At 50.7% G+C, this 127,418-nt stretch overlaps 3 protein-coding genes across 3 annotated transcripts in view; 1 reads left to right on the forward strand and 2 right to left on the reverse strand.

Annotated features, from left to right (window-relative positions):
• Window positions 1-19,703: 19,703 nt before the first annotated feature.
• On the reverse strand, window positions 19,704-58,472 carry fbxo22 (F-box protein 22). Its single transcript, XM_072492796.1, has 7 exons — window positions 58,287-58,472; window positions 45,915-46,059; window positions 42,155-42,239; window positions 41,219-41,332; window positions 36,314-36,481; window positions 23,239-23,404; window positions 19,704-20,615 (listed from the first exon to the last, which is right to left on the reverse strand). Exons 1-7 carry the CDS (start codon window positions 58,394-58,396, stop codon window positions 20,198-20,200), a joined length of 1,206 nt encoding a protein of 401 aa, XP_072348897.1. The 5' UTR covers window positions 58,397-58,472; the 3' UTR covers window positions 19,704-20,197.
• Window positions 58,473-83,473: 25,001 nt separating this feature from the next.
• On the forward strand, window positions 83,474-85,763 carry LOC140404263 (growth arrest-specific protein 1-like). Its single transcript, XM_072492595.1, has one exon. It carries the CDS (start codon window positions 83,474-83,476, stop codon window positions 84,290-84,292), a length of 819 nt encoding a protein of 272 aa, XP_072348696.1. The 3' UTR covers window positions 84,293-85,763.
• A 10,462-nt stretch (window positions 85,764-96,225) lies between these two features.
• ulk3 (unc-51 like kinase 3) overlaps window positions 96,226-127,418 on the reverse strand; it is a 60,792-nt gene continuing 29,599 nt past the window's right edge. Inside the window, exons 7-14 of the mRNA XM_072492596.1 lie at window positions 125,583-125,623; window positions 123,730-123,832; window positions 123,210-123,274; window positions 121,367-121,445; window positions 113,973-114,013; window positions 113,071-113,118; window positions 110,403-110,469; window positions 96,226-99,461 (exon numbers count right to left, since the gene is read on the reverse strand). Of these exons, the coding sequence (XP_072348697.1) occupies window positions 99,445-99,461; window positions 110,403-110,469; window positions 113,071-113,118; window positions 113,973-114,013; window positions 121,367-121,445; window positions 123,210-123,274; window positions 123,730-123,832; window positions 125,583-125,623 (461 nt within the window). The 3' untranslated portion in view covers window positions 96,226-99,444. The remainder of the gene's footprint in view (window positions 99,462-110,402; window positions 110,470-113,070; window positions 113,119-113,972; window positions 114,014-121,366; window positions 121,446-123,209; window positions 123,275-123,729; window positions 123,833-125,582; window positions 125,624-127,418) is intronic.

A 127,418-nucleotide genomic window follows, 5' to 3' on the forward strand; every position in this document is an offset into this window, starting at 1 on the left:
ACAGGAGCTGCAACTGGACACACGTCTTGCACGTGAAGGAGCCAGGGACAGTGGACGTGTCCCTGAGCTCCCACATCGCACACGAGGAGCATGACACAAGTCTGAGATCTCCTGCCATGTCTTAAACCTTCGGTTAACTTCAACAATTACAGTTTCCCCACCAAAAATTTAAATAAACAAATAAACAACTAAGAAATAAATAAATAAATAAACCAATGAAAAGAAACAGAAAAACAGAAACACTACTTACCAGTCACAAAAAGCACTCCCTCCCCACCCAGCTTTGAATTCCCACCTAGATTCAAATTCCCAAACTCACTCTTTGCTGCCTCACTCCTGGCTGTCTTCTCTGGCTCACTGGGAGAACTCACTGGGAGTGAGTTTACAAGTGGCTCTTTTTAAACTGTCCTGAATTGACTCCCCTCCCCCACCTGCTTTTAGATCAAAGTAGATTAAAGTGACTGACACTTAACTGCCAACCAGTTATGTGAGTGGGTGGGGCAGCCCTTGTTAACCTACACTGCACAATACTAGCTTAATTTAAATTAATTTAAACTCCTGAAATTTAAAAGGAGCTGCCTTACTGATTCAATTCAATTCAATTCCCACCTAGATTCAAATTCCCAAACTCACTCTTTGCTGTCTCACTCTGGCTGTCTTCTCTCTGGCTCACTGGGAGAACTCATAGTAGAAGCTGTGCGACACTGGAGGCATTACCTGGCCGGCAGGAGATTCACTCTCTTCACGGACGAACGGTCGGTGGCCTTCATGTTCGATAATGCGCAGCGGGGCAAGATTAAAAACGACAAGATCTTACGGTGGAGGATAGAACTCTCTACCTACAATTACGAGATCTTACATGATTGACGAATACTCCCGGTTCCCATTCGCCATCCCCTGCCCGGACATGACCACGACCACCGTCCTGCTGCGGAAATATGGGAGGGCGCACAAGTCGGACCCGTTGGTCGAGAGGGTCCACCTGCTTCATGCCAAACCCAGTACGCCTACGTAGCATTCCTCGACGGCCGCCAAGACACAGTCTCCCTTCAGGACCTGGCGCCCGCCGGAGCCCCACGCACACCCGCACCATTGCCCCCACGCCCACCCTCCCCGCAGCACCTGACCGGAGGGTCAGTACTGCCGCCGCCCCTACCCAGCGCCGAACAGGCACCGACGCCCCCTACAGGCGCCCCTCCCCCTGCCCACTTTTCGCCCCAACAGCGTCGCCTAGAGGTGACGAAGCTACCTGGGAGGAAGACACCACGTTCCCGGAGCCACAACTGCCGGGGCCCCCACCAGGATCATCGCCGAAGCCCAGACGCTCCAGAAGGACGACCAGGCCACCCGATCGTCTGATTGCTGCACCATAAAACAAAAAAAAACTTTTTCTGTTACCCTCGACATCACGGTACCTCCATACCTGGTCCTACCATGCAAAACGGCGACAATAACGCTGGCCATCACCCCGCTGGGTTCTTTTTTTAACAGGGGGTGAATGTGGTAATACCAGGTATTGCAGTACCTGAGAGGTGGATGACCATTGGCTAGACCTAGGAGTCTACCATTGGTTAACGTACATAGCTCCGCCCTGAGAGGCGGGGTATAAGAACCAATGCAATCCCAGCAGCCTTCGCTTCCTGTATCGAAGCTGCTGGGTACAGTTCTGGCTGATTAAAGCCTATTAGTTATGACTCACCTTGTCTCGAGAGTAATTGATTGTGCATCACTGGGCAAAGCAGAAGCGGGTGGTGCAGTGGGCTGGAGCTGGTATACGTATACACCAGGACTTTACGGTGGAGCTGGCGAGGAGGCGGGCGGCCTTCAGCCGCGTGAAGAAGGCACTGTACATCAGCAAGGTGCAGTGCGGCATAGTATATCCAGTTAAGTTGAGGGTGACCTACAAATCCAAGGACTATTATTTTGGGACGGCGGAAGCGGCGGAGGGTTTTGCGAAGGCAGAAGGACTGTGGCAGAATTGAGAATTGGGACTGAGAGCGGGTCGTGTACCGATGTAGCCTCATGTAACTTTATTTTCTCACTGCATGTTGGTGTCCGTACTAAATGAGTCGACGGCTGTATATTTGGACAAGGGAGAAGTTGGGACTTTCATTTGCATTGATGGTTCTTTGGGGCTTGGGTGGAAATGCTGGGGTTGTGTGCTAAAGGGGATTTCTTGGTTTTTTCCTGTGACCGGGCAAGGGGGAAGGAGACCCGGGTGGATGCCTCCACGCTGGCCGGTTTATGTCGGCCAGTGAGCGGGAGGTGGGTGGAGGGGCTGCGGCCATCGGAGCCCGGTAGAACAGGTTTCGGTGAGTCTAGCCGGGGTGAAAAGTTGGGGGAAGGAACCGAGGTTGGGGGAAGGAGTTTACAAGAGGAAGTGGAGGGGAGGAATTTGTGTGTGGTGGGTGGGGGGTCTACAATTCATGGGTGTCATTCACGGTACTCTTTCGGGGATTGGAAGGCGTTGAATATTAGGGGGGTGGGGGGAGCTATATATGTCAATGGTGACCATAGGCGATTCCTGATTCCTTTTCTCTCCTTGGGAGGTTTTGTTTTATTCGAGGCTTATATTGTTATGTGGGCCATTGCTTGGGGGTTGGTGGGAGGATGGGATCTTTGTTGTTATTAAGGGGATTGACATTGTATTTGTTACCGTTTACTGTTTGTTGGTGGGGTGTAAATCTTGAAGAAAGTGAAAATGGCGAATAAAAATATTTTTTTTTAAACGATAAAGGGAAGTTAAAGCAGAGGTCCCTCCAAGGGTTAACAGCAGCAAAAAGTTTTAGACGGTAGACAGTCGTTATCACACAGACTTTGAGATAACACCTCGAACAGCTCACGCTGTAACGCGATTTCTAGCAAAGTTAAGTTTTTACATAAAGGGGACAAATTCTCCACCCTTTGATAGAAGTTAATTATTTTAGCAAGCAATTGATTAGAATTGCCAGAATCTTAAGTTTGAATTACTTGAAATAATGTTTATTTGCGAATGACAGAAACTTAATGACACCAGTTAAAAGTGGAAATCTGGAGATGACAGTCAACTAACTGCTTATTCCCAAAAAGCAGCCAACACTTTAATAAAATTGTAAAATGGGAAGAATGTAATTTGAAGGGAATATGAGAAAATGCAATGCTTCAAACTGATAAGGGATTGAAAGGTTGAAATACAACAAAATAATTAGCAGGAAGCTTCCCTGCCAGTGATCTCTTTAAGCTAAAGCCTGACAGGCTAAGGGCATGTTAACACCACAGCATCCTTATGTGAACACCACAGCAACGAGATGTAATCAGTAAGGCTTCTAGAAGAGTAATAAATACCCTGAATCCCTAGTTGCCAGTGTTAGCTCTTTGTAGCTACTTCGGTACGTGGCAGCAGCCAGACTCAGAAGCCGAACAGCGACTGTTGATCACACCACGAGGAAGAGAGACTGTCAAGGGGGGCCACAAAGGTCTGATAAACCAGAACGGGGCTCCAGAAGCAAGATCTTTTACTTGTAAAAACAGTGATTTTATCTTTTGAAACACATTGAAAACAGCGCGGGAGGAGAGACAGCCGGGACAGTGAAAACAGCACGAGAGGTGAGTGAGCCGGGACATTGAAAACAGCGCGGGAGGAGCGACAGCCGGGACAGTGAAAACAGCGCGAGAGGTGAGTGAGCCGGGACAGTGAAAACAGCGCGAGAGGAGAGAGAGCCGGGACAGTGAAAACAGCGCGGGAGGAGAGAGAGCCGGCACAGTGAAAACAGCGCGGGAGGAGAGAGAGCCGGCACAGTGAAAACAGCGCGGGAGGAGAGAGAGCCGGGACAGTGAAAACAGCGCGGGAGGAGAGACAGCCGGGACAGTGAAAACAGCGCGAGAGGAGAGAGAGCCGGGACAGTGAAAACAGCGCGGGAGGAGAGACAGCCGGGACAGTGAAAACAGCGCGAGAGGAGATACAGTCGGGACAGTGAAAACAGCGCGAGAGGAGAGAGAGCCGGGACAGTGAAAACAGCGCGGGAGGAGAGAGAGCCGGGACAGTGAAAACAGCGCGGGAGGAGAGAGAGCTGGGACAGTGAAAACAGCGCGGGAGGAGAGACAGCCGGGACAGTGAAAACAGCATGGGAGGAGAGACAGTCGGGACAGTGAAAACAGCGCGGGAGGAGAGAGAGCCGGCACAGTGAAAACAGCGCGGGAGGAGAGAGAGCCGGGACAGTGAAAACAGCGCGGGAGGAGAGACAGCCGGCACAGTGAAAACAGCGCGGGAGGAGAGAGAGCCGGGACAGTGAAAACAGCGCGGGAGGAGAGACAGTCGGGACAGTGAAAACAGCGCGGGAGGAGAGAGAGCCGGCACAGTGAAAACAGCGCGGGAGGAGAGAGAGCCGGCACAGTGAAAACAGCACGGGAGGAGAGACAGCCGGGACAGTGAAAACAGCGCGGGAGGAGAGACAGCCGGGACAGTGAAAACAGCGCGGGAGGAGAGACAGCCGGCACAGTGAAAACAGCGCGGGAGGAGAGACAGCCGGGACAGTGAAAACAGCGCGGGAGGAGAGTGAGCCGGCACAGTGAAAACAGCACGGGAGGAGAGACAGCCGGGACAGTGAAAACAGCGCGGGAGGAGAGACAGTCGGGACAGTGAAAACAGCGCGGGAGGAGAGTGAGCCGGGACAGTGAAAACAGCGCGAGAGGAGAGACAGCCGGGACAGTGAAAACAGCGCGGGAGGAGAGTGAGCCGGGACAGTGAAAACAGCGCGGGAGGAGAGTGAGCCGGGACAGTGAAAACAGCGCGAGAGGAGAGACAGCCGGGACAGTGAAAACAGCACGGGAGGAGAGTGAGCCGGGACAGTGAAAACAGCGCGGGAGGAGAGAGAGCCGGGACAGTGAAAACAGCGCGAGAGGAGAGTGAGCCGGGACACTGAAAACAGCATGGGAGGAGAGACAGTCGGGACAGTGAAAACAGCGCGGGAGGAGAGAGAGCCGGCACAGTGAAAACAGCGCGAGAGGAGAGTGAGCCGGGACACTGAAAACAGCATGGGAGGAGAGACAGTCGGGACAGTGAAAACAGCGCGGGAGGAGAGACAGCCGGGACAGTGAAAACAGCGCGGGAGGAGAGAGAGCCGGGACAGTGAAAACAGCATGGGAGGAGAGTGAGCCGGGACAGTGAAAACCGCGCGGGAGGAGAGTGAGCCGGGACAGTGAAAACAGCGCGGGAGGAGAGAGAGCCGGGACAGTGAAAACAGCATGGGAGGAGAGTGAGCCGGGACAGTGAAAACCGCGCGGGAGGAGAGTGAGCCGGGACAGTGAAAACAGCGCGGGAGGAGAGAGAGCCGGGACAGTGAAAACAGCGCGGGAGGAGAGAGAGCCGGCACAGTGAAAACAGCGCGGGAGGAGAGACAGCCGGGACAGTGCAAACAGCGCGGGAGGAGAGAGAGCTGGGACAGTGAAAACAGTGCGGGAGGAGAGAGAGCCGGCACAGTGAAAACAGCATGGGAGGAGAGTGAGCCGGGACAGTGAAAACCGCGCGGGAGGAGAGTGAGCCGGGACAGTGAAAACCGCGCGGGAGGAGAGACAGTCGGGACAGTGAAAACAGCGTGAGAGGAGAGAGAGCCGGGACAGTGAAAACAGCGTGAGAGGAGAGAGAGCCGGGACAGTGAAAACAGCGCGAGAGGTGAGACAGTCGGGACAGTGAAAACAGCATGGGAGGAGAGTGAGCCGGGACAGTGAAAACCGCGCGGGAGGAGAGAGAGCCGGGACAGTGAAAACAGCGCGGGAGTAGAGACAGCCGGCACATTGAAAACAGCGCGGGAGGAGAGACAGCTGGGAGATTTAAAAAGCGCGGGAGATTTTTAAAAGCGCGGGAGGAAAGTGAGCCGGGACATTGAAAACAGCGCGAGAGGAGAGAGAGCCGGGAGATTTAAAAAGCGCGGGAGATTTAAAAAGCGTGGGAGCTGCGAGTCAGAGCGGAAATTTTAAAAGATCGCGGCGTAGTTTCGGGAGCCGTTCGGAGGAGGAGCAGTCTCTGTCAGGGAGAGAACCTGAGAACATCTAAGACACTCAGAAGGTAAGAATGTAAGTAAGTGATTTTTACTCATTTTTACTTTTATACCTTTTACAAATTGTGTGTGTCGGGGGGAAATTGAAGTGACATCACAGAAAAGCTGTGACCCGAGTGGCTGGTTGGGAATCTACACTAAATTTAAAAAATTAAGCATTGGTAACTAATTAAACATAATTACTTAATTATAATTTAGAGGGGTATCTAAGCCAGAGATCGGAGAGTACTATATTTAGCTTTTGCATTTATATTAGAAATCTAGTGCTAGGAAACAGATAGTTAACAGTAACTTTAAAAATATATATATATAGAATTTTTTTTTAAAAAAACTTTTAATTTTAATTAATTGACGCAATGTCAGTTAGAGGGGTGCAGTGCTCTGACTGTGAGATGTGGCAGGTCCGGGAGGCTTCCAGCGTCCCGGATGGCTTCATCTGCAGAAAGTGCACCCAACTGGAGCTCCTCACAGACCGCATGGTTCGGTTGGAGCAGCAATTGGATGCACTTAGGAGCATGCAGGTGGCGGAAAGCATCATAGATCGCAGTTATATAGATGTGGTCACACCCAAGGTGCAGGCAGAGAAATGGGTGACCACCAGAAAGGGCAGGCAGTCAGTGCAGGAATCCCCTGTGGTTGTCCCCCTCTCGAACAGGTATACCCCTTTGGATACTGTCGGGGGGATAGCCTATCAGGGGAAAACAGCAGCAGCCAGAGCAGTGGCACCACGGCTGGCTCTGATGTTCAGAAGGGAGGGTCAAAGCGCAGAAGAGCAATAGTAATAGGGGACTCTATAGTCAGGGGCACAGATAGGTGCTTCTGTGGACGTGAAAGAGACTCCAGGATGATATGTTGCCTCCCTGGTGCCAGGGTCCAGGATGTCTCCGAACAGGTAGAGGGCATCCTGAAGGGGGAGGGCAACCAGGCAGAGGTCGTTGTACATATTGGTACTAACAACATAGGCAGGAAGGGGCATGAGGTCCTGCAGCAGGAGTTCAGGGAGCTAGGCAGAAAGTTAAAAGACAGGACCTCTAGGGCTGTAATCTCGGGATTACTCCCTGTGCCACGTGCCAGTGAGGCTAGAAATAGGAAGATAGAGCAGCTAAACACGTGGCTAAACAGCTGGTGTAGGAGGGAGGGTTTCCGTTATCTGGACCACTGGGAGCTCTTCCGGGGCAGGTGTGACCTATATAAGAAGGATGGGTTGCATCTAAACTGGAGAGGCATAAACATCCTGGCCGCAAGGTTTGCTAGTGTCACACGGGAGGGTTTAAACTAGTATGGCAGGGGGGTGGGCATGGGAGCAATAGGTCAGAAGGTGAGAGCATTGAGGGAGAGCTAGGGAATAGGTGAGCCAGTGAGCCAGAGAGAAGACAGCCAGAGTGAGACAGCATTGAGGCAGAGCAGACAGGGAGAAGTTGCTGAACACAGCAGGTCTGGTGGCCTGAAGTGCATATGTTTTAATGCAAGAAGTATTACGGGTAAGGCAGATGAACTTAGAGCTTGGATTAGTACTTGGAACTATGATGTTGTTGCCATTACAGAGACCTGGTTGAGGGAAGGGCAGGATTGGCAGCTAAACGTTCCAGGATTTAGATGTTTCAGGCGGGATAGAGGGGGATGTAAAAGGGGTGGCGGAGTTGCGCTACTGGTTAGGGAGAATATCACAGCTGTACTGTGGGAGGCCACCTCAGGGGGCAGTGAGGCTATATGGGTAGAGATCAGGAATAAGAAGGGTGCAGTCACAATGTTGGGGGTTTACTACAGGCCTCCCAACAGCCAGCGGGAGATAGAGGAGCAGATAGGTAGACAGATTTTGGAAAAGAGTAAAAACAACAGGGTTGTGGTGATGGGAGACTTCAACTTCCCCAATATTGACTGGGACTCACTTAGTGCCAGGGGCTTAGACGGGGCGGAGTTTGTAAGGAGCATCCAGGAGGGCTTCTTAAAACAATATGTGGACAGTCCAACTAGGGAAGGGGCGGTACTGGACCTGGTATTGGGGAATGAGCCCGGCCAGGTGGTAGATGTTTCAGTAGGGGAGCATTTTGGGAACAGTGATCACAATTCAGTAAGTTTTAAAGTGCTGGTGGACAAGGATAAGAGTGGTCCTAGGATGAATGTGCTAAATTGGGGGAAGGCTAATTATAACAATATTAGGCGGGAACTGAAGAACATTGATTGGGGGCGGATGTTTGAGGGCAAATCAACATCTGACATGTGGGAGGCTTTCAAGTGTCAGTTGAAAGGAATTCAGGACCGGCATGTTCCTGTCAGGAAGAAGGATAAATACGGCAATTTTCGGGAACCTTGGATAACGAGAGATATTGTAGGCCTCATCAAAAAGAAAAAGGAGGCATTTGTCAGAGCTAAAAGGCTGGGAACAGACAAAGCCTGTGTGGAATATAAGGAATAGCCAGATCTTGGTAGAAAGTTAGAGGGATGGCAGGGAAGGGAGTGCAATGTTCCTCCTGCAGGATGTTTGAGGTGAGGGATGCCCTTAGTGTCCCTGCTGATTTTACCTGCAGGAAGTGCTGCCATCTCCAGCTCCTCCAAGACCGAGTTAGGGAACTGGAGCTGGAGTTGGAAGAACTTCGGATCATTCGGGAGGCAGAGGGGGTCATAGATAGCAGCTTCAGGGAATTAGTTACACCAAAGATTGGAGATAGATGGGTAACTGTAAGAGGAACTGGGAAAAAGCAGTCAGTGCAGGGATCCCCTGCGGTCGTTCCCCTGAGAAACAAGTATACCGCTTTGGATACTTGTGGGGGGGGGGGACTTACCAGGGGTAAGCCATGGGGTACGGGCCTCTGGCACGGAGTCTGTCCCTGTTGCTCAGAAGGGAAGGGGGAGATGAGCAGAGCATTAGTAATTGGGGACTCGTTAGTCAGGGGCACAGATAGGAGATTTTGTGGGAGCGTGAGAGACTCACGTTTGGTATGTTGCCTCCCAGGTGCAAGGGTACGTGATGTCTCGGATCGTGTTTTCCGGGTCCTTAGGGGGAGGGGGAGCAGCCCCAAGTCGTGGTCCACATTGGCACTAACGACATAGGTAGGAAAGGGGACAAGGATGTCAGGCAGGCTTTCAGGGAGCTAGGATGGAAGCTCAGAACTAGAACAAACAGAGTTGTTATCTCTGGGTTGTTGCCCGTGCCACGTGATAGTGAGATGAGGAATAGGGAGAGAGAGCAATTAAACACGTGGCTACAGGGATGGTGCAGGCGGGAGGGATTCAGATTTCTGGATAACTGGGGCTCTTTCTGGGGAAGGTGGGACCTCTACAGACAGGATGGTCTACATCTGAACCTGAGGGGCACAAATATCCTGGGGGGGAGATTTGTTAGTGCTCTTTGGGGGGGTTTAAACTAATGCAGCAGGGGCATGGGAACCTGGATTGTAGTTTTAGGGTAAGGGAGAATGAGAGTATAGAGGTCAGGAGCACAGATTTGACGTCGCAGGAGGGGGCCAGTGTTCAGGTAGGTGGTTTGAAGTGTGTCTACTTCAATGCCAGGAGTATACGAAATAAGGTAGGGGAACTGGCAGCATGGGTTGGTACCTGGGACTTCGATGTTGTGGTCATTTCGGAGACATGGATAGAGCAGGGACAGGAATGGATGTTGCAGGTTCCGGGGTTTAGGTGTTTTAGTAAGCTCAGAGAAGGAGGCAAAAGAGGGGGAGGTGTGGCGCTGCTAGTCAAGAGCAGTATTACGTTGGCGGAGAGGATGCTAGATGGGGACTCATCTTCCGAGGTAGTATGGGCTGAGGTTAGAAACAGGAAAGGAGAGGTCACACTGTTGGGAGTCTTCTATCGGCCTCCAAACAGTTCTAGGGATGTAGAGGAAAGGATGGCGAGGGTGATCCTGGATAAGAGCGAAAGTAACAGGGTAGTTATTATGGGAGACTTTAACTTTCCAAATATTGACTGGAAAAGATATAGTTCGAGTACATTAGATGGGTCGTTTTTTGTACAGTGTGTGCAGGAGGGTTTCCTGCACAATATGTTGACAGGCCAACAAGAGGCGAGGCCACGTTGGATTTGGTTTTGGGTAATGAACCAGGCCAGGTGTTGGATTTGGAGGTAGGAGAGCACTTTGGGGACAGTGACCACAATTCGGTGACGTTTACGTTAATGATGGAAAGGGATAAGTATACACCGCAGGGCAAGAGTTATAGCTGGGGGAAGGGCAATTATGATGCCATTAGACGTGACTTGGGGGGATAAGGTGGAGACGTAGGCTGCAAGTGTTGGGCACACTGGATAAGTGGAGCTTGTTCAAGGATCAGCTACTGCGTGTTCTTGATAAGTATGTACCGGTCAGGCAGGGAGGAAGGTGTCGAGCGAGGGAACCGTGGTTTACCAAAGAAGTGGAATCTCTTGTTAAGAGGAAGAAGGAGGCCTATGTGAAGATGAGGTGTGAAGTTTCAGTTGGGGCGATGGATAGTTACAAGGTAGCGAGGAAGGATCTAAAGAGAGAGCTAAGATGAGCAAGGAGGGGACATGAGAAGTATTTGGCAGGTAGGATCAAGGAAAACCCAAAAGCTTTCTCTAGGTATGTCAGGAATAAGCGAATGACTAGGGAAAGAGTAGGACCAGTCAAGGACAGGGATGGGAAGTTGTGTGTGGAGTCTGAAGAGATAGGCGAGATACTAAATGAATATTTTTCGTCAGTATTCACTCAGGAAAAAGATAATGTTGTGGAAGAGAATGCGGAGACCCAGGCTAATAGAATAGATGGCATTGAGGTACGTAGGGAAGAGGTGTTGGCAATTCTGGACAGGCTGAAAATAGATAAGTCCCCGGGTCCTGATGGGATTTATCCTAGGATTCTCTGGGAGGCCAGGGAAGAGATTGCTGGACCTTTGGCTTTCATTTTTATGTCATCATTGGCTACAGGAATAGTGCCAGAGGACTGGAGGATAGCAAATGTGGTCCCTTTGTTCAAAAAGGGGAGCAGAGACAACCCCGGCAACTATAGACCGGTGAGCCTCACGTCTGTAGTGGGTAAAGTCTTGGAGGGGATTATAAGAGACAAGATTTATAATCATCTAGATAGGAATAATATGATCAGGGATAGTCAGCATGGCTTTGTGAAGGGTAGGTCATGCCTCACAACCCTTATCGAGTTCTTTGAGAAGGTGACTGAACAGGTAGACGAGGGTAGAGCAGTTGATGTGGTGTATATGGATTTCAGCAAAGCGTTTGATAAGGTTCCCCACGGTAGGCTATTGCAGAAAATACGGAGGCTGGGGATTGAGGGTGATTTGGAGATGTGGATCAGAAATTGGCTAGCTGAAAGAAGACAGAGGGTGGTGGTTGATGGGAAATGTTCAGAATGGAGTTCAGTTACAAGTGGAGTACCACAAGGATCTGTTCTGGGGCCGTTGCTGTTTGTCATTTTTATCAATGACCTAGAGGAAGGCGCAGAAGGGTGGGTGAGTAAATTTGCAGACGATACTAAAGTCGGTGGTGTTGTCGATAGTGTGGAAGGATGTAGCAGGTTACAGAGGGATATAGATAAGCTGCAGAGCTGGGCTGAGAGGTGGCAAATGGAGTTTAATGTAGAGAAGTGTGAGGTGATTCACTTTGGAAGGAATAACAGGAATGCAGAATATTTGGCTAATGGTAAAGTTCTTGGAAGTGTGGATGAGCAGAGGGATCTAGGTGTCCATGTACATAGATCGCTGAAAGTTGCCACCCAGGTTGATAGGGTTGTGAAGAAGGTCTATGGAGTGTTGGCCTTTATTGGTAGAGGGATTGAGTTCCGGAGTCAGGAGGTCATGTTGCAGCTGTACAGAACTCTGGTACGGCCGCATTTGGAGTATTGCGTACAGTTCTGGTCACCGCATTATAGGAAGGACGTGGAGACTTTGGAGCGGGTGCAGAGGAGATTTACCAGGATGTTGCCTGGTATGGAGGGAAAATCTTATGAGGAAAGGCTGATGGACTTGAGGTTGTTTTCGTTGGAGAGAAGAAGGTTAAGAGGAGACTTAATAGAGGCATACAAAATTATCAGGGGGTTGGATAGGGTGGACAGTGAGAGCCTTCTCCCGCGAATGGAAATGGCTGGCACGAGGGGGCATAGCTTTAAACTGAGGGGTAATAGATATAGGACAGAGGTCAGAGGTAGGTTCTTTACGCAAAGAGTAGTGAGGCCGTGGAATGCCCTACCTGCTACAGTAGTGAACTCGCCAACATTGAGGGCATTTAAAAGTTTATTGGATAAACATATGGATGATAATGGCATAGTGTAGGTTAGATGGCTTTTGTTTCGGTGCAACATCGTGGGCCGAAGGGCCTGTACTGCGCTGTATCATTCTATGTTCTGTGTATGAAAGTAGGAAGGAACGTAAGCAAGGTGTCAGGAGGGCTAGAAGAGGTCACGAAAAGTCATTGGCAAATAGGGTTAAGGAAAATCCCAAGGCTTTTTACACGTACATAAAAAGCAAGAGGGTAGCCAGGGAAAGGGTTGGCCCACTGAAGGATAGGCAAGGGAATCTATGTGTGGAGCCAGAGGAAATGGGCGAGGTACTAAATGAATACTTTGCATCAGTATTCACCAAAGAGAAGAAATTGGTAGATGTTGAGTCTGGAGAAGGGTGTGTAGATAGCCTGGGTCACATTGAGATCCAAAAAGACAAGGTGTTCGGGGGTCTTAAAAAATATTACAGTAGAAAAGTCCCCAGGGCCTGAAGGGATCTACCCCAGAATACTGAAGGAGGCTGGAGAGGAAATTACTGAGGCCTTGACAGAAATCTTTGGATCCTCACTGTCTTCAGGTGATGTCCCGGAGGACTGGAGAATAGCCAATGTTGTTCCTCTGTTTAAGAAGAGTAGCAAGGATAATCCAGGGAACTACAGGCCGGTGAGCCTTACTTCAGTGGTAGGGAAATTACTGGAGAGAATTCCTCGAGACAGGATCTACTCCCATTTGGAAGCAAATGGACGTATTAGTGAGAGGCAGCATGGTTTTGTGAAGGGGAGGTCGTGGCTCACTAACTTGATAGAGTTTTTCGAGGAGGTCACTAAGATGATTGATGCAGGTAGGGCAGTGGATGTTGTCTATATGGACTTCAGTAAGGCCTTTGACAAGGTCCCTCATGGTAGACTAGTACAAAAGGTGAAGTCACACGGGATCAGGGGTGAGCTGGCAAGGTGGATACAGAACTGGCTAGGTCATAGAAGGCAGAGAGTAGCAATGGAAGGATGCTTTTCTAATTGGAGGGCTGTGACCAGTGGTGTTCCACAGGGATCAGTGCTGGGACCTTTGCTGTTTGTAATATATATATAAATGATTTGGAGGAAAATGTAACTGGTCTGATTAGTAAGTTTGCAGACGACACAAAGGTTGGTGGAATTGCGGATAGCGATGAGAACTGTCAGAGGATACAGCAGGATTTAGATTGTTTGGAGACTTGGGCAGAGAGATGGCAGATGGAGTTTAATCCGGACAAATGTGAGGTAATGCATTTTGGAAGGTCTAATGCAGGTAGGGAATATACAGTGAATGGTAGAACCCTCAAGAGTATTGAAAGTCAAAGAGATCTAGGAGTACAGGTCCACAGGTCACTGAAAGGGGCAACACAGGTGGAGAAGGTAGTAAGAAGGCATATGGTATGCTTGCCTTCATTGGCCGGGGCATTGAGTATAAGAATTGGCAAGTCATGTTGCAGCTGTATAGAACCTTAGTTAGGTGTTCAATTCTGGTCGCCACACTACCAGAAGGATGTGGAGGCTTTAGAGAGGGTGCAGAAGAGATTTACCAGAATGTTGCCTGGTATGGAGGGCATTAGCTATGAGGAGCGGTTGAATAAACTCGGTTTGTTCTCACTGGAACGAAGGAGGTTGAGGGGCGACCTGATAGAGGTCTACAAAATTATGAGGGGCAGAGACAGAGTGGATAGTCAGAGGCTTTTCCCCGGGGTAGAGGGGTCAATTACTAGGGGGCATAGGTTTAAGGTGAGAGGGGCAAGGTTTAGAGTAGATGTACGAGGCAAGTTTTTTACGCAGAGGGTAGTGGGTGCCTGGAACTCGCTACCGGAGGAGGTGGTGGAAGCAGGGACGATAGTGACATTTAAGGGGCATCTTGACAAATACATGAATAGGATGGGAATAGAGGGATACGGACCCAGGAAGTGTAGAAGATTGTAGTTTAGTCGGGCAGCATGGTCGGCTCGGGCTTGGAGGGCTGAAGGGCCTGTTCCTGTGCTGTACATTTCTTTGCTCTTGTTGTTCTTAAAGTAAAGTAAGCTAAAAATCTACTCTAACCTGAAATAGTGGTTATTACGAAATAGTCAGTCTACTTGACTGAACTTCAGCAAGGCGGGACCCAGGGTCGAAGCTACTGAGTAGTACGTAGATAAAATCTTCTTTGTAGAAATAGGTTATACCAGGAATAACTTGAAATATTAGTTTGACCTGAATAGCGCCTGAATCTGCAAAGGAGTCAAGGAGTGAAAATCCTTGCACATCATTTACAAAATCCTTTTGACCCTTTTTTGGTTTCGGAGGAGATTTCTAAGAAAAGTGGTGATAAAAATACAACCCACAACCCAAAGATGTGCAGCGTAGGTGGATTGACCACACTAAATTGCCCATTAATTGAAAAAAAATAATTGGATATTCTAATTTTATTTTAAAAAAGAAAAAATGAAATTGCTTATTGGCACAAGTAGGCTTCCAATGAAGTTATTGTGAAAAGCCCCTAGTCGCCACATTCCGGCGCCTGTTTGGGGAGGCTGGTACGGGAATTGAAGATGTTGCAGGCCTGCCTTGGTCTGCTTTCAAAGCCAGCGATTTAGCCCTGTGCTAAACCAGCCGCTGGGATGGTGGTGATGTCATTGGACCAATGGTACGAGATCCAGGTCAATGCATTGGTTGAAATCCCACCTTGGGAGCTAGTGGAATTCAAAATCAATAAATCTGAATATGCAGCAACCGCAGTCTCAGTAATGGTGAGCATGACAACTTTCAATGTCGTAAAAACTCACCTGGTTCACCAATGCCCCTTTAGGGAAGGAACTCTGCCTCCTTCATCTGGTCTGGCCTACACGTGACTCCAGACCCACAGCCATGCGGTCGACTCTAAACTACCCTCCAAAATGGCCTAGTTCAAGGGCAGCACGGTGGTGCAGTGGTTAGCACTGCTGCCTCACAGCACCGAGGTCCCAGGATCGGTCCCGGCTCCGGGTCACTGTCTGTGTGGAGTTTGCGCATTCTCCCCATGTTTGTGTGGGTTTCGCCAACTGCAAGGCTTGGATAGAGTGGACGTGGAGAGGATGTTGCCACTTGTAGGAAAAACTAGAACCAGGGGGCACCATCTCAGACTAAAGGGACGATCCTTTAAAACAGAGATGAGGAGGAATTTCTTCAGCCAAAGGGTGGTGAATCTGTGGAACTCTTTGCTGCAGAAGGCTGTGGAGGCCAAATCACTGAGTGTCTTTAAGACAGAGATAGATAGGTTCCTGATTAATAAGGGGATCAGGGGTTATGGGGAGAAGGCAGGAGAATGATGAGAAAAATATCAAACATGATCGAATGGCGGAGCAGACTCGATGGGCCGAATGGCCTAATTCTGCCCCTTTATCTTCTAGTTTAAATGTATGATGTGACTATCAGGGTGGTTAAAAGGGGAACTAGAAGGATCTTGGTCATTTTAGTCCAGACTCGATGGGCCGAGTGGCCTAATTCTGCTCCTAAGTCTTATGGTGTGCAGGGGAGGTGGATTGGCCATGCCAAATAGCATCTTAATTGGAAAAAATGAATTGGGTACTAATTCTTTTTTTTTAAATGGCCTCGTTCAGGTACAATTAGGTACGGGAAACAATTGCTGACCTTGCCAGCCATACCCCTAACTCATGAAACGAGAAAGAGAAAGAAATTGCAACTTGCGGAGTGTCAGCTATCTCAAATTCACAGCTTTCCAAATTCCTGAGTTACTCTTTAACTATCAATAATGCAAAAAAAAGAACAAAATGTACAATCTTAAAATGGGGCTACATTATATCTGGATTGTGTGGTCTGATTATCCCGCTTTGCCTGAAGATTGAACTCAGTTGTCTTTCCCCTTTGCAAGAAACCTCTGTGAGATAGAGCAACTCTCAGCTTAAATCAACAGAATCAGTTCAGGGGATGGAAACAGAGGCTCTGCTGGTCTGTGTGACTCGGAATCATCGGTGTCGGGAACCCTACCTTAAGCATGGGTTGCTTTTGAGGATTCACATATCCATGATTCCTCTGCTGGTCAATCGTTACAAATTGCACTGACCCTTCGCATAACCAATCCTTAGTCCCAGGGGATGGACTTCATGGATTTTGTAACGATCTAGACTTTAATTCTTAAGGTGCTGAGTGTCCCTTTTACCACTTGCAAATCATAGGATTTATCAGAGGTGCAAGAGAATTCAACCAATAAACTTAAGTCGAGTCTTATTAGGCAAGTGTTGCTATTGGTGTGCAATTCTAAACAGGGGAAAAGGCAGCGATGATGTAGTCTATTTACATGCATTTATTTTAAACCCTTCCTCTATTATAAAAGGAAAGTTAATGAGTATAATTAGCAATTTTAATTATAGTAACATTGCTTCCAATTCAGATAATGATCTCTGATCTAACAACAAACAGGTCACACCTGCTACAAAAGCTGCTCCATCCCATTTTGCAGCATCCTCGCTCACGTAAGGACTGCAGTTTTAAGATTAGGAATTCGAAGGGATGACGGGACAAACTCAGGCTGCCACCTCCGCTTGGGCACAATTCTGGAAGCTTTGTCCCATAATCCCACCCTGCCTCGAAAGAGCTTTTTGGACTCTACTTTCGTAACTCATGATCGAAGGTACCCCAAGAAAATGAAGCAAAAGGTGTACTTTTAATGCCTCCATCAAAGCGCAGGGGTCATAGATTTGAAACTATTGGCAAAAGATTGAGGGAAATGAAAATTACCCCCCCCCCCCCACTTGGGATGTCAGGATCTCTACCCGTGGCACTGGTGGTAGTTGGGGCCAACTCTCCAAAATTTACCAATGATAAATTATTGAGGGTGAAGAACTCAAGAGTTAGTCAAAAGCATGGTGGTACAGTGGTTAGCACTGCTGCCTCACGCGCTGAGGACCGGGTTCAATCCCGGCCCCGGGTCACTGTCCATGTGGAGTTTGCACATTCTCCCCGTGTCTGCGTGGGTCTCACCCCCAACCCAAAGATGTGCAGGGTAGGTGGATTGGCCACGCTAAATTGCCCCTTAATTACAATTTTCTTTTAAATTAAACAAATTTTTAAAAATTAAACAAAAAGCCAGCACAATTTGTCTCCTCCTGTGCTGTATGTTTCTACGATGCAGTACTTTGCCCAAGTTAACTGAAGACTTGCACATTTATATATTGCTTTTCGCCACCACCGGACATTTCAAAGCGCTTTGTAGACAATGAAGTACTGGCTGTTTTGAAGTGAAGTCACTCTTGTAGGAAACACAGCCGGCAATGTACACTCACAGGGGCAGCACGGTGGCACCGTGGTTAGCACTGCTGCCTCACAGCACTGAGGTCTCAGGTTCTAGCCTGGCTCTGGGTCACTGTCCGTGTGGAGTTTGCACATTCTCCCCGCGCTTGCGTGGGTTTCACCCCCACAACCCAAAAAGATGTGCAGGGTAGGTGGATTGGCTATGCTAAATTGGCCCTTAATTGGGAAAAATTAATTGGGTACTCTAATTTTTTTATTTTTTTAAAAATCTACACACACACAAACAGTAATGTTATAATGACCCTATGACAGTTTTCATGATGTTGATTGAGGAATATATTGTTCAAGAAATCATGGCAAACTCCTCAGTTCTTCTTCATAGTGACAAAGCTCCAAATTGGCCTCCGTTTCACGTCTGCAGAGTCCCGGGGATTCATCTTCAATTCCAGGGGACTTGAGGGCAAATGTTGACAACCCAAAGGCCTGCACATCCTTCCTAGGCAGTCCCTCAAGATTTGCTTCCATCCCAGTCCGATGAGTTCCAAGATGGCTGATAAATCCAACACGCACAGACACTGCACACACGCAGCTGGTACTTGAAGGGTCGGGTCGATGAGGTGTTTGGAGGTTGGTGCCATCTCTCTGCTGCGACAATCGTACTTGTGAGTGCTCCTGACAAAGTCCCCCTGACGTGTTTCAGTGCCATCCCCAAATAAAATGCCCATTTTGGTCTGTTACAAGCCGGGTCTCCCATGAGTCAGCGGTGTTGCTTGACGTCTTCAGGCATGTCTCCGGGAAAGCCCTAAAGCTTTTCTGCTGCGCTCGAGGGGGTCGCCTGCAGCATAAACTGCTCCATAACGGAGGGCTGGCAGAAATAGATTTTTTAAAAATTGTTGGTTTGAAGGTAAACGGTGAAGTGGGGAATTGATTCACATTTTTCAATTGAAAATCAGGCATTTAAGATGGAAAAAAAAACCGATAAATCCCTCAGCTCCAGGTTTGCCCAGGTTACATGATCCGTCAGTTTAAATGTTCTGCTGAAGCTCTTGTTCCTCCTACCCTCACGCTGCCTCTCACCTCCTCGTATCGAGGCCTGGTGGCGAGGGCGGACCCTGTGGGGAAAATGAGGGCGATGGGTGGAATAATTACATAAATAATTTTGACGCTGCCCAGCTTTGTCACTTTACTTACTTGCCTCATCGTCAATGACGTTCTCCAGATCAGTATTTCAGAGGAAGCTAAAAAAAAAAAAAATACTCTCTCCAGATGTGGCGGCACGGTGGCTAGAACTGCTGCCTCACAGTGCCAAGCATCCAGGTTCGATTCCGGCCGTGGGTGACCATTTTGTGTGGAGTTTGCACATTTTCCCCATGTGGGTTTCCTCCATGTGCTTCGATTTCTTCCCACAGTCCAAAGATGTGCAGGTTAGGTGGATTGGCTGTGCTAAGTTGCCCTTTAGTGTCCACAGCTGTGCAGGTTAGGTGGGGTTGGGGAGTAGACCTAGGTAGGGTGCTCTTTCGACGGGTCAGACTTAATGGAGCAAACGGCCTCTTTCTGCACTGTTGGCATTCTACGGATTCTATAGATACATCCCGAGGAAGGGCAAAATCAGCAATTGTACAATTGGGTGTCTTCCAGAATTCAGGTAGCGATACTGCCCATGTAGCCCCATGGGTAATAATAATAATTAGCACTCTCGCCGGAGTCATAATGCTGTGGTTTTAAGTTTCACTCCAGAGACTCGAGCATCAAACTGAGGCTGGCACTCGAGTGCAGTATTGTGGGAGTCGGGCGCTGCCTGACTTGCCATTTTCCTTCAGAAATGTTAAACCAAAGGCAGCATCTTCCCTCTCAGGTGGATGTAACATATTCCTCGGCAGTATCCAAGTGGTAGCTCTCCCCAATGCCCTGGTTAACCCTCACCCAACATCAACAAAATGCATTACCTGAGTATCATGTTGCTGTTTGTTTTTGGAGGGGGGTTGCTGTGGACAAAGTGGCTGCCCAGTTTGCAACATAACTACGTTGGAACAATGATTTATGCTGTAAAAGTCTTCATCGGCTATTAAGCGATTTGGGATGCTGTGAAAGGCACCATACAAACACAGGTCTTTCCTTCCTTCCTGAACCTTTTCAGTGGATATATGCACCCTCCCCACACCCCCACTTTCGCCGCCATTACTCTTTACTGTAACCTAAGTGACGACAAGAACAGAATCTCAGCCAGAGGATTTTATTAGGACAGTCCAGATCAGCTGCTTTGCATCCTTCGATATCAAGAAGCCCTTCCCAGATCTGACCGGTTACACTTAAAAATCCTGCAGAATGCTTTGGTTTAAATAAAATGTCAAAAATTTAAAACAAAATTACAACAAATCACTAGAATTACTGTGTCTTTACCCATGATTAGTTCCACATTCAAATATAAAGATGCAAAGCTGTCAAAAACTACAGAATCGATTGAAGCTGACAATTTCTGAAAGCTCCCCTTGCTCTCCTGAAATTTATGAGGATTTGTTTGGAGAAATTACTCAACTCGACCACTTTATGAGCATACCCCTGTAAATGTTCTTGGCGAATTCAAACAATTTTCTGCACTTTGTGCAAATATTTTTGATGTAATGAAGACTGATCCACAATGGGCATTTATCCTTGTCCACCATCGGCCCAATTGTTAATGCCATGTTGAGCTGATTGAAGGGCTTTTAGTTTTATTTAATTGGCCCCAGGTGCAGAAGTGCCATCACCGTGGTGTAGCCATGGAGCAATTCATCACAATCTGCAGAGTTGCCACACTCCCTCAGTGAGAAGTGCTCCGTGACGATACGGTCACAGCCGATTTCTCCATTGCCGAAAAACCCGAACAACGGAATGCCCGGAAACTGCTTCCGGAAGGCATCCGCTTCCACGTTCTCCTTGCTGGAGTAGTAGTTCTGACCCCGCCCGATGCAGGCGAACATGAATCCCACCGTGTTGGTCTCGGGAATGTTGGCCGCTTTGAGACGCTGCATCGCCGCCTCTGCGCTCTTGGCCGTCTCCACGTCCTCGTCCAGGAGGATGGACGCCGCCTGGATCGGCCTTCCGCTCAAGGACAGGCCAACAAAACCGTACATGTGCCGGACGTCAATGCTGCAAAAAGGGCGGAGGGTGGGGGAAACAAAAAGCAAAACATGGATTGTGAAAGCTAGCTCGGACAGTCTCCAGGCAGCCTGCTTTTTGATGGGACGGGACAGAATTAAATATTTGCTCCTGAATGCACAGGGATGATAAAAAGGCCCCGTGACGAGTAACTACTTGTACATCATTGTGTTCTCATAAAAGCCGGAAGAGGCGCTCCTACAGAGATGCAACAAAAAGAAAAATCCCTCAATGAATAAGGTCTGCGTGTGAAACATGTGGAGCTCTCTCTCTCGAGGATGGGGCTGAGGCACATTGTTGGTGGACAATAGAGAGAACTTCCCACCGCAATGCTCAGACCTAACTCGATGGTGTTTTAACTGCGACTCTGGTTCTCCTCAAATTAAACATCCCACTCTTCAATCCTCACCTCCATCAGTATTAACACTCGCAAGAGCAAAAAAAAAGATAGGAATCTCCTTCTCCAATTTACGTTAACTGCTTAATTTAGTCACCTCACTAACGCACAGGTAGGAGGAATCAATTATAATTAAATACTTCCCTTCCCTCCGTAGGTGTTAATTCCGACAAATTTGTAAATCGAATGGAGAAAAAACACAGCTGAGCCCAGGTGAGCCAGAATCTAAAAATAACCCCCAGAGAATGACTCTCCAATCTGTGAACACATCACTCGAACATATGGCTCTCAAATGTGGAACTTCTAATGTAACTTTGTTAGTGGATTTCTAATTGGAGAGAAAGATATTGTTCAGATAACCTCCAAGACTGTCTTCATTCCTTCATATGTCTGACTAACCTGCTGCCTGGTACTACATCCTACACCATGCTTAGTTAACTGGAAGTTCCTAGCCCTTACGGTGCTGACTCATCTTTTATGTTCTTAGTGGTAACTGATATTAAAAATGATGGTGCCTCCCACACAAAATGAGACACATACCTTTGAAATGATAAAAGACGGGGCGGGAAAGTACTTTGTACTCAAAGGAAACCCATTTTGGGTTTCCATCCTCCATTAAGATGCAAGCCAAAGCACAATGAAGCCTCTTTAATGGCAATGTCTTCATTGGTGAGCAGACGTGCCTGTCTGTTTAATCAGGAGAGCACACAGAAAGTAGACACACTGATGCTGCCTGACAACAACCAGTCACATCAATACACCAAAACAATTAACCCAACTTCCATAAGCTGTGCCAAAGGAATCATTCCACTATCAAACTTTCCACTACGTTGACATTCGAGGGCTGTTTATGCGTACACATGGAACATGTTCCACTTTCCTTGGACAACTCAGGAACAGCAGGGTCAATCCCAACACTTAGGCGGCATGGTAGCACAGTAGTTAGCACTTTTGCTTCACAGCGCCAGGGTCCCGGGTTCGATTCCCGGCTTGGGTCACTGTCTGTGTGGAGTCTGCACGTTCTCCCCGTGGGTTTCCTCCGGGTGCTCCGGTTTCCTCCCACAAGTCCCAAAAGACATGCTGTTAGGTGAATTGCACATTCTGAGAATGAAGTTACTGTGAAAATCCCCTCGTCGCCACATTCCGGCGCCTGTTCGGGTACACAGAGAGAAAATTCAGAATGTCCAAATTACCTCACAGCACGTCTTTAGGGACTTGTGGGAGGAAACCGGAGCACCCGGGGGAGGACATGCAGACTTTGCACAGACAGTGACCCAAACCGGGAATCGAACCCGGGTGCTGTGAAGCAACAGTGCTAACCACTGTGCTACCGTTACAACTCCTTCAGTTTCTCCAACATATCCACGTAACTGCAAAGTCCCTCATCCCTGGGACCACTCTTATAAATCATTTCTGCATCCTTTCTACAGCTTTCACACCATTCCTTCAGTGTGGTGTCCCGAATTGTGCTCACCATACTCCTTTGCTTCTGTATTCTACCCTTCCATTTGGAAAGCCCAGGGTCCTGCATGCCTTTTTAACCACTTTCCAAATAGAGCCAGAATACTTGATGGCTTTGCCACTCCCTGGTTCAGTGATGCTGAAGCCGGTTAAGTAACACTCCTTCCGGGCAGCAAGGTGGCATTGTGGTTAGCACTGCTGCCTCACGGCACCGAGGTCCCAGGTTCGATCCCGGGCCACTGTCCGTGTGGAGCTGCACATTCTCCACGTGCTTGCGTGGGTTTCGCCCCCACAACCCAAAAATGTGTAAGTTAGGCGGATTGACCATGCTAAATTGCCCTTAATTGGAAAAAATGATTTGACAAAATGAATTGGGTACACTAAATGTTTTTTTTTTTTATAAAAGGTAACACGCCTTCCCCAGAACAACTAGCTCAGCACAGAACAGGCAACAAACCAGGGGCTTCCCTGCTCCCAGGGCTCGCTCGCACACATCCAAGTGGTGCAACTCCCTCTGGGCCTTTGGGGGAGCTGATTTGCAAGTTCTTCTTTACTGCAGTCTGGGAGCATGTGGTTACACGGCAATGTGGTGGAGTTGAGCTTAATTACACTGCAGGGAGTCAGCCTGATGGACGGATAAATCATTCGTAGCCGTGGAATGAATTGATTGCAGGAAGAAAGGAGAGAAGCATTTGCTTCCCAGCGCTAACAAGCTACACGGACAGATAAAGGCTCGGCGGTTGCGTGGGTACCTACCTTTCGGAACTGGGCGAAAACACTCTGTCAACGTGGCCCCCCACCACGACAGTATTCCTCACATTGAAAGGCCTGGTGAGTCGCTGAATGAAGTCGGCGGCTGCAGGTTTAAAGGTGTTGTATCCAAACAGGAACACAACACGGAGTTCAGGGTTATCCCGAAGACCTAAAGGGGGAAGAGGGGGAAAGTGAGAGCAGTAAAGCTGTGCAAACAATTCTCAGCATACCCAGGGACTTGGAAGAGATTTATTTACCGACATCCCAAGCAGCAAGAGCAAAACCTGGGGCGATCCCAACAGAGAAACTATTTTTTTTACATTAAATAAAAAAGTGCTATTTTCGACACATGCTTGCAGTTTGAAGATAGTATTAGCTTCAACTTCCTCTTTCATTTAATCACATTTTCAAAACAGCAATACTCTTCATGACTAACCGGCAGCCGAGTTTGCCTGTGTGACTGCTCTTCACAGTAACACATTGTTTGTAGAGTGCTTTGAAAGACACGATGAGGCGCAATACAAATGCAACTCTTCTATTCCCTCCTGCGAGGGGGGTAGGGATGTTCCCAGTCATTTTCACGTGGGATCGAACTGAGCCAAGATTGTAGGAGCCGAAGGTTCACCGCAATCTGCCACAGAGCAATCCTACCCTGTTTGGTTTTGGTGCCCGAGTTTTGCTAGTAGGCCCCTCTAATAATAATAATAACCTTTTATTGTCACAAGTATGAAGTTACTGTGAAAAGCCCCTAGTCGCCACATTCCGGCACATGTTCGGGTAAGCTGGTACGGGAATTGAACCCGCGCTGCTGGCCTTGTTCTGCATCACATACCAGCTGTCTAGCCCACTGTCCTTGCTCTGGAATAAGCTCGAATGTTACTGATTCTCAGAGTTTCACTGCAAACCCGATGCAACACAATTTATGCCCAGAACAATACAACATAACGCGCCACAGCAGCACCATCCAGTGGCAACAGACCTGATACCCAATGTTTTTAAAATTATTCCAAAACCAGGAATTCATCACTTCTCCTTGCCTACGAAACAGCAATCCCTTCACTTATAAACAGGACGATTCCCAGCCCTTCAACCTTTACCGCCCTGAAGGATAAGAGCAACAATATCAGGGATACACCATCACCTTCGCAACACATTTCCCCAACTGGAATTATAATCCTAGAACTCCTCAAGTAACACCGTCAGTTGTGTAGCAGTGTAAGCATAGGGATTGTAGTGGGTTAAAGAGAAGATCCACAGCCACCGCCTCAAACGTATACAAACATACTAACTAGGAGCACAAGTAGGCTATTCGGCCCCTTGGGCTTGCTCCACTAGCCAATAGAATTACAGTTGATCTGATTATGGCCTCAGTGTAACAATCCTGTGGCCCCTCTCACACCCTTTGATTCCCTTGTTAGTCAAGAATGTGTTTACCTCTGCCCTTGAAAACATTCAATGGTCCCTGTCTTTCCCATTCTCTGGCAAGGAGTGCCACAGAGTCACGACCCTCGAGAGAAAAGAAAATTCTCTTCAGCGCCGCCTTAAATGGGAGATCCCTTATTTTCAAACAGCGACCCCCAGCTCTGGTCTCTCCCACAAGAGGAAATATCCTTCCAGCATCCAGTGTCACTTCCTCTCAAGATCTTAATACAAAGAATCCCTACATTGCAGGAATGGCCACTCAGCCCATCGAGTCTGCACCAACCCTACCAAGAGCTCAGCCCACTTCTCCGCCCCATCAACGTAATCCCACCTAACCGGCACATCTTTGGACACCAAGGGGCAATTTAGTACGTCCAATTCACCTAACCTGCACATCTTTGGACACTAAAGGACAATTGTATTTCAACATGGCTAATCCACCTAACCTGCACATCTTTAGACTGTGGGAGAAAGCCCGAGCACCCGGAGGAAACCCACGCAGACACAGGGTGAACGTGCAGACTACGCACAGACAGTGACCCAAGCCAGGAATCGAACCCGAGATGCTGACACTGTGAGGTAGCAGTGCTAACCACTGTGCTACCTCTCGTTCTTCTAAGCTCTAATGGAAACAGCCAGTCCAACCTTTCTTCATAACACACTCATCCCAGGAGCCTTCTCTAAACTGTTTCCAATGCAACTGTGTCCCTCTTCAAGTAAGGAGACCAAACCTGTACGCAGTACTCCAGATGTGCTCTCACCAATGCCCTTGTACAACTGTAGCAAAACATCACCAATTTTATATTCCATGCCCCTTGTGATAAACAACTTTTCATTTTCCTTCCTAATCACTTTCTGCAACTGTACACAACTTTTTGGTGATTTATATACTAGGAGACCTAGATCCCTCTGCATTGCAGAATTCTGCAATCGCGCTCCATTTAGCTGAAAGTATTGAAAACATTTGAACAAGTAATTATCAAAGTTACTGAACAGAAACTGCAGTTTTTCCAACATTACCCGTGTCCCTCGAACAAAGTTAAAAGGTAATTCATTGACACGACACGGAGCACCTGCAGGTGTTTCCCAAGGACCAAATAAATGGGAGTTTTCCTTCCTCTCCCTCCCAAAATGAAGCCGACAGTATGTGGCTGTTGAGGCTAGGAACATTCAGTCGACGCACTCTCAAGTTGAGAAGAAGTGCTCTAAATTTTATTTGTCAAACACTTGCCGATGTTCTAGTCCAAAGCCAGGCTGCCAAGTCAGTTGTGGACTGGATGGAACTTTGCTTGAACAGACCCTAGGATTAATTTGAAACGTTCCAAATATTTCACTTAATACATTTAATAGCCGTCAAAGGCTGCAAAAAGCAAGATGGTTTCAACCTGTCCAGAGTAGGCTGGAATTAGAAATACAGAGCCCAAAAGGTCACGACCCAGACCGAACTCATGTCTGGAAGGCAAAGCAAAGAGTTCACTGATTCAGTGAATTGGGAGTTTTCCGCATCGAGTCTGACAAAATCTAGTAAACGGGCTGGATGCTCAATCACCAGTACTTATTACGGCGCGGCACAGTAGCACAGTGGTTAACACTGTTGCTTCACAGCACCAGGGACTCGGGTTCAATTCCCAGCTCGGGTCACTGTCTGTATGGAATCTGCACGTTCTCCCCGTGTCTGCGTGGGTTTCCTCCGAGTGCTCCGGTTTCCTCCCACAAGTCCCAATAGACGCGCTTGTTAGGTGAAGTGGACACTCTGAATTCTCCCTCCGTGTACCCGAACAGGCGCCGGAGTGTGGCGACTAGGGGATTTTCACAGTAACTTTATTGCGGAGTTAAAGTAAGCCTACTTGTGACACTAATAAATATTATAGATTATAATTATTATCAGAGTTGATTTGTTGTAATTGTTACTTCAAGGTGGTAAGTAGCTACTTTGTGCAAATGGATGGGGAGGAGGGTCAGTTATTAAACAGGCTTGTTATAAAATTATTAAATGCATCCTTGTTTTATATGGCATCACTACTGTTTAAAACAACTGGTGATTTCAGCTTGTCCGGTGGCTCAGTGGGTGACGATAGCCATGTAGACCAAGATAATCACAGGATCATTCCGTGATTGGCGTCCAGTTGACCAACCTCAGCTGCAGTGGCAATAAACGGGTTACAATTAGCTCCCCACCAGGAGTTAATGGGAACGTTAGGGAGGGGCTGCGCTCCTAACCGTGACCCTGCACGCATGGGCGTCAGCTGAGGATCGGTCTCAACCAGCGTCTATGCCGAAAGACCGGTCCTTGGCCTCAAAGCGTACAACCAGGGGAAAGCCAGTCACTTGACCGACCTGCCCCACCAGCCCACCCGATCACGGCTGCCACGCCCAACTCAGCTCCTTCTCCCCGCCTTTCATCCACATCCCTAGACACTCCTTTTTCTTTTTAAAGCTATAGAGCACCCAATTCATTTTATTTTCCAATTAAGAGCCAATCCACCGACCCTACACATTCTTTTCTTGGGTTGTGAGGGCTAAACCCACATGTAACCAATAATTTTTTTCCAATTAAGGAACAATTTAGCGTGGCCAATCTCCAACTAACCTGCACATCTTTGGGTTGTGGGAGTGAAAACCACGCAGACACGGGTAGAATGTGCAAACTCCACACGGAGAGTGACCCAGAGGCGGGTTCAAACCTGGGACCTCGGCGCCGTGACGCAGCAGTGCTAACCACAGCACCACATCCGGAGACACTCCGGCCTGAAGAAATGCTTTGCAGCTTTGTTGCAACATGAACTACAGAACTCTGAAAAGAATACCGATTTGCAGGGTTAACACATCCAAGCCAATCTCGGAACCTTTTTTTTTTTTTTTTTTTTATAAATGTTTTATTGAAATTTTTTTCCCAAACAACAATTTTTCCCCTCTTACAAAGCAAACGCAACAATAACAATACAGAAATTTTAAACAATACACAAGTAACAAAACCCCTTTATCTTTGACCTAAACTAAACCCCCCCTCCCCCCCCCCCCCCCCCCCCCCTCCCCCTGGGTTGCTGCTGCTGGTCATCTGTCTTCCCTCTAACGTTCCCCTAGGTAGTCGAGAAATGGCTGCCACCGCCTGGTGAACACTTGAGCCGATCCTCTCAGGGCAAACTTTATCTGCTCCAGTTTAATGAACCCCGCCATATCATTTACCCAGGCCTCCAGTCCGGGGGGTTTCGCCTCCTTCCACATGAGTAGGATCCTGCGCCGGGCTACTAGGGACGCAAAGGCCACAACGTCGGCCTCTTTCGCCTCCTGCACTCCCGGCTCTTCCGCAACTCCAAATAGAGCTAACCCCCAGCCTGGTTTGACCCGGGCCTTCACCACCCGCGAAATCACTCCCGTCACTCCCTTCCAATACCCTTCCAGTGCCGGGCATGCCCAAAACATATGTGCGTGGTTTGCCGGGCTCCCGCCACACCTCCCACATTTGTCCTCCACTCCAAAGAACCTGCTCAATCTTGCTCCCGTTATGTGTGCTCTATGTAGCACCTTAAATTGAATCAGGCTAAGCCTGGCGCATGAGGAAGAGGAATTTACCCTGCTTAGGGCATCAGCCCACATACCCTCCTCTATCTCCTCCCCTAGTTCTTCTTCCCACTTTCCTTTTAGTTCGCCCACCGACTCCTCCCCCTCTTCCCTCATCTCTCGGTAAATCTCTGACACCTTGCCCTCTCCGACCCACACCCCTGAAAGCACCCTGTCCTGTATCCCCTGTGTCGGGAGCAATGGAAATTCCCTCACCTGTTGTCTAGTAAATGCCCTCACCTGCATATATCTCAAGAAATTTCCCCGGGGCAACTTATACTTTTCCTCCAATGCTCCCAAGCTCGCAAAAGTCCCATCTATAAATAAATCTCCCACCCTCCTAATTCCCAAATGGAACCAGCTCTGAAATCCTCCATCCATTCTTCCTGGGGCGAACCTATGGTTGTTCCTGATTGGGGACCCCACCAGGGCTCCCCGCACCCCTCTCTGTCGCCTCCACTGTCCCCAGATATTCAATGTTGCCGCCACCACCGGGTTCGTGGTAAACTTTTTAGGTGAGATCGGTAGCGGCGCCGTCACCAGCGCCTCTAAACTCGTCCCTTTACAGGACTTTCTCTCCAGTCTTTCCCACGCCGCTCCCTCACCCTCCATCATCCATTTACGTATCATTGCCACATTGGCGGCCCAATAGTAATCGCCCAAGTTCGGTAGTGCCAATCCTCCTCTGTCCCTACTACGCTGAAGGAACCCCCTCCTTACTCTCGGAACTTTCCCTGCCCACACGAAGCTCGTGATGCTCCTGTCTATTTTATTAAAAAAGGTCTTAGTGATTAGTATAGGGAGACATTGAAATACAAATAAGAACCTCGGGAGGACCATCATCTTAATTGCTTGCACCCTGCCCGCCAGCGATAGAGGCTGCATGTCCCACCTCTTGAAGTCCTCCTCCATTTGTTCTACCAACCGTGTCAGATTAAGTCTGTGCAAGGTTCCCCAGCTCCTAGCGATCTGAATCCCCAGGTATCGGAAGTTTCTTTCCACTTTCCTTAGAGGCAAGCCTTCTATCTCTCTACTCTGGTCCCCTGGATGTATCACAAATAATTCACTCTTTCCCATGTTTAGCCTATACCCCGAGAAATCCCCGAACCCCCTCAAAATTCGCATAACCTCTATCATTCCCCCCGCTGGGTCCGACACGTATAACAATAGGTCATCCGCATATAACGAGACTCGGTGTTCTTCTCCCCCTCTAATCACCCCTCTCCATTTCCTGGAGTCTCTCAACGCCATGGCCAGAGGTTCAATTGCCAACGCGAACAACAATGGAGACAGCGGGCATCCCTGTCTTGTTCCCCTATATAGTCGGAAATACTCCGATCTATGTCGACCTGTAACTACGCTTGCCGTTGGAGCCCCATAAAGAAGTCTAACCCAGCTAATAAACCCGTTCCCAAACCCAAACCTCCTTAACACTTCCCATAAATACTCCCACTCCACCCTATCAAATGCCTTCTCTGCGTCCATTGCCGCCACTATCTCTGCCTCCCCCTCCACTGGGGGCATCATTATCACCCCTAATAGTCGTCGCACGTTAACATTCAGTTGTCTCCCTTTTACGAACCCTGTCTGATCTTCGTGCACCACCCCCGGGACACAGTCCTCTATCCTCGATGCCAGCACCTTTGCCAACAATTTGGCGTCCACGTTCAACAATGAAATGGGTCTATAGGACCCGCACTGCAACGGATCTTTATCCCTCTTCAAAATTAACGATATCGTCGCCTCCGACATCGTCGGGGGTAGAGTCCCCCCTTTCCTGGCCTCATTGAACGTCCTCACCATCAACGGGGCCAACAAGTCCACATATTTTCTGTAATACTCCACCGGGAACCCGTCTGGTCCTGGGGCCTTTCCTGCTTGCATGCTTCCCAGTCCCTTAATAACCTCGTCCACCCCAATCGGTGCCCCCAGGCCTACCACCCCCCGCTCCTCCACTTTCGGGAACCTCAATTGGTCCAGGAACTGCCGCATCCCCTCCTCTCCCTCTGGGGGTTGAGACCTATACAGTTCCTCATAGAAGGTCTTGAACACCTCATTTATCTTTCCTGCCCTTCGCACCGTGTCTCCCCTTTCGTCTCTAATTCCTCCTATTTCCCTCGCTGCTGCCCTCTTTCGCAATTGATGAGCCAACAGGCGACTCGCCTTTTCCCCATATTCATACCTCCTCCCCTGTGCCTTCCTCCACAGTACCTCCGCCTTTCTGGTGGTCAGAAGGTCAAATTCCGTCTGGAGTCGTCTCCTCTCCCTGTACAATTCCTCCTCCGGGGTCTCTGCAAATTCCCTATCCACCCTTAAAATCTCCCCCAGTAATCTTTCCCTTTCCTTGGCCTCTGTTTTCCTTTTGTGGGCCCCAATGGAGATCAGCTCTCCTCTGACCACCGCTTTTAGTGCTTCCCATACCACTCCCACAGGGACCTCGCCGTCGTCATTGACCTCCAGGTATCTCTCAATACACCCCCGCACTCTTGCACACACTCCCTCATCCGCCATCAGTCCCACATCTAATCGCCAGAGTGTTCTCTGCTCCCTTTCCTCTCCTAATTCCAGGTCCACCCAATGTGGGGCATGATCCGAAACCGCTATGGCTGAGTACTCAGCTTCTTCCACCCTAGAGATCAACGACCTTCCCAAAACAAAAAAATCTATCCGGGAGTACACTTTATGGACATGGGAGAAGAAGGAATACTCCCTCGCCCTAGGTCTAAGAAATCGCCATGGATCCACTCCCCCCATTTGGTCCATAAACCCCTTAAGTACCTTGGCCGCTGCCGGCCTTCTTCCGGTCCTTGAGCTGGATCTATCTAGCCCCGGGTCCAGCACCGTATTAAAGTCCCCTCCTAAAATCAAGTTTCCTACCTCCAGGTCCGGTATACGCCCCAGCATCCGTCTCATAAATCCCGCATCGTCCCAGTTTGGGGCATACACGTTAACCAACACGACCTCCATTCCCTCCAGCCTGCCACTCACCATTACATATCTACCTCCGCTATCTGCTACGATGTTCTTTGCTTCAAATGCGACCTGTTTCCCCACCAAAATGGCCACCCCTCTATTCTTTGCGTCCAGTCCTGAGTGGAACACCTGTCCCACCCATCCTTTCCTTAGCCTAACTTGGTCCGCCACCTTTAGGTGCGTCTCTTGGAGCATAACCACGTCTGCCCTTAGTCCTTTCAAATGCGCGAGCACTCGGGCCCTTTTTATCGGTCCGTTCAGGCCTCTCACGTTCCACGTGATCAGCCTCACTAGGGGGCTACCTGCCCCCCTCCCGTGTCGACTAGCCATTACCTTCTCTAGGCCAGTCCCATATCCCGCCTCCGCGCTCCCGCTCGCTCCCCCAGCGTCGCACACCATCCCCGCCCACCCACTCTTTAGCCATTTCCTTTTGGATTTCCGCAGCAGCAACCCAGTTGTGCCCCCCCCCCCCTTCTCCCTCCCTCCTCCCCTCCCCGCTAGATCTCTTTCTAGCTTGATTGCTCCCCCCATATTACTTCCGTAAGTCAGCTGACTTCAACTGACCCCGGCTACTCCTGCTCACTCCTCGACCTCCCCATGTGGGGAACTCCCATCCGCCTTGCGCCTGTCTTTTCGCCTTATTCTTTCTGGTGCGGGAACATCCCTTTACCTGACCCGCCTCTTATGGTGCAGCTCCCTTTCCCCTCCCCCTCCCCTTCCCCATTCTCCAACTATGTCCCGTCTTTCCCCCCTCACCGGCGCCCACATTTCCCCAATGTCTCCCCCCTTCCCTGTTTACTTCTCAATTAACTTCCACCGTAACATTAACAATAACATTTCCTGCAGCATCAGTCCCTCAGTTCCGATCCAATTTCTCTTCTTTGATGAAGGTCCATGCTTCCTCCGCCGTCTCGAAATAATGGTGTCTCTCCTGATACGTGACCCATAGTCTTGCCGGCTGCAGCATCCCGAACTTCACCTTCCTTTTATGCAACACCTCTTTGGCTCGGTTGAAGCTCGCCCTCCTTCTCGCCACCTCCGCACTCCAATCCTGGTATACCCGTACCACTGCATTCTCCCATCTGCTACTCCGCACCTTTTTAGCCCATCTCAGGACCTCTTCTCTATCCTTAAGGCGGTAAAATCGCACGATTATCGCCCTGGGTGGTTCTCCCGCTTTTGGTCTTCTCGCCGGAATCCGATTTGCCCACTCCACCTCCAAGGGGCCCGTAGGGGCCTCAGCACCCATCAGTGAGCTCAGCATCGTACTTGCGTACGCTCCACAGTCCACTCCTTCCACACCCTCAGGGAGACCCAGTATCCGAAGGTTCTTCCTTCGCGCTCCATTTTCTAGGGCTTCGATCCTTTCAGTACACTTTTTATGAAGTGCCTCGTGCGTCTGTGTCTTAACCGCCAGGCCCAGGATCTCGTCCTCAATATCTGTCACCTTCTGCTCCACCACACGGAGCTCTGTCTCATTACATAGATTACATAGAACATACAGTGCAGAAGGAGGCCATTCGGCCCATCGAGTCTGCACCGACCCACATTAATCCCTCACTTCCACCTTTTCCCCGCAACCCAATAACCCCTCCCAACCCTTATGGACACTACGGGTAATTTAGCATGGCCAATCCACCTAACCTGCACGTCTTTGGACTGTGGGAGGAAACCGGAGCACCCGGAGAAAACCCACGCACACACGGGGAGAACGTGCAAACTCCGCACAGACAGTGACCCAGCGGGGAATCGAACCTGGGGCCCTGGCGCTGTGAAGCCACAGTGCTAATCACTTGTGCTACCGTGCTGCCACCGTGCTCCTGGGTCTTTAATGTCTCCTTGAGCCCCTCAATTGCCTGTAGCAACGGGGTCAGCACCTCCCTCTTCAGCAGCTCCACGCACCGTCTCACAATTTCATGCTCAGGCCCCCATGTCGCCTGCGCTTTCTCCGCCGCCATCTTGTACTTCTCTCTTTCTGACCCTTTGGTCGACGATTCCTCGCGCTGCAGCCGCCGCCGCCGGTTTTTTCCTCCTTCGTTTGGGGGGGACTCCCTTCTCACACGCCCCACACCGGGTTGCGTCGTCGAAAAATTCCCCGTTGAGGCTCTTAAAAGAGCCCGAAGGTCCGTCGGAGCTGGAGCCGCCGAAGCGTGCGGCTAGCTAGGCATCACCGCAACCGGAAGTCCCTTCAGTGGCCTTGATGAGGTCTTTTCACAGTTGTTCCCTCTGCTGCTAGAATTCACCTTTGATACAGGCCCTCAGGTCAGCTTGCAGCTTTAAGCTTGCCCTTCCCCCGCCTGCATGCTGGAAGAGGCCCTGTTTATCCTGTAGTTGCAGCCAAAATCTTTCACTGTTTCTGCGTGTGTCTGGCAACCAAGAGACATACCCTTCCTGGGGGACACTGTCGGGGGAATATTGCCGCCTTCTTCCCACACCGGGAAATGTCAAACAAATGCCGTGGGGGCCCTGTAAAAGAGCCCAAAAGTCCGTTCCAAGCAGGAGCTGCCGAATATGCGACCTAGCTCTGCATAGCCGCACCCGGAAGTGTCCAATCTCGGAACCTTTTTAACGCAAGGTAATATTTAACAATTCTAAATTAATTGGCTTTCTCCACCTCAATTTTATTTGGCTACATGGATTGTAATCAATCAAATTGGATTGCAGACAAAATGTAGGCAGCTCAGCGGCACAGTGGTTAGCACTGCTGCCTCACGGCGCTGAGGACCCGGGTTTGATCCTGGCTCTGGGTCACTGTCCGTGTGGTGTTTGCACATTCTCCCCGTGTCTGCGTGGGTTTCACCCCCACAACCCAAAGATGTGCAGGTTAGGTGGATTGACCACGCTAAATTGCCCCTTAATTGAAAACAAATAATTGGCTACACTAAATTTAAATTTATACCACCTGCCTGCCAGCTCAGATGTACCATCAACGAGAGCTTCTTTTTTTTTTTAAGCCTTCATATCCATTGCTAAAGCCAACTTCCATTCTCGGATTTCTTGCTTTTACCAACAACATTCCTCCTGTATTTGAACTGTAACACCTTTATTTGGAAATATCCTCGCTGTGAAAGTTCCATATGGAGAGCTTCACAAGCCACACTGGCAAGAAGTGAAAGCTTCATTTCAATGATGGATGACTTGTAGCAGTCAGAGGATCCAAAACAGCCTAAATATTCCAATATTAGTCTCTGTCCCTTCCAGCCACCCCCACCGTGGGAGTAAAGCAAGCACACGAAGCTCAAATATACAGTGAGCAAAATCTGACAGCAGTTCACGTGTCAGCATACATGTTTCGTGCCGAGAACTTTATGCGCTTACCGGCAACATACCCATACCATGAGATGTAATAGACTTTATTAACTGTAAACAAAACCTGCACATTTTTTTTAAAAAACCTGTACCTTTTTTTTAAAAATATGTGCTACATAAATTAAAGATGAAACAAGATAACGGAAATGGCAGACATTACTTTGCCAGAACGAATGGTTACCGCACAGCCATTCGGTGCATCGTGTCCACGCAGGCGGTCAGTAAGAGCAACTCAACTCGTTCCACTGCCCCCCCCCCCTCCCATTTTTTCCCCATAGGCCATTTTTCAGATAATTTTCCCAATTCTCTTTTTGAAAGCCCGGATTGAGTCTGCCTCTACTACGCTCCTAGGCAGCGCACTCCACATCCTGCTCAGCCAATTGGCACACTGAAGACGGAGAATGGTCGACTTCTGGGCGCCCAGTGAGTCGAGGCATTATGGGGATCTGGTGGGAGAGCAGAGCTTTTTTAAAATAAATTTAGAGTGTCCAATTCTTTTTTTTTCCAATTAAGGGGCAATTTAGCATGGCCAATCCACCTCCCCTGCACATCTTTGAGTTGTGGGGGCGAAACCCACGCAAACACCGGGGAGAATGTGCAAAACCACACAGACAATGACCCAGAGCTGGGATCGAACCTGGGACCTCGGCGCCGTGAGGCAGCAGTGCTAACCACTGCGCCGCCGTGCTGCCGGGGAGAGCGGAGTTAACGTAGATTAGCCACGATCTTACCGAACAAGCTCAGAGGGCTTGCGCAGCCCACGCCTGCTTCTGTTTATGTCCTGATGCTTACAAGCGCATTCCAACACTGCGATTTCCCCCGACCAAACAGTGAGCTTGTCCTTTATAGGGTCTTGCATCACTCACTGCGGTTAGCTAAAGAAAGGGTCCAGAGGAGGTTCACAAGAATGATCCCTGGAATGAAGAGCTTGTCGTAGGACCGATTGAGGGACTCTGGTTCTGTACTCGATGGAGTTTAGAAGGATGAGGGGGGATCTTATTGAAACTTACAGGATACTGCGAGGCCTGGATAGAGTGGTCATGGAGAGGATGTTTTCATTTGTAGGAAACACTAGAACCAGAGGACACCATCTCAGACTAAAGGGACGATCCTTGAAAACAGAGATGAGGAGGAATTTCTTCAGCCAGAGGGTGGTGAATCTGTGGAACTCTTTGCCGCAGAAGGCTGTGGAGGCCAAATCACTGAGTGGTCTTTAAGACTGAGATAGAAGGTTCTTGATTAATAAGGGGATCAGGGGTTATGGGGAGAAGGCAGGAGAATGGGGATGAGAAAAATATCAGCCATGATTGAATGGCAGAGCAGACTCGATGGGTCTTATAGTCTTAAGACACCGACTAAAACTGGAGCTGCTGACCTACAATCGGAAGCCAACTTATAGGAGGAGTGGAATCCAGTAGACATGTTTTTTGCTACAGCAGAAGCTCCTTATCTGCACATTCCATTATTGTCAAATGAGTCACAGATGTTTATCAGTGGAGAGACATTCCAAAATTAAATCGTCAAGTACTTTTCATTCTTTTATTTGTCAACTGTTTAAATTTGAGACCCGGTTTTATTGACTCAATTTTTATTTTCAGTACTTTATACATAGAAACAATCTTTGGATAATAAAAAAAGTGTCCCAACTCCAATTTATCCTATAAATTGCCCCTCCTAATATTTCATACATTATTTTACATTTATCCCTGTTAACACTGAAGGGGTAGTGAGTCTGGGGGTAAGATGGGGGTGGGGGGGGGGGTGAGGGAGAGAGGGGGGGGGGGGGGGGGGGGTAAGAGAGAAGAAAACTTACCCGCCTCTTGGAGTTTTTCTTGATCAAACATGTTATTGTTCAAATCTTTGTTCGACAAGTGGAAGAATTTGACCGTCACGCCATCAATCTTGGGCAGGAGCAGGGCAAACCCTGCAATACCGTCTTCTACCTCGAGAGGTCTCTGCGTGCCACACCCCATTGGAGTGTCTGGAACAAATTAACCAGGCAATAGGGTCGAAGTCACAAAGACGGAGTGAAATAAAGCATTTCCTTTTTATTTTAAAAATCAACTTTTGGTTTATGTCAATGCTCAACATTGAAACTGCCTGTGTAAACATTTAGAATGGAAATCCTGTATATAAACATAGGCTCTGGCCAGAAGTCTGTTGCCAACTTTACAACATGCATTGCCACATGTAGATAATGTGTTCATCAACTCAGCATGGGCTACCCAATGGACAATTTACCAGTAAGATATTATTACTGCCATTTAATTAAAAGTATATAGAGTTCTCTTAATAATAAACTACTTCCTAAAATACCTCAAATTCCATAAAATGTAATACTTGTGCGGAATTTCATAAAACATCTGCAACTACCTGCATACTTCCCCTAATAAATCCTTTTCCTAAATGTCAGCAATTTAATGAGATTTGACAGTTCATTCCTAACAAATGCACGGAAGGTGATGTGCACAATCTGGGCCGTTTAGATTCAACAGCGTAAAATAAACACAAGATCAAATTTCCCATCTCAAATTAGAGATCACAAATGAACAGATTAGTTTCTTCTACCTAGTTGGAGAAATGGACGTGTTGGGAGTCCAGTTAAAGGAAAATTCCAAAGATGGTTTGGCAGCAGAAGGGGCTGTGTTATCATAATGAAAGGTTGGACATCACAGCTAACAATTGTGTGGGTTGGACTGGCATTGAAGTGTTCGATCAGGCATAGAATAGAGTCACAATGTCTGCAGTGCAGAAGGTGGCCATTCGGCCCATCGAGTCTGCACCGGCCCTTGGACAGAGCACTGTTGAGAATCCGCAACTGAAAGAATGTTAACTCCTGGCTGGCTCGCCAATGTTAAAATCTTTAATTTGAAGGGATCTTAACTTGCCGAACTACGCCAAGTTGGGGGAAGCTTAGTTGATGAATCAAAGTCCTGGCGCAATACGACAGGTTGTAAGATTTGTAATATTTCTGGACTATGCCAAGTTGTTCGATTCCTAGTATTATTTGACTGTGGAAAGTTGAAGGAATTTATATTATTTATGCTATTCGGTTACCAGTAGCACTTTGCGAATACTGGAACTCAGCAGAAACTTCAGTTAAAACTTCTCAGGTGCCAAAAAGAATTGGTTTATTTGTAGTTGCTTGATTACAATTTGAAAATCATTTAAAAGGCAATTCGTAGACAATTCGAAGCTTTCAGAGAATTACAGACATTATCTTTTTTGCTTAGGCAGACAGCTCGAAAGTAACTTTTAAAAGGTCAAAGTCTGGCAATGAAACATGAAGAGAGAGAGAGAGAGCTAATCTTCAGCTAAACTCAAACTCAAAGTCAAAAGTACACTAACAGACTGACAGAACCCCCAAAAGACATCTCAAACAGAGACTATTAAGGACAAAACTGACTAAACTAACAGAAAGACAACACAACACAAAGACACTACAGAAAGACACACTGACAGAATCAAAGACAGAAATTAAGGACAGACAACACCAAAATGGCGGGCGGAAACTTTTCAGTTATACACTTTCATATCTGTCTTAAGTCATCTAATCACACCCCAATATAATCCTAATTGGTTTGGGTTAGACTCAAACACATTCGATTTGATGGCAAGCCGTCCATCTTCAATGTGCAACATTGGCTTTTCTGCCTTAGCTGTTATCTGCATTGTGAACAATGGTGCCTTCATGTTGCTATGGTATTCAGTCCGTGTCCTTGACAATTAGCACAAGCAGTGTCAAATTGTCTTGCAACTGTGCTGTTTTAATGTCACACTGACTTTGAAAATATGCATTTGCCAGAACAACGGACCTCAGTAAAAGTGAATTATGCTGTATAAGTGGGTATTTAAAACTGGGGCTTAATATTTATGCTTAAACAGCTATCTTTTACCTATACAAGTTGTATTCGAAATACCTGGCTTCTACAAGCACCCTACTTTAGCCCAAGCCTCCACCCGATCCCTGTAACCCAGTAACCTTTTGGGCAATTTATCATGGCCAATCCACCTAACCTGCACATCTTTGGGCTGTGGGAGGAAACCGGAGCACCTGGAGGAAACCCACGCAGACACAGGGCGAACGTGCAAACTCCATATAGTCACCCGAGGTCGGAATTGAACCCGGGTCCCTGGAGCTGAGGCAGCGGTGCTAATCACTGTGCCGCCCATGATTGTATTGAATGCTGGATCAGGCTCAATGGGCTGAATGGCCGACTCCTGTTCTGAATTTAACCTCTCATTGCCATAAATATGTGGCGTTGAAGTTGCAAAATGACAAGCCAGTGCTCAAATGCCAAATAACCAATTGGCATATGCTATCAGCAGCTTTTGGAACACATTTCCATTCCAATTGCATAGTCCCTCTAGAACTTGAACATATGGGCTGCACGAAAGCAATTTATTGAACTGTTTCACTCTTCAGGGCATGCACAGGGTAATTTGCATCTTGCACAAGAATGCAAAGCTGGAAGTATTGCCCGGGCAAGTTTCCAAACTTTGCAACAAGCATTTGCTTCCCAACACCACAGTGGTGCTGAGTAAGCCCAGGACTTTACATTCAGTATCAGTACAGATCCAAATCTTGCTGGAAAACGGGTTGGACAGGTCCTCAGAACACCCAGGGTGCAGGGATTTTAGTGCAGCTCACAAAACTTTATTTATGATGCAAACTTACAGAAGCTTGATTAAACATGAGTAATGGTTCCCTGCCCAAATGTGTGAAGATTAATGCTATTTAGTGACAGCTCTGCGAAGCATGCTTGGGAACAAAATTAGCTAGGATCCCACTATGAAAGGCAAACCTGTGTATCCAGCTGGGAAACATGTATACGTCGGTTGACAGAGGACAGGATGAGGTTCAGCTTCATTGCCTCTCCAACAGCCAGATGACATTCCGTTTCATAGAAATCATAAGAGTCCCTACAGTGCAGGAGGAGGCCATTCGGCCCTTTGAGTCTGCACCGACCCTCAGAAAGAGCACCGCAGCTAGATCCACTCTCCCACCTTATCCCTGTAACCTCACCTAACCGTTGGACATGAACGGACAATTTAGCCTGGCCAATCCACCTAACCTGCACATCTTTGGACTGTGGGAGGAAACCGGAGCACCCGGAGGAAACCCACGCAGACATGAGGAGAACGTGCAGACTCAGCACAGTCACCCAATGTCGGAATTAAACCCGGGGTCCCTGGGGCTGTGAGGTAGCAGTGCTAACCCACTGTGCCACCGTGCCGCCCTGGGCAACATGAGAAATGACCAGAGAATCACATAACGGCTGCAGTTTTGGAGGTGTTTTGGCTCCTCTTGTCTATGCTGGCTCCATAGGATGAATACGTGGCTGAAAAGATGGTGTGAGGGAGAGGGTTTCAGATTCCTGGGGCATTGGCACCGGTTCTGGGGGAGGTGGGATCAGTACAAACTGGACAGGTTACACCCGACCAGAACCAGGGCTGATGTCCTTTTTTTTTGGGGGGGGGGGGGGGGGGGGGGGGTGTACTAAATGGCAGGGGGATGGGAACCTTGTCAGGATTAAGAGCGGGTGATTCACGAACAAGAGAAAAAGACAGCAGGGAGAATAAGAAAGGTTTTGGTGTCTTTATCTAAGGAAGGATGTTCTAGGAGGGAGTGCAGCGAAGGTTTACCAGGCTGATTCCTGGGATACCGGGACTGTCATATGAGGAGAGACTAACTCAGTTAGGATTACATTCATTGGAGTTTAGAAGAGTAAGAGGGGATCTTTATAGAAACTTCTAAAATCCTAACGGGATTAATCAGGGTAGATTGAGAAAGAATGTTCCCGATGGTGGGGGAGTCCAGAACTAGGGGTTATAATTTGAGGATAAGGGGTAAACCTTTTAGGACGGAGGTGAGGATAAATTTCTTCACCCAGAGAATGGTGAATCTGTGGAATTCACTACCACAAAAAGCAGTTGAGACCATCAAAAAGGAATTAGATATAGCTCTTGGGGCTAAAAGGATCAAGGGAAACCAGCAGGGCTGGTTTAGCACACTGGGCTAAATAGCTGGCTTTTAAAGCAGACCAAGGCAGGCCAGCAGCACGGTTCAATTCCCGTACCAGCCTCCCCGAACAGGCGCCAGAATGTGGCGACTAGGGGCTTTTCACAGTAACTTCATTGAAGCCTACTTGTGACAATAAGCGATTTTCGTTTTCATGTTGGGGGAGTGGGGGGAATGAGAGAGACTGGATCAGGGCATTGAACTTGATGATCAGCCATGATTAATAAGGGGATCAGGGGTTATGGGGAGAAGGCAGGAGAATGGGGATGAGAAAATATCAGCCATGATTGAATGGTGGAGCAGACTCGATGGGCCGAGTGGCCTAATTCTGCTATGTCTTATATCATAATGAATGGCAGAACAGGCTCAAAGGGCCGAATGGCCTCCTCCTTCTAGTTTCTTTTACGTTTCGTTGAAGTGTAGTTCCCAGAATGGGTTGTAATACTGCACTCGAGGCAGAAACATGCACGTGAAGTAATATTGGGCAGTCTCTCACTCGACATCACACAAGTCTTGGAATGGGGTGGGAGGGTACGTTTCGAGGTGGAATTTTGATTTTGATGCTTTTTATTTTCCAATAAGGAACGATAGGAATTGTGCACATTTAACCTCTTCACTGTTATATTTCAGTCCACCTCGCCCGGTTCAATCGCTCAAGCAACGGCGCGCAAGGAACTCCCCAGAGATGCCACTTACAGACAATTCCAGGGCAACTGACCCCCACTGTTTTGCACTCCATGGGCAGTAAGTTCTCCAATTTTGCTGCCACTTCTGCATCCCTGCTTTTCTTTGGCAGCCCATCTCTTCTCTCTGTAATTTACAAATTAAAAGAGGCAAGACAAGTACCAGCTACGCTCCAACATACACATTCATGTAAATACAGTGACCGAGGCAAATGGCAGCAAAATATCAACCAGCAGCAAAAATATTTGGCATTATGCCAGTTCACAAGAGAAAAACAAAAGGGTTCAGTAATATGAAACTGGCATAAATCACAAACACACACTTGACCTGGACGCAAAAAGAAAGAAATATTCAGCAATAAATTTCAAGGTAAAACATCTGGAAAGTAATATTTTCCAGCTTTTGAGGTATAAATTTAGAGAATGCATTAATTGAATTCCTCTTAACAGGGGAGTGCTCATTTTTGTCCAAGGCTATCCGCCAATGAATACAATTGTAACAGCCTTGAAGCATTGGGTATCAGCTCGGGAGCAGCAAGGAGAATGGCTGGTTCTGCATTTAAAAAAAAAAGGGAATAGCCATCTGCTTTAAAGGAGAAACCTCTTCACCCAGGGAGCAGTGAGAATCAGGAGCCCGCCATCGTCAGGAGGTAAGCACAACAACTGCATCGGAGGTGAAGCGAGTTAAACATGAGGGAGAAAGGAAGGGGAGGACATGTTGATGGAAAAGATGGAGGCCGACGTGGAGCATGAACTGGAAATTAAAGTTGATATCAAAACAAATCAGAAGCAATGTATATCAAAATATCGTATGCTTTCAAATTAATTAACTCAATATATTTGTGTTATTTATACCATTCAATTGAAATATAATTTTTAATGGTAAAAACATTAATTTAAAAATAAATCTTAAACTGACGTGCATTTATATCCAAAATAAGTATTTCACCTTTCTTTCGCTTGTTAGCACTCTGTACGCTGAAAGTATCAGTGCCAGCCATATACAGAACAGTATCTGGTACCAGATAAACTTCCTATTCAGAAGAGAGTCATAGTATTAATGGAACACACTGACCAAACTACAGAAACATGCCAAGAATCACAATTGGAAGATTAAACAGCAACAGTAAATTGCTTTGATTTTAGAGGCAGAGTAAGGCGTATGGAAATAATCTGGGCCTGAAATGGGGGAGGCCCAAAATTCAATCTTTAGTCGACTTGGAGTTCAGTGTGCTCTTTAGGGAGGGTGTCTATCACATCCATCTGTGAAAACAATCTGGGGAAAAAAGGAGAGATGGCGGTGCTACGTGCTGTCCGTGAGCAGGAAACGATCAGCTTCTTGCAATCCGCAAATCCCTTTCACCTTATAGCAATTAAACTCTGGCTGGCCTCGGTCATTGTGGCCTTAACAGGACGGACTGTTTTCAGCACATCTTCCTTCACCCTGGCCTCATTTCCATAGCCACAGCTCCATAACAACATGAATGCGCAACATGCATCATTGCACTTACTGTGAGCCAAGCCACAGGGGGTTTGTTGATCATTAAAATTTTGACCATTTTTAATAAAACGCAGTAAGGCACCCATTACGAATAGCAAGTAGGATCTTATGGAGGAACGTTTTATTGTGCTTTTTTCTCCCCTTTCATGGGAAGTGGGCATCAGTGGTAAGGACAGCAATTGTTGCCTATTCCTAATTGTCCTTGAACTGATCCTTCGACAAGAGCATCAGTTTCTCTGTATCTAGACCGCCCATGATTATAAACAATCTCCTCCCAGCCGTCTCTTCTCCAAGGAGAACAGAGGTTGTTGTGGGTCTGGAGTCACATGTAGGCCAGACCAGAAAAGGACAACATATTTCCTTTCCTAAAGGACGAGTGAATCAGATTTTTTATTTTTTTATTTTTTTACAACATTCAAGCCTAGCTTGTGTTTATTCCAGTTTAATTCATTCCACCAGCTGCCATGGTGGGATTTGAACACTGGTCCTCTGTATTGACAGAACCATTATAACATCATCTCCCGCTAGTGTAATGGGTCTGTTACAGGGAATAATAACCAAGATATCACTGATTCAAGTCCTCCCTTATTAACGTGCAAAATTCACTCCAATAAATTTGGTAAAGTCTGGCCTGACACCGGAGCTGGAAAGAACACCATAAGTGGTCAAGTTGTTGTAAAAATACAACTAGTTGACTGAGGGCTTTGCTGCCCTAGAAACCACATTCTTCCCCTGACTTTTACAGAATACAACAAAATAATGGGCTCTAACTTCCTCGGAGTGGCAATCAGCGTCAAATTGCTATACTGTATACACTTGTTCCTTCTGTGCACGTCTCATCAGAGTTGCTGGGGCAGGACCCAGGCAGCACAGCGCATCCCCCGGGCCCAGCGTCAATGTCTAACATAGTCAGAGTGAAGGAGGACAGGCCCCTTTTTTTTTTACTGCACTTGCTGCTGTAAAGCAGGCGAGTTTAAAGGTCCCATTGAAAGTGACAGGCCAGGTAGGAGGTAAGCAGCTAAGGTACCTGGATGGGATTTGGAGGGTGGGAGGAAATCGGAGCTTGGGGGGGGGGGGGGGGTTCAGACATTAGGAAGGGTGACCGTAGGGCAGCACGGTGGCACAGTGGGTTAGCACTGCAGCCTCACGGCGCCGAGGTTTCCTGATTCGATCACGGCCCCGGGTCACTGTCCATGTGGAGTTTGCACATTCTCCCCCTGTTTGCGTGGGTTTCGCCCCCACAACCCAAAGGTGTGCAGGGTAGGTGGATTGGCCACGCTAAATTGCCCCTTAATTGGAAAAAATGAATTGGGTACTCTAAATTTATATTTAAAAAAAGGAGGGGTGACCGTTGGGTCAGCCGGGTGGAGGATGAGTCAGGCTCGCGAGTGGGATGGGTCAGGAAAGGGGGGTGGGGGAATTATTTCTTCTAACTTTTTTCTTAGGAAAGCGTAACTATTAGTGCAACCCTGGCAGAACCATGCAAAGTTAGCAATTTAAGTTGCTTTTTCGGATGGTTCGCAACGCAATTGTCCAGTTAGTGCTTCTGCACAACTGCCGTGCAAGTGCTTACCTGGGTGGTTTAGAGGGGAGCATTCCAGTGCATTTCCCCCAAATCCAGCCCAGGGAAGTCTGGAAGTTACGGCCCCAATCAACACAGTAAAAATCAAGCTGGGGTAGAGTTAGGTTTGAAGGAAGAGATGATCGGGGGGGGGGGGGGGTTTCGTAGAGGGAATGCTATACATCCAGGAAGCTGAAAGGACAGCAGCTCGGGGCGCAGGCAAACCTGCAAGAGGCTCCAATCAGAGGAATGGAGGCTTTGGGCTCAGAGACGGTGTAGGGCTGGAGAGTTACAGAGATAGGGAGGTCTGAGGCCACGGAGGGATGCAGGAACAAGGATGAGGAGTTCCCCGAGCTGTTGGGGAACTGATGGCAAGCTAGGTCGGTGAGGACAGGGTGAGCTTGGTACAGGATCAGAAAAGAAAGCAAGATTCTAATTTACCTCCATCGACCATCATTAAGGTCATCACGTGATGCAAGCTTGGCTCAGACAGCAACCTGGGAGGCACGGTAGCACAGTTGCTTCACAGCCCCAGGGTCTCAGGTTCGATTCATGGCTTGGGTCACTGACTGTGCGGAGTCGGAGTCTGCACGTTCTCCCCGCCTCTGCGTGGGTTTCCTCCGGGTGCTCAAGTTTCCTCCCACAGTCCAAAGATGTGCAGATTAGGTGAATTGGTGATAAATTGCCCTTAGTGTCCAAAAAGGGTTAGGTGGGGCTACTGGATTACGGGGATAGGGTGGAGGCGTGGGCTTAAGTAGGGTGCGCTTTCCTAAGGGCCGGTGCAGACCCGATGGGCCGAATGGCCTCCTTCTGCACTGTAAAAATTCTATGATTCTACAATCTGGATTGACACTTGGGTTCACAAAAGTCGAGGGAATATTCCTCTCCCCTTGCTAGGACTGAAATATCCAATATGCAAAGGTATATAGGGATGATTAAGGTGAGCAAATGGGAGTTCCAGGGCTGAAACGACATGATTTCAATAAATAGCGGAGCAGGCTTGCAATGTTACATAGAATTTACATTGCAGAAGGCCATTCGACCCATCGAGTCTGCACCGGCTCTTGGAAAGAGCACCCTACCTAAACCCACACCTCCACCCTATCCCCATTACCCAGTAACCCCACCCAACAATAAGGGCAATGTTGAACACTAAGGACAATTTATCATGGCCAATCCACCTAACCAGCACATCTTTGGACTGTGGGAGGAAATCGGAGCACCCGGAGGAAACCCACGCAGACACGGGGAGAACGTGCAGACTCCGCACAGACAGTGACCCAGCGGGGAAGCGAACCTGGGAAGCTGGAGCTGTGAAGCAATTGTGCTAACCACAATGCTACCGTGCTGCCCTAAATAACCAAACCCTGTTCCTATTCAGCTGTACAGGTATGAGAAAATATCCCAAGACGCTTTACAGTGTCCTAGCTTAAAACAAACAAATCCCAGAGAATACAATCTTCCTTGAATTTAGTCGCATCCATTGGCACAGATGCACGGCACTTCGCTCGCATAATGACCTCAGGATGTCCCAAAGGAGTTTACAAAGAGCAATTTCTGGTTTTAGATTCGCTCATCTCCATCCTTTATAGCAACAAACTGCAGAGTCATCACGGGGCGGACCCCATCCCGCCCATCGGTTCTTACCTCCAGGTCCACGATCATTTTTTTAACCAGGAAATGGTCGCCATCTTCCTCGCCGATGTACGTGTGGCCTTTGGTCGAGATCCACGTTAGTCTTTGATGCATCCGCAGCACCCTGCGTGCACAGTCCCTCCACAATCGGCATACCCTGAAATATAATTCTTAAACACGTAAACACAGGATATGAGGGCAGTACGGTGGCACAGTGGTTAGCACTGCTACCTCACAGCACCGAGGACCCGGCTTCGGTCCCGGGTCACTGTCCGTGTGGAGTTTGCACATTCTCCCAGTGTTTGCGTGAGTTTCACCCCCCCCCGCAACTCAAAGATGGACTTAAAGCCTTGATTCGCGCGCGGAACTTCGTTGTGGTTGCTGTAAGGGAGACTTGGTCAAAAAAGGGACTGGGGGGCAGCAAGTGGGGCAGTGGTTAGCACTGGGACTGCGGCGCTGAGGACCTGGGTTCGAATCCCAGCACTGGATCACTGTCCGTGTGGAGTTTGCACATTCTCCCCATGTCTGCTTGGGTTTCACCCCCACAACCCAAAGATGTGCAGGTAGGTGGATTGGCCACGCTAAATTGCCCCTTAATTGGAGAAAAATATTAATTGGGTACTCTAAATTTTTTTAAAAGGCGCAGGACTGGCAGCTAAATATTCCAGGATATAGGTGTTTTAGGCGAAACAGGGAGGAAGGTAAAAGAGGTGGGGGAGTTGCAATACTGGTTAGGGAACATATTACAACTGTACATAGGGAGGACACCATTCAAAAATCAAGTAATGAGACACTGTGGGTAGAGCTCAGAAACAGGAAGGGGGCAGTCACTATGATGAGGGTGTGCTACAGGCCTCCCAACAGCCCATGAGAAGTTGAGGAACAGATATGTAAGCAGATTATGGATAGATGTAGAAACAATAGGGTTGTTGTAGTGAGAGTATTTACTTTTCCTCATATTGACTGGAAATCCGTACCAGCCTCCCTGAACAGGCGCCGGAATGTGGCGACTATGGGCTTTTCACAGTAACTTCATTGAAGCCTACTTGTGACAATAAGCAATTATTATTATTAAATCCCTTATGGCTAGGGGTCTGGATGGTGAGGAATTTGTTAAGTGTGTCCAAGAAGGTTTTTTGGAACAATATGTGGATAGTCCCGACGAGAGAGGGGGCTATATTGGACCGACTACTAGGGATCGAGCCCGGCCAGGTCATCAACGTTGTAGTGGGAGAACATGTGGTGAACCGTGACCACAATTCCTTATACTCATGGAAAAGGACGAGTGTAGTTCTAGGGTTAAGGTGCTAAATTGGGGGAAGGCTAACTACAACCAGATGAGGCAGGATTTGGAGGTTGTTGTTTGGGAGAGGCTGGTTGAGGGTAAATACACATTTGGCATGTGGGAGTCTTTTAAGGAGCAGTTGATGGAAGTGCAAGACAGGCAAGGGCAGCACGGTAGCATAGTGGTTAGCACAATTGCTTCACAGCTCCAGAGTCCCAGGTTTGATTCCGGCTTGGGTCACTGTCTGTGCGGAGTCTGCACATCCTCCCAGTGTGCGCGTGGGTTTCCTCCGGGTGCTCCAGTTTCCTCCCACAGTCCAAAGATGTGCAGGTTAGGTGGATTGGCCATGCTAAATTGCCCTTAGTGTCCAAAATTGCCCTTAGTGTTGGATGGGGTTACAGGGTTATGGGGGATTGGGTGGGGGGTGGGCTTGGGTAGGGTGCTCTTTCCAAGAGCTGATGCAGATTCAATGGGCCGAATGGCCTCCTTCTGCACTGTCAATGTTATGTGCTGGTAAAAAGGAAAGACAGCAAAGGCAGGATTCGGGAACCATGGATGACCAGGGAAATTGAGAGTATTGTCAAAAGAAAAAAGATGCATATGTGAGGTACCGAGAACTAAAAACAGATAAAGCACTTGAGGAATACAAGGAAAGTAGAAAAGAGCGCAAGAAGGGAGTTAGGAGGGCAAAAAGGGGTCATGAAATGTCCTTGGCAAATAGGATTCGGGAGAATCCCAAGGCATTTTATACGTATATTAGGAACAAGACGGTAGCTAGACAAAGAGTTGGTCCGCTCAAGGACAAAGGAGGGAACTTATGTTTAGAACCAGAGGAAGTAGGTGAGGTCCTTAATGAGTAATTTTGCATCGGTATTCACAAAGGAGAAGGACATGTTGATTGGTGGTGCCTCAGAGGGCTGTGTAAACACTTTAGAACAGGTTATTATTACGAGGGAGGAAGTGTTGGGAGTGTTAAAAAACATTAAGGTAGATAAATTGCCAGGGCCAGGTGGCATCTATCCCAGATTCCTGAGGGAGGCAAGAGATGAAATCGCTGGGCCTCTGTCAGAAATCTTTGTGTCGGGGTATGGAAGGATACAGGCGGTTGATCTAGATAGGACACATGATCGGCGCAGGCTTGGAGGACCGAAGGGCCTGTTCCTGTGCTGGCTGGAAAGGGTCCAGAGGAGGATCACAAGAATGATCCCTGGAATGAAGAACTTGCCGTATGAGGAACGTTTGAGGACTCAGGGTCTGTTATCATTGGAGTTTAGAAGGATGAGGGAGGATCTTATTGAAACTTACAAGATATTGTGCAGCCTGGATAGAGTGGACGTGGGGAGGATGTTTCCACTTGTAGGAAAAGCTAGAACCAGAGGACACCATCTCGGACTAAAGGGATGATTCTTTAAAACAGAGATGAGGAGGAATTTCTTCAGCCAGAGGGTAGTGAATCTGTGTAACTCTTTGCCGCAGAAGGCTGCGGAGGCCAAATCACTCAGTGTCTTGAAAACAGAGATAGATGGGTTCTTGATTAATAAGGGGATCAGGGGTTACGGGGAGAAGGCAGGAGAATGGGGATGAGAAAATATCAGCCATGATTGATTGGCGGAGCAGACTCGATGGGCCGAGTGGCCTAATTCTGCTCCTATGTTTTATGGAGAATGGGAATGCAAATGGTTGGGAGAGCTTGGGGCATTTGTTGGCGGGGAAGAGTGACAGTTGCCTGGGGAGGAACTGGTTACCAGAGAGGAAGGGCGTGGTTGTTACGGAGGTGAGCAAACTGGTTCTTAGGCAAGGGGAAAGGGCAGTGCCGGCTGTTAGGGAAGGCGGTGCCAGTTGGTGGGATGTGCTGTTTGTTAGGGTGAGAGGGTAGGTTTCAAATTACAAAGTTCTGATGGGCGGGCGCGGGAGGGTGACACCGGTGGTTAGGGAGGAGGAGGTGCCAGTGGTTATTGTGGGGGGGGGGGGGGTGGCGTCAGGGTGGGGGGGAGGGGGGGTCAGTGTTGGGGGGGGGTGTCAGCGTTGGGGGCGAGTCAGCGTTGGGGGCGGGGGAGTCAGCGTTAGGGGGGGGGGGAGTCAGCGTTGGGGGGGGGGGGGGGAGTCAGCGTTGGGGGGGCGAGTCAGCGTTGGGGGGGGGCGAGTCAGCGTTGGGGGGGGCGAGTCAGCGTTGGGGGGGGCGAGTCAGCGTTGGGGGGGGCGAGTCAGCGTTGGGGGGGGCGAGTCAGCGTTGGGGGGGGCGAGTCAGCGTTGGGGGGGGCGAGTCAGCGTTGGGGGGGGCGAGTCAGCGTTGGGGGGGGCGAGTCAGCGTTGGGGGGGGCGAGTCAGCGTTGGGGGGGGCGAGTCAGCGTTGGGGGGGGCGAGTCAGCGTTGGGGGGGGCGAGTCAGCGTTGGGGGGGGCGAGTCAGCGTTGGGGGGGGCGAGTCAGCGTTGGGGGGGGCGAGTCAGCGTTGGGGGGGGCGAGTCAGCGTTGGGGGGGGCGAGTCAGCGTTGGGGGGGGCGAGTCAGCGTTGGGGGGGGCGAGTCAGCGTTGGGGGGGGCGAGTCAGCGTTGGGGGGGGCGAGTCAGCGTTGGGGGGGGCGAGTCAGCGTTGGGGGGGGCGAGTCAGCGTTGGGGGGGGCGAGTCAGCGTTGGGGGGGGCGAGTCAGCGTTGGGGGGGGCGAGTCAGCGTTGGGGGGGGCGAGTCAGCGTTGGGGGGGGCGAGTCAGCGTTGGGGGGGGCGAGTCAGCGTTGGGGGGGGCGAGTCAGCGTTGGGGGGGGCGAGTCAGCGTTGGGGGGGGCGAGTCAGCGTTGGGGGGGGCGAGTCAGCGTTGGGGGGGGCGAGTCAGCGTTGGGGGGGGCGAGTCAGCGTTGGGGGGGGCGAGTCAGCGTTGGGGGGGGGGAGTCAGCGTTGGGGGGGGGGAGTCAGCGTTGGGGGGGGGGGAGTCAGCGTTGGGGGGGGGGAGTCAGCGTTGGGGGGGGGGAGTCAGCGTTGGGGGGGGGGAGTCAGCGTTGGGGGGGGCGAGTCAGCGTTGGGGGGGGCGAGTCAGCGTTGGGGGGGGCGAGTCAGCGTTGGGGGGGCGAGTCAGCGTTGGGGGGGGCGAGTCAGCGTTGGGGGGGGCGAGTCAGCGTTGGGGGGGCGAGTCAGCGTTGGGGGGGGCGAGTCAGCGTTGGGGGGGCGAGTCAGCGTTGGGGGGGCGAGTCAGCGTTGGGGGGGCGAGTCAGCGTTGGGGGGGCGAGTCAGCGTTGGGGGGGCGAGTCAGCGTTGGGGGGGGCGAGTCAGCGTTGGGGGGGGCGAGTCAGCGTTGGGGGGGGCGAGTCAGCGTTGGGGGGGGCGAGTCAGCGTTGGGGGGGGCGAGTCAGCGTTGGGGGGGGCGAGTCAGCGTTGGGGGGGGCGAGTCAGCGTTGGGGGGGGCGAGTCAGCGTTGGGGGGGGCGAGTCAGCGTTGGGGGGGGCGAGTCAGCGTTGGGGGGGGCGAGTCAGCGTTGGGGGGGGCGAGTCAGCGTTGGGGGGGGCGAGTCAGCGTTGGGGGGGGCGAGTCAGCGTTGGGGGGGGCGAGTCAGCGTTGGGGGGGGCGAGTCAGCGTTGGGGGGGGCGAGTCAGCGTTGGGGGGGGCGAGTCAGCGTTGGGGGGGGGCGAGTCAGCGTTGGGGGGGGCGAGTCAGCGTTGGGGGGGGCGAGTCAGCGTTGGGGGGGGCGAGTCAGCGTTGGGGGGGGCGAGTCAGCGTTGGGGGGGCGAGTCAGCGTTGGGGGGGGCGAGTCAGCGTTGGGGGGGGCGAGTCAGCGTTGGGGGGGCGAGTCAGCGTTGGGGGGGGCGAGTCAGCGTTGGGGGGGCGAGTCAGCGTTGGGGGGGGCGAGTCAGCGTTGGGGGGGGCGAGTCAGCGTTGGGGGGGGCGAGTCAGCGTTGGGGGGGGCGAGTCAGCGTTGGGGGGGCGAGTCAGCGTTGGGGGGGCGAGTCAGCGTTGGGGGGGCGAGTCAGCGTTGGGGGGGGCGAGTCAGCGTTGGGGGGGGCGAGTCAGCGTTGGGGGGGCGAGTCAGCGTTGGGGGGGGCGAGTCAGCGTTGGGGGGGGCGAGTCAGCGTTGGGGGGGGCGAGTCAGCGTTGGGGGGGGCGAGTCAGCGTTGGGGGGGGCGAGTCAGCGTTGGGGGGGGCGAGTCAGCGTTGGGGGGGGCGAGTCAGCGTTGGGGGGGCGAGTCAGCGTTGGGGGGGGCGAGTCAGCGTTGGGGGGGCGAGTCAGCGTTGGGGGAGCGAGTCAGCGTTGGGGGGGGCGAGTCAGCGTTGGGGGGGGCGAGTCAGCGTTGGGGGGGGCGAGTCAGCGTTGGGGGGGGCGAGTCAGCGTTGGGGGGGGCGAGTCAGCGTTGGGGGGGGCGAGTCAGCGTTGGGGGGGGCGAGTCAGCGTTGGGGGGGGCGAGTCAGCGTTGGGGGGGGCGAGTCAGCGTTGGGGGGGGCGAGTCAGCGTTGGGGGGGGGGAGTCAGCGTTGGGGGGGCGAGTCAGCGTTGGGGGGGCGAGTCAGCGTTGGGGGGGCGAGTCAGCGTTGGGGGGGCGAGTCAGCGTTGGGGGGGGCGAGTCAGCGTTGGGGGGGGCGAGTCAGCGTTGGGGGGGGCGAGTCAGCGTTGGGGGGGGCGAGTCAGCGTTGGGGGGGGCGAGTCAGCGTTGGGGGGGGCGAGTCAGCGTTGGGGGGGGCGAGTCAGCGTTGGGGGGGGCGAGTCAGCGTTGGGGGGGGCGAGTCAGCGTTGGGGGGGGCGAGTCAGCGTTGGGGGGGGCGAGTCAGCGTTGGGGGGGGCGAGTCAGCGTTGGGGGGGGCGAGTCAGCGTTGGGGGGGGCGAGTCAGCGTTGGGGGGGGCGAGTCAGCGTTGGGGGGGGCGAGTCAGCGTTGGGGGGGGCGAGTCAGCGTTGGGGGGGGCGAGTCAGCGTTGGGGGGGGCGAGTCAGCGTTGGGGGGGGCGAGTCAGCGTTGGGGGGGGCGAGTCAGCGTTGGGGGGGGCGAGTCAGCGTTGGGGGGGGCGAGTCAGCGTTGGGGGGGGCGAGTCAGCGTTGGGGGGGGGCGAGTCAGCGTTGGGGGGGGCGAGTCAGCGTTGGGGGGGGCGAGTCAGCGTTGGGGGGGGCGAGTCAGCGTTGGGGGGGGCGAGTCAGCGTTGGGGGGGGCGAGTCAGCGTTGGGGGGGGCGAGTCAGCGTTGGGGGGGGCGAGTCAGCGTTGGGGGGGGCGAGTCAGCGTTGGGGGGGGCGAGTCAGCGTTGGGGGGGGCGAGTCAGCGTTGGGGGGGGCGAGTCAGCGTTGGGGGGGGCGAGTCAGCGTTGGGGGGGGCGAGTCAGCGTTGGGGGGGGCGAGTCAGCGTTGGGGGGGGGCGAGTCAGCGTTGGGGGGGGCGAGTCAGCGTTGGGGGGGGCGAGTCAGCGTTGGGGGGGGCGAGTCAGCGTTGGGGGGGGCGAGTCAGCGTTGGGGGGGGCGAGTCAGCGTTGGGGGGGGCGAGTCAGCGTTGGGGGGGGCGAGTCAGCGTTGGGGGGGCGAGTCAGCGTTGGGGGGGCGAGTCAGCGTTGGGGGGGGCGAGTCAGCGTTGGGGGGGCGAGTCAGCGTTGGGGGGGGGCGAGTCAGCGTTGGGGGGGGCGAGTCAGCGTTGGGGGGGGCGAGTCAGCGTTGGGGGGGGCGAGTCAGCGTTGGGGGGGGCGAGTCAGCGTTGGGGGGGGCGAGTCAGCGTTGGGGGGGGCGAGTCAGCGTTGGGGGGGCGAGTCAGCGTTGGGGGGGGCGAGTCAGCGTTGGGGGGGGCGAGTCAGCGTTGGGGGGGGCGAGTCAGCGTTGGGGGGGCGAGTCAGCGTTGGGGGGGGCGAGTCAGCGTTGGGGGGGGCGAGTCAGCGTTGGGGGGGGCGAGTCAGCGTTGGGGGGGGCGAGTCAGCGTTGGGGGGGGCGAGTCAGCGTTGGGGGGGGCGAGTCAGCGTTGGGGGGGGCGAGTCAGCGTTGGGGGGGGCGAGTCAGCGTTGGGGGGGGCGAGTCAGCGTTGGGGGGGGCGAGTCAGCGTTGGGGGGGGCGAGTCAGCGTTGGGGGGGGCGAGTCAGCGTTGGGGGGGGCGAGTCAGCGTTGGGGGGGGCGAGTCAGCGTTGGGGGGGGCGAGTCAGCGTTGGGGGGGGCGAGTCAGCGTTGGGGGGGGCGAGTCAGCGTTGGGGGGGGCGAGTCAGCGTTGGGGGGGGCGAGTCAGCGTTGGGGGGGGCGAGTCAGCGTTGGGGGGGGCGAGTCAGCGTTGGGGGGGGCGAGTCAGCGTTGGGGGGGGCGAGTCAGCGTTGGGGGGGGCGAGTCAGCGTTGGGGGGGGCGAGTCAGCGTTGGGGGGGGCGAGTCAGCGTTGGGGGGGGCGAGTCAGCGTTGGGGGGGGCGAGTCAGCGTTGGGGGGGGCGAGTCAGCGTTGGGGGGGGCGAGTCAGCGTTGGGGGGGGCGAGTCAGCGTTGGGGGGGGCGAGTCAGCGTTGGGGGGGGCGAGTCAGCGTTGGGGGGGGCGAGTCAGCGTTGGGGGGGGCGAGTCAGCGTTGGGGGGGCGAGTCAGCGTTGGGGGGGGGCGAGTCAGCGTTGGGGGGGGCAAGTCAGCGTTGGGGGGGGCGAGTCAGCGTTGGGGGGGGCGAGTCAGCGTTGGGGGGGCGAGTCAGCGTTGGGGGGGGCGAGTCAGCGTTGGGGGGGGCGAGTCAGCGTTGGGGGGGGGAAGTCAGCGTTGGGGGGGGGAAGTCAGCGTTGGGGGGGGAAGTCAGCGTTGGGGGGGGGGGAGTCAGCGTTGGGGGGGGGGGGAAGTCAGCGTTGGGGGGGGAGTCAGCGTTGGGGGGGGGGGAGTCAGCGTTGGGGGGGGGGGAAGTCAGCGTTGGGGGGGGGGGGAGTCAGCGTTGGGGGGGGGGGGAGTCAGCGTTGGGGGGGGGGGGGAGTCAGCATTGGGGGGGGGGAGTCAGCATTGGGGGGGGGGGGTCAGCATTGGGGGGGAGTCAGCGTTGGGGGGGGGCGAGTCAGCGTTGGGGGGGGCGTCAGCGTTGGGGGGGCGTCGGGGCGGGAGCTTCAGGGTGGGAGTGGGGGCGGCGTCAGGGTGGGGGTGCGTCAGGGTGGGAGAGTGGGGGGCGTCAGGGTGTGAGTGGGGGTGGCGTCAGGGTGGGGGGGCATCAGGGTGTGGGGTGGGCGTCAGAGTGGGGGCGGGTGGGCGTCGTCAGAGTGGGGGGTGGGCGTCGCCAGAGTGGGGGGGTGGGCGTCGCCAGAGTGGGGGGGTGGGCGTCGCCAGAGTGGGGGGGGTGGTGGGGGCATCAGGGTGGGAGGTGGGGGGGGCTTCAGGGTGAGAGGGGCGTCATGGTGTGGGGAGCACAGTAAGTCTTACAACACCAGGTTAAAGTCCAACAGGTTTGTTTTCAAACACTAGCTTTCGGGGCACTGCTCCTTCCTTAGGTGAATGAAGAGGTATGTTCCAGAAACATATATATAGACAGATTCAAAGATGCCAAACAATGCTTAGAATGTGAGCATTTGCAGTTAATTAAGTGTTTACATATCCAGAGATGGGGTAACCCCAGGTGAAAGAGGTGTGAATTGTCTCAAGCCAGGACAGTTGGTAGGAATTCAGAAGCCCAGGCCAGATGGTGGGGGATGAATGTAATGCGACATGAATCCCAGGTCCCGGTTGAGGCCACACTCATGTGTGCGGAACTTGGCTATAAGTTTCTGTTCGGCGATTCTGCGTTGTCGCGCGTCCTGAAGGCCGCCTTGGAGAACGCTTACCCGGAGATCAGAGGCTGAATGCCCTTGACTGCTGAAGTGTTCCCCGACTGGAAGGGAACACACCAAGAACAAGAAGCTTGAGAAATTCGCTATCACCACCAGCAGCAACCAAGCCTCCCCCGGTACCACAGTAGAAAACAATACAGGAAAATCTATTGTCAACTTGTCGGACTGCACCCTTCAACCAGACAAAATCGAAGTCCTCAGCAGAGGGCTCAATTTCTGCACCACCACCAAAATGGACCCCATCAGTCTCGCGGCACGGAGAAATTCATCAGGCGAATGAGGCTCCGGGAATTCTTCCACAGTTCCCAAGAGGCCAACAGCGAACCCAAGGAGACTACTAACGAACCGGAACAGCAAGCCGAGACATCTGCGGTGCGGCAACCGAAGAGGAAAGAGTCGAATTGGACCCCTCTGGAAGGCCGCTGCCCTAGACTCGGCATGTATGCGCAAGCTGTCAGGAGTCGCGTCAATGCCAGATTCATCAGTCGCATTCACAAGACAGACCTAAACGTCACCCAAGCACAACGCAACGCCATCCACACTATCGTCATCAAACCAGCAGACAAAGGAGGGACCACCGTCATACTGAACTGAACGGACTACTGCAAAGTGTATTGCCAACTCAACAACCAGGAACACTACAGAGAGTTACCCGCAGATCCGACCAAGGAACATATCCGCCAACTCAACAGACTGATCAAGACCTTGGATCCAGACATTCAGAGCACCCTACGTGCCTCCCAAAAATACACAAGGCCAACACATCAGGCCATCCTATCGTTTCAGGCAATGGGAGCCTGTGTGAGAACCTCTCTGGCTACATCGAGGGCATCTTAAAACCCATCGTACAAGGTACGCCCAGCTTCTGTCGCGACACGACGGACTTCCTACAGAAACTCAGCACCCATGGACCAGTTGAACCAGGAACATTCCTCGTCACAATGGACGTCTCGGCACTCTACACCAGCATCCCCCATGATGACGGCATTGCTGCAACAGCCTCAGTACTCAACACCGACAACTGCCAATCTATCTCCAGGCGCAATTCTGCAACTCATCCGCTTCATTCTGGATCACAACGTCTTCACCTTCGACAACAAATTCTTCATCCAGACGCACGGAACAGTCATGGGGACCAAATTCGCACCTCAATATGCCAACATCTTCATGTACAAGTTTGAACAAGACCTCCTCACCGCACAGGACCTTCAACCAACGTTATACACCAGATACATTGATGACATTTTTTTCCTTTGGACCCACGGCGAAGAATCACTGAAACGACTACACCATGACATCAATAAGTTTCATCCCACCATCAGCCTCACCATGGACTACTCTCCAAAATCAGTTGCATTCTTGGACACACTCATCTCCATCAAGGACGGTCACCTCAGCACTTCGCTTTACCGCAAGCCCACGGATAACCTCACGATGCTCCACTTCTCCAGCTTCCACCTTAAACATATTAAAGAAGCCATCCCCTACGGACAAGCCCTCCATATACACAGGATCTGCTCAGACGAGGAGGAGCGTAATAGACATCTACAGACGCTGAAAGATGCCCTCATACGAACGGGATATGGCGCTCGACTCATCGATCGACAGTTCCAACGCGCTACAGCAAAAATCCGCACAGACCTCCTCAGAAGACAAACACGGGACACGACCGACAGAGTACCCTTCGTCGACCAGTACTTTCCCGGAGCAGAGAAACTACAACATCTCTTCGCAGTCTTCAACAGGCCTTCAAACAACCGCACAACCTCGAACAAACCATTGTTTGCAGCAAACTACCGTGCCTTCAGAACAGCGACCACGACACCACACAACCCTGCCATGGCAATCTCTGCAAGACCTGCCAGATCATCGACATGGATACCATTACACGTGAGAATACCACCCACCAGGTACGCGGTACATACTCGTGCGACTCGGCCAACGTCGTCTACCTCTTACGCTGCAGGAAAGGATGTTCCGAAGCGTGGTACATTGGCGAGACCATGCAGAAGCTGCGACAACGAATGAACAGACATCGCGCGACAATCACCAGGCAGGAATGTTCCCTTCCAGTCGGGGAACACTTCAGCAGTCAAGGGCATTCAGCCTCTGATCTCCGGGTAAACGTTCTCCAAGGCGACCTTCAGGACGCACGACAACGCAGAATCGCCGAGCAGAAACTTATAGCCAAGTTCCGCACACGAGTGCGGCCTCAACCGGGACCTGGGATTCATGACACATTACATTCATCCACCAACATCTGGCCTGGGCTTGCGAAATCCTACCAACTGTCCTGGCTTGAGACAATTCACACCTCTTTAACCTGGGATTACCCCTCTCTCTGGATCTGTAAACACTTAATTAACTGCAAATGCTCGTATTCCAAGCATTGTCTGGCATCTTTGAATTTGTCGATATATACGTTTCTGGAACATACCTCTTCGTTCACCTGAGGAAGGAGCAATGCTCCGAAAGCTAGTGTTTGAAACAAACCTGTTGGGCTTTAACCTGGTGTCGTAAGACTTCTTACTGTGCTCACCCCAGTCTAATGCCGGCATCTCCACATCATGGTGTGGGAAGGCGTCAGGGGAGTGTTGGTTGCCTTGGGGGATGGGGGGGGGAGGGGGGTGTTGGTTGCCATGGGGGGATGCTAGTTACCATGGGGGACTGCTGGTTGCCATGGGGGGCTGGGGTATTGGTTGCCATGGGGGGGATGCTAGTCACCATGGGGGACTGCTGGTTGCCATGGGGGGTTGCTGGTTGCCATGGGGGGTTGCTGGTTGCCATGGGAGGGTGCTGGTTGCCATGGGAGGGTGCTGGTTGCCATGGGGAGGGGTGCTGGTTGCCATGGAGAGGGGTGCTGGTTGCCATGGAGAGGGGTGCTGGTTGCCATGGAGAGGGGTGCTGGTTGCCATGGGGAGATGCTGGTTGCCATGGGGGGTGCTGGTTGCCATGGGGGTGCTGGTTGCCATGGGAGGGTGATGGTTGCCATGGGGGGATGCTCGTTGCCATGGGGAGGGGTGCTGGTTGCCATGGGGAGGGGTGCTGGTTGCCATGGGGAGGGGTGCTGGTTCCATGGGGGTGCTGGTTGCCATGGGGGTGCTGGTTGCCATGGGGGTGCTGGTTGCCATGGGGAGATGCTGGTTGCCATGGGGAGATGCTAGTTGCCATGGGGGGGGGTGCTGGTTGCCATGGGGGGTGCTGGTTGCCATGGGGGGTGCTGGTTGCCATGGGGGGGTGCTGGTTGCCATGGGGGGGGTGCTGGTTGCCATGGGGGGGGGGTGCTGGTTGCCATGGGGGGGGGTTGCTGGTTGCCATGGGGGGGGTTGCTGGTTGCCATGGGGGGGGTGCTGGTTGCCATGGGGGGAGGCAGCGCAGGAATTACCTGGCGCTGCTCTGCAGCGACTTTGTGGGCAGGAAGGTGAGGATCCGCTCCACCACCTCGGCCACGTTGCTCAGCACCGAGCCCCCGCTCATCAGGTGCTCGATGTCCATCGCGGCCGAGCCCCTGGGGCCGATTGCTGCGCCGCGGCCTCTGCTCCCAACTTCCCGGCGCGGTCACGTGGTGCTCCCTGCGGGGCGGAGATGCGCACTGCGCGGCCGGAAACGGCACCAGCGAGAAGACAGCGCATGCGCCCACCAGAGCTCAGCCCAGTTGCTCCCAATGCCCAGTGTTGGTATCTTTGATGCCTCCAATTCAAATCCAATATACTTTAAGACAATCAGCAGGAAATCCTTTTTTAAAATAAATTTAGAGTACACAATTATTTTTTTTCAATTAAGGGGCAATTTAGCATGGCCAATCCACCTACCGTGCACATCTTAGGGATGTTGGGGTGAGACCCACGCAGACACAGGGAGAATATGCAAACTCCACACGGACAGTGACCCAGGGCCAGGATTGAACCCGGGTCCTGGGCGCCGTGAGGCAGCAGTGCTGTCCACTGCGCCAGTGTCGCCTGGAGTCACTAGGAAATCCAATCGAGAATTCAAAGAACAAAGAGAACAAAGAACAATGAAAAGTACAGCACAGGAACAGGCCCTTCGGCCCTCCAAGCCCGTGCCGACCATGCTGCCCGACTAAACTAAAATCTTCTGCACTTCCTGGGTCCGTATCCTCTATTCCCATCCTATTCATGGTGTGGAGATGCCAGCATTGGACTGGGGTGAGCACAGTAAGAAGTCTTACAACACCAGGTTAAAGTCCAACAGGTTTGTTTCAAACACTAGCTTTCGGAGCACTTCTTACTGTGCTCATCCTATTCATGTATTTGTCAAGATGCCCCTTAAATGTCACTAACGTCCCTGCTTCCACCACCTCCTCCGGCAGCGAGTTCCAGGCACCCTCTACCCTCTGTGTAAAATACTTGCTTCGTACATCTCCTCTAAACCTTGCCCCTCATGTCATGATATTCAGATAAACATCATGGTGCAAACACACACGAATAACGACGAGTCCGAATACAGGAGGGAGATAGAGAATCTAGTGGAGTGGTGTAGCGACAACAATCTCTCCCTCAATGTCAGCAAAACTAAAGAGCTGGTAATTGACTTCAGGAAGCAAAGTACTGTACACACCTGTCAGCATCAACGGGGCCGAGGTGGAGATGGTTAGCAGTTTCAAATTCCTAGGGGTGCACATCTCCAAAAATCTCCTGGTCCACCCACGTCGATGCTACCACCAAGAAAGCACAACAGCGCCTATACTTCCTCAGGAAACTAAGGAAATTCCGCATGTCCACATTAACCCTTACCAACTTTTACAGATGCACCATAGAAAGCATCCTATCGGGCTGCATCACAGCCTGGTATGGCAACTGCTCGGCCCAGGACCGCAAGAGACTTCAGAGAGTCGTGAACACCGCCCAGTCCATCACACGATCCTGCCTCCCATCCATTGACTCCATCTACACCTCCCGTTGCCTGGAGAAAGCGAGCAGCATAATCAAAGATCCCTCCCACCCGGCCTACTCACTCTTCCAACTTCTTCCATCGGGCAGGAGATACAGAAGTCTGAGAACACGCACAAACAGACTCAAAAACAGCTTCTTCCCCACTGTCACCAGATTCCTAAATGACCCTCTTATGGACTGGCCTCATTAACACTACACCCTGTATGCTTCATCCGATGCCAGTGCTTATGTAGTTACATTGTACATGTTGTGTTGCCCTATTATGTATTTTCTTTTATTCCCTTTTGTTCTCATGTACTTAATGATCTGTTGAGCTGCTCGCAGAAAAATACTTTTCACTGTACCTCGGTACACGTGACAATAAACAAATCCAATCCAATCCAATCCAACATACACACTGATGGACAGATCAACGGACCAATCAACACACACGCAACATCACAGCCAATCACAAGCAAGAGCACACGCACTATAAAACGGGGAACACCACAGTCCCCGCTCATTCCAGCAGGAGACAGCTCAGGGCACAGAGCTCACAGCGTGCCACTCAGACATACACCATGTGCTGAGTGCCTCTCCAAGATAGTGTAAGGGCTGGGTCCACAGGTTAAAGGGTAAAGAACGAATCACAGTCATAAGTTTGCAGATGTTGTTATTGATAGTAATAAAACAGAGTTGTACCATCTGTAACCGTGTTGGTTCGTCTGTATAGCGGAACACCCAACACGACACCTCGCACCTTAAACCTAAGCCCCCTAGTAATTGACCCCTCTACCAAAGAAAGAATTCAGAATTTAGAGACCTGCCAACTGTGGTGAGAGTGTAACTCACTATCACAGGGAATGGTTACAACGGTGGATTTGGGTGAGAAAAGACGGGAAGAGTCTTGACTGGAGCACAAATATCTGTATTAATATCAGAAAATGGAGAGTCAACTCAGCATGTCTGGCAGCAACAGTGGAGAGAGAAACAGAGTTATCGCTACGAGTCCCTATGGCTGTTTCTGCGCTGTGTATCCTGTGTAAATTTAAAATATTACCTTTGTTTATTTTTAAAACTTTAGAGTACCTGCAGAGTGTCTTTAAGACAGAAGTTGATAAATTCTTGATTTCTCGAGGAATTAAGGGCTAGGGAGAGCGAGCGGGTAAATGGAGTTGAAATCAGCCATGATTGAATGGTGGAGTGGACTCGATGGGCCGAATGGCCTTACTTCCGCTCCTATGTCTTATGGTACCCAGTTTTTTTTCAAATTAAGGGGCAATTTAGCATGGCCAGTCCACCTAACCTGCACATCTTTGGGTTGTGGGGGTGAAACCCACGCAGACACGGGGAGAATGTGCAAACTCCACAAGGACAGTGACCCAGGGCCGGGATTCGAACCCGGGTCCTCAGCGCCATAGGCAGCAATGCTAACCACTGTGCCACCGTGCTGCCCACAAATATTACCTTTGTTGGGAATTGCCTTTGTGTCCTTTATCTATCCTTGCTTTCCAACCTCCTTCATCCAACATCTCATTCACCTAACTACCCCATTGCCTTCAGCCCCACTTTGGCCCACCTCATGCCTGGCAAACTCCTCTGTCTTACTATTGCCCACGGTCAAAGGCCCATTTGACTTTTGGCCATTTCGCTTGACTATGCACCACAGGGTCTGTGTCTCCTCTGAGAGAGTCTCCGAATAAGTTACTCGAACTGGGGGTGGTGACACCTAAATGGCGGGTTGCAGAAACAGCGGGTGGTGTCACGAAAAATAAAATCTCGTTAATCTCCCAATAGCATCTTCCCCTTCCAAATATTCTCTTGGCAGTGGGAAGTGGAAAGAAACCAATCACAAGACAAACCCTTGGTGTTGGAGATTTGGTTGGCTGAAGCGGCACTGATCGGGGACAGTGTGACACGTCTATGCGTCTATGTAAATACTTGGTTTTTTGAAGTTTGCGAAACCCACGCAGACACGGGGAGAATGTGCAAACTCCACACGGACAGTGACCCAGAGCCAGGATTCGAACCCGGGTCCTCGGCGCCGTAGGCAGCAATGCTAACCACTGCGCTACCATGCTGCCCTTCATCTATGTACATACAACAGCGGTTTCCTGGAGCACCTTCTCAGACGGGTAGCGCTAATGACTAGCGACATTCTGGTCACAGAGAGCCTTCAATTTTACAATGCTGATCGATCAGGTTTTCTTTCTTTATTCTTTCATGGGATGTAAGTTGCCCTGGAGGTGAGTGGCTTGTTATACTCTTTGTTCAAGCCACAAAGCGAAAGAATAATAGGTGGCTCAGGTTGACGTTGTATAACATAGTGCAATGGATTTATTTACAAGCTGCAGTTCAAACAGGACACGATGGTGAACACCACAAATGCCTGTAGAACGCTCTGATTACATCATTGCATAACACCAGCCAATGGTGTTACTCTGATACATAGCACCCTCTCTCTTTACTCCTTTAGTGTCCCCGGCATTTTTACTGAATCAAACACTTTAACACAGATCCAACACGTTATGCCTTAGCTAACATTGTTATGTTACGGATACATGTGTACATTAGTAAGATGGTCTCTTGGGTGGACATCTGATTCGTTTTGGCAGAACATGCCGTTCAGGAACTTGGCTCACAGGGGTACTGGGAGTGTCTTCCTGTACACTGTCCGGTGTTACATCTGGCCAAACCAACTCAGGAACTGTCTCTGGTTGTGTGGATGATTTTGTCGTAACAGAGTCCGTAATTTTGGCGATTTTAGTCCTCAAGCTGGGCCTGTTGCTGTCCATACTCTCTGTGGTGAAAACCCTGGTAGACTCTGTACTCTCCCTACACACAGACAACCATTGGTCAGCATGCCAACACCAAATTCATTCATTGTCAAATTGCACAGTATATGAAATCTGACCCATGTTGGCTAATACAGATTTGGAGAAAATTTTTCGCCTGAGGTGTAATTTCTCTCAAGGACACATTCCCCACGGTCAAAGGTTCTGCTTTTGGAATGTTGTTCCTTTCTGGCCACTTGCGTCTGATGTTGTTGCCTGACTATCTCTGAAGTTGGAGTCAAAAGATTGCGTGCGTTTTCTTTTGAACATCAGTAGACCAAGTGAGCTTTGCGTTGTAGAATGCGCACTGTATCTGTATGTCATTAGAAAGTTATTCACACGTTTAGGTAGAGAGCCTTTATCCTTCAAAACCTTCACTGCATGCTTGAGCGGTTGTACGAAATGTTCAGCTAACCCGTTCGTAGCTGGATGGTAGGGGACAGGTTTGAAATGGTGGATACCACACCCCTTCAGGTAGTCTTCGAATTCGGCTGATGTGAACTGGGTATCGTTAGCGCTCACAAACTGTTCAGGTCGCCTGAATCTTGCAAATACCTCGTCAAAGCCTTTCTATAGTCTGTTCCACAGTTGTCGATTTCATGATGACAACCTCCGACCATTTTGAATGTACGGGAACCATGACCAAAACATGTGTCCTCCGATTCGTCCTGCATAATCGACATGGAATCTTTGCCATGGCAGCGTAGGCCATTCCCAGGGATGCAAAGGTTGTAGCAGAGGTACATTTCTCAACACCGCACAGATTGGACAACACTCCACCTTCTCCTCTATTTGGGCATCCAACCCGGGCCACCAGAAGTAGCTACTCGCCAACTCCTTCATTGTAACTACACCGGGATGGCCCTCGAACAGCTCTTCCAGGTTTTACTTCATAGCCACGGCAGAATGATTACTTAATACTTTTTTAAAAATATATATATTTAGAGTACCCAATTCATTTTTTTCCAATTAAGGGGCAATTTAGCATGGTCAATCCACCTATCCTGCACCTCTTTGGGTTGTGGGGGCGAAAGCCACGCAGACACGGGGAGAATGTGCAAACTCCACACGGACAGTGACCCAGAGCCGGGATCGAACCTGGGACCTCGGCGCCGTGAGGCAGCAGGGCTAACCCACTGCGCCACCGTGCTGCCCTATGATTACTTAATACTGACAACAATACTCCATTTTGTACTGTCAACTCAAGATTGACTGGTAAGATAGGGTTTAAGGTCTGGATTCATTCTGTGCTCTTGTGTTAGTGTCCTTTTTGAATCATGTCCGACACCTTGCCCATCATCGGAAATGTTTGGGTAAATTTTCACACCTGAGAAGTTATTACCGGAACATTTTCCTTATGGATCAAATAGCATATATTGTTGAAGTGTTCATCAGATTCGTGCTTAACTAGATGGCAGTCTAGACAAACCGTCTATGATTGTGTGTTGTTCAGATCTCTGATATTTCACAGTAATTTAATAAACCTATAAATGACCTTAACTGAGTCACGTTGTGCGGTTGTGGAGTATCCTGGATCTCCAACACCTTAATAGGTTCTTTGTGAAGACCATCTTGGTTGATGATGTGTCCAAGAAAGAAGATTTAAAGAATTAGTACATCTCTTTCTTAACCCAGAGATGATGTAGTTGCAGCCTTGTAAGAGTAGTGTCCTTTACATGCTCTGCATTGTTCTAACCTGTAAACAAAATGTCACCCAGGTAGCGTTGCACACCCGATAGCCCACTCAAGATCTGATCTTGTTGGAAGAGAGCCGGTGCTGATGTTATCCTGAATGGAAGCTTTTTAAAAAATATATTTTTATTCAAACCAGAATATACGTAAGCATGAACTCATAATCTTTCAAGATTATAACACAATCCCCACAGTTTGACATTTTTCCCTTTTTCTCCCCTTAACACCCCCCCCCCCCCCCCCCCCACCCCCACATCCCCACCCGCTGGCAACAAACCCGCCTTCCCCTCGGGAAGTTCCGGCAACTCCGAGACCCCAAAGATCGGCACCAGAGAACCCGGCAACATCTCCACCCCCACGATTTTCGATTACGCTTCAGATATCGGGCCCCAAAACCCCACCAATCTTGGACAAGACCGAAACATGTGGATATGATTTGCCGCTCCCCCCCCCCCCCCCCCACCTCCACATCTCTCACACTTATCCTCCATCTCTGAAAAGAACCCACTCCTCTGCGTCATGTGAGCCCTATGCATCACTTCCAACCCACCCTAGCCACAGACGGCATTGCATTCACACAGTGCATAATAACCCTCCAAACAACCCCCATCCCAACTCCATACCCAGTGTCTACTCTCACTTCCGCTTAATCCCCTCAGTTGGCGCTTTCCCTGTGCCCACCAGCCATCCTTGAATATCCGTGTTCTTCCCATCCCCCAACTCATCTGGCAATAACAACCTTTCCTACAGAGTATGCATTTCCTTCCGCACAAAATCCCGCAACTGTATATACCTGAAACTCCCCCCTCACACCCTCCGGCAACTGGTATCTCTCTTGGAACACGCCCAATCTTGCAAACCTTCCTTCCACAAACAGATCCCTCACCCATTCTGCCCATTCCCTCTGCCACCAGCTGTATGTCGCATCCACCCTTGCCGAACGACCCAAAATGCCGCATTAGCTAGTGCCAGACTTTAAGGGCGATGCCACCATCAGACTCACCGTATATCTCTCTGGGGAGAAGGGATGGGGGGGGGGGGGTCGCTGCCAGGGTCCTGAAGGTTATCCCCCACACATGACGCCCCCTCCACCTGCTTCCACTCCACCCCCTCCTCTCCCCACCACTGCCGGATCTTCTCCACATTCACCGCACAGTAATAACACAACAAATTCGGGAGGGCCAGCCCCCCCCCCCCCACCCGTCGCCTCCTTTGTAAAAACACCAGCCAAATCCGCGGCGTCTTGCCAGTCCACACGAACGTCGAGATTAACCTATCCACCTCACCAAAAAACACCTTTGGCAGGAATATCGGGAGGGACTGAAACACAAAGAATAATCTCGGCAGGATGTTCATCTTGACCGTCTGCAACCTCCCTGCTTCGCGATCGGAAGCCTACGATACTGAAACAAATCCTTGTGTCTTACTATGGTCAATAATGGTTGAGACTCAAACCAACATTCGTTTGCAGGTAGGCTTGGGAGAGACTTTACTAAATGTTTGGTCATCTGAGAGGCCTGCAAAACATCCTTGATAAGTTGGGGAGGGGGCTGATCAGCATAGGGTTGATAGATGTTTTGAAAACCCCGCATATTTGCACCAAACCAGCCTTCTTTAAAACTGGGACGATTGGGGTTACCCAATCGCTGGTGGTAACAAGCTCAAGGACAGCGCGTGACTTCAGTAACCTCTCGAGTTCTTCTTCCACTTTAGGTCAAATAGCATAGATCAGGGGGAGGTGGTGGCTTAGTGGTATTGTCACTGGACTAGTAAACCAGAGACCCAGAGTAATGCTCTGGGGACCCGAGTTCAAATCCCACCACTGCTGATGGTGGAATTTGAATTCAATAAAAATCTGGAGTTATAAATCTAATGATGACCATGAAACCATTGTCAATTGTCGTAAAAACACATCTGGTTCACTAATGTCCTTTAGGGAAGGAAATCTGCCGTCCTTACCCAGTCTGGCCTACATGTGACTCCAGACCCACAGCAATGTGGTTGATTCCTAACTCCCCCTTCAAGGGCGATTAGGGGTGGGCAATAAATGCTGGCCCAGCCAGCGAGACCCACGTCCCATGAACAAATAAATAAAGATCTCATCGCCAGTTTCTCTTTCGTTATGTTCTTTGTTGTAGCTGCAAAGAGAAAGAGTCAGAAGTGGCACACTTCGAGTCGAGCTTGGATAACATGAGGTGGCACAGTGTTAGCACAGTGGTTGGCACTGCTGCCTCACAGCGCTGAGGACCCGGGTTCGATCCTGGGCCTGGGTCACTGTCTATGTGGCGTTTGCACATTCTCCTAAAGATGCACAGGGTACGAAAGAGAAAGAGGAAATTTCCCACCTACAGTTGTTGACACGGCCCTCAACAGTGTGCAGTCCATCTCCCGCACCACTACCCTCGCCCCCTCCCCTCCCTCCCAGAACAAGGATAGAGTCCCCCTCGTTCTCACATTTTATCCCACCAGCCTCCGTATGCAAAGCATAATCCTCTGCCATTTTCGACAACTCCAGCGTGATGCCACCACCAAACACATCTTCCCTTCACTCCCTCTGTCAGCATTCCGCAGAGACCCTTCCCTCTGAGATAATCTAGTCCACTCCTCCACCATACCCAGTACCTCTCCCATCACCCATGGCACCTTCCCATGCAATCGCAGGTGTAACACCTGCCCCTTTACCTCTTCCATGCTTAACATCCCAGGCCCAAAACACTCATTCCAGGTTAAGCAGCGTTTCACTTGCATCTTTGTCAATCTGGTCTATTGCATTCGCTGCTCCCAATGTGGTCTCCTCTACATCGGAGACCAAACGCAGACTGGGTGATCGCTTTGCTGAGCACCTTCGGTCTGTGCGCATTCAGGACCCTGACTTTCCCATTGCATGCCATTGTTTAAAAAATTTTAAATTTAGAGTATCCAATTATTTTTTTCCAATTGAGGGGCAATTTAGCGTGTTCAATCCACCTAGCCTGCACATCTCTTTGGGTTGTGGGGGCAAAACCCACGCAGACACGGGGAGAATGTGCAAACTCCACACAGACAGTGACCCAGAGCCAGGATTGAACCTGGGACCTCGGCGCCGTGAGGCAGCAGGGCTAACCCAGTGTGCCACCGTGCTGCCCTGGCTTGCCATTTTAACAAAAGACCCTACTCCCATGCCCACATGTCTGTCTTTGGCCTGCGGCAATGTTCCAGTGAAGCGCAACGCAAACTGGAGGAACAACATCTCATCTTCCGGTTAGTCACGCTACAGCCTTCCGGTCTCAACATCGAATTCAACAACTTCAGATGATCAGCTCTACCCCACCTCGACCCATTTGCTTTCATCCCATTTCATTTTAACTGTCTTTTACCATTTCTTTCTTTCTTGTCTTTCTTTATATATATGCATCCCCCCCCCCCCCCCATCTTATCCACTTTTCCTTACTTCGTCTCCCCTTTGCTTCCCCCTCCCCCACATCTACATCGGTTACTGTTTATCGTCTGATGTTAGTTTCTCTGCTGTTTGGCCTCTTTTGTCCTCTCTGGGGACTGCCATTAACCCTCTTTCCCTGGGTTTCTGTGGCTATGACTCATCTTTCATTCTCACTCCACAGTATAAATATTTCCCACCTTCTCTGTCTGTTAGCTTTGACAAAGAGTCATCGGACTCGAAACGTTAGCACTTTTCTCTCCCTACAGATGCTGCCAGACCGGCTGAGATTTTCCAGCATTTTCTCTTTCGTTTCAGATTCCAGCATCCGCAGTAATTTGCTTTTATAAGATGTGCAGGGTAGGTAGATTGGCCACGCTAAATTGCCCCTTAATTGGAAAAAAAGATTGGGTGCTCTAAATTTATTTTTAAAAAAGAGTCGGTATGACATGGGGCAAGGGGTTTATTTACAAGATGTTGCTCAATCAGGGCACAATGGTGAACCCCGCAAAAGCCTGCAAAACGCTCTGATGACGTCATTGCATGACACCTGATATTACACCAGCCAATGGGTTACACATGTCATACCATTTCAGAGGGAGGGCAGCTAAGAGTATCTTTGTGCATTGGTCTGCGTCAGGGGTCACATGTAGGACATAACCAGCAGATTTCCTTCCCTAATGAAGCAGATGGTATTTTACAGCGATTGACAATGGCCTTTCGATTCCAGATTTATTAATTGAATTTAAATTCCACCAAGCTGCCCTGATGAGATTCGAACCTTTGTTCTCAGATCATTAGCCCGGACCTCAGGCATGCTAGTCCAGTGGTGTTACCACGAGGCCATCATCTTCCCCCGTAGTAATACGCGAACCTGAATAATCACATACTAAATTTTGCTATGTTGTTGTGCTTTTTTTTTTGTTGGCATCGATTTTCAAGTGTTATAATTGAGTCACACTGAGAAATAGTTTGGGAAGGTCCGATTTACTATGCAGCAAGCACCTGGTCCTCTGTTTTTATGGATTACCTCCATCAGAGACACTCCCGCGGTTAATAAAATCTCTTGTAATAAAAACAGACAATGCTAGGAAAACTCAGCAGGTCTGCAGGCAGCTGAGGAGAGGAAAACAGTTACTGTTTTGAGTCTGGGTGACTCTTCTTCCAGAGATTATGAGCGATTTGTGGACAAGGAAAAGGACAAGTAGTGACAGAAAGTCACTGCTTTGTACTTTTAGCTGTGTTAGCTGCGTATGATGATCAAAGCTTGACTTGGCATGTTTGTTACATTTGCGTTTTTACACCCATTTGATTTATTTTTTTACATGTAAGTGACTGAATAATAAATCAACTTACTATAATATTTATTTCACAACCTTGCAACACCAATATTGAAGAATGCAAAAAGACTGCCAAAAATATATCCTGAATGAATGGACATGTCGAATATTGCCACAAGATTGTTTTCATGGTCTTGATCGCTCAGCTCAGTTAAGTGTAGGGACAAGGAATGTGTCAGATTTGATGTCAGTCAGTACTCCATAAGCTGGGTTGGCATCAGCACCTTGGTTAAGGGAGTGATAGGTTAGCTTGTGCACTAAGTCCTGATTACCTCCCCATGCTGGAATTACAAAGTGATAGTCGCAATGAGTACATGATCAGATTCAGCTGTAATACCTCTTGGTGGAAACTAGTAACATGTGGCAGCCATGGCAGCGTGGGCCCCACTCTTGTCTGTCAGAATGTGGCCTGTTTGAACTCCCACTCCATAAGTCCGGTAGCACAGTGGGTAGCACTGTTGCTTCACAGCGCCAGGGTCCCAGGTTCGATTCCCGCTTGGGTCACTGTCTGTGCGGAGTCTGCACATTTTCTCTGTGTCTGCGTGGGTTACCTCCGGGTGCTCCGGTTTCCTCCCACAAGTCCCGAAAGATGTGCTGTTCGGTGAATTGGACATTCTGAATTCTCCCACTGTGTACCTGAACAGGCGCCAGAATGTGGCGACGAGTGGCTTTTCACAGTAACTTCATTGCAGTGTTAATGTAAGCCTACTTGTGACAATAAAGATTATTATTATAAGACCATAGAGCGGCACGGTGGTGCAGTGGGTTAGCGCTGAGGTCCCAGGTTCGATCCCGGCTCTGGGTCACTGTCCGTGTAGAGTTTGCACATTCTCCCGCTGTTTGCGTGGGTTTCACCCCCACAACCCAAAAATGTGCAAGCTAGGTGGATTGGCCATGCTAAATTGCCCCTTAATTGGAAAAAAATGAATTGGGTACTCTAAATTAAAAAAAAAAAATTATTATAAGGCGATAAGACATAGGAGCAGAATTAGGCCATTCGGCCCATCGAGTCTCCTCTGCCATTCGATCATGGCTGATATGTTTCTCATCCCCAATCTCCTGCCTTCTCCCCATAACCCCTGACACCACTATTATTAAAGAACCTATCTATCTCAGTCTTAAACACACTCAGTGATTTGGCCTCCACAGCCTTCTGCGGCAAAGAGTTCCACAGATTCCCCACCCTCTGCCTGAAAAAATTCCTCCTCATCTCAGTTTTAAAGGATCGTCCCTTCGGTCTGAGATTGTGTCCTCGGGTTCTAGTTTTCCCTACTAGTGGAAACATCCTCTCCACGTCCACTCTATCCAGGCCTCTCAGTAACATGTAAGTTTTAATAAGATTCCCCCCTCATCCTTCTAAACGCCAACGAGTACAGACCTAGAGTCCTCAAACACTTCTGATATGACCAGCACTTCATTCCAGAGTACTTGAGCACAAATGGACTGCAGCGGTTCAAGATGGCAGCTCACTGCTACCTTCTCGAGGGTCATCGGGAGATGGGCAGTAAATGCTGGCCTAGCTGTCGACGGCAACCCCCCTTGAATGAATTTTTAAAAAACAGATATCCCGGCTGATACCCTCAGTGTGGTGCTGAGGGAGTGCTGCACAGTCAAAGGTTCCTGTTTTTTTTGGGGGTAGGAGGTCTCCGAAGCTGTGGGAAGGTCCGGGGCCTAGCAATGCAGAATGGCTATTTGGACAAGGTAAAGGGCGGATGGAGCTGTACCCCAGAACACGCCAATACTTTCAGCAAAGAGGAAAGAAGAGGAAAAATTACATCAGGAAACCAAAACTGCAGATAACCTTGACGACACAATGACTTTTGTTTTACCAAAAGTTCAGATACAATTACTTAATGTCTGATCCTCCTGCTCATCAATCTGTGGGAAGTACCTATTAAAACAAACCCCGGAGGACTAATTACCGCGAATCAGCCAGACTGTTTCTGTTGAGAAAATTGTTCCTGTATATGATTTCCATTCATAATACATTTAAATAAATCTAATTACAGTCACATCTCTCAAAATGGTAACTGCTAATATGCAAATGAAAAATTAAATTTCATACCGGATTAAGCACTTAGTCAAGCCTTATTGCTGCACACATCTGCACTGTCCCTCAGCTATTGTATGAGCTGCTAACACCCGGAGAATCAGCCACGATCTAATTGAATGGCTAAGCAGACTTGAAGTGATGAAATGCTTACTCTTGTTCCTGAACCTGCCTTTTCTGTTCCTCTTACTCTACAAGTTTTATTTAAATATAAATTTAGAGTACCCAATTTTTGTTTCCCAATTAAGAGACCCACGCGGACACGGGGAGAACGTGCAAATGCCACACGGACAATGACCCGGGGCTGGGATCGAACCCTGGTCCTCGGCGCCCTGAGACAGCGGTGCTAACCACTGCGCCACCGCGCTGCCCCTATTATTCGACAAGTTCACCTTCACCCTCGCCGGGTTCAAGAAAGGGCTGATTGCACCCTGGTAGAGTTCCCCGGGTCGGAACAGCTTTCCTGGATTAGACTCAACAACCTTCGCGTGACCCGAGACCGGGGGTGGGGTTGCTCTGAAAAACGCCAAGATGGGGCAGCACGGTGGCGCAGTGGTTAGCAGGGCTGCCTCACGCTGCCGAGGTCCCAGGTTCGATCCCAGCTCTGGGTCACTGTCTGTGTGGAGTTTGCACATTTTCCCCGTGTCTGCGTGGGTTTTGCCCCCCACAACCCAAAGATGTGCAGGCTAGGTGGATTGGCCACACTAAATTGCCCCTTAATTGGAAAAGATGAATTGGGTACTCTAAATTAAAAGAAAAGAAAAACGCCAAGATCCACCTTCATTTCTGCCCCAGAGCACGTGATCCCAAAGTCGCGGCATGCAACGCCATCGGGTTTCATAACCCATAGTTTGGGATTCCCTCACCCAAGGGGTCAGCAAGGAATTTCACTAATTATTTTATCACCCACCCCCCCCTCCCAAATTTGTCCTGGGGTCTTAATTGGTGTTTCACCTCTCTCTGGAGATCACAGATGGAGTGCGTAAATTGCGATACATAAGGAAGGGAATTTTCAACCTAACTTGCTCAACATCGATTGAATCTTAAAATGGTTGCAGTACATGAAGAGGCCATTCAGCATTGTTGTGTCCGCCTCTGCTTTTTGCGAGAGCAATTCACCTAGTCCTACTCCCTGCCCTTTCCAGCCCTACAGATACTGATCCAATTCTTTCTTGAAAGCCACGATTAACTCTGCCTCCACCACACCCTCAGGCAGTGCATTCCAGACCTTAACCACTCGCTGCGTTGTAAGGTTTTTTTCTCCTTGTTGCCATTGCTAATCTTTTTTTGCCAATCACCTTAGAGTGCTGGCCCTCTGGTCTTTAATTCCTCCACCAATTGGAACGGTTTCTCCCCATCCACTCTATCCAGACCCCTCATGATTTTGAATACCTCTTATCAAATCTCCTTCCCAGGTGGCATGGTTGCGCAGTGGTTAGCACTGCTGCCTCAAGGCGCTGAGGACCCGGGCTCGATCCCGGCCCCAGGTCACTGTCCGTGTGGAGTTTGCACATTCTCCCCGTCTCTGCATGGGTCCCACCTCCACAGCCCAAATAAGTGAGTACCCTAAATTTATAAAAATATATATACAATACACACACTATATTTATTATATATTGGAGAATAATATAATTGAAGCTATTGTAGCATTTGTTTGTGTGGTTTCTTTTTTAAAAAAATTTAGAATACCCAATTCATTTTTTCCAATTAAGGGGTAATTTAGCATAGCCAATCCACCTACCCTGCACATCTTTGGGTTGTGGGGCCGAAACCCACACAAACACGGGGAGAATGTGCAAACTCCACACGGACAGTGACCCAGAGCCAGGATCGAACCTGGGACCTCGGCGCTGTGAGGCAGCAGGGCTAACCCACTGTGCCACCGTGCTGCCCGTTTGTGTAGTTTCATTAACATTTTTACCTGAAGACCTCATTTAACCTGGGCAGGCAATTGGTATTTTCAACCAGAACTACAGATCTATCAGCTTCAAGGAGATAAAACTGACTCATTGGGCTGAATGGCCTGTTTCTGTACTGTAATTTCTACATCTTTTCCAGGCGGCAATCGGATTCCCTTCGCAGAATTTACTGGTTTCCTTGGTCCACCCGTGGTGTAAAGACCTTCTCCCCTTATTGCTTCTTCCAAATGATGTGACGGCAAAATGAAGATCAAATTTCCACTTTCAAGCCTCCAGAAACTGTCTAAGTGATGTGCCACTGTTGCTTATCATCATTCTGTGTACCCTGGGCTTTGCAAAAGGGAAGTTAAATGCAGTTGGATTTTAGACAAAGCCCTGAACTGGTCCCACTAATCGGGAAATAATTGAAAGCCCTAAAAGGCCAGGATTTGGGAAATTGATGCGCCGAGAGAGATATAGTTCATTTTGACATCACATAAGCATTATGGGTCATGGTTTAGAGAATCCCAAAGTGTATCATGGAGTTCACCTGACCCACAACTTTTAATAGATTGTGGTATGGGGAGCACACGGCCCACTCTACAGGTGTGGGACAGCAGAAATGGACGAGTATTTTTTTAAAACAAAACAATGTTTATTCTATGAACTCAAGTTAACCTTTTTAAAACATAGAGTGAATATCTTAGCAACCATTAATTCAAATACACCCCCCAAAGAATACAACACTAAGTAATCTGTATGCTGTCCTTTTAACATCCAAAAGACTTAACAAACCTCTAAACAGAAGCACATCAGGGTTTACATTCAATGCTGAAATCATTTATAATTCTGAATTCACCAAATGATTAAGATAGTCTTTGGATGGCAGACTTCAGATGCAGCTCCCTGAAAAAACACAGACACACCCAAGCTTTTTCTCAAACTGAAACTAAAAAGCAGAAGTAGAGCTCAGCTCCACCCATAACTCTGACATCACTCCAGTAACATAAGCAGCTCCATTTCTTAAAGGTACATTTCTCAAACACCCATTTCTTCAGGGTACTCTCACATGACATAAGGAGGCCATTCAGCCCATCTAGTCCTCTGCAGAACAATCAATTCAATCCTATTGCTCTTCTCCATCCCCGTCGCTCTGCAAGTTTATTTCCCTCCGATCTCCTTCCAATTTTCTTTTGCAATCATTGATGGTCTCAGCACCACCCCTCCCCCCCCCCCCCAACCCCACCCCTCACGGGCAGCGGGTTCCAGAGCATCAGGAGAGGGAGGTTGTAGAGTTGGCAATCAGGGGTGTGTCGGGGGCCTTCATGTCAGAGAGGCAAATCTGAGCCACATGATCTACAGCTTGTTTATAACAAAGGTCATTCATCCAAAATTCCACAAATAATTTAGGACGTAGATTTATAAACTACTTAGAAGTTATTTACATTAGCTTGGCAAAAGATATTACAGGCAAATGAGACGCTTTTAATTTGTTTCAAATCTTGTTAAGCAAATCATCTCAAACCCCAAACAGTGCATTAATTGCAGGGGCAGACTGACTCCTAAATGTCAATGTTATAGAACCTTGCATGGTGATCAAAAGTGCAGAAAGAGGCCATTCGGCCATCAGGTCTACACCAGCCCCTGAAGAGCACCCCACTTAAGCCAACACCTCCACCCTACTCGCAACCCAGCTACCCCACCTAACGTTTGGACACTATGGGGCAATTTACATTGGCCAATCCACCTAACCCGCACATCTTTGGACTGTGGGAGGAACCGGAGCGTCCGGAGGAAACCCACGCACACACGGGGGGAACGTGCAGACTCCCCACAGACAGTGACCCAAGCCGGAATTCGAACCCGGGTCCCTGGCGCTGTGAAGCAACAGTGCTAACCGCTGTGCTACCGTGCTGCCATTCACCATTGCTCATTGAGTCAATTTTCCTTAGTGGCCGCAGTGTGTATAAAGCACAAACCTTAGAGATACCATCCCTTGGTGGTTACAACAATCGATGATCAACTGGCTTTAGAGTCATTGGGTTTTACAGCACAGAAACAGGCCTTTCGGCCCATCATGTCTGCGCCGGCCATCAAGCCCCTATCTGTTCCAATACCATTTTCCACCACTAGCTCATATCCCATTAATAGATGAAAATACATCCCAATGTATGTATCTTGTCGCAAACGACACAGAACTTTCATAAAATGCCCTAAAAGTCAAATAAACGTCAAAGAAATCAAACTCAAATGTGCACACAATACAGATAGGGAGGCAGTGGTGTAGTGATATTGTCACTGGACTAATACTCCAGAGACCCAAGGTAATGCTCTGGGATCCGGATTCGAATCCCGCCAGGGCAGATGGTGGCATTTGAATTCAATAAAAATCTGGAATTAAAAGTCTAATGACGACCATGAAACTAGTATTGATTGTCACAAAAAAACATCTGGTTCACTAATAATAATAATAATCTTTATTAGTGTCACGAGTAGGTTTACATTAACACTGCAATGAAGTTACTGTGAAAAGCCCCCAATCGCCACACTCCGGCGCCTGTTCGGGTACTCGGAGGGAGAATTCAGAATGTCCAAATTACCTAACAGCACGTCTTTCGGGACTTGTGGGAGGAAAGGTTAGGAAGGGTTATTGGGTTACGGGGATAGGGTGGAAGTGAGGGCTTAAGTGGGTCGGTGCAGACTCGATGGGCTGAATGGCCTCCTTCTGCACTGTATGTTCTATAAAAGAAACGGAGCCCCAGGAGGAAACCCACGCAGACACGGGGAGATTGTGCAGACTCCGCACAGAGAGTGATTCAAGTTGGGGATCAAACCTGGGACCCTGGCACTGTGAAGCAACATTGCTAACCGCTGTGCCACCGTGCAGCCCATCTGATGTCCTTTTTGGAGGGAAATCTGCCATCCTTACCTGGTCTGGCCTACATGTGACTCCAGGTCCACAGACCCACCCATCAGACTCTTAAATGCCCTCAGAGAGGGACACTAAATGCTGGCCCAACCAGCGTTGCCCACATCCCATGAAGGAAGAAGATAAATATATCCAGGGTCCAGATCTTAATTCAAGGAACCAGCTAAGTTATTTTGAACTAAGCCCCTGTTATTTTTACATTATTTATAATGCATTTTGATGCAAAGAAAATCTCAGAAGAAACTGTATGATTCTTAAAAAATAGAACGCTTACTGATCAGGATGCAAGGCAGTGCAGTGTAAATGGGCCTGAGAACGGGACGTGTCAGAAGGTTAGAAACCTTTTCAGTAACAAATCACCGGTCTCTTTATTTCGTTCTCTCTCTCCCTGCAGGTTTAAACTCCACCCCCCCCCCCCCCCCCCCCCCCCCCACTCCCCCTTTCCCCGGACTGTCAAAAGCGGTCATGGTTTCGGCCGATTTACTCCTGAATTCAGTCACTTTACATCTCAATAGCCGAGGGGACGGGGCGGAGAGAATGAGATGAAGCGGAGCTCCCCGCCATTCGGGGGACTGTCAAGAGTGCGGCTGAATGGGACAGGCAGTTAAATGGAGAGGCCCCCCTTCCCCCACCCACCTCCGCCTTCCCAAAACAGCTTCCTTTCAGGTCTTGCAGGGCGTAAACAATTTCCTCCGGCCTACAGGCAGGGAGAATAGCACACAGGAGCTGCTCCTACAAAGGAAATCAAACAGGCCAGAAAATGCTATTCACGGACTAAAAGGTTGTTGTGGGGTGGGGGTGGGGGGTGGGGGTGCGGTGGTTAATAGGGAGGAATCTCTTGCTGAAATTGCTGGTTAGGCTAGGGTTCCATTTTCCTTGCAGCAGAAAAGCTGAGGGGGGGAACCAGATCGAAGTGTACAAAATTAGGAGGGAATACACGGCGTAGATAGGAGAACATTTCCCCCTTAACATGGGAGGGACGGGGGTTAAGTAACCAGGGGCACAGATTTAAAGCAAGATGCAAGAGATTTAGAGGGAACATTTTTCTGCCTGTCTACGCTATTAACGTCCCTCATAATTTTGTACATCTCGATCAGGAGCCCCTTCCCGTCCCACCTCGGGTAAGGTGGGACAGTGGTTAGCTTTAGCACTGCTGCCTCACAGCGTTAGGGACCTGGGTTTGATTCCGGCCTCGGGTGACAGTATGTGTGGAGTTTGTATGTGCTCCCGTGTCTGCGTGGGTTTCCTCCGGGTGCTCCAGTTTCCTCCCACAGTCCAAAGATGTGTAGGTTAGGTGGATTGGCCATGCTAAATTGCCTCTTGGTGTCCAAAGCTGTGTAGGTTAGGTGATTTGGCCATGCTAAATTGCCCCTTGGTGTCCAAAGATGTGCAGGTTAGGTGGAGTTAGGGCAGCACGGTGGTGCAGTGGTTAGCACTGCTTCCTCACGGCACCGAGAACCCGGGTGCGATCCTGACCCAGGGTCACAGTCCGTGTGGAGTTTGCACATTCTCCCCGTGTCTGCGTGGGTCTCACCCCTACAACCCAAAAAGATGTGCAGGGTAGGTGGATTGGCCATGCTAAATTGCCCCTTAATTGGAAACAAATAATTGGGGTACTCCAAATTTATTTTTAAAAATAAAATAAAAATAGGTTAGGTGGGGTTATGGGATAGGGTGGGGAGGGGGCGAAGGTCGGGCGCTCTCTCAGAGGGTCAGTGCAGACTCAATGGGTCGAATAGGCCTCCTTCTGCACTGTAGGATATCTATGGTTCTATTCTAAGGTGCAGGAGATTTAGAGGGATCTTTTCCTTCCTATTTACGCAATGTATATGTCCCTCATAGTTTTGTACACCTCGATCAAGCCCCCTCCCCCGCATCCCCCCTCAGGTGAAGTGCAAGAGGTTTAGACTGGATTTGAGGAGAAGCTTTTTCACCCATAGGTGGTGGGAATCTGGAACTCGCTGTCTGAAAGGGTGGTGGAGGCGGGAACCCTCGCAACATTTAAGAAGCATTTAGATGTGCACTGGAATCGCCATAGCATACAAGGCTACGGCAGCGGAATGGTGAGGAGCTAATAAAGTCGACTAGATTGAAGGAAGTGCAAGAGAAGCACTGCCTCACCTGTAAGGAGTGTTTGGACAGTGAGGAACAAGGAGGTAAAGGGGCAGATGTTACACCTCCTGCAACTGCATGGGAAGGTGGAGTGGGAAGGTGTTGGGGGTGATGGGGGAGTGGACCAGGATATCAAGGAGAGAACAGGCCCTACAGAATGCTAACTGGGGAGGTGAGGGGAAGATGTGTTTGGTGGTGGCATTGTGCTGGCTGGGGTTGGTGGAAATGGCGGAGGGTGATTCTTTGGAAGCGGAAGCTGTTGAGTTGAAAAGGGAGGGTAACGGGGACCCTAGCATGGGTTCTGGGCGGGAGGGGAAGGAGTGTGAGGGCAGATGTGTGGAGATGGGATGGACATGGTTGAGAGCCCTGTCAACCAGAGTGGGCAGGTGGGGAGGGGAACCTCTGCTCAGTGTAAAGGAAAACGTGTCAGATGTTCCGAGTGGAGGTGGCATCATTAGAACAGATGTGGAAGTGGACAAACTGGGAACATGAGGTGGAGTTCTACAAGCAGCAGAGTGTGAGGGGCTGTGTAAGTCGGTGGGCTTGTAATGAATATTGATAGACAGACTGTCACCAGAAATGGAGACAGAGAATAAAGGACGGGATCGAAAGGTCATAAGATATAGGAGCAGAATTAGGCCATTCGGCCCATCAAGTCTGCTCCGCCATTCTATCATAGAACATAGAACATACAGTGCAGAAGGAGGCCATTCGGCCCATCGAGTGTGCACCGACCCACTTAAGCCCTCACTTCCACCCTATCCCCGTAACACAATAACCCCTCCTAATCTTTTTGGTCACTAAGGGCAATTTATCATGGCCAATCCACCTAACCTGCACATCTTTGGACTGTGGGAGGAAACCGGTGCACCCGGAGAAAACCCACGCAGACACGGGGAGAACGTGCAGACTCCGCACAGACAGTGACCCAAGCCAGGAATCGAACCTGGGACCCTGGAAGCCACAGTGCTAACCACTGTGCTACCTTGCTGCTCTATCCTGGCTGATATGTTCCTCATCTGCTCCCTACAATGTTACAGACCAAGAGCTGGATTGCAAAATCAGCCAGAGCATCTCCTCCCTAGAACATGCGACCTAGGAGCGGGAGTCGGCAATTTAGCCTCCCGAGCCTAACGCCCTCAATGTGATCATGGCTGATCCCATCCTGACCTCAACTCCACCGTCCTGCCCGTTCTCCATAACCCTTCAACCCATTACCAATTAATAATCTGTCTAACTCCCCCTTAAATTTACTCTGTCCCAGCAACCACCGCACTCTGGGGTAGCGAATTCAGATTCACAACCCTTTGGGAGTAGTTTTTTCCTCAAATCTGTTTTAAGTTTGCTATCTCTTATTCTAAGATTATGGTCTCTCGTTCTCGAGTGCCCCACACGAGGAAGCAGCCGCTCCACGTCTACTTTATCCAGACCTTTTAGCATCTTGTATACCCCAATTAGTTCTCCCAGATGGACCAAGTGAAAGTGAGAGGGGGGTGGAAATTGGAATCAAAATTGATAAATGTTTCTAGTTGCAGACGGAGAGCATGAATCGGCACCAATCGTCATCGATGTAATGGAAAAAGCATTGAGGGAGGGGACGCGGGTCGGATGGGAACAAGGAATGTTCCATTTACCCCACAAAAAGACAGGAATAACTGGGTAGGGTACCCATAACCACACCTTTTTATTAGCAGGAAGTGGGACAAGTTAAAGGAGAAATTGTTCAGTAAGAGAAAAACTTTAGCCAGGTGGGGGAGAGTGGTGATTGATTGATTGATTGATATTTATTGTCACATGTACCGAAGTACAGTGAAAAGTATTTTTCTGCAGCCAAGGGAACGTACACAGTAGACAAAAGACTAATCGGCAGAGTACATTGACAAATGGCACATCAACAATAGTGATTGGTTACATTGCGGAACAAGGCCAAACAAGACCAGTATAGGGCGTCGTGAACAGTGTTCTTACAGGGAACAGATCGGTCCAAGGGAGAGTCGTTGAGGAGTCTAGTAGCTGTGGGGTCTTCAGACTTCTGTATGCTCTGCCTAATGGAAGGGTCTGCAAGAGGGCAAAGCCTGGTGTGAGGGGTCTCTGACAATGCTGTTTGTCTTCCTGAGGCAGTGGGTGGTGTAGACAGAATCAATGTGAGGGTGGCAAGCTTGTGTGATGTGTTGAGCTGAGTTCACCACACTCTGCAATTTCATGCGATCTTGGACCGAGCAGTTGCCATACCAAGCTGTGATGCAGCCGGATAGGATGCTCTCTATGGCATATCTGTAGACGTTTGTGAGAGTCGATGCAGACATGCCAAATTTCTTTAGCTTCCGTAGGAAGTAGAGACATTGTTGGGCTTTCTTGACTGTTGACTGGGCAGCACGGTAGCACAAGTGGCTAGCACTGTGGCTTCACAGCGCCAGGGTCCCAGGTTCAATTCCCCACTGGGTCACTGTCTGTGCGGAGTCTGCACGTTCTCCCCATGCATGTGTGGGTTTCCTCCGGTTTCGTCCCACAGTCCAAAGACGGGCAGGTTAGGTGGATTGGCCATGATAAATTGCCCTTAGTGACCAAAAAGATTAGGAGGGGTTACTGGGTTAGGTTGGAAGTGAGGGCTTAGGTGGTTTGGTGCAGACTCGATAGGCTGAATGGCCTCCTTCTGCACTGTATCTTCTATGTTGCATCAACGTGAGTGGACCAGGATAGACTGTTGGTGATGGTGACCCCCAGGAACTTAAAACTATCAACCATCTCCACTTCGGATCCATTCATGTAGACGGGTGAGTGTCGTACTATGCTTCCTGACGTCAATGATCAGTTCCTTGGTCTTTCCAACATTTAGTGAGAGGTTATTTTCAGTACAACATGCAGCCAAGTGGTGGACGGGACGGCGATTGTTCAGGCCTCTGTGCAAGGAAGAAGTGGAGAGCCCTCAGACCCCCTGGTTTGGGGGGGGGGGGGATAGAGGATTGGATGTCCATAGTGAAGGAGGAGGAGAAGTTTTATAGGTTTAAGGTCCGTGGGGCAAAGTTTAGAGGAGATGTGCGAGGCAGGTTTTTTACGCAGAGGGTGGTGAGTGCCTGGAACGCGTTGCCAGGGGAGGTTGTGGAAGCAGATACATTAACGGTGTTCAAAAGGCATCTTGACAAACACATGGATAGGATGGGTATAGAGGGATACGGCACAAGCAAGTGCTGAGGGTTTTGACCAAGGGTGGTACAGGCTTGGAGGGCCGAAGGGCCTGTTCCTGTGCTGTATTGTTCTTTGTTAGGGCCAGAGACCTGGAAACTGTTGACATGACGTAGGGCATCGGAGGAATCACGAATGGAGATGGGAGGAGACTGGACAAGGGGAGAGAGGATGGAGTGAGTTCAGTAGGGGTAGGAACAGGCTGACACGATGGGTCTACCAGGACAGTCCTGTTTGTGGATTTTGGGAAGGAGATTGAAGCGAGCTGTGTGGGGCTGGGGGTCTATGAGGTTGGAGGTTGTGGAGGGAAGATCTCTTCATGGCAACTGGATCTCTTATTTAACAACTCTCACTGGTCCCCTCAAGATTTTCTTCACTTAACACAGTGACATCGGGATTCTATTGAGGGAAGGGGGTGAAATTTCAGATGAAGTCAGCTCTGCACAGTGCGAGGGGTCAGGATCATTCTTCATTGCCAGTCCTACAATCTGCTCCCTCTGCTGGTTCATAGCTTTCATTTTTTTCCCCTACAAGACCACACATCTTGCTTTAAAAAAAAAAAATTAACGTATATAAACATTTAATCCAAAGTATGCGGTGTTGGTTGCAAACTCCAACCCCCCAAAAAATGTCGCTGTAGAAATGGCTAAAATAAATCGACCAATTTTCTAATGAGGGTGGAAAAAATAAGATTCCTCTCTCACAGTTATTTGATTTGATTTATTATTGTCACATGTATTAGTACACAGTGAAAAGTATTGTTTCTTGCATGCTGTACAAACAATGCATACCGTACATAGGGAAGGAAGGAGAGACTGCAGAATATAATGTTACAGTCATAGCAAGGTGTAGAGAAAAGATCAACTTAATACGAGGTAGGTTCATTCAAAAGTCTGATGGCAATGGGGAAGAAGCTGTTCTTGAGTCGCTTGGTACGTGACCTCAAACTTTTGTATCTTTATCCTGACGGAAGAAGGTGGAAGAAAGTATGTCCGGGGTGCATGGAGTCCTTAATTATGCTGGTTGCCTTTCCGAGGCAGTGGGAGTTGTAGACAGTGACTGCCCCCATTCCGGTTTTGGGGGGCGGGGGGGGGGGGGGTAGTGGGAAGGGGTGGAGAGAGAGGGAGGGGGTGGAGAGAGAGGGAGGGAGGGGGTGGAGAGAGAGGGAGGGAGGGGGTGGAGAGAGGGAGGGAGGGGAGGTACGGGGTGGAGAGAGGGAGAGTGGGGTGGGAGGGGTGTGGAGAGAGAGGGGTGGGAGGGGGTGGAGAGAGGGGGGGGGGGGTGGTTTAAATCAAAGCGTGGTGTTGAACATTGGAGCAAAGCTGCAGAGACTTTCGCCAGAGAGAAAGAGAAGAGGTCTTGACAATCCAAATCTCTCCAGAGGAGGCCGGGGCCAGTGTGTGTCTCTGAGTGTGTTGCCAGTGGGAGGATTGCGGACAGAGAGCAGCGAGTGCAGCAGAGACAGAGACACAGACACAGAGAGAGACACAGACCCAGGGAGAGAGAGACACAGAGACAGGGACCTGGAGTCTGCAAGCTGCTGAATGGACATCGGGCAGGGAGCTCTCCCCGGACACAGGGAGCTCTCCCCGGACACAGGGAGCTCTTCCCGGACACAAGGCGCTCTCCCCGGACACAGGGAGCTCTCACCGGACACAGGGAGCTCTCACCGGACACAGGGCGCTCTCCCCGGACACAGGGAGCTCTCCCCGGACACAGGGAGCTCTCCCCGGACACAGGGCGCTCTCCCCGGACACAGGGCGCTCTCCCCGGACACAGGGCGCTCTCCCCGGACACAAGGCGCTCTCCCCGGACACAGGGAGCTCTCCCGGACACAAGGCGCTCTCCCGGACACAAGGAGCTCTCCCCGGACACAAGGAGCTCTCCCCGGACACAGGGCGCTCTCCCCGGACACAAGGGGGCTCTCCCCGGACACAGGGGGCTCTCCCGGACACAGGGAGCTCTCCCCGGACACAAGGAGCTCTCCCCGGACACAGGGAGCTCTCCCCGGACACAAGGGGCTCTCCCCGGACACAGGGAGCTCTCCCCGGACACAAGGAGCTCTCCCCGGACACAAGGGGCTCTCCCCGGACACAGGGAGCTCTCCCCGGACACAGGGCGCTGCTGATCGCTGGCGGGACCCCCGCTGCCCGGGGTCCCGGAGGGGGGTGATGCCAGTGAGAGGGGGGGGGCTGCCGCTGGCGGAGGGGGGCAGGGGGGCAGTGAGATGCCCCTGGCGGCCGGGCTGTGCCGGCTGGCGGTGCTGGTGGGGGTGGTGGGCTGGGGGGCGGGGGTCCCGGGGCCGGGGGGGGCTGAGCTGTGCTGGCAGGCCGTGCTGCGCTGCCAGGGGGAGCGGCAGTGCCGCTGGGCGTACGGGCAGTACAGCGCGGCGTGCGAGCCGCTGGTGCGGGGCCAGAGCAGCAGCCAGTGCCCCAGCCACTGTATCGGGGCGCTGCTGCAGCTGAACCGCACGCAGGGCGGGCCGGGCCTGGAGGCCTGTGACTGCGGCGCTGACCCGCAGTGCCGCCGGGCGAAGCGGGCCATCGAGCCCTGCCTGCCGCGCCCGCACCGGCAGCCCGGCCTGGGCTGCACCGAGGCCCGGCGCCGCTGCGAGGCCCGGCCGCCCTGCCGCGCCGCCCTCCGCGGCTACCTGCCCGCCTGCGGCCAGCTCTTCAACGGGCGGCGCTGCGGGGCCCGCTGCCGGGCCGCCATCCAGCGGCTGCTCGCCCTGCCCGGCGGCGCCAGGCTCGATGCGTGTGTGTGCGACGGGCCGGACCGGGCCTTCTGCCAGGTGGTCAAGGGCAACATGCGCAGGTTCTGCTCCCTGGGCACTGCCCACCCCCTGCTGCCCACTCACTCCCCCCGCCAAGGTGCCCACACCAACCTCACCCAGCCGGGGGGGGCAGCCGGCGGCCAGGGGCGGCACACCCGGCCCCTCAATGTGTGTGCGGGGCTGGGGGCGCAGGCATGGGGCTCCCTCCTCCTCTCCCTCCTCCTCTCCCTCCTTCTCCCTCTCCTCTCTCTCCTCGGCTGCTGCCTTCCCTAACACTTACTATTGTGCTTTTTAGTTTGCTACATCTCTTTCTCTCTGTGACTTTCCCTCTGTCTGACTTTGTCTTTCTCTCTCTCTCTTTCTCTCTGTGACTATCACTCTTTCTCTCTCTTTCTCTCTTTCTGACTTTGTCGTTCTTTCTCTCTGTGACTATCACTCTTTCTTTCTCTCTTTCTCTCTGACTTTCCCTCTGCCTGACTTTGTCTTTCTCTCTTTTCTCTCTGTGGCTCTCAGTCTTTCTCTCTGTCTTCATCTCTGTGACTTTCTCTCTGTCCGACTTTGTCTTTCTCTCTCTCTCTCAATCTCTGTGACTATCAATCACCCTTTCTCTCTGTCTTTTCTCTGACTTTGTCTCTCTCTCTTTCTCTCTGTGACTTTCACTCTTTCTCTCTGTCTTTCTATGACTTTCACTGTCTCTGTCTCTCTCTGTGACTGTTTGTCTGACTTTGTCTTTCTCTCTCTGTCTCTTTCTCTCTGTGACTTTCACTCTTTCTGTCTTTCTATGACTTTCACTCTGTCTTTGTCCTTTTCTCTGTCTCTCTATCTGTCTCTTTCTCTCTATCTTTCTTTCTCTCTGACTTTCACTTTTTCTCTCTATGACTTTCACTCTCTCTGTCTTTGTCCTGTCTCTCTGGCTGTCTCTCTCTTTCTTTCTCTCGTGTCTTTCTCTCTATCTCTTTTTACCTCTGTCTTTCTCTCTCTCTCTCTGTCTTTCTTTCTCTCGTGTCTTTCTCTCTATCTCTTTTTATCTCTGTCTTTCTCTCTCTCTCTCTGTCTTTCTTTCTCTCGATGTGGAGATGCCGGCGTTGGACTTTTCTTTCTCTCTGCATCTTATTTTCTCTCTCCCTTCGTGTCTTACTCTCGGTCTCTACCTTTCTCTCTCTCGGTATCTGCATCTTGTTTCTCTCTGTCTTTCTCCATGTGTGTTTCTCTCTGTCTATGTCTTTCACTATCTCTCTGTCTTTCTCTCTCTCTGTCTCTCCCCCCTCTTTTTTGCCACTTGTCTGTCGGGCCACAGCGAGCTTCAAGTGTTTACAAAACACAAACACTTCAAACATTCAAACTGGCGCCCACCCCCTGTCCTGAAGCTCAAATGAACTTGGGTTATCATCACAGCCCCCGCCACCCGTCACTGCGAAATCGATTTAAAAATCAAACCTCACCGACTCAAACAGGCCGTTTGGAGAAGAAACAACGCGTGGGCGAAGCATCTTGGACTTGGCTCGATTCAAACGCACATTTACTGCGCCTACAAATGTTGTTTTTCTTTATAAACTAAAAGTGGTTCAAATGGTGTTTAAAATATTGACAAATGGGACCCATGACTGCGGGAAGTTGGACCACTCGGGTTTTTGAAGTTTTGTGAACTTTCCGAAGACTTTTTGTATAAAGGTGGAGATTTTTTTTGACACTATTTATGGATTTGCAACTAATACGGTTTTGAAAATAAATTCAGGTAACGGTTTTGTCTTGGTTTTGCATAGTTCTGTTTTTGACAATGTTTCCTGGGGCGTTTAGACCCAGTCCTGCCCCCCCCCCCCCCCCCCCACCATTGCTGAGCTGCCAGTTTGCACGTCTGACATTTCCCTCCTGGTTTTGTCTCCAGTTCCTGAGGACCCGGGTCCTGCCCCCACCCTCCCTCCCAAATCTGGGCTCCCTCCCCACTTGCTGCTGTCCCCCCCCCCCCCCCCCCCGCCTCCGTCTGACCGAGGGTGCGAGACTTGTTTCATACCCCTGTAATTCCTTCCCCCCCCCCCCTCACTGGAGCCTCCGCGTTTCCCGCTGCCGCCCCTTGCCCACAGCCCCTCTGCCAACGCCCCTTACCCCAGCCCCTCTGCCGCCACCCCTTACCCCAGCCCCTCTGCCAACTCCCCTTACCCCAGCCCCTCTGCCAATGCCCCTTACCCCAGCCCCTCTGCCAACGCCCCTTACCCCAGCCCCTCTGCCACCACCCCTTACCCCAGCCCCTCTGCCAATGCCCCTTACCCCAGCCTCTCTGCCAACGCCCCTTACCCCAGCCCCTCTGCCAATGCCTCTTACCCCAGCCCCTCTGCCAACGCCCCTTACCCCAGCCCCTCTGCCAATGCCTCTTACCCCAGCCCCTCTGCCAATGCCCCTTACCCCAGCCCCTCTGCCAACGCCCCTTACCCCAGCCCCTCTGCCAACGCCCCTTACCCCAGCCCCTCTGCCACCACCCCTTACCCCAGCCCCTCTGCCAACTCCCCTTACCCCAGCCCCTCTGCCAACTCCCCTTACCCCAGCCCCTCTGCCAACTCCCCTTACCCCAGCCCCTCTGCCAATGCCCCTTACCCCAGCCCCTCTGCCAACGCCCCTTGCCCACAGCCCCTCTGCCAATGCCCCTTACCCCAGCCTCTCTGCCAACTCCCCTTACCCCAGCCCCTCTGCCAACTCCCCTTACCCCAGCCCCTCTGCCAACGCCCCTTACCCCAGCCCCTCTGCCAATGCCCCTTGCCCACAGCCCCTCTGCCAACTCCCCTTACCCCAGCCCCTCTGCCAATGCCCCTTACCCCAGCCCCTCTGCCAACGCCCCTTGCCCACAGCCCCTCTGCCAACGCCCCTTGCCCACAGCCCCTCTGCCAATGCCCCTTACCCCAGCCCCTCTGCCACCACCCCTTACCCCAGCCCCTCTGCCAACTCCCCTTACCCCAGCCCCTCTGCCAATGCCCCTTACCCCAGCCCCTCTGCCAACTCCCCTTACCCCAGCCCCTCTGCCAACTCCCCTTACCCCAGCCCCTCTGCCAACGCCCCTTACCCCAGCCCCTCTGCCAATGCCCCTTACCCCAGCCTCTCTGCCAACGCCCCTTACCCCAGCCTCTCTGCCAACACCCCTTACCCAGCCCCTCTGCCACCAACCCTTACCCCAGCCTCTCTGCCACCTCCCCTTACCCCAACCTCTGCCACCTCCCATTACCCCAACCTCTGCCACTAACCCTTACCCCAGCCTCTCTGCCACCTCCCCTTACCCCAGCCTCTTTGCCACTAACCCTTACCCCATTCTCATTTTAAAATTAAATTTAGAGTACCCAATTATTTTTTTTCCAATTAAGGGGCAATTTAGCGTGGCCAATTCACCTAACCTTTGGGTTAGTGGGGGTGAGACCCACGCAGACACGAGGAGAATGTGCAAACTCCACACGGACAGTGACCCAGGACCAGGATTCGAACCTGGGTCCTCAGCGCCGCACTCCCAGTGCTACCTAACGCAATTCTCTCTGCCACCACCCCTTACACCCCCGCCTCTCTGTCGACCCTTAGCCCATCCTCTCTGCCACCCCATACCCCTTTATTCCTGTCACCCCATACCCCTTCCTTCCTGTCACCCCATACCCCTTCCTTCCTGCCACCACCCCTAGAGCAACACAGTGGTTAGCACTGTTGCTTCACAGCTCCAGGGTCCCAGGTTCGATTCCGGCTTGGGTCACTGTCTGTGCGGAGTCTGCACGTTCTCCCCGTGTCTGCGTGGGTTTCCTCCGGGTGCTCTGGTTTCCTCCCACAAGTCCCGAAAGACATGCTTGTCAGGCAACTTGAACAATCTGAATTCTCCCTCTGTGTACCCGAACAGGCGCCGGAGTGTGGCGACTAGGGGATCTTCACAGTAACTTCATTGCAGTGTTAATGTAAGCCTACTTGTGACACTAATAAAGATTATTATTACCCCATGCTCCCTGCCACCTCTTACCCCATCCTCTGCCACCACCCTTACCCCATTCTCTCTGCCACCTCTTACCCCATCCTCTGCCACCACCCTTACCCCATTCTCTCTGCCACCTCTTACCCCATCCTCTGCCACCACCCTTACCCCATTCTCTCTGCCACCTCTTACCCCATCCTCTGCCACCACCCTTACCCCATTCTCCCTGCCACCTCTTACCCCATCCTCTGCCACCACCCTTACCCCATTCTCCCTGCCATCCCGAACACCTTGTGCACTTTTGTAGACTCCGGACATAACAGAACTTCAGCCCTCCACGAACCCCAAATCATCCCCCAAAACTATTCCAACTATCGCTAAACCAAGCCCCCCTCCCCCACTCCATCTTCTCCCCTGTACCCCACCTTGATGGTTGCTCCTCAACATCCTTCCCCATAATCCCCTTTGTGGCCAGGCCAGCCTCTGGTGCCCATCCATAATTGAACTGAGTGACTTGCTGGGTTCACAGGAGGGCAGTTACGAGTCAGGAGTCACATGCAGACTGAGTGAGGAAGGGATTTTTTTTTAAAAACGACAATGGATTATACTTTCCCAGCCACCGTGACTGAGGCTAGCCTTCAATCCCAGATTTGTTATTAACGGAATCTAATTTCAGTCTAAAGATACGATCTATAATGATGGATTTCTGTGGTTTTATTGCCATGGTGGGATTTGAACACACGTGCGCAAAGCATTAGATCAGGAATGCAGTGAGGTTACTACAAAAAATCCCCCCAAATCCCACTCCTCCCATAAAATATCCCACTCCTCCCCTAAAATCCCAATTCTCTCCTAAAATCCAAATCCCATTCCTCCCATCAAATATCCCACTCCTCCCCTAAAATCCCAATCCTCCCCTCGAATATCCCACTCCTCCCCTGAAATCCCACCACTCCCCCTATAATCCCAATCCTCCCCATAAATCCCACCACTCCCCCTGAAATCCCACTTCCTAAGTATCCATTTTTCGCACCTATAATCTCTGAAATACAGTGGATCCTATTTCAATGCTAAACCCCTGTATTAATTCTTTTTTAAAAAATCACCTTGCCTTCCAACAAGTAAACTGCTTGGGTTGAAATTCGCCAGCCTTCCCCCCACAATAAAATCACTCCCTCCCTGGCTGTCATTTTTATTTCTGTAGCCTTGCAAATTCTATTCACATCATGCGTTTCGCTTCATTATCCAAATGTTCAAATAAACAAGCCCCACGTTCCGGAGCGTGGAGGCTGCAGGATGTGTGTGTGTGCCGCGGCGCGATGCTGTTTATTAAACAGCAAGGAGAAAGTTTACACTGGTTGGTGAGTGAGACCATCTGGACGTGTTTGCCTCCCTGTGAACTCTTTTCCCCTGAGCGCCAAGACGAATGCACCCAGCCCCATAAACAATTCCAAAGCCAAACACACAAGAACTTGTTGGAGAGAGAGAAAATTTGGGGATGAGATACAATGAACCCATTCATTGATACAGGGAGGGAGGTCCTCAATAGGATTGGACACTGCAAGCTGTTTGGGTGGTGGTGGTGGGGGGGGGAGTCGGTTAAAACACAAGGGACTCAGAAAGAGGGAAAATTAAGCTCAGCTCTCTGCCCCAGAACAATCTGTTTGCCATTACATTTTACAGCCATTCAATCAGACATTAACTGCCTGCATTTCAGTTCCCCTTTCATTAATATATATATATAAACGTGGTGGCGTTTACACATCAACAGTTATTCGTTGCATTCATTCGCAATCTGGAGGTCTCGAAGGCTCCCTGACAACAATGGAAGATGCATGTTTTTTGCCCTCTGTCAGAACCGATTGAATCCTGACCCCCCCTCCCCCCCAGTTAGTAGATTCAGCGCCTTCAATCCCGAGATTTTTCAGTCCAAGTGATTCTGAAATTTAACAGCAATCCAATCCAACATCCACAATTTTGTCTTCAAGAAACAGATCCATTGTTTGAAAATGAAAATTGCTTGTCACAAGTAGGCTTCAAATGAAGTTACTGTGAAAAGACCCTAGTCACCACATTCCGGCGCCTGTTCGGGGAGGCTGTTACAGGAATTGAACCGTGCTGCTGGCCTGCCTTGGTCTGCTTTCAAAGCCAGCGATTTATCCCTGTGCTAAACCAGCTCCAATGTTAAACTGGTCGGAGTTAACATTCCAAACAAGCAGAGGTTTGTTTGCGAATCATTTAAAAAAAAAGAAAATTTGAATTCCCCAGTCCGTTTTCCCGGGAATTTTAAAACCGTGAAGCTATGTATTCCCCTGCCTTTTAGCTCAATAAGAAGTCTGAGAACACCAGGTTAAAGTCCAACAGGTTTGTTTCAAATCACTCGCTTTCGGAGCACTGCTCCTTCCTCAGGTGAATTTAGCTCAATGTTTCCTTTCTGTTTAATCTCGCCTATTACAATTTCTGTTCAAAAATGGATTACAGAGAGGCTGCCTGCAGGAGGAGAAGGACTGAATTTAACACAAAAAAAAGGAATGAATATCTTCTTTGCAACCAGAATGTAATCTGGAGTTTTCAAAGCTGCGTCCAAAAGCATCGTTTTAAATTCCTGGAGTTCAATGTATAGGTCGAGAGAATTAAACCCTGTGAAAACGAAGATGAAAAATAAACCAGGCAAAACAGAGAGCAGAGACCATCTACTATTGTACTAAATATGATTTTGAATTTCTAAAAGAAAGACACCGAGGGAGCAATCCAGGGGAAGATGGGTTAAATTAAAATGGGCAATTGACAAAAGTGTTAAGATTTCAGAGAACTTATTTGAAGCTCTTGAGCTGGAATCGAGAATATGTACATCAGGCCCATACGTGTGGAGGTATCACAGATAGTCACACTGAGATATGTGGGGGGTGGGGGAAGAGAAGAGAGAAAGAGATCAGCGATGTTGTCATTAACTCGATGTGCCCAATCTAAACAGTTTGGTCTCTTGGAGAAAATAAAGGGACAGGGATTGATTAAACACTTCAAATAACTACTTCAGATAATGGGTCAGACTATTTCTAGAGCAGGGAATCAGTCCATACAAATGTCAAGTGGCTTCTTCCTTTGTTATTTATATGAGCCTAAACAGTACATGTTCATCGACATCTCCCCGGCAGCAGCCCCCCCCCCCCCCCCCCCAACCACCTTATTGTTTGGTGTGAGAAAATGTATCCTGGGAGGAAGTCAGGCTGGTGGGAGGTTGCTGGGTTTTTTTGTTTTTAACCTGGGATTATATTTATTGGTTGGGAAGGGCTGTACTCTACGGGACAAGTTTATTTTGAGACCCGTTTTACAAGAGAAGGTTTTTTTTTTTTTGCTTAAAGAAATAAACTCCCCTGGCAGTGAAAGGGGCCCACATTTCAAATAAGAGAAAAAACATGGAAATCTAAAACATTCAAAGTGAACAAGAAGTGGAGGCACGCAGGGGCATGCTCGGCCCGCAAATATGGGGCTCCCCTTGTCTGCGTGGGTTTCACCCCCACAACCCAAAGATGTGCAGGGTAGGCGGATTGGCCATGCCCTTTAATTGGAAAAAAAGAATTGGGTACTCTAAATTTATTTTAAAAAAGCAAATGTGGGGCGAACATCTTAGCCGGGTAGCTTATCGACCACAGTGGCATCGTGGTAATATCACTGGGCTAGTAATCCAGAGGCCCAGGCTAACGTTCTGGGGGTTCAAATCCCATCACAGGCAAGTGGCGGAAATTACATTCAATAAAGTCTGGAATTGAACTTTAGTCTCGGACCATGACAACTATCATCGATTGTTGGAAAAACCCATCTGGTTCACTAATGTTCTTTAGCGAGGGGAAATCTTCCGTCCTTACCCGGTCTGGCCTACCATGTGATTCCAGCTCCACAGCAACAAGGTTGAGTCTTAACTGCCCTCCGAAATGGTCAAGCAAGCTACTTCAAGGAGTCTAATTAGGGATGGGCTTGCACCTTCTCCCCAAAGATGTGCAGGGTAGGTGGATTGGCCACGCCAAGTTGCCCCTTAAAAAAAAATTAGGGATGGGCAATAAATGTTGGCCTTGCCAGTGATGCTCACATGCCAGGGAATAAAATATTTTTGGAACTAATAGAAACTAGGAGCTTTGACAAAGGGTCACCTGGACTCGCAACTGGAGCTCTTTTCTCTCCGTACAGATGCTGCCAGACCTGCTGAGATTTTCCAGCGTTTTCTCCATGGTAGGAGCAGGACTAAGCCAATCCATGGGATCGCCGCAGAAGTTGATTGCATTGCTGTGTTTTTCCAGATACATTTGAAATACCATTGGCACAAAATAAATTTGCCGCAACTCAATTGCTCTCTGCAGACCATTGGTGAGAGAAAGCCTGTCCAGCACCTTTTCACCATCATAGGACGTCCCAAGTGCCTGATGGCCAATTAAGTACTTTAGAAGGGTAGCCACTCTTGCAATGTAGGAAACCTTGTTTACGCACAGCAAGATCGGCAGCAGATAATCTGCTCCATTGATGTTGGTTGAGGGACAAACTTGGCCCAGGACACTTACGTCCTCCACTCCTGTTTGCAATAGTGGCATCGGATCTTTTATAGCAACACAATGTTTTGTCTGAGAGACGGCACCTCTGGCAATGCAGCACTCCCTCAGGACTGCACTGGAAGTGAGCGTCAGCCTGGATTCGGTGAACATTGGACTTAGGAACAGGAATAGGCCACTCGGCCCATCGAGCCCGCTGGGCCACTCAATAAGATCATGGCTGACCTAGGTATGGTCTTCATTTTCCTGCCCGTCCCCTCTCCACCCCATAACCCTCGACTCCCTTAATATTCTGGCTCAATAATCGGCCTATTTCTACTGCCGTGTCAAGGGTAGACGGCACTTTTGACGGTTCTTTCAGCTGCCTGGGCCCTACCTCAGAAATCTACCCAATCCAACCTTGAATAAATTCGATGACCCTGCCTCAACTGCTCTCCACAGACTGACCGCATCAAATCATAGTAGATCCAATTTTATGTTGTCACTTGGTTCTAGGTTTTACAAAGGTACTTTACTGTGTTTAAGTCTCAAGAGTTTAAAAATAATTAATTCATAGATTGTTACCCCCACCACCCCACCCCGATCATTTCAAGGTCAGCCAAGGTAGATTTGGAGAACCACCTCCTTTTCTCACTGTCCTCCCCGGCTTGGGCCTGGCATTCTGTGCATTTCCTCGCTCGACCTTTGAACTAAGGAATGTTGGTATCCTCCAGTTGGCAACCCTTTGGTGGCACAGTGGTTAGCACTGCCACCTCACAGCACCAGGGACCTGGGTTCGATTCCGACCTCGGGTGACGGTCTGTGTGGAGTTTACACATTCTCCCCGTGTCTGCGTGGATTTCCTCCGGGTGCTCCAGTTTCCTCCCAAAGTCCAAAGAAAATGAAATGAAATGAAAATCGCTTATTGTCACAAGTAGGCTTCAAATGAAGTTACTGTGAAAAGCCCCTAGTCGCCACATTCCGGCGCCTGTTCGGGGAGGCTTGTACGGGAATTGAACCATGCTGCTGGCCTGCCTTGGTCTGCTTTCAAAGCCAGCGATTTAGCCCTGTGCTAAACCAGACCCTAAATCGCTTATTGTCACAAGTAGGCTTCAAGTGAAGTTACTGTGAAAAGCCCCGAGTCGCAACATTCGTTCCAAGGACTAGTGCAAACTTGATGGGCCGAATGGCCTTCTTCTGCACTGTAAATTCTATGGTTCTATGATTCCAAGCTGCTGGATGGATTTAAGACACATATCAGCCTTATTCTAACTGAAAATGAAATGAAATGAAAATCGCTTATTGTCACAAGTAGGCTTCAAATGAAGTTACTGTGAAAAGCCCCTAGTCGCCACATTCCGGCGCCTGTTCGGGGAGGCTTGTACGGGAATTGAACCATGCTGCTGGCCTGCCTTGGTCTGCTTTCAAAGCCAGCGATTTAGTCCTGTGCTAAACAGCCCCTGGGGTGCAGGTTAGGCAGATTGGCTGTGCTAAAATTGCCCTTTATTGTCCAACGGTAGGTAGGGTACTCTTTCGGAGGGTCAATGCAGACTCGATGGGCTGAATGGCCTCCTTCTGCACTGTAGGAATTCTATGATTCTATTCTCTGTTCTAAGTCAGCCGATCCCATCTCCCCTCCAGGGAAATTAAACCATAAAAATCAGATTTTTAAATATTTAATAATTGCAGGAGTTAATCCGTGACGCTTGTACTTTGCAATTAACATCATAATTCATCCCAGTTCAGGAAAACAACTCATACTGGTACAGGGCTCCTGACAGAGCCTCTGACACACACCAGTGGTGTAAGTTTAACATTGAGCCACATAGGAGATATTCGGTCAGGTCGGCAAATGCTTGGACAAAGAGGCCAATTTTCAAGAGCGTCTTAAAGGAGAGAGAGAGTGGAGGAGAGGTTTTGAGGGGGGGGGGGGAATTGCAGAGCTTAGGGTCCAGGCAGCTGAATGAACCATTAACAGTGCCGTCTGTGGGCGGCATGTGGCGCAGTGGTTAGCACTGGGACTGCGGCGCTGAGGACCCGGGTTCGATTCCCGGCCCTGGGTCACAGTCCGTGTGGAGTTTGCACGTTCTCATGTCTGCGTGGGTTTCACCCCCACAATCCAAATTGGCCATGCTAAAACTGCCCCTTAATTGGAAATAATAATAATTGGGTACTCTACATTTTTTTTAAGAAAGAAAAAAAAAGTGCGGTCTGTTCTTGAAGCAGCAGGATAAATAGACCGAAAGTTGCAGCATTGGGCCCAGAGTGTTAAGGTTACATGCAGTTTGAGCTCACTTTTCAATGTAAACTGCACTGCTGGAGTGGGTGGGTTGTGTACAGGTTAGAGTCTTCGATAAAGTAGAGGGTGTGTGTGTGTCTGTGTGTGTTGGGGGTGGAGGGGAGAAGCAAGAGGAATAGATGATTGCGGAATTGGAAGATACAAGTTTTTGAGCCAGCTCTGCAGGAATTTAACTAACACACTATACTGTACATGCACCCGCACACACATACATGCATGGATAGACATGTATGTATTGATATGTATGCACACGCACACAGATACACGAAAGGATATGCATACACACACGCACATACATGCATGGATATGCTCACACATATGTTGGTAAAACAAGATTACTGAAGCATTCAGTATTAATGACCAGATCTTTACTGATGTTAATTCTGTTCCCGGTTCCTGCACTTTGTTGAGCTCTGTAACCATCCCCCGCCCATTTCTTTCAATTATGTCAAGAGCAAATTTAAAATAACAATATTTCCCGAGCTTGAAAGAAAGCCGGGGCCTAACACCAGCAACAGGCAAGAGACAGAGAGACATTTTACAGGCAAGAAGATATTTCCAAAAGGCGGTATTGGGTTACGAGCTACTTTCTTTTGACTGGAGGTAAATTCTGAACTGGTTCAGATTTTAACTTTAGGGATTGCCACCAGGGCTTCTGACTGACTGAAATGTCTGGGGACTGCTGCTAAAATATAAAAATCGGATAAGGGGTTCGATAGGACAGATGTAGCTGGGTCATTTCTACTACTACTACTAATAATAATCACTTATTCTCACAAGTAGGCTTCAATTAAGTTACTGTGAAAAGCCCCTAGTCGCCACATTCCGGCGCCTGTTCAGGGAGGCCGGTGCGGGAATTGAACCCGCGCTGCTGGCCTTGTTCTGTATTACAAGCCGCCTATTTAGCCCAATGTGCTAAACCAGCCCCGACTGGCAGGGCAATCGAAAACTAGTGGCCATCAATGTGAGACGGTCTCTTAATAAATCCAGCAAAGGAATTCACAAAGGGTGAGGAGAATGTGGAACTTGATAACGCGTGGAAGTGTTAATAATAATCTTTATTATTGTCACAAGTAGGCTTACATTAACACTGCAATGAAGTTACTGTGAAAATCCTCTAGTTGCCACATTCTGGCGCCTGTTCGGGTACACTGAGGGAAAATTCAGAATGTCCAATTCACCTAAGACGACGTCTTTCGGGATTTGTGGGAGGAAACCGGAGCACCCGGAGGAAACCCACGCAGGCACATGGAGAACATACATACTCTGCACAGACAGTGACCCAGTGGGGAATCGAACCCAGGACCCTGGCGCTGTGAAGCAGCACTAACCACTGTGCTACGGTGCCGTCCTCGAGGCGGGGAGCACAGAATCTTTAAGGGGGATGTAGATAAACACAACCTTTCATAATCTCAGACTTCAAATCAGGTCATTAGAGACACAAACTCACATCAACTTAATTTTTAAACACTTTTATTACAACATATATCATCAGCCCTTTAATTATTTTAAGAAGGGAGGGGAACGATAGTCAGGTGAAACTACGCAGAGCACCGATTTGATTGGAGTCAGTAACAAAACATTAATGATAAAATATATAAGCTGACAAAGGTGATTGTTTTTAAAACACAGTTTGTACAAAGCAAGCAAAAAGGCTAAACAACATTCTGCTTGCAAGAGGACACTTTAACCTATTTGAAATCCTTAACCACTCAAGACACTGCAATTAAACCTGGTTCAGTTTTAGAGGGGATTTCACGCCTGGTTTGATACTTTGGCCTCAAATTGAAATGGATCCAAATGAACTGAACGGAGCCCCCTCACCCCTAATGGATACGGTATTGATGAAGCTACCATGATGCATCACATCATGAAAAAAAAGCTCCCGGAGCAACTGTTGGCTGATTGACTGTTGGGGCAGGCTTGAGGGGCTGACTGCCCTCCTCGTGTTCCTAACATTGAATGATACAGCTGCCTAATATACGCAATAGGAGCAGAAGGGCTAGGCAGTGGCCTAGTGGTATTGTCACTGGACCTGTAATCCAGAGGCCCTGGATAAGATCTGCGGTCCCGGGTTCGAATCCCACCACGGCAGATGTAAATAAAAATCTGGAATTAAAAGCCTAAAGATAGGACGGCACGGGCACAGTGGTTAGCACTGCTGTCTCATGGCGCTGAGGATCCGGGTTCGATCCCGCCCCCGGGTCACTGCCCGTGTGGAGTTTGCACATTCTCCCCGTGTTTGCGTGGGTTTCGCCCCCACAACCCAAAGATGTGCAGCGTAGGTGGATTGGCCACGCTAAATTGTCCCTTAATTGGAAAAAAAGGAATCGGGTACTCTAAATTCAAAAAAAAAAGTCTAAAGGCGACCATGAAACCATTGTCGATTGTTGCAAAAATCCATCTGGGTCACTAATGTCCTTTAGGGAAGGAAATCTGCCGTCCTTACCTGGTCTGGCCTACATGTGACTCCAGACCCACATCAATGTGGTTGACCTTTAGTGATAGGCAATAAATGCCGGCCAATCCCGTGAATTAATAAAAAAATAAGTAGGCCATTCGGCCCTTTGAGTCAGCTCCGCCATTCATTTTTAAAATAAATTTAGAGTTTCCAATTAAGGGGCAATTTGGCATGGCCTATCCACCTACCCTCGGGAAGAATGTGCGAACTCCACACGGACAGTGACCCAGAGCCGGGATCGAACCTGGGACCTCGGCGCGGTGAGACAGCAGTGCTAACCACTGCGCCACCGTGCTGCCCATCGCTCCGCCATTCATCAAGGTCATGTCCGATCTGTTTGTGTTTCCAGTCCCACATTCCCATCTACCCCGCTAACCTTTGATCCTCTTGCCTAACAAGAATCTATCCACCTCTGTCTTAAAAATATTCAGTGACCCCGTCTCCACTGCCTTCTGTGGCCGAGTTCCAAAGGTGCACGGCCCTCCGAGAGAAAGAAACTCATTTCTGATTAAAACATTTTTTTTTCCCAACCTATCAATCCAGTAAACCTCTAACCGCCTCCAACACATTTACATATTTCCTTAAATAAGGAGGCCGAACTCCACACAGTATTTAAAATGTGGTCTCAACAATGCCTTGTATAACTGAAGCATAATATTGTTACTTTTATGTTCAATTCCCCTCATAGTAAAGGACAGCAATCCATTAGTCCTCATAATTTCTTACTGTACCTGCAGACTACCGTGTTGTGACTCCTGCACTGGAACACCTCGATCTCTCAAATGCGTGCCACCTTATTTTTAAACAATGGCCCCTTGTTCCAGATTCTCCCACAAGAGGAAACACCCTCTCCACACCCACCCTGGTCAAGTCTTCTCAGGATCTGACACGTTTCAATCAAGTCACCTCTTACTCTTCGAACCTCCAGCAGATACAAGCTTAGGGCCAGAGTGGTCTCCTGCTCGAGTCCTGAACGTCTACAAAGGTGGTGAGTGAGCGGGTTTGGCAGGTTTATTCCCCCTTCTTAAAATCGGGATTCTCATCGCCTCTCTCCCCGAACCATGGTGGTGTGGACATCTCAAGAGGTGTCGCAACGGTGTGATCAGGTTGCAAGGGCCAGCAGGCCCTGCCCTGCAAGCGAGTAAATTTCAGGCTTCATTCAGCTCGGGAAGTCATTGGGCTCCTCCGTTCAAAAGCACTCCTTGGAGCAGGATTCCCATCGATTCTCCTGACCGGAATTTCCTGTGGCCTCCACTATTCTCAGGGAAAAGTAAACAAGCCCCCCCCCCCCCCCCCCTCCAAATGAGAGACTGCTGGGACACACTAGCAATTCAAATAACGAGGGGGGTGGCTGTGGAAGGTAGGACTGTCACTTTGTGAGTGGGTAGTTGCTGTTAAAGATCTCCACCCCCCCCCCCTTCCCTTCCCCAACACACACACACGCAATGTGGGAACTCTGGCACTGAAAGGACAAGCAAGTGAGTCCAAAATAAGGGAATGAAATTAAGAGAAAATGGTTCACAAATGGTTTGAGAGATAAAGCCAGGAACTGAGCACATTTGAAATAATTTTTTTTGTTTGAAAGAATTCTCTCTCCAAAGGTTTGGTGCATTTTCTGATGTGGCGGAAGACTTTAGCTGGTAACTGAGCAGGGAGGAGACTGTAACCTCTCACGATATTTCACAGGAAAGGGTTTCAGTGGTTGCAAAGTGTTTCGGGATCTCCAAAGGCCATGCACGGCGCCATCTAAATGCAAGTTCTTGCCGCCCTTAACTTGGTTGGCTCCTTGTTCTGAAGGTCAGTTGGTGTTGGTCATTGCTGCAACCAATCACGCGACCCGTGTTACACGTGAAGCGAAACAGAATGATTGGCCGCAGCACAGGACACAATGAGGCATGGGGTACATTTCAAAAGCCTAACTTAGGCCAAAATTAAATAGAACTGCTTCCTCTTACCAGCTAAGTGGCAAATATATTACCTCTTACCTCCCAAAAAAATTTAAACTAATCGATGATTGTGATTTTCTTTTAAAGTGCATGCACAAAACAGTTTTACAGAAGGACTCTTGTGCCAGTTTGGTTTTTGGTAGCCGTCATTGCTACAGTCAGAGGTTGGGATTTAACCTGCCCAGAGTTATGTCCAGGATTGGCTCGAGCTAGCCAAGGGAAGGGTCGAAGGCAGCTGCGAGACGTCAGCAACAAGGTGTATTTGTGATCACTGGAGTGAACAATCTGTAACACAAAAAAAAAAGAATAAAATTAGAATGAAAACACAGACAGTTGCTTTTAGTCGCTTGGCAGGATTAATTGTAGCTCCCTTTGAAATTTGATATTCTTGCATCTGTCCTGATGAGTGCAAGGTGAAAAGCTTCAACAGCATGTATCTTTTATCAGCAATACAGTTTTATTTTCCAGATTCCCCCTTTCAGGAATTGTGGCACCTAATAACATTTGGAGGTATCTTCTTCAACATTAACTGGCATTTACATAGCGCCTTTAATGTGACAAAACGCCCGGGTCACTTCAGAATAGAGTGACCGAACTAAATCTGACAGCCAGCCCCACTGGGAGATGCTCGGATAGAGAAGCAGAAGCTTGGACGAGGAGGTAGAATTTAGGGAGCAACTTAAAAGAACAAAGGGGGGGGGGGAATTCCAGAGCTTAACGCTCCAGGCAGCTGAAGGCACGGCCACCAATGGAGGAGCAATTAAAACTGAACATGCTCAAGAGGTCAACATTGGGAGGGGGCAGTGGGCCTGGAGGAGGTGACAGAGAACGGAAGGTTGCATTCTCATCTCCGGGGTCAAAGTTTAGGTTCAGCAAAAGGTCTAATAATGATGTTTATTATTGTCACAAGTAGGTTTACATTAACACTGCAATGAAGTTACTGTGAAAAGCCTCTAGTCGCCACATTCCGGCACCTGTTCGGGTACACCGAGGGGGGAATTCAGAATGTCCAATTCTCCTAACAAACACGCCTTTCGGGACCTGTGGGAGGAAACCAGAGCACCCGGAGGAAACCCACGCAGACACGGGGAGGACGTGCAGACTCCGCGCAGACAGTGACCCAAGCCGGAATCGAACCCGGGACCCCGGCGCTGTGGAGCAGCAGGGCAAACCACTGTGCCGACGTGCCGCCCGAGACAGCAAGGAAAGGGAAAGCTATGATTGGATGGTCAGCAAGGAGTGCTGTGATTGGGCGGAGGATTAGTGAGCACCTGGGATGGGCGCAGAGCAGGGAAAGGAGAAGCCGTGATTGGTGGATCAGTGAGCTTGACGAGGAAGGGGAGGTTCTGATTGGTGGATCAGCAAGGACGGAGGGAAGGGGAGGTTTAGATTTGTTGGATCTAATGAGTTTTGTTCCTTATTACAATCCTTGTTAATACATCCTTTATCGCCACAAAATGGCTAACTCTATCCTTCTAACATCTGCATGACATCTGCCATTTTCTTTTATCAGTTGTTCCAAACAGACAAACCCAACTATTGCTGACATCATCCACTTCAATCTTCACTCTGGTGCCTTCTAACTCCCACTGGTTTTGTCCTCTCGGTGTTTGTTCTCAATCATACTCTAAACTTGTAGATTTTACTTGATCCATGATATTTTGGAGGGACTCTTCTGATATGGCGAGTAGTGCTGCGTCATCAGCAAGTTTGTTATGTACATGCCTCCAATTTATATCAACCTGAAATATTAACTTTTGATCGGCTGCTACTGCAGAGCGTGAATATCCATCAGCCCATGCTTGCAAAACTCAAAACAGCGTCCAACATTGGGATGCCATTCTGCAATTGGGCAGCACTTGTTAGCACAATCAGCATTGTGCTAAGAATTAGACGGAAAAACAATTTAAGATCATCAGTCGGTCTTGCAGTGTGGCTCACTGACACACGCTAGAAGCTACATATATATTCACACGCAGGGTCCTATCCTTTGCAGACAGAAGAAGCACGGCCAGACATTTTTCAACTAAGCAGAAACTTGGGGTAATTAAAACAGAAAACGGGGCAGCCGTTCCCTGGTCCATTCCTCATTGCAATGCCTTTGCCATTCAGAGTTTCTTCAGAGTTGTTTTGGGGGGGGGGGGGGGGACAGCCATTCCCTGGTCCATTCCTCATAGCAATTCCTTCGCCATTCAGTGTTTAAGTGCCTGGTTTGTATTTGAGCAAAGGTTTGCCATTTAGCTGTTCCCTGGTGCATTGTCCATGGCTACTCTGTCCACTTGCCAACCGATCAGCACCCTCTTCTCATGCAATAATACAAGTTGTTATTCCCTTTACTATTGGTATTCTTGTGAACTGTACTGATGGGTACAAGAGGAAAACCTTTGACAGCATGTCCTATTTTTCAGCAATAATATTAATTCTGTTGCAGTCTCAAAGAACAAAGAATAATACAGCACAGGAGCAAGCCCTTCGGCCCTCCAAGCCTGCGCCGATCACGTATCCTATCTAGACCAACCGCCTGTAACCTTCTATACCCCGTCTGTTCATGTGCCTATCAAGAGAAGTCTTAAAGGTCGCTAACGTATCGGTCTCAAACACCTCGCTTGGCAGTACATTCCAGGCCACCACCACCCTCTGTGGAAAAAAAACTTCCCCCGCACATCTCCACTTAACCTACCCCCCCTCACCTTGAACTTGTGTCCCTTGTAATTGTCATTTCCGCCCTGGGAAAAGCCTCCAACTGTTCACCCTATCTATACTTCTAATCATTTTATAAACTTCTATCAGGTTGTGCCTCAGCCTCTGTCTCTCTACGGAGAACAACTCCAGTTTATTCAATCTCTCCTTCTAGCTAATACCCTCCATACCAGGCAACATCCTGGTAAACCTTTTCTGTACTCGCTCCAAAGCCTCCACGTCCTTCTGATAGTGCGGTGACCAGAATTGGACACAGTATTCCAAATGTGGCCTAACCAACGTTCTATATAATTGTAACATATTTTTCAAGCTTTTATACTCGATGCCCTGTCCCATGAAGACTAAAGCATGCCAAATGCTTTCTTTACCACCATTTCCACCTGTGCTGCCACTTTTAAGGGCCTGTGGACTTGCACGCCCAGATCTCTCTGTGTCTCTTTGCTCCTGATGGTTCTGCCATTTATTTTATAGCTCCCACCTGAATTGGATCTACCAAAATGCATCACCTCGCATTTGTCCGGGTTAAATTCCATCTGCCATTTCTCTGCCCAATTTTGCAGCCTATCTATATCCTGTTGTATTCTCTGACAATCTTCATCGCTATCCACAACTCCTGCAATCTTAGTATCATCCGTAAACTTGCTAATCAGACCCGCTACGTTTTTTTCCAAGTCATTTATGTATATATTACAAAGAGCAGAGGTCCCAGAACTGATCCCTGCGGAACACCACTAGTTACGGACCTCCATTCGGAAAAACACCCTTCCACTGCTACCCTCTGTCTTCTATGGCCAAGCCAGTTCTGGATCCATCCAGCTAGTTCCCCCTGACCCCATGTGATCTAATCTTTTGCACCAAATTGCCATGAGGGACGTTATCAAATGCTTTACGCCTCGGAAGCTGCCTGATTGGCAGAGTACTTCTGGCTGTTGCTGTTTTTAGTTCAGATTTCTGCAATATTTTGCAGCTGTAATCATCAAAGAGAGAACACAATGGGCTGTGAGGCACTCCGGGTCTTCCTACGGTTGTAAAAGGTGCTATAGAAATGCACGTATTGCCTTTTTACCCTGACCTACTACTCCCTCCTGCTGAGCATTGACATTGCCAGTGGTCGAGGCAAACCTCTTAAATAACACAAAGGAAAAAGACACCCATTCGAACAGCCACAGAACACGACAGCAGCGCAGGGGATCTCAAACACATTATTTGCAGCTTCCTGTTCAAATCAAGGTGAACATGACATTAATTGAAACTAACATGGCGACTGCTCTCGCACCGTTCTGCCTTTCCTATCCCCTCACAGGATCGGGAATCTTGAAAGCGTGTGCCTTTTGTAAATATTGTTTCAATGTATTGTCTCCAACTGGTCTGAAAAATGAGCCCCCCTCACTTCCTGGGACCCCCTCCCACTCTGTCCGTCTGCTGCGTTACTGGCTGCGTCTCCCTTGCGTTTTGTATCCGGCTGTGTTTACACTGCGTTGAGCAAGCAAGTCGAGAAGGCTGACAAAATTTGCCTTCGGCACAGTGGAAATATAAACTGTGTCACACGACACATTAATTACATATTGTAAACAAGCTGCTGCTGCGCCGAGTATAACAGCAACCAATAGGCTCCTTAGTTTCTCCTACCTCCCCACCACCCTCCCCGCCCACGTTCTTAGATCCGGGACGCGTCCTCGATCCGGGACAACGCTGGCATCCCATATCAGCAATTTAGCGAATTGCTCCGTGTCCAAACAATATTAATAATCTTCATTATCACAAGTAGGCTCACATTAACACTGCAATGAAGTTACTGTGAAAAGCCCCTAGTCGCCACATTCCGGCGCCTGTTCGGGAACACGGAGGGAGAATTCAGCATGTCCAATTCACCAAACGAGCCCGTCTTTCGAGACTCGGAGGAGGAAACCGGAGCGCCCGGAGGAAACCCACGGGGAGAACGTGCAGGCTCCGCAGAGGCAGTGAGCCAAGCCAGGAATCGTACCCCGGGTCCCTGGCGCTGTGAAGTAACAGCGCTAACCACTGTGCTACCGTGCCGCCCCCTGCCGGTTAAAAGGTGGGCAAGGGAGCCTCTTCCTGGAATCCTGGGCAATACTCAACCAACTATCACTAAAGCCCGTGATCTGGACATGATGACATTGCAGCAAGCTCCCAGGAATTCGGGACTTGTTCCGAGGAAAAACTGGTGTCGTTCTCCAAGGGAGGAGAAGGATTGGCAGGGGGGGGGGATCATGAGGGGGTTTGGACAGACCAGGTGGGGAGAAACCTTTCCTAGTGGTGCAGGGGTCGGGGACTAGAAAACGCCGATTTTAAAGGACAGAAAACGCTGGATATAAACGCAGCAGGTCTGGAAGCAAGTGTGGAGAGACAAACGCAGTTAACACTCAGAGTCCACTAAACTGCTGCAGAACCGATCCAAAACGGCCAAAGCACCGGAGGCGACATGAGGAAAATCACGTCTGTGTTTCGTTTCCGGAACGTTCTGCCCGAGTGAGGGGCAGCACGGCGGCGCAGTGGTTAGCACTGCTGCCTCACGGCGCCGAGGACCCGGGTCCGATCCCGGCCCTGGGTCACTGACTGTGTGGACTTTGCACATTCTCCCCGTGTCTGTGTGGGTTTCGCCCCCCACGACCCAAAGATGTGCAGGGTAGGCCACGCTAAATTGCCCCTTAATTGGGGAAAAAAAAAGAATTGGGGAATTATAAATTTATAAAAAATAAAATAAAATAAAGATGTTCTTCCCGAGGGTGCAGTAGTTGCAGATTCAGTTGTAACTTGGAACTGGATAATCACCCGAAGTTAAATAATTTTTTGGCCAGCGGGGAAGGCAGGGGGAATGAGACCTGCCGTGTTGTTGTCACATAGGGCGACATGGGCCTGATGGACCGTGCTGGGATTACCTCAGACAGCAGCCAAAAAATGCCCAGACCATGTGGCTTAGTGATGCTGCTTGATATTGGAGGGGGGCTGGAGAGGTCTGCCCTATAGCCTTATTGACAATAATGCCACCAGATGTTTTATATCTGCTGGAGAAGGGCGAGAGCAGCTACAGTTGCACTCGAGACGCAGCACGGTAGCACAAGTGGATAGCACTGTGGATAGTCCCAGGTTCGATCCCCCGCTGGGTCACTATCTGTGCGGAGTCTGCACGTTCTCCCCGTGTCTGCGTGGGTTTCCTCCGGGTGCTCCGGCTTCCTCCCACAGTCCAAAGACGTGCAGGTTAGGTGGATTGGCCACGCTAAATTACCCTTAGTGACCAAAAAGGTTAGATGGGGTTATTCGGTTACGGGGATAGGGTGAGGGATTAAGTGGGTCGGTGCAGACTCGATGGGCTGAATGGCCTCCTTCTCCACAGTATGTTCTATGCCGACCTGGTTGACAGGTTTCCAGTGCGGGGCTCGGACCCACAACCGGCTGACCAGAGGCAGAGTTCTACCAACTGGGCAGATTGGGGAAAAACTATTCCCAATGAAGGAAGGATCGGGAACGAGGGGGATAAAAGGAGGAGATGCTTATTTAGCACGGTGAATGGTTAGGCTCCGGAATGTGCTGCCCGAGAGTGTGGTGGAGGCAGGTTCAATCGAGGTGACTCAAGGGGAATTGGATTGTTATCTGAAAGGGAAGATTGTGCCTGGTGATGGCGAGAGGGAGGGATGGGGGGGGGAGGGGGGGGGGGGGGGGGAAAGAGAGAGAGAGAGAGAGAGAGGGAGAGAGACAGGGGGGGAAGAGAGAGAGAGAGGGTGGGAGAGAGACAGAGCGGTCAGGGTGAGAGAGATGGACAGGGGTAGATGTCCGAGGTACACCCTGTTGGAGCGACTGCTGCTTCCCGATGTGGAAGGGGAGGGCAGAATCGGAGGCACATACGGGTGGCTGGGAGAACAGGGAGGTGAGCAGGTGGTGAAGATTAAGGAGAAGTGGGCTGGGGAGCGGGGAGGGGAGATAAATTTGTGAAGTATGGAGTGAGGCACTATGAAGGGTAAATGCGGCCTCCTCGTGCACAAGGACGAGCCTGATATAGTTCAAGGTAGTACACAGGGTACATATGACTCGGGCAAGAATGAGTAGGTTCTTCCAGGGAATGGCAGACGAGTGTGAGAAGTGTGGGCGGTGACCAGCGAATCACGCACATATGTGCTGGGGCTGCGAAAAGTTGGAGAGATTCTGGGCGGGAGTGATCACGGCGCTAACAAGGATAGTGGGGGTGGAGGTTGAGCCGGACCCTTCAGTGGCGATATTTGGGATATCGGAGAGGCAGGAGCTGATGGGAGGGGAGAAGGCCGGTGTTGTGGCCTTCGCCTCTCTGATTGTCCGGCGAAGAATTCTGTTGGACTGGCGGTCCAGGGGTGGCAGCCTGGCTGGGGGACTTGTATGACTTTCTTCGGCTGGAAAAGATTAAGTACGAATTAAGGGGTTCAGCGGAGGACTTCAAGGCAAGGTGGGGGTGTTCGCGGCCATGTTTGAGGAGCTGTTCGTCGTGGGGGGGGGGGGGGGGGGGGCGTGGAGGGAGGAGGGGGATGAAAAAGGGGAACATTTGTACAAACTATATGTGTTGGGGAATTTGTTCCTGTAATTGTTTTATGTTTTGTAACCTTTTATATACGTTTGGAATAAAATACATTTAAAAAGAGGGGGGACTGGGACAGGGACAGAATGGGCGTAACAATAAGGATGGAAGGTGAGGGGTTAATCAACACCCTCGGTTTTTCTCACTGAATCCACACTCTGGATTGTTTTTTGATTAAATGTCCAATAGGTTTCACCTCAGTGAAGGGAATCATGAATAACTCGGGTTATATTTAGCTGCAGCGCTTTCCCAGTGACGCAGTCCGTTCCATTAATCACTTGATGAGCACTCCCGAGAGTTATGGAATCCATTAATCGCCTATTAATAGAAGTGAATGCACCATCCTCTCTCAAGAGCGTGTGGACATGGAGGGGTGTCTCTTGTGTTCGGAGATCGTATTGAGTTTTTGCTGCCTGCTTCCTAACTCTCACCAAGTCCCACTCGTCCATTTTCTTTTTTTTCCCACAAATTTAGAGTACCCAATTATTTTTTCCAATTAAGGGGCAAGTTAGCGTGGCCAATCCACCTACCCTGCACATCTTTGGGTTGTGGGGGCAAAACCCACGCAAACACGGGGAGAATGTGCAAACTCCACATGGACAGTGACCCAGAGCCGGGATCGAACCTGGGACCTCGGCGCCGTAGGCGGCAAAGCTAATCACTGTGCCCCACCGTGCTGCCCCACTCGTCCATTTTCTCTGCCTCGCTGACCCACAAAGTCTCTCAACCTAACATTGTCTTGATTTTTAAAATCTCATTCGTGATTAGGTTCCTCCACTGCCCCTCCCAGTCTCTGTATCCGCGAAACCTCTGTCAGCCGAGAATTCCTCATTACTCCAATTGCAGTCTCAGCTCCAAATCCTACTTTCATTCTTCACCATTGGCTGCTGCGCCTTCAACCACCCGTGTTCCAAGCTCGGAAGTTCCCTCCTGGTACCTCTCTGTACCCACTCTCTTTCCCAGAAGGCTTTGGGTCACCCGCAATCTTCTCCCAGCTCTGACCCACAACTCTGAGCGCTCGGTCAACGTCCAACTGGGAGCGCTCGGTCAACGTCCAACTCGGAGCGCTCGGTCAACGTCCAACTCGGAGCGCTCGGTCAACGTCCAACTCGGAGCGCTCGGTCAATGTCCAACTGGGAGCGCTCGGTCAACGTCCAACTCGGAGCGCTCGGTCAACGTCCAACTCGGGGCGTTCGGTCAACGTCCAACTCGGGGCGCTCGGTCAACTCCCAACTCGGAGCGCTCGGTCAACGTCCAACTCGGAGCGCTCGGTCAACGTCCAACTCGGAGCGCTCGGTCAACGTCCAACTCGGAGCGCTCGGTCAACGTCCAACTCGGAGCGCTCGGTCAACGTCCAACTCGGAGCGCTCGGTCAACGTCCAACTCGGAGCGCTCGGTCAACGTCCAACTCGGAGCGCTTGGTCAACGTCCAACTCGGAGCGCTCGGTCAACGTCCAACTCGGAGCGCTCGGTCAACGTCAAACTCGGGGCACTCGATCAACGTCCAACTCGGAGCGCTCGGTCAACGTCAAACTCGGGGCACTCGGTCAACGTCCAACTCGGAGCGCTCGGTCAACGTCAAACTCGGGGCACTCGGTCGACGTCCAACTCGGAGCGCTCGGTCAACGTCCAACTCGGAGCGCTCGGTCAACGTCCAACTCGGAGCGCTCGGTCAACGTCAAACTCGGGGCGCTCGGTCAACGTCAAACTCGGGGCGCTCGGTCAACGTCCAACTCGGAGCGCTCGGTCAACGTCAAACTCGGGGCGCTCGGTGAATGTCCAACTCGGGGCGCTCGGTCAACGTCCAACTGGGAGCGCTCGGTCAACGTCCAACTGGGAGCGCTCGGTCAACGTCCAACTCGGGGCACTCGGTGAACGTCCAACTCGGGGCGTCGGTCAACGTCCAACTCGGAGCGCTCGGTCAACGTCCATCTCGGAGCGTTCGTTCAACGTCCAACTCGGAGCGCTCGGTCAACGTCCAACTCGGAGCGCTCGGTCAACGTCCAACTCGGAGCGCTCGGTCAACGTCCAACTCGGAGCGCTCGGTCAACGTCCAACTCGGAGCGCTCGGTCAACGTCCAACTCGGAGCGCTCGCTCAACGTCCAACTCGGGGCGTCGGTCAACGTCCAACTCGGGGCGTCGGTCAACGTCCAACTCGGAGCGCTCGGTCGACGTCCAACTCGGAGCGTTCGCTCAACGTCCAACTCGGAGCGCTCGGTCAACGTCCAACTCGGAGCGCTCGCTCAACGTCCAACTCGGAGCGCTCGCTCAACGTCCAACTCGGAGCGCTCGGTCAACGTCCAACTCGGAGCGCTCGGTCAACGTCCAACTCGGAGCGCTCGGTCAACGTCCAACTCGGAGCGCTCGGTCAACGTCCAACTCGGAGCGCTCGCTCAACGTCCAACTCGGAGCGTTTGGTCAACGTCCAACTGGGAGCGCTCGGTCAACGTCCAACTTGGGGCGCTCGGTCAACGTCCAACTCGGAGCGCTCGGTCAACGTCCAACTCGGGGCGTCGGTCAACGTCCAACTCGGAGCGTTTGGTCAACGTCCAACTGGGAGCGCTCGGTCAACGTCCAACTCGGAGCGCTCGCTCAACGTCCAACTCGGAGCGCTCGGTCAACGTCCAACTCGGAGCGCTCGGTCAACGTCCAACTCGGAGCGCTCGGTCAACGTCCAACTCGGAGCGCTCGGTCAACGTCCAACTCGGAGCGCTCGGTCAACGTCCAACTCGGAGCGTTTGGTCAACGTCCAACTGGGAGCGCTCGGTCAACGTCCAACTTGGGGCGCTCGGTCAACGTCCAACTCGGAGCGCTCGGTCAACGTCCAACTCGGGGCGTCGGTCAACGTCCAACTCGGAGCGTTTGGTCAACGTCCAACTGGGAGCGCTCGGTCAACGTCCAACTTGGGGCGCTCGGTCAACGTCCAACTCGGGGCGCTCGGTCAACGTCCAACTCGGGGCGTCGGTCAACGTCCAACTCGGAGCGCTCGGTCAACGTCCAACTTGGAGCGCTCGGTCAACGTCCAACTCGGGGCGTCGGTCAACGTCCAACTCGGAGCGCTCGGTCAACGTCCAACTGGGAGCGCTCGGTCAACGTCCAACTCGGGGCGTCGGTCAACGTCCAACTCGGAGCACTCGGTCAACGTTCAACTCGGGGCGTCGGTCAACGTCCAACTCGGAGCGCTCGGTCAACGTCCAACTCGGGGCGTCGGTCAACGTCCAACTCGGAGCGCTCGGTTAACGTCCAACTCGAAGGTCAGCGCCTGAGACAATGCGGCCCTCCCTCAGACAAACTCTAGAAGGGAATTTGAGGCCACAGGGGTGGCAGTGGTATAGTGGTATTGTTGCTGGACTAATAAACCAGCGATCCACAGACCCAGAGTAATGCTCTGGGGTCCTGGTTCAAATCCCACCACTGCAGATGGTGAAATTTGAATTGAATAAAAATCTGGGATTATCAGTCTAACGATGACCATGAAACCATTGCCGATTGTCATAAAAACCCACCTGGTTCACTAATGTCCTTTAGGGAAGGAAATCTGCCGTCCTTACCCGGTCTGGCCTACATGTGACTCCAGACCCACAGCAATGTGGTTGACTCTTAACTGTCCCCTCAAGGACAATTAGGGATGGGCAATAAATGCTGGCACAGCCTGCGACGCCCAAGCCCCATGGACAATTTTTAAAGAACCCTTGGGAGTCAGAGATGCCAACTGAACCTCTACAAATCCAACCCTCAGGTGCCTCAATCCAAGATCCCGTTCATGGGCCAACGAGGGATTCGCCTCAAGGCTCTTGGGGATAGGGTGGGCTCTTTCAGAGGGTTGGTGCAAACCCGATGGGCTGAATGGCCTCCTCCTGCACTGTAATGATTCTTGTCCTACACAGTAAGCATATGAAGACAGTAGGACAGCCTCAACCAGCCAGGGCAGGACGCGAGGCGGCTCCTTGTGTATACTCACTGCTCTGGACAGATTCCGAGAAAGGATCCTGGTCCACGGCGGCGGCTTCGTTCTGAGTCTCGCGCATCTGGAGAGATGGAACAATAAAATTCTCTGTGACATGACTGACTCAAAAACGCTAAACAAACACTTCAGGAACAGAAGGAGACCGTTCAGCCCCTCTAGCTTGTTGCGCAACTCAACAAGAGCACAGCTGATCCACTACTTCAAATATTCAGATATCTTTGCTTCACACAAATCTATCAATTTCAGATTTAAAATTCATTGATCTGGCGTCAGATGCCACTCGAGCACAAGTTCCAAGTTTCTTTACGTGGAGAATTGTTGCCTCGTTTAACTCTGAAAGCGTCTGGTCCTAACTTTTTAAAAATAAATTTAGAGTACCCAATTTTTCCAGTTAGGTGTCACTTTAGCGCGGCCAATCCACCTACCCTGCACATCTTTGGGTTGCGGGGGTGAGACCCACACAGGAAATAGCTCCTCTCTCTCTGCCCTATCAGTTTCCCCGAATATCTTGGAAACTTTGATCAAATTACGCCATAATCTTGGCAAATTCCAGTAAACACAATCCTATTTCGTGCATTTACAACGTTAGATTGTCTTTGTCATCACTTTTGACTTTATAGAATTGATACAGGCCATTCGGCCCGACTGCTCCATGCCAGTGTTTGTGTGAACTGGTCTTAGCGGTCTCTTTAATGGCTGAGATGTTTATGTGCGAGGGTCAAGGGTCCGTGCTTCAGACAACAACCCCTCGTTGCCTCACCCAGCCTTGTACAGTGAGCCCAGACACGAGAGTTTCCAGCAGAGGTCGCTGGAGAGCGATCAGGGGAAACCCCTTGGTGATGTTCTCGGTTTGTCCGAGGGTTTATGGAGGCCCAAGTGTAGGAGGTTCAAGCCCAGCGATCCCAGTCCGGCTGGACATCCCCCCACCGAGGACGGATCCATATGGTCAATGCTGATGTGTGTTTCCAGAGCCGACCCTTGCTCGCAATTCCTCGCAAAAAAAGGATCCTGCTACCAGAGCAGCCCTCGGTGCAATAATTTTCTACGAGTCAAATTAAACTGCAGTGAGGTTCGTAAATTCAGATAACGTCAGAAATGTACAGTGCAGAGGTGGGTAACCTACAAGGATTGGAAAATGATCTGAAGTATTGAAGGTTACTGTCATTCAAGTGTATATCTAAATGCAACAAGGGTTTCGGCCTTTTTAACAACCTTTCAGTCAGTGAGTTCCAGACCCCATTGGGTGAAAAGAAAATCTCCTCAATCCCCCTCGAATCCGTCTATCAATTACATTCAAACCTCTGCTCCGCAATGTGGGAAGCTTTGATCCACTCCATTTCAAATCCCTCTCGGTAATTATGCTAGCAATCAAAATCAGTTTTACATCCATCCCATAAGGCTCTTGGTAACTCCTATCGTTATTTCTATTACACTGAAGTGGAAAGCCATTGATTGCTATGGAGACACGGCTGGCCCAGTGTTCAGAGAGAGGGCTCAATGAAAACTATGGGGCCCATGGCACGGATTGGGGACTTCCATTACAGCAGAGGATGCTGGGATAGCACAGCCTCCATCGCCTCGAGAGAAAATGGTTGGAAATCCCCTGACTGGGTCAGCCAGAGAAGGGGGAAAAAAGGAGGAGGACAGCAGAGGGGCGAGAGGGAGAGCTGGGGGGGGAGAGAGGGAGAGCGGGGGGGGGGGGGGGGGGGCGGTGAAGAGAGGGAGAGCGGGGGGGGGGGGGGGGAGAGAGTGAGAGTGGGGGGGGGGGAAGAGAGTGAGAGCGGGGGGGAGAGAGTTGAGAGCAGGGGGGAGAGAGTTGAGAGCGGGGGGGTGAGGGGGAGGGCGAGGGGGAGAGCGGGAGGGCAGGGGGAGAGCGGGAGGGCAGGGGGAGAGCGGGGGGGCAGGGGGAGAGCGGGGGGGAAGAGAGGGAGAGCGGGGGGAAGAGAGGGAGAGCGGGGGGAAGAGAGGGAGAGCGGGGGGGAAGAGAGGGAGAACGGGGGGGAAGAGAGGGAAAGCGGGGGGGGGGGGGGAAGAGAGTGAGAGCGGGGAGGGGAGAGAGTGAGAGCGGGGAGGGGAGAGAGTGAGAGCGGGGAGGGGAGAGAGTGAGAGCGGGGAGGGGAGAGAGTGAGAGCGGGGAGGGGAGAGAGTGAGAGCGGGGAGGGGAGAGAGTGAGAGCGGGGAGGGGAGAGAGTGAGAGCGGGGGGGGGGAGAGAGTGAGAGCGGGGGGGGGGAGAGAGTGACAGTGGGGGGGGAGAGAGTTGAGAGTGGGGGGGAGATAGTTGAGAGCGGGGGGGTGATAGTTGAGAGCGGGGGGGTGATAGTTGAGAGCGGGGGGGTGAGGGGGAGGGAGAGCGGGGGGGCAGGGGGGAGAGCGGGGGGGAGAGCGGGGGGGCAGGGGGGAGAGCGGGGGGGCAGGGGGGAGAGCGGGGGGGGCAGGGGGGAGAGCGGGGGGGAGAGCGGGGGGGCAGGGGGGAGAGCGGGGGGGCAGGGGGGAGAGCGGGGGGGCAGGGGGGAGAGCGGGGGGGCAGGGGGGAGAGCGAGGAGGAGCAGGGGGCGAGAGGGAGAGCCCGGGGGGGGGGGGGAGGCGAGAGGGGGAGCCTGGGGTCAGGGCCTACTTTACGGTTCAGCATTTCAGTCGACATTAAGAAACCATCAGCCTGACCTTAAGTTGCTCCTTCAGGTATTCAGCTCGGCTCATGAGGTTCTGAATCTGAGAAAACCACGGGGAGATTGTTTTAGATGGTTTGAAAATTAATTCAAGAACAATTTGAACTCGTTCAGAATAAAAAGCGAACATTAAATCATAACAAACATGGAATATCTGACTCCATTCTAATACCATACGGTAAACCCCGTTAAGAGACCATAAGACACAGGAGCAGAATTAGGCCACTCGGCCCATCGAGTCTGCTCCGCCATTCAATCATGGCTGATATGTTTCTCATCCCCATTCTCCTGCCTTCTCCCCATGATCCCTGACCCCTTATTAATCAAGAACCTATCTATCTCTGTCTTAAAGACACTCAGTGAATTGGCCTCCACAGCCTTCTGCAGCAAAGAGTTCCACAGATTCACCACCCTCTGGCTGAAGAAATTCCTCCTCATCTCTGTTTTAAAGGATCGTCCCTTCAGTCTGAGATTGTGCCCTCAGGTTCTAGTTATTCCTACAAGTGGAAACATCCTCTCCACGTCCACTCTATCCAGGCCTCGCAGTATCCTGTAAGTTTCAATAAGATCCCTCCTCATCCTTCTAAACTCCGACGAGTACAGACCCAGAGTCCTCAACCGTTCCTCATACGACAAGCTCTTCATTCCAGGGATCATTCTTGTGAACCTCCCCTGGATCCTTTCCAAGGCCGGCACATCCTTCCTGAGATACGGGGCCCAAAACTGCTCACAATACTCCGAACGGGGTCTGACCAGAGCCTTATACAGCCTCAAAGGTACATCCCTGCTCTCCTATTCTAGCCCTCTCGACATGAATGCTAACATTGCATTTGCTTTCCTAACTTAATAAACCAGCTTTGAACATGTGAGCTGAACAAGTGAAGTTTGTGAACTCACCTCCTTGTGCAAGAGGACTCGTCTCCTCCCCTGTGGCTCACCTGTAATGGGGTCAAGAAAGGGTCAGTCATTAGTGCCGTTTGGAGACCAGCATGGTAAGAGTGATGGTGGAATCCAGGAAAGAAGGCGGAGGTGATTTGATCATAGAATAGAATCACTACAGTGCAGAAGGAGGCCATTCGGCCCATTGAGTCTGCACCGACCCTTTGAAAGAGCATCTTAACTAGGCCCACTCCCCCTATATGCCCACAGCACCACCTAACCTTCTGGACACCCAGGGCCAATTTAGCACGGCCAATCCACCCAACCTGCACATCTTTGGACTGTGGGAGGAAACCGGAGCACCCGGAGGAAACCCACGCAGACACGGGGAGAAAGTGACAGACAGTGACCCAAGGCCGGAATTGAACCCGGGGTCCCTGGCTCTGCGAGGCACCAGTGCTAACCACTGTGCTACCCCACGGTGTCCAAAATCATGAGGGATCTGGACAGAATGGATGGGGAGAATCAGTTCCCCTCTGGGCAAGGATCGTGAACGGCAGGGCACAGATTTAAGGTAATTGGCAGAAGAGGCAATGGAGACACCAGGGAAAGATTTTCCACCCAGTGAGTTGGTTAGGACCTGGGATGTGCTCCCTGAGAGTGTGGTGGAGGCAGGTTCAACTGAGGCCTTCGAAAGATGGTATTAGACAATCTGAAAAGGGTTATAGAGAGGTGAGGGAGTGGCACGAGGCACATCGCTCATCCAGAGGGCCAGCACAGACACGATGGGCCGATAGGCCTCCTTCAGTGCTATAATTCCCTGATTCTTGACTGCTCCTCATCTCTTTCCTGTTATCCTGGTTTCCTGAGCGGCCCACTTTTAACGGCCGATACTGGAAAGGCCCTGCCAATGTCGAGGATAACTTGTGCGAAGCAGAGGCACATTGGTCACAGGGTCGACCCCGGCCTGCGTTGCGTTAGCTGAACTCTAGAACCCTGGTACTAAAGAACAACATCAGCGACTACCTGCCTTTGCATAGCACCTTTAATCAAGTAAAACATCCAAAAGCATTTCACAGGAATATCGCAGAAACGGGATGTAGAATCCTTGGTGGAGGTCATATCAGGTCAGGGTTTTATCCAGGTGAGGCCGCGATGCCCTCCAAGGTCAAATATCAGCCGAAGCTCCCGATGCGAAGATTGGTGCCTGACAGAGAAGTCTCAGAGAGATACCGGGTTGAGTGAGCATCTCGGAGGGCAGGCGCAGGATCCCACTGGCGACATTAACCTCTCTCACCACCCACCCAGAGTATCTCCAACACAACATCAGGATGTAGACAAGTTTATCCCTTCGCCTGATCTGTGCACGGGCTGGAAGCATTGGAACAAAACAGGTGGCGGTCAGTCAACCGCTCAACCCCATTCCAACCCTTCAAGCCTGTTCTACCCGGACTTCCGGGTGCGGCTATGCAGAGCTAGGTCGCACATTCGGCAGCTCCTGCTTGGAACGGACTTTTGGGCTCTTTTACAGGGCCCCCACGGCATTTGTTTGACATTTCCCGGTGTGGGAAGAAGGCGGCAATATTCCCCCGACAGTGTCCCCCAGGAAGGGTATGTCTCTTGGTTGCCAGACACACGCAGAAACAGTGAAAGATTTGGCTGCAACTACAGGATAAACAGGGCCTCTTCCAGCATGCAGGCGGGGGAAGGGCAAGCTTAAAGCTGCAAGCTGACCTGAGGGCCTGTATCAAAGGTGAATTCTAGCAGCAGAGGGAACAACTGTGAAAAGACCTCATCAAGGCCACTGAAGGGACTTCCGGTTGCGGTGATGCCTAGCTAGCCGCACGCTTCGGCGGCTTCAGCTCCGACGGACCTTCGGGCTCTTTTAAGAGCCCCAACGGGGAATTTTTCGACGACGCAACCCGGTGTGGGGCGTGTGAGAAGGGAGTCCCCCCCAAACGAAGGAGGAAAAAACCGGCGGCGGCGGCTGCAGCGCGAGGAATCGTCGACCAAAGGGTCAGAAAGAGAGAAGTACAAGATGGCGGCGGAGAAAGCGCAGGCGACATGGGGGCCTGAGCATGAAATTGTGAGACGGTGCGTGGAGCTGCTGAAGAGGGAGGTGCTGACCCCGTTGCTACAGGCAATTGAGGGGCTCAAGGAGACATTAAAGACCCAGGAGACAGAGCTCCGTGTGGTGGAGCAGAAGGTGACAGATATTGAGGACGAGATCCTGGGCCTGGCGGTTAAGACACAGACGCACGAGGCACTTCATAAAAAGTGTACTGAAAGGATCGAAGCCCTAGAAAATGGAGCGCGAAGGAAGAACCTTCGGATACTGGGTCTCCCTGAGGGTGTGGAAGGAGTGGACTGTGGAGCGTACGCAAGTACGATGCTGAGCTCACTGATGGGTGCTGAGGCCCCTACGGGCCCCTTGGAGGTGGAGTGGGCAAATCGGATTCCGGCGAGAAGACCAAAAGCGGGGGAACCACCCAGGGCGATAATCGTGCGATTTTACCGCCTTAAGGATAGAGAAGAGGTCCTGAGATGGGCTAAAAAGGTGCGGAGTAGCAGATGGGAGAATGCAGTGGTACGGGTATACCAGGATTGGAGTGCGGAGGTGGCGAGAAGGAGGGCGAGCTTCAACCGAGCCAAAGAGGTGTTGCATAAAAGGAAGGTGAAGTTCGGGATGCTGCAGCCGGCAAGACTATGGGTCACGTATCAGGAGAGACACCATTATTTCGAGACGGCGGAGGAAGCATGGACCTTCATCAAAGAAGAGAAATTGGATCGGAACTGAGGGACTGATGCTGCAGGAAATGTTATTGTTAATGTTACGGTGGAAGTTAATTGAGAAGTAAACAGGGAAGGGGGGAGACATTGGGGAAATGTGGGCGCCGGTGAGGGGGGAAAGACGGGACATAGTTGGAGAATGGGGAAGGGGAGGGGGAGGGGAAAGGGAGCTGCGCCATAAGAGGCGGGTCAGGTAAAGGGATGTTCCCGCACCAGAAAGAATAAGGCGGGAAAACAGGCGCAAGGCGGATGGGAGTTCCCCACATGGGGGGGGTCGAGGAGTGAGCAGGAGTAGCCGGGGTCAGTTGAAGTCAGCTGACTTACGGAAGTAATATGGGGGGAGCAATCAAGCTAGAAAGAGATCTAGCGGGGGGGGGAGGAGGGAGGGAGAAGGGGGGGGGGGACAACTGGGTTGCTGCTGCGGAAATCCAAAAGGAAATGGCTAAAGAGTGGGTGGGCGGGGATGGTGTGCGACGCTGGGGGAGCGAGCGGGAGCGCGGAGGCGGGATATGGGACTGGCCTAGAGAAGGTAATGGCTAGTCGACACGGGAGGGGGGCAGGTAGCCCCCTAGTGAGGCTGATCACGTGGAACGTGAGAGGCCTGAACGGACCGATAAAAAGGGCCCGAGTGCTCGCGCATTTGAAAGGACTAAGGGCAGACGTGGTTATGCTCCAAGAGACGCACCTAAAGGTGGCGGACCAAGTTAGGCTAAGGAAAGGATGGGTGGGACAGGTGTTCCACTCAGGACTGGACGCAAAGAATAGAGGGGTGGCCATTTTGGTGGGGAAACAGGTCGCATTTGAAGCAAAGAACATCGTAGCAGATAGCGGAGGTAGATATGTAATGGTGAGTGGCAGGCTGGAGGGAATGGAGGTCGTGTTGGTTAACGTGTATGCCCCAAACTGGGACGATGCGGGATTTATGAGACGGATGCTGGGGCGTATACCGGACCTGGAGGTAGGAAACTTGATTTTAGGAGGGGACTTTAATACGGTGCTGGACCCGGGGCTAGATAGATCCAGCTCAAGGACCGGAAGAAGGCCGGCAGCGGCCAAGGTACTTAAGGGGTTTATGGACCAAATGGGGGGAGTGGATCCATGGCGATTTCTTAGACCTAGGGCTAGGGAGTATTCCTTCTTCTCCCATGTCCATAAAGTGTACTCCCGGATAGATTTTTTTGTTTTGGGAAGGTCGTTGATCTCTAGGGTGGAAGAAGCTGAGTACTCAGCCATAGCGGTTTCGGATCATGCCCCACATTGGGTGGACCTGGAATTAGGAGAGGAAAGGGAGCAGAGAACACTCTGGCGATTAGATGTGGGACTGATGGCGGATGAGGGAGTTTGTGCAAGAGTGCGGGGGTGTATTGAGAGATACCTGGAGGTCAATGACGACGGCGAGGTCCCGGTGGGAGTGGTATGGGAAGCACTAAAAGCGGTGGTCAGAGGAGAGCTGATCTCCATTGGGGCCCACAAAAGGAAAACAGAGGCCAAGGAAAGGGAAAGATTACTGGGGGAGATTTTAAGGGTGGATAGGGAATTTGCAGAGACCCCGGAGGAGGAATTGTACAGGGAGAGGAGACGACTCCAGACGGAATTTGACCTTCTGACCACCAGAAAGGCGGAGGTACTGTGGAGGAAGGCACAGGGGAGGAGGTATGAATATGGGGAAAAGGCGAGTCGCCTGTTGGCTCATCAATTGCGAAAGAGGGCAGCAGCGAGGGAAATAGGAGGAATTAGAGACGAAAGGGGAGACACGGTGCGAAGGGCAGGAAAGATAAATGAGGTGTTCAAGACCTTCTATGAGGAACTGTATAGGTCTCAACCCCCAGAGGGAGAGGAGGGGATGCGGCAGTTCCTGGACCAATTGAGGTTCCCGAAAGTGGAGGAGCGGGGGGTGGTAGGCCTGGGGGCACCGATTGGGGTGGACGAGGTTATTAAGGGACTGGGAAGCATGCAAACAGGGAAGGCCCCAGGACCAGACGGGTTCCCGGTGGAGTATTACAGAAAATATGTGGACTTGTTGGCCCCGTTGATGGTGAGGACGTTCAATGAGGCCAGGAAAGGGGGGACTCTACCCCCGACGATGTCGGAGGCGACGATATCGTTAATTTTGAAGAGGGATAAAGATCCGTTGCAGTGCGGGTCCTATAGACCCATTTCATTGTTGAACGTGGACGCCAAATTGTTGGCAAAGGTACTGGCATCGAGGATAGAGGACTGTGTCCCGGGGGTGGTGCACGAAGACCAGACAGGGTTCGTAAAAGGGAGACAACTGAATGTTAACGTGCGACGACTATTAGGGGTGATAATGATGCCCCCAGTGGAGGGGGAGGCAGAGATAGTGGCGGCAATGGACGCAGAGAAGGCATTTGATAGGGTGGAGTGGGAGTATTTATGGGAAGTGTTAAGGAGGTTTGGGTTTGGGAACGGGTTTATTAGCTGGGTTAGACTTCTTTATGGGGCTCCAACGGCAAGCGTAGTTACAGGTCGACATAGATCGGAGTATTTCCGACTATATAGGGGAACAAGACAGGGATGCCCGCTGTCTCCATTGTTATTCGCGTTGGCAATTGAACCTCTGGCCATGGCGTTGAGAGACTCCAGGAAATGGAGAGGGGTGATTAGAGGGGGAGAAGAACACCGAGTCTCGTTATATGCGGATGACCTATTGTTATACGTGTCGGACCCAGCGGGGGGAATGATAGAGGTTATGCGAATTTTGAGGGGGTTCGGGGATTTCTCGGGGTATAGGCTAAACATGGGGAAGAGTGAATTATTTGTGATACATCCAGGGGACCAGAGTAGAGAGATAGAAGGCTTGCCTCTAAGGAAAGTGGAAAGAAACTTCCGATACCTGGGGATTCAGATCGCTAGGAGCTGGGGAACCTTGCACAGACTTAATCTGACACGGTTGGTAGAACAAATGGAGGAGGACTTCAAGAGGTGGGACATGCAGCCTCTATCGCTGGCGGGCAGGGTGCAAGCAATTAAGATGATGGTCCTCCCGAGGTTCTTATTTGTATTTCAATGTCTCCCTATCCTAATCACTAAGACCTTTTTTAATAAAATAGACAGGAGCATCACGAGCTTCGTGTGGGCAGGGAAAGTTCCGAGAGTAAGGAGGGGGTTCCTTCAGCGTAGTAGGGACAGAGGAGGATTGGCACTACCGAACTTGGGCGATTACTATTGGGCCGCCAATGTGGCAATGATACGTAAATGGATGATGGAGGGTGAGGGAGCGGCGTGGGAAAGACTGGAGAGAAAGTCCTGTAAAGGGACGAGTTTAGAGGCGCTGGTGACGGCGCCGCTACCGATCTCACCTAAAAAGTTTACCACGAACCCGGTGGTGGCGGCAACATTAAATATCTGGGGACAGTGGAGGCGACAGAGAGGGGTGCGGGGAGCCCTGGTGGGGTCCCCAATCAGGAACAACCATAGGTTCGCCCCAGGAAGAATGGATGGAGGATTTCAGAGCTGGTTCCAGTTGGGAATTAGGAGGGTGGGAGATTTATTTATAGATGGGACTTTTGCGAGCTTGGGAGCATTGGAGGAAAAGTATAAGTTGCCCCGGGGAAATTTCTTGAGATATATGCAGGTGAGGGCATTTACTAGACAACAGGTGAGGGAATTTCCATTGCTCCCGACACAGGGGATACAGGACAGGGTGCTTTCAGGGGTGTGGGTCGGAGAGGGCAAGGTGTCAGAGATTTACCGAGAGATGAGGGAAGAGGGGGAGGAGTCGGTGGGCGAACTAAAAGGAAAGTGGGAAGAAGAACTAGGGGAGGAGATAGAGGAGGGTATGTGGGCTGATGCCCTAAGCAGGGTAAATTCCTCTTCCTCATGCGCCAGGCTTAGCCTGATTCAATTTAAGGTGCTACATAGAGCACACATAACGGGAGCAAGATTGAGCAGGTTCTTTGGAGTGGAGGACAAATGTGGGAGGTGTGGCGGGAGCCCGGCAAACCACGCACATATGTTTTGGGCATGCCCGGCACTGGAAGGGTATTGGAAGGGAGTGACGGGAGTGATTTCGCGGGTGGTGAAGGCCCGGGTCAAACCAGGCTGGGGGTTAGCTCTATTTGGAGTTGCGGAAGAGCCGGGAGTGCAGGAGGCGAAAGAGGCCGACGTTGTGGCCTTTGCGTCCCTAGTAGCCCGGCGCAGGATCCTACTCATGTGGAAGGAGGCGAAACCCCCCGGACTGGAGGCCTGGGTAAATGATATGGCGGGGTTCATTAAACTGGAGCAGATAAAGTTTGCCCTGAGAGGATCGGCTCAAGGGTTCACCAGGCGGTGGCAGCCATTTCTCGACTACCTAGGGGAACGTTAGAGGGAAGACAGATGACCAGCAGCAGCAACCCAGGGGGAGGGGGGGGGGGGGGAGGGGGGGTTTAGTTTAGGTCAAAGATAAAGGGGTTTTGTTACTTGTGTACTGTTTAAAATTTCTGTATTGTTATTGTTGCGTTTGCTTTGTAAGAGGGGAAAAATTGTTGTTTGGGAAAAAATTTTCAATAAAACATTTATAAAAAAAAAAAAAAAAAAAGCCTGTTCTACCCATTCAGTCAGATGACGGCTGGGTTGGGCCCACCTTAGCTCCCAGGCCCTCCATGTAGAGACCCACTCACTTGCCAAAATGAGCAGCAACTCTCCCAGGCTCTGCTGATAAAGTTCCAATGTTTTCACCGAATCGTCACCTTCTTCTTCCTAGTGAGAGGTGCACAGAGAGAGAGGATTAAACACCGACACACGCAGGGAGGCAAAGCCCATCGCGTCCTCAACACTGCTTGAGGAATCTCCCCAAAGCTCTGCACCAACATTCCTTCGCCTCTGGAAAGGATTTGCTTTCAAAACCGGAGGAAATTTCCTGAACCTCTTGTTGACCTTCCCGTTGCTCAATGCTGGCTCACTGCCCTCCCCAGACAGCACCCCCTACCTCCCAGCCTCAGCATCGCAGGAATCACCATGGATAAAAAATATTTCAGTTCTCCAGTAGTGCAGTTTTGTTTTTGTTGCTTTGGCTAAGGAATCATCACATCTTCTGAAACAACTAATCTGCTCGTAACAAACCCCCTCTCCCCCAGCCCCTCCCGCGTATTTACCCGGCACCTTCCTTTACTGGTGTGGCTCAGTGGATTTAAATTCCGTGGGTTCAACTGCAAATCAGTCGGACAAATTAATGGCACCTCTCTTTCAAAAAGCCAGCGCCAGTACGGCAGAGTGAACGCTCACGTCTCCTGCGGTGCTACGAGGTTCGAGGGCAATATTCCATTTTCCCGCTACAGCCGAACAGGGCTTTGGTGAGGCCTCACCCGGAGCCACAGTGGCCAGTTTCGACCTCCTCACCATCTCGCTCTGGAGGCAGATCAGGGAAGATTCACCTGGCGGATTCCCGGGGTGGAAGAGGGGTTGGTCTCCATGAGGAAAAGTTGAGCAAGTCTGGGCCTGTACTCTGGAGATTCGAAACATATAAAGATCTCGAGGGGGCGCGACAGAGGTGGAATTGGAGAGGATGTTGCCCCTCAGGGGAGGGGGAAATCTACATCTAGGGGGCACCGTTTCGGGATAATGGGGTCTCCCTCGCAAGATGGGGACGTGAAGGAGTTTATCTCAGAGTCGTTAATCTTTGGAATTCCCTCTCCCCACACAGCAGCGGACAATGGGTCATCGAATATATTCAAGGCCGGATGATTTTTGATCGACAAGGCGGGGTGGGGGGGGGGCGGGGTGTCAAGGGTGATGGGGGACAGACAGAAAAGTTGAGTTAAGACCACAATCAGACCAGGTATTGGAGTTTAGAAGAGAGAGGCGACTTTATTGAGACATCAAGAATTCTCAGCGGGTTTGACAGGGTCGATGCTGAGAGGTTGTTTCCCCTTGTGGGAGAGTCTAGGACCAGAGGGCAGAATCTCAGAGTAAGGGGGTGGCCCATCTAAGACAAGAGATGAGGGGGAATTTATTCACTCAAGAGTTGTGAATCTGTGGAATTCTTTACCCCAGAGAGCTGTAGAGGCTGGGTCATTAAGCATGTTCAAGGCCCGAGGTCCCAGGTTCGATCCCGGCTCTGGGTCACTGTCCGTGTGGAGTTTGCACATTCTCCCCGTGTCTGCGTGGGTTTCATCCCCACAACCCAAAAGATGTGCAGAGTAGGTGAATTGGCCAGGCTAAATTGCCCCTGAAGTGGAAAGAAAAATGAATTGGGAACGCTAAATTTATTAAAAAATAAATACATTTTTATAAAAAAGTATGTTCAAGGCTGGGATGGACAGGTTTTTCATCAGTGAGGAAATCAAGGGTTATGGGGATAAGGCGGGAACGTGGAGTTGAGGGTTATTACATCGGATCAGTCATGATCTCATTGAATGGTGGAGCAGGCTCGTTGGGCCGAATGGCCTACTTCTCGTGGCCACACAACAGGCCTCACACTCAATCCCTCAAAGCCCCAGGAAACCGACAGCCAATCAATCTCACCTTAGCAATCGCTGCAGAACCAGTCTCCAGGGCAGCGTGCAGTCGTGGCTTGTCCCGGGACATCTCTGAAACAAAAACGCAACACAAGTGGGTAGGTCCCTGGGCAAGGGCGGAAGACTCACCAAGCTCTAATTGGACCGATCGACCTTGGGCCAACGCTATTGGGGCTGTGCCAGCCTCGGGCGGGGGAGTGCCGCCCAGGGAGTGGGCCGTGTCAGCCATGACAGGTGACTGACGTCCAGTACAGATGGGACGCCCACCCTGGGCGCCGTTCACCATCACCAGAGGCAGACGGGTGCCTTCACAATTGAACCTTCCAATCGTGCGATGGATGGTGTCAAAGCCCACGGGAATCAATTCCTCTTCCAGAGGAAGTTCCCCAGGCAGCGCGGCCTTCAACGCAGAGACAGGCGGGAATAACAAGACCGGTAAAAACAACATGGCTCCCCGGGGGAAGGGGGGGGGGGACTTCAGTCTGATACCCGCGTTAGCCGTGGCTCTCCAGGAGAAGGGTTCTTACCTTTCAAGATATCTCTTGCCGTCTTGGACCGCTGGAAGTTAGCTTTGTTGCTCGCGGCAACCAGTGCTTTCAGCTCCTCCGCCCTGGAGATGTACTCAGTTACCTAAAGCAACCAATTAAAAGGGGAGATGTGAAGTGTAGCCGGGAAATTTATTCCCGCAGGAGGATGGGAACATTCCCAATAGAACCCATCCCTGTACATTGACTGGTCTTAGATACATGCTCAGACAGAAGGCATAGTGATGAATGTGCGGGGGGGGGGGGGGATTCGATAGTGGGGAAAGCTCCTGACAAAGGTTTGATGGCACAATGGCAGCCGGGTGTACCGTCTACAAGGTGCACGGCAGGAACTCACCAAGGCTCCTTAGGCAGCACCTTCCAAACTCGCAACTTCAACCATCTAGAAGGACAAGGGCAGCATATATGGGGACACCGCCATCTGGAGGTTCCCCTCCAAGTCACTCGCCATCTTGACTTACATCGAGCCTGCTCCGCCATTCATTACAATTATGGCTGATCATCAAGTTCCCGCCTTCCCCCCCGTATCCCCTTGATCCCTTTAGCTCCAAGAGCTGTATCTAATTCCTTATTGAAATTACACCATGTTTTGGCCTCAACTACTTTCTGTGGTAGTGAATTCCACAGATTCACCGCTCTCTGGGTGAAGACATTTCTCCTCACCTCTGTCCTAAAAGATTTACCCCTTATCCTCAAACTATGGCCCCTAGTTCTGGACTCCCCCACCATCGGGAACATTATTTCTGAATCTACCCTGTCTAATCCTGTTAGGATTTTGTAAGTTTCTATGAGATCCCCTCTCACTCTTCTAAACTCAAATGAATATAACCCTAACTGACTTAGTCTCTCCTCATAGGACAGTCCCTGCCATCCCAGGAATCAGCCTGGGAAACCTTCGCTGCACTCCCTCCATAGCAAGAACATCCTTCCTCCGATAAGGACACTAAATCTGCCCACAATACTCCAGGTGTGGCCTCACCAATACTCTATACAGTAAGACATCTCTATTCCTAACTATTCTCACTCCACAGTCTAAATATTTCCCACTTTCTCTGTCTTTTAGCTTTGACAAAGGGTCATCTGGACTCGAAACGTTAGCTCTTTTCTCTCCCTACAGATGCTGTCAGACCTGCTGGGATTTTCCAGCATTTTCTCTTTGGTTTCAGATTCCAGCCGCCGCAGTAATTTGCTTTTATTTCTATTTCCAATATAGACTTGGAAATATATCGGCCGTTCCTTCACTGTCGCTGGGTCAAAATCCTGGAACTCCCTCCCTAACAGCACTGGGGATGTACCTACACCTCAGGGACTGCAGCGGCTCAAGAAGGCAGCTCACCGTCACCTTCTCAAGGGGCAATTAGGGATGGGCAATAAATGTTGGCCTCACCAGTGACGCCCACACCCCATCAACAAATAAGAAAAAAGAAATGCAGAGATCAGGGTCGGCGGCTGTGGCGGGATTTATACACAGGGGTGGGAATTGTAAAAAATATCGAGGAACTGCTTAACCAGGAGCCAATGACGATCGGCGCGTGCAGGGGTGATGAAATGAAATGAAATGAATGAAATGAAATGAAATGAAAATCACTTATTGTCACAAGTAGGCTTCAAATGAACTTACTGTGAAAAGTCCCTAGTCGTCACATTCCGGCGCCTGTTCGGGGAGGCTGGTACGGGAATTGAACCGTGCTGCTGGCCTGCCTTGGTCTGCTTTCAAAGCCAGCGATTTAGCCCAGTGTGCTAAACCGGGCCCTGATGGGGGTGATGGGGGAAACTGGGCAGCAAACCGCGCTACGAGTTACTCTCAAGGAGCAAAGGCACAATTCTTCTCTTACCTTGGAGCGAATGGCTATCTTCCGTCGAGCGTCAGATTCATCTAGCGCATCAAATCAGAAACACAGCGTCAGAATCAGCGGAATGTGCGAGGGCCCGCCGCTCATATACAGTAGACTACTTGCTGGGTGAGAGTACGGGCTGGAAAGGGGCTGCCTATAAAAGGGCAGCGGAGGCCAAATCGATGGTAACTTTTGAGAAGGGAATTGAAGAAACGCTTCGAAACATCCGAGGCGGAAGACTGAGAGGAGGGCAGAGTGGGGACTAATTGGACAGCCGTTTCAGGGCAGACACAGGGGGTGAATGGCCTCTTTCTGGGCTGTTACTATGGCAGCAAGTCACCCCCACCCACCCCCCACTCAACCTCCTTCAAATAATCAAGGGATTAATTTTTTTTTTTTTATTCGTTCATGGGACGTGCGCATTGCAGGCTGTGCCAGCATTTATTGCCCTCAAGGGGGCAGCGAAGAGTCAACCACATTGCTGTGGGTCTGGAGTCACGTGTAGGCCAGACCGGGTAAGGACGGCAGATTTCCTCCCCTAAAGGACATTAGTGAACCAGATGGGTTTTTACAACATTGGCAATGGTTTCATGGTGAGGGCAGCACGGTGGCGCAGCGGTTAGCACTGCTGCCTCACGGTGCCGAGATCCCAGGTTCGATCCCGGCCCTGGATCACTGTCTGTGTGGAGTTTGCACATTCTCCCAGTGTTTGCTCACCCCACAACCCAAAGATGTGCAGGGTAGGTGGATTGGCCGCGCTAAATTGCCCCTTAAAAAAAAAAAAAATGGTTTCACAGTCATCATGAGACTTTTAATTCCAGATTTTTGTAGAATTCAAATTTCACCATCTGCAGAGGCGGGAATAGAACCCAGCTCCCCAGAGCATGACTCTGGGTCTGTGGATCACCAGTCCAGTGACAGCAGCACTGCGCCACCGCCTCCCTGGAACTGAAATAAAGAAATTTGATTTTACAAATGTTTAAAAAAAAATTCTGATTGATAAAATAGAGCGCTGCTGGATGAATAAGCAGGGGACGTAGATTTAAGGTGATTGGTGGAGGTGATTAGAGGGGATATGAGGAAAAACCTTCCGCCCAGAGTGTGGTGCGAATCTGGAATTTGCGGCCTAGGTTGGTGGTTGAAGCTCAAACACTCGACTCCTTTAAAAAGGTACCGGGGGCAGCACTGTGAGGCAGTGGTTAGCACTGCTGCCTCACAGCGCCGAGGACCCAGGTTCGATCCCGGCTCTGGGTCACTGTCCATGTGGAGTTTGCACATTCTCCCCGTGTCTGCGTGGGTTTCGCCCCCACATCCCAAAGATGTGCAGGGTAGGTGGATTGGCCATGCTAAATTGCCCCTTAATTGGAAAAAAAATGAATTGGGTACTCTAAATTTAAAAAAAAAAATTTTTTTTAAAGGTACCGGGATCTGCATGGGAATTGCTGGAACCGGCAGGGCCATGGACCAGACAGCAAGGAACGGGATTAAAATGAGCGGACAGTTTCTTTCCTTTTTCTTCTTTTTCCATGGCCAGCACGGCACTGCGAGCAGAATGGCCTCTTTCTGCTCCCCCACTTGTCCGTGGCTCCATATGCTTCTGCTGGGAGGGTTGGAGCAGGATGTGGGGGAGGGGCAGTCTGAGACCAGGAGGGAGAGGCGGGGGGGGGGCGCAGTCTAAGACCAGGAGTGAGGGGGGGGGTCAGTCTAAGACCAGGGGGGGTGGGGTTGGGGGGGGGGGGGCGCAGTCTAAGACGAGGAGGGGGAGGTGGGGGTGGGGTGGGGGAAAGGGGGGTGCAGTCTAAGACAGGACGGGAGGGGGGGGCAGTCTAAGACCAG

The sequence above is a fragment of the Scyliorhinus torazame genome, chromosome 30, assembly GCF_047496885.1.
Source record: "Scyliorhinus torazame isolate Kashiwa2021f chromosome 30, sScyTor2.1, whole genome shotgun sequence".
Classification (NCBI taxonomy): Eukaryota; Metazoa; Chordata; class Chondrichthyes; order Carcharhiniformes; family Scyliorhinidae; genus Scyliorhinus; species Scyliorhinus torazame.

What these genes read in the sequence shown, in the direction of transcription:
- LOC140404263 (XM_072492595.1), top strand. Translation starts at nt 83,474, where the DNA reads ATGCCCCTGGCGGCCGGGCTGTGCCGGCTGGCGGTGCTGGTGGGGGTG.
- fbxo22 (XM_072492796.1), bottom strand. Translation starts at nt 58,396, where the DNA reads ATGGACATCGAGCACCTGATGAGCGGGGGCTCGGTGCTGAGCAACGTG. An exon ending in TGCTAACAAGCGAAAGAAAG is followed by an intron (nt 41,333 to 42,154) that starts GTGAAATACTTA and finishes TGTAAATTACAG; the next exon opens with AGAGAAGAGATGGGCTGCCA. An exon ending in TTTTCGCCCAGTTCCGAAAG is followed by an intron (nt 20,616 to 23,238) that starts GTAGGTACCCAC and finishes CCCTTTTTGCAG; the next exon opens with CATTGACGTCCGGCACATGT.